Source organism: Diadema setosum, chromosome 5 (genome assembly GCF_964275005.1).
Source record: "Diadema setosum chromosome 5, eeDiaSeto1, whole genome shotgun sequence".
Classification (NCBI taxonomy): Eukaryota; Metazoa; Echinodermata; class Echinoidea; order Diadematoida; family Diadematidae; genus Diadema; species Diadema setosum.
In genome coordinates, this window is record NC_092689.1 from 17,097,905 (window position 1) to 17,242,083 (window position 144,179).

General features: G+C 38.2%; 3 protein-coding genes across 3 annotated transcripts; 2 read left to right on the top strand and 1 right to left on the bottom strand.

The window, feature by feature from the left end:
- The first annotated feature begins 767 nt into the window (after positions 1-767).
- LOC140228614 (polycystin-2-like) lies at positions 768-36,887 on the top strand. The gene is made up of 15 exons (XM_072308857.1): positions 768-1,313; positions 7,406-7,519; positions 10,647-10,777; positions 12,679-12,932; positions 13,623-13,847; positions 16,113-16,341; positions 16,919-17,089; positions 17,661-17,842; positions 19,315-19,435; positions 19,931-20,163; positions 20,887-21,004; positions 21,915-22,093; positions 22,911-23,058; positions 26,497-26,691; positions 32,729-36,887. The coding sequence occupies exons 1-15, from the start codon at positions 914-916 to the stop codon at positions 32,756-32,758; spliced, it is 2,730 nt and encodes a 909-aa protein (XP_072164958.1). The 5' UTR covers positions 768-913; the 3' UTR covers positions 32,759-36,887.
- LOC140228390 (uncharacterized) lies at positions 27,176-31,228 on the top strand. Its single transcript, XM_072308610.1, has 4 exons — positions 27,176-27,184; positions 27,956-28,030; positions 29,647-29,997; positions 31,154-31,228. Exons 1-4 carry the CDS (start codon positions 27,176-27,178, stop codon positions 31,226-31,228), a joined length of 510 nt encoding a protein of 169 aa, XP_072164711.1.
- Positions 36,888-41,787: 4,900 nt separating the features above from the next.
- Positions 41,788-108,980, bottom strand: LOC140228754 (prolow-density lipoprotein receptor-related protein 1-like). The gene is made up of 17 exons (XM_072309030.1): positions 108,938-108,980; positions 106,176-106,286; positions 104,592-104,723; positions 103,536-103,735; positions 102,747-102,934; positions 100,922-101,143; positions 100,070-100,260; positions 99,289-99,637; positions 97,930-98,031; positions 97,195-97,409; positions 96,393-96,578; positions 94,414-94,542; positions 69,841-69,957; positions 56,858-57,377; positions 46,760-46,915; positions 45,887-46,031; positions 41,788-42,364 (listed from the first exon to the last, which is right to left on the bottom strand). The coding sequence occupies exons 1-17, from the start codon at positions 108,978-108,980 to the stop codon at positions 41,867-41,869; spliced, it is 3,504 nt and encodes a 1,167-aa protein (XP_072165131.1). The 3' UTR covers positions 41,788-41,866.
- Between the last annotated feature and the right edge of the window lie 35,199 nt (positions 108,981-144,179).

Here is a 144,179-nt window from a genome sequence, read left to right on the forward strand (position 1 = left end):
TGTATTTAAAAGTTAACACAATGAGGTTATGACTAGTAAGTAATTTAGGTGTTTTATTTTTGCTCGATAGTAGTTCTATGTCTCATGATTTCTGGGCTAATTGATATCAAATTCTCCTCGTTCCTTTCTATTTCGCAATCAGGTTTGCGTCATCAAACATCGATCTTAGTCTCGAAGAAGAGGCAGGTTGCAAATTCATTCCCTGCCCTACGCAGCAGGGATGTCAAAATACAGACCATTGCGAAATGATTGGAGAACAAACTATACAGAAAGTCTGATTTTTTTTTATACTGTTATTGAGTTTTAAATTCTTTCTCTGGAATCTGGCCTGATTTTTTTTTTTCTTTTATGTGAATTTGACGTAGCACGTGACACCATAAAAGTCATCCTCCTGTCTCCACCACCTCCTCCGCTTGCCGCATCTAATGTCTAAGAAGTAGACTAGACTTTCTACGGCAACTCGTCAGTATCGATCGGGCTCTCGAAGTTGGTGTCTTTCTCCCGCTGTGTGATGCGAGAGACTGCGCTGGAAAATCCACGAAAACACGCAAAGTTTTGCTGCGCAGAAATCATCATCATTCTTTTCGCACACCTCCAGCTCCCATTGTGTAGCAGAATCGAACGGCTCCTTGATTTTTCAATGCACTAGTGGAAGGTGGTGGTTGATGTACACGTACACTACACGCGTACAATTCAATGCGCGGATCGGCTTGCAGCGCAGAATTAGTAACAGAAGTGAGTTGAGCAGGAAGAGGAGACGTCGTACCGGTTGTCTTCTAAAGTTTTCATCGCGTGATGATGCTGATGAATACTTGGAGATTGACGAGTACGATTGCACCCGAATAACATCAAACCCTGTTACGTTTTGCTTGTCAGGTAATTTGAGTAGACTGTTGCAGAGAGGGCCTTCAAAATGAGTTCCAACAGGCGGGTGAGTCCATCACCGAGGCCTTCTCCTCGTCCGGGCTCCAGTGCGAGCGGACTTTCTCTACAAGACGAGATGGAAATGGACAAAATCGAGGAGGAGGCGAGGAGACCAGGCAGCTCTGCATCTCGCAATGCCTGGAACGACAACGAAGGTTTTGACATGGGTACAGAAGAAAGGAATGTTCACAGCAGTTTTGCCGAAAGAGAATATGATGATGATGAAGAAGAGGAATCGGATAGCGAGGACGACGATCATGCACCTACTGCCATGGAAAATGAAGTTTACGTCGGTGGGCAGATCAGAGCGATGGACCCGAAAGTTGCCAAGGCAAAAGCGGAACGGGAGAAGGCGAGTTGCTGGGTTAAAATTGGCCGAGGAATCAGATGTGAGTAGATTTTTCTGTTATATAATATAAATATGATTATTTGCATAAATAATCCATCTTGCATGGAATGTAGATGAAGTAGAGTTCAGAGTTTGACGTTGAGTGTGAAGTTGGACTCTTCAGAAAGGAAGTGGTGTAAAGTATGAAAAGATAGGTGATGTTGTGTTCACAAACGAAGTAACTTGATTAAATAGTCATTTAAGAAACTTTTATACAAGGTTAATAGTAGTAGAATTGAATAAATGCAAAGATTTGTTCATTTTTTTAATTCAACATAGACTTTAATAGTCATCAGATTCCTCAATGTTTACATGTTACAACCAAGGCCAACCAAAATGCCAACACTGTCATTGTAGCCTGTAGGTCTCTGCTGCACTGACAAGTCCAAAAATATTCAGTATCATTGAGAAATGAAATCCTTCAAATAGAATACGTCCTCTCCACTTCTGATTAAAGTTTAGATATCTTTTCAGGTGTGAAGAAATGCATTTGTTAGATATGATGACCTTTTTTTAGAAATTAGATTGTAATTACAAATTATGTACATGTACCAGTAGGCCAACAGCATGATTTTATTTATTTTTTTTTCCAGAACCAACACTCACGTACACAGGAGAAATGTTCTGTGATGTCTGATGACATACATAATTCGATTAAAATTGCCTCTGGTATCCGATATAAATGTAAACAAGAACTTTTACATTCATTTCAATATTGCGAATCATGGCTCTCACCAAATGTGCAATAACATCAAAATGCATGCAAAGGTTTCTGTTTTCACATTAATTGTGTTGTGTCAAAATAATGATCATAATAAGTGGTAAATTCAATTCAATGTAATTTTGATTGATTTGAAAAACAAAGTTAGAAGAGCCATCCCTCATAAATGCTCTGGTCTCTCTCTCTCTGCAAGAGATAGTCACTGTAAAACACAACATTTTCGCGGCATGAAATTTTCCCGAATTGGGGCCGACAGCCTTTCTGGCAGTATGAAATTTTTGCGAGTTACCTCTAACATTCAATGCATATAGTGTAGACAAGAACTTTTGTGTGGATTTTAATTTTGTGACTCTTGGCTCTCGTGTAATTTGCAAAATTAAAATGCATGCAAACATTCCTCGTTTTACAGTATACCCTGCTGACAAATTGACTCCGAAAAGTGCCTTTTATGTCCACATTTGGGAAGTCCCTTATTCAACTGCCATCTCTTCATTAAGAGATGAACTGGAAAAAACAACAACAACACAACAGTCTAACTCAGTCCTACCTTGTGCACATGTTGAGAATTTTCTGACAGAAATCTGGTTGATTGATATTGCAAGTTTTCTATACTTGAGTACTGTCATACATCAGTAGTCTCAATATGATGGGAGGCAGTACGCATTCAAGCCAATGAAAAATATTCACAGAATGGGTGGTGCATGTAATTTGATCAAAAATGTGTCATCTTATGAGCATCAAGAGAAATGTGTTGAGCATTTGTATATTGGTTTTATTTTTTGTTTAATTTACAAAGTACATGTACAACCATGTTCACAAAGTTGTTTTGAAACATACATGTTGTAATTAATCAGTCAAAGTTTCATTCAACCTCTCCTGGAAGAAGAGGGAAATGCATCACAGCTATGGTTTTGATTGATTAATAAGGTTACTGCTTTCTTAGGAATTTTGATTATTTGTGAAATTTTCTGTATAGAATTTCTAAACAAACATGCACATTTGGTGATCTAAAATCAGTGTATTACATTGCTTAGGGGTAGAAATGACTGAGAATGGCAAGTTTCATAGTTTCATAGCATTTGGAGAAATTTAACAGTTGTGAATGCTTTTCATTTCATAACGATCACAATGAATAAACTTTGATAGCACAATATGACAATGCATTATTACAATCTTAATTGTTTAGTTCTACATGTAATTTACTTTTTTTAATTGGAAGTAGTTTAGATAGACTGGGAGTACACATATGTACTTTATACATGTATCTGTGATTAAAGGAGTACATGGGTGCAAAAGATTGATGGGATCTTCAATTTCGTATTCAATTAAAAGAGTATTAAAGTCCCTAATAGATTGTTAGTCATTTAAATAAGACAAAACTGAGTAAGTTTGGGAACTTAAAGTGAGAATTGTTGGAAAGAGCAAAAGAATTCACTCACAATCACATACAATGTATGGGTACTCAAAATAGAAGTGATAACATCTGATGATAATACATAATATTTGTAACATGCTGAATACAATGTTTCTAAAGTGCAAGGGGAAAGAGACAAAAGAAAAAGAAAAAAAAAAGAAAAATGAGAGATTACAAATTTCAAAGGTACAAATTACATGTACATGGAAAAAGAAAATTTATGACACACACCACTAAGTAAAACAAAGAATAAATGAGCAGGTAATATGATTTGCACAAAGGTACTCAGTGATTAGTTTGCATTAATTTAAAGCTGTGCACATGGAGGATCATTCTTTTACATTTTATGTGAATACACTATATCATAGTCTCTTTTTCCCTTCCTTGTCATCATTGCTAATTCGTTAAAACTTAAGAAGAATCTGGTTAGAAAGTATAAATTTCTTATTTTTTAATTCTCAAAAAAAAAAAACAACAACAACAAAAGTTGGTGCAGATTTGTGTGCACTGGAGTAGAATGCTTGTGGTACAGTATTGGTGGAGATGAGAATTGGGCTTCTAACTTTTTGCGAGTTACCAAGAAAACACTTATGATATAGTGCAGAGCATACCATTTTAAGAGAAATTCAAAGTTTATTTGATAAAAATCGGGTTTGGAATGACTGAAGCATCCAAAAACAAAGTAAAACAAAGCAATCGTAAGAAAGTGTGGGTCCCACACTTTATTAGAATCGCTCTTTTTTGGATATCTCAGCCATTTCAAAACCAATTTTCATCAAATAAATGTTGAATTCCTCATAGAATTACATGCTCTTTCATATTTCATAAGAGGTTTCTCATTATCTCACCAAAAAATGTTAAAAACCTGAAATTAGGTCTCAACCAAAACTATACGATCCCTTTAAGCTAGGGCTTTATCACCACATGTGACAGGTTACCAATATCACCGTCCTCATGTTTCAAGTGAAAGTAAACAGTTTCGGATTTTTTTTCTTTCCAACTTAATGAATATTCTACTGCTATGTAAAGCTACAGACTGTAAGTTAGTTTTATTTTGCTGTAGTCATAAAGTTGATACAGCAGTGAAGAATATATTTTCACTTTAAGCAAATCTACTTAGAACAAATTGGGCTGCTGTTGTTCTCTGGACAAGCCAAAAAAAAAAAAAAAAAAGAGAGAGAGAGAAAAAAAAATAAAAAGGTCCACCACGAACACAATTCATTAGTGCCTCGGTCATGAATGTATTGTACATGCTCTGTACGAAGCTCTACATATTTTGTTGTGTGTTTTGCCCAAGGTTGCTTTTCCCTTCTCCCACATTTCAGGACCAGTCTGCTGTGTGTGTCATTTACATTGTAGATGAGATTACACTACAAAAAGATGAACTTTGCAATTCAAGTAGGCCTATAGAAATACATGGCATGCTCTGTACATGTAGGTCTCACGGACATTTTTACTCATAATCATGAAAAATTACACAATACATCAAAGTTGACCATCACATCATCAGTCTTGTCAAGGTATACTATGTACAGGCATGTGGCAGCAATCATCTTGAGCATAAATCAAGCCCAAATGCAGCATGAAAAGACATGCCTCACACTTCATACTTTATTTTGCATGCAAATGGTGCTGCTTTCTGTGCAATCTCCAGTGCCATTCGAATTAAAAATTGATCTATTGTGTGTCACCATGGCAATTTGCTGCGATCAATCAGCCCTGAATGGCATGGGTCTTGATGCAATGTACCAGTGGACTGTTATGACAGCATGTACAGTATGTACATAGAGCAGAATGGCTTCAGCCCATGACCATGTACAGTATGCTGCTTTAGGTTAAATTATAAAAGGTATCTTAGTTTTTTCCTTTATTTACAAGAATTAAAACTAAGTGTGAGCATGAGCAGCAGACATGATGTCGTGCAAGGACTGTCACATTTTCATTGAATTATTGAGTGGTATTGTGAGTTGTATGTTTCACTTGAGAAGCTGCAGAGGCAGGAAAACAAAGTGCTGTTTTCTTTGGTATTTTGTAAAGAATTGTTACAAACAACCATTGAAATGTAACTTCTTCCCTGGTCCTAGGAAAAAAGCTACAGAGGTGTGGATACTACACCTGTCATTAACCAGCATTTACCATTTTCAGTGAAGCCATGATGTGATGCTCTTTGCATACATTGTAGAGGAATATACAGTATGTTGCTGCGCTGGAGCCTGCCCAAAGGGCAGAGTAATTAGAGATGTATCATCATCATGGTGTTGTTGATTTGATTGTAATTTATTCAAGCTTTAGCTTTTGCACAAGGTGATTGTAATGGGATGTTTCTTGAGAAAGTCTGTTCCTATCTTGTGATATAGACTCTAGCAAGCAGGGTATTGATTCCCCACTAACCAATATTGATTGTGTATGCCTCATATGTAAGTCAATAGAATGCCCTTGAAACAGATCTGGGGGGCTAAAATTGTTCTTGTAACGTTGTGGCATACACTAAGGTTTGTATGTAGCAGAAGTGTTTTGTGTACTAGAAGTAATGTTTGTTGTTTCATATAGGAAGTCTCTTTAATTATAATTCAAGAGTAATTTGTAATAGCTGAACTGGGTAGCTTCTAAAACTTGGTTTAGATATTTCTTGTGGTATGTCATATTTCTAACTGAAGCATCACTTGGGCTTAAAGTTGTTTTGCTATTCAAATAGACAACAACATTCCATCTTTTGATGTATTTTTAGATCATACGTGTAAGTGAGTGATGGAAAATTTGTCATTCTAAACACAGATTTTTTGCCCTTTGATGATTTGATTTGTAATGAGAGTTGATTTATTTGCTCTCAGTGTATTTAGAAATAGAAAAAAAAAAACACCTACTGATATACAACTGCAAGTACGTTGTACATGTACTTGTAGACAGGACTTACACTGTACATTTGTGCTAGTTGTGCTTCCCAGTGTGCTGCAAGTCTTACCTTGCAGAAAATGAAAAGTCAAATGATTATTTAATTAGTGAGCAACTGAATTTTCTTGGGGGGGGGGGGGTAATCATAAATATATCAAATCCAGAATTGCATGGACAGGGCAGACAGGAATCAATGTATCAATGTAAATAATGACAGTGGAAACACAGGGAAGAAGAAATTATCAAACTCAAAGCAATCACATGAAATGAAGCTGTTGTTTGAAGTGATTTTAAATAAAAGATATTAGACTAACATTAGTCATTAAGCAAAAAAAAAAAAAAAATGATAAAAGAGATCATACTAAAAGTGCATCACACGTGCAGTATTGCACGTTCTTTTCACACAGAATGAAGTATACAAATTGTTGATTACAAATAGAATGTTGATTAAAAAGAAAATAGTCAACAAAAGCAATGATTTCAAGAGAGATGTCAGAAATATTGCCGGTCATACATGTATTTGTTCATTTCTGTGCCTCAACATACCTTTCAATGACCCCTAGACTTTTTTGGTTGTTGTTGTTGGTTTTTTTTTTTTTTTTTTTTTTGAGGCATTGTGATGACTTGCAAAAGAGGGTTATCCCTTCATGTTTTAAATATTGCAAAACAGGAAGAGTGGTTTTGAAATGTGCTTGTTGAAAATTTAATTCGCTTTTCATGTGCATGGACTAAACAGTTACTGTTTTGAACATTGTTTACCGTCATACTGCTCGAACTATTTGTGTTTCATGTATCAAACAAATTAAGCAGGACACAACTGAAACATGCCTGTATTAAAATATATGAGTCAGACTCCTAAACAATGCTTCAGTTTGGAGGAGCCCTACAGTACATAGATTATGAATATATTTTCCATGAAGAAGGAATTCTATAGATTTTATGAACAAGTGAATGAATGTCATTATAATAATGATAATGGTAAATTCATATGAACGGGAAAGAGGAGACAGCACTTCATCTAGTTTCACATTCTGTATGATTTCTGCATTTTTTTTTCCCTTTCTAGCCTTGTGGAGGACCAGACAGACTGAAGACACGACGGTTGATAAAGAACTCCATGTCAAGACCACGTTGAGAGAATTGGCTATTTACCTCGTTTTCTTGGTCGTCATATGCATTGGTAAGTCAAGAAGCAAGCGAGTCAGTGTAACCAAAACCTGCTAAAAATGTTGATTTTTATTCCATCTTTTATTTGTTAACTAATAATGCATCAACAGCCTTGAATATGTATGTTCTCTTTCTCTTTGTAGTTTACATGTTCTGCGACTTCCATTGATGCTGCCCTTAAAACAGGGAATGTGCATGATTGCTCATGGCAATAGACTATTAAATTTCAATGTTTTACTTCTTGCGCAGTAGCACAAGGACGTAGGGTACCGACTTATTTATGACAACCATTTTATGATGTAGTGTGTAGCTAGCTATAACCACTTTGTACGTGTCTATAGCTGCTTTGTTCACATCCCCCTAAAAGCTAGTTATAGATCGCTCTTTTCATCCCGTGTGTACTCCATTGTTGCAAGTACCATGAATCTTTAATGATCCCTCACAGATAATGCAGCATTTGGTCGGGGGAAAGGTAGGCACTAATCGATCCTGTGAGATTGTCAGCTCTTCGACAGCACCCTTCTGCAGTGTAGTGGGTGTCTGTAAGCTCTCCCTACAGGAGATGACAAAGAAAGGCTTAGGCAGTCATATAACGGAGATGCTATTATTGTGTAGCGCAGTGAGTCAACAATGCAGGGAATGGGCATGAGGAGGGATAAATTGATCTGCATAATAATAGAACAAACCTCCCAGAAACCTTGGGAGAAAATGTGTTGCTAGAGTTTGCATTCTCTTTGACTGCAGTACAGTTTGTAATCCCGGAATTTGTAGAGCGAGCCTTTTCCAGTGTTGAGCGTGTACGTGTGCTGAAAGAGGCTATTGCTGAGAATTTGAATGTTTACATCAGCCAACATAAATCTAAATGAATCTTATGCTTGAATGTAGACACAGACAAGTGGTTGAAACCCCAAAAGCACAGCAATGTATGGAGAAATGAAACTAACAATATAACTGAAAATTATTACTGGAAGTACTGGGTGTATAATGAGATACATCTGTAGGGACAAACATTTTAGCAATATGGTGCAATCTCATGTACGTGGGTGCGCAACTTAACAAGAAAACAATTAAATATTCCATCATAATCCCTTGAGATCAACGCACAGTTACCATCATATTTGTGCGAGTGAGGTATTATCCATCAATATTCAGCATAGGCCCTTTGCACAATGAGCAGTTATCGTCAGTAGCCATGAGGCGCCAGCCTCAGCAGTTGCCACGGTAGCATCAAGCTGTTACCATGGTGCCACCGGCATCAGCAAATTTGATGCATGCCTCATTTACCGTCAACACGCAGCATCATCTGCACTAGGCATCCATGCCTTGCTATTCTTTCTCACAGACCCTTTATGCACCTTGTCCATGGATGCTCATTAATCTATCTGAAGTGGGTTTGACTGCAAAGTCAATGTTCAATTTCTTGACTGACAGAAATGCTCAGAACCACTTTATCTAACTCAGTCAGAACAGCACAAAATGTAAATTGATTAAGATGTCTTGCTCCAGGTGAAGATGATATGATAGTAATACTTCCCGTTCACTATAAGAGACATTGAGTATCAAAGGTGATTCAAACAGACACTAGGGACCAGTGCAGCGAACTTGCAGAGTTTGAATACTATATATTCATGGTTATGCCTTTTGTCCAACAAATTGTTTGTGAAGGGCACATCATTCATGTGAAAAGCCATTTTAATATGGCAGTAGTTTGTTGTTGTTGTTTTTTTTATTGCTATTTGCCATTTTTACAGGGCTCTATTTCATGATGCCCCAGTCACATAGACATCCCGGATCACCCCGGACCACCCCGGATCTGATCCGGGGAGAGATCCGTGTTGACGCCGGGAGGCCAACAAGGCAACTTTTGGAGGTCAAAAACATCCAGCGTCATCCGGGGATTGCCGTGTTGGCAGAGCAATCCGGGGTGGTCCGTGTGGCATCCGTGTAGATGCCGTGTTTGTCTGTGTAAGCGCCGCGCTCTTCCGGCCTTATCCGTGTAGCTGCCGTGTTGATACCATGTGTACAGTCATGCCAAAATCTCGGATCTCCCCGGATCTCCCCGGATCTCCCCGGATCTCCCCGGACGTCCCCGGATTTCCCCGGATCACCGTGTAGATCCTTGAGCATCCGTGTTTATATGTGACTGGGGCATTAGAGCTTTCATATAGTGGTAATGAGGTATTTTTAATATCCTTTTGTATGAAGTGGAATTGTTGATTGGGTTCTAGCTGTTTTTCCACTGCATACAGCATTGCGGATTTAATTGCTGCCATCCATATGCTCAGTTCTAATGAACTGACGTCACTTGAAAAATATGATACATCAGAAGAGACAGTCTCTGTTAATTAGTGTTTTGCCATCCCATTAGTTTTTCTTATTGTAGGTACACGTAAGTGCCTCATTTTCCAAATTGTATCCTGTGCTATTTTCAGACTCTGAGTGAGCATGAATAATAGCAAAAGAAAATGAAAGTCCATTTAAAAAATGCCAAAACTCTTTAATTTTCTTTACTGCTCTATAACAGAATATGCAAAATCAGAAGTCTTGGTTTCGAATATACATCGCATCACTGTACTTGCATACCTTTTAAAGGGATGATATTGTATTGATTTAGCCAAGGATTCAGCCTTTAACTTTTTGCGAGATACTTTATGAAATTTTAAATCCCAATGGAATCCCATTTCTTTGCTCATTTTTCCACTAAATGTTGAAGAGCTTACAATTCTAATGGGAATTCAAAGTTAATTCGATGAAAATCAGTTTGGAAATGGCTGAGATATCCAAGGGCAAAGTAAAACAAAGCAATCCTGATAAAAGATGGGTCTCACCTTTTATAAGAATTTTTGTTTGGATATCTCGACCATTTCAAAACCAATTTTCATCAAATAAATTTTGAATTCCTCTTAGAATTATGCTCTTTCATACACATTTGATAAGAGGTTTCTCATTATTTCAAAAAAATCTTATAAAAAACATTGGAAACCTGTAGCCCCATCTCAACTGTAACTGTACCCAGCATCCCTTTAAGCAGCTTTCCACATTGTTTTTAGTCAGTACACATGTACAGTAACTCAACAGTGTTTTTGTATGCGATGGCAGTCTGTACAGAGATGATAATATTGCGCAATGTCTCCACACAGTTACCTTCGGCATGACGGACTCGCACATGTACTACTACACCAAGGTCATGTCAGAGCTGTTCCTGGATACCCAGTTCCCCGACACCAAGAACACCTTCCGTGGGATGACCACCATGCACGACTTCTGGAGGGTGAGTCATGGACTCTATGGCAGATCTGCATCTTCTGGTCATGCGTGCAGACATAAGATCAGCAGATCTGTAGTAGTGACTTCTACAGAAACCAGTGTCCTGCATTATACAGAATAGCCACATCTGATTTTGTTAAAGGGGACCTCCGGATGATTTTCAGACTTTTACATTTGAACAACTATAAATTAGTTAAACTGAGTACGGAGTTTCAGAATTTATAGTGAGTGGGATGAGGAATGAGAATGTTTTCAAAATTTATAACAATTTGCAATGAACAAGGATGATGACATGCAGCCTCGACATAAGAATGCATGAGTTGGGGCTCAAGGAAGCAGAACAAAAGAATAAGGCATGCATAGATTCTTCACAGGTGAACTTGTTAAGCAGGCGGTATTGTAATGGAATTACACTGCTACATTTCTGAAATATGTGAGGCTCTGATGTCATCAACACTGTTCAGTGTAATTTGTTTAAAATTTTCAGTTTATTGGTTTCTCTGCTCAAGGACAACAATAGATTCCAAGAATTTATACATGGAGCTGTCGATTTATGTACATGATGTGAAATTATGAAAATCGTCTGGAATGCCCCTTTGAATACTGTAAAAGTGGAAATTTTCGCGGTGTTGAAATTTTCGCGCATTTCGCGCAACCAGAAACTAGTGCGAAAGTAAAAGCACGCGAATATTTTTGCTTGCCATACGTTCCTGTGCGTGATGTCTTGATTCCGCGGAATTAAAAACACGCGAAACTCTTCTGACCCGGCCTAGCGCGAAAAATTAGTCGCGCGAAAATATCCACTTTTACAGTATTGCATGTTACAAGATTGACTGAAGTTGCTGAATCCAGTTTGAATCACACACTGAGCTGATGATACACTGTAGGTTGCTGTTGTGTGTGTGTGTGTTGTTTTTTTTTTTTCACTACATGGTACACATAGTAGGCTGTTATTATGATTAACCATGGTAAAGCGTGATATTTTATTCATGCTGCCATGGCATCTTGGCTTTGATATGGGAAAACACCTCCCGAGGATGGAAGGTGGCAGAATAAACAGGAGATCGAGAAGAGAGAGGGCAAAGTAGGATGGAAGGTGGCAGAATAAACAGGAGATCGAGAAGAGAGAGGGCAAACTTTGGTATCTACTCATTCAGTGTTTTAGAAACAACTGTGTTATCAGTGGAGAGAGGATTGTTTTGGGACAATATTTTGTCGGATAAAGATCAGCAAGGTATTATGGTGCAATTCCACAGTGTGTTTAAGTTGACTTTGATCGATTGAGTAAATTTGCAACAAATGAATGGCAGATGTCTCATACAATGTAAATCAGACATGTTTGCACCAAATGGTGATAATTGGTCACAAGCACACGCAGGCAAACTGGGAGAGGCGTAAATTGGTTTGTTCTTAGAAATGACTGAAAATCATATTTTTAGTCAAGAAAATCACTAATACAGCACCTGTTCTACTTCAAGTCAAATTCTAGCTTTTCTCAAGACTACAATAATTTCATGCAAAGGCTACACCTAGTTACTTTCAATTTTATGTCAAAATAGGAAAATTAATGAAGTTTTATGTACATTGTAGGTCAGTGAGAGATGTGAGGTGATAACATCATCCCTTCTTCCAATTTCCACGTCAAGTGTGTGGTTACAACTGATATCACTGTGGTGTGCAAAACCATGTAAAATTTTCAAATCCAATAACTTGTCTTTTGAGAAAAAAAAATGACAGTCAACTATAGCATGGTATGGAATTGCATCATGACATCCAAGACGTGTTGCAGTAGCAGCCATCAGCAGCTCAGCCGTTGACTTATGTTCATAACACCACCAAATGTGAGATGTAACTGTTGAAGTGGTTCATCACTTCTCACGTTTACTTTAATCACTGCTCTTGCAGTTTGCCGAGGGACCGCTCGTGGACGGTCTGTACTGGGAGACCTGGTATAACGACGACAATATCACGGCTGACGAACTTGGCTACATCTTCTACGAGAACAAGCTGCTCGGCGTGCCACGCCTGCGCCAACTGAAGGTGACCAACGACTCCTGCACCGTCCACTCGGACTTCGAGAGCACGATCAGGACATGCTATGCCGCCTATTCTGAGAGTGTGGAGGACATGGCCCCGTTTGGTCTTATGAACGGATCAGCGTAAGTGGCATTTTCGCAGCCTGATGACGTGCGGGCTTATGTTACTCACGCTGTTGAGATCATTGTGCTTTTGGCAGGCAGATGAAGTTAATGGGCCTGTCCTTGGTCTTGCCTCTGCAACGATAATCTGTAGCGAGCAAATACCAGATGCAAACTGCCAACTCATTTTGCAATGTGAAATTGGGAAAACTTTCCTTTGGAGTTCAATTTATTGTTGTTATAAAACTTGTTGAAACAAATTTAATAGCACGAATGAGTAAAAATTGCATTTGAAGACATATGTGAAGATGCTCTGGGAGCATGTATACTTGTATGGTGAAATGACATGCAGTAGAACGCAAGTGGTCATAGCAAATTCATGCTCTTTGCTCAGCTTCAGTAATCCACTACTGCTTCTTCAGATGAACTGCTGTTTGGTAAGATTGTCAACACAAGTACTCTCAAGCTATCAATCAGTAGTCCAATTATAATGAAAACCTTTAATAAACCTGTAGAAAGTTTATTTATATAGTAAATTTTATAGATGCAAACTAAACAGTGTTCAAAAAGTAAGATACTTTATAGTAATGAACACTTCCTATTGAGGAAATACACTCGACTGGATTGCCATGTACCTGTTAGCGTAATGTAATGTCCTAGTGAATTGCAAGTAGCCTCAAACTTTCCTCTACCTCTCCTTTATCTTTATAGGTGGGTCTATAGTACGGAGGATGATCTAGATGGGTCAGGGCATAGTGGACTCATCACATCGTACGGCGGAGGCGGTTACTATGCCGACCTGAAGAAGACCAAGGCAGAATCCTTGGCAATCGTAGAGTCCCTGAAAGAGAACCTTTGGCTGGATCGTGGCACCAGAGCTGTCTTCACGGACTTCACTGTGTACAATGCCAATATCAATCTCTTCTGTATCATACGGTAAGTTTTGTGCAAGTCTTTGTGATTTAGTACAACTATGTGGAATTTTTGAGATGTAGATCAAATTCAGTTCTAGTTGCAAAGATTCTGCTAAGATGTGGAGATCTGATGCAGAATTCTTGTTTTCAGTTCGTCAGTTGATATAACGGTGATTGTGCAGTCATAAGAGTACCTTATGATAGATGAGACATGTTCTTTGTGGTTCTGCTCTCAATTATTCTGTTTACTCAAAAGATTTGATGCATTCTAGTAATACACTTGACACACTTGAAAGTTCTCTCTTTGAGTGGAAAAGTCACTTTTGTTTCATTTACCTTAAAGGGTGTGTACAGTTCTGGTCGAGGTGTAGATTTAGCTTTTAACATTTTGTGAGATATTCAGAAACCACTCTGTGAGATGTAAGGGGGAATGCAGTTCTAAGGGGTATCAAAAGTTTATTGGATGAAAATCGGTTTTGAAATGGCTGAGATATCCAAAAACAAGGTAAAACAAAGAGATCCTAATAAAGTTGTGGCATGTCGCCTTTTATTATTAGCACTTTTTTGGATATCTCAGCCATTTGAAAACCAATTTTCATCAAATAAACGTTGAATCCTTCCTAAAATTACAGGCTCTTTCATATTTCACAAGAGGATTTTCATTATTGTCCCCGCTGAACGAGTTCGAGCAGGGGACTATGAAACGGGCTCCGTACGTGTGTGTGTCCGTGTGTCCGTCCGTCCGTGTGTCCGTCCGTGTGTCCGTCCGTGTGTCCGTGTGTGCGTCCGTGTGTGATCAAAATCTTCAATTTGCTACTTCTCTGTCATTTATGAGCCAATTTTGATTCTGTTTGCTTTATATGATAGCACTACATGGGAGCTTTGAAACTTGTACACAGAATTTCAGTCGTGACCTTTGACCTTGACCTTTGACCTATATTGTACATTTTGCTACAAAATGCTACTCCTTCGCCATTTCTAACCCGATTTCGATTCCGTTTGCTTTATGTGATGGCACTAGGTGAGGGCTTCAAAACTTCTACACAGAATTTTGACCTTTGACTTCTTTGACCTTTGACCTTGATTTTTTGACCTATATTGTACATTTTGCTACAAAATGCTACTCCTTCGCCATTTCTAACCCGATTTCGATTCCGTTTGCTTTATGTAATAGCACTAGGTGAGGGCTTCAAAACTTCTACACAGAATTTTGACCTTTGACTTCTTTGACCTTTGACCTTGATTTTTGACCTATATTGTACATGTTGCTACGAAATGCTACTCCTTCGCCATTTTTAACCCGATTTCGATTCCGTTTGCTTTATATGATGGCACTAGTTGAGGGCTTCAAAACTTCTACACAGAATTTTGACCTTTGACTTCTTTGACCTTTGACCTTGATTTTTGACCTATATTGTGCATTTTGCTACAGAATGCTACTCCTTCGCCATTTCTAACCCGATTTCGATTCCGTTTGCTTTATGTGATAGCACTAGGTGAGGGCTTCAAAACTTCTACACAGAATTTTGACCTTTGTCTTCTTTGACCTTTGACCTTGATTTTTGACCTATTTTGTACATTGGCTACAAAATGCTACTCCTTCGCTATTTCTAACCCAATTTTGATTCCGTTTGCTTTATGTGATAGCACTAGGTGAGGGCTTCAAAACTTCTACACAGAATTTTGACCTTTGACTTCTTTGACCTTTGACCTTGATTTTTTACCTATATTGCACATTTTGTTACAAAATGCTACTTCCGGCGGGGACATATGTTACGCACCGCGTAATTTCTACTTTTCCTTGTCTCACTTAGGAATGTTCAAAACATGAATCCCTACCTCAACCAGTACTGTACAGTCCCTTTAAGATGCAATTAACATTGTGGATATCTAAATAGCATTGTACGTTTCGATGACTGCCATGCAAACGTGAGAATGGAGGAGACCTATCATGAAGGAGTTGGCAGAAAAACAAAAAAGATTGCAATTCAAGCAAAGCATATCCCTTAGCCAGTGTAATTATACAAGTAAACAGCAAAATAGATTAGGGATGCTCGTTTTCAGGCAAAAGCCTAAATTCAGGCCTGGATAGTACCACAGTTCAGGCCCTATTTTGTACAAAGTAGCTTTATATAAAGGTATTTCAAGCCCTCTCTTTTATTCCAAGTGGCATCCCTGATAGATTACAAATACTGTAAGTAGCCTCAAGAAACAGAATAAAGGGGCCTTTGATAATTCATACGTATTCTCTGCTGACTTACTCTTTTTGTTTCTCTTTATCCATCAGACTGGTGGTGGAGTATCCCCCAACAGGTGGCGCCATACCCTCCTTCCAGTTCCGCACTGTCAAGCTGCTGCGCTACGTGACGGCCTTCGACTACTTCATCCTCTGCTGCGAGGGCATCTTCTGCCTCTACATCCTCTACTACATGGTGGAGGAGATTTTAGAGATAAAGCGCCACCGCTGGGCCTACTTCAAGAGCACCTGGAACTGCCTGGACATCATCATAATCTTGGTGAATTGAAGGGCAATGAATGATGCATGCTTTTCTTCGTGTACAACATAAATGCTTTAGTTGAATTTTGAGGTTGTCATTTGTGTGTGTGTGTGTGTGAGAGAGTGTTCAATTTTGTGGATAGAAAGTGATGGAAAGTTGTCAGGTTTTAATGTATCAGTTGAAGACATCAATCCATCATGAATGCTGTATTGTAGTAAATAAATTTACGTAGATTTTATATGTCATGCTATCAGTGGTGATAGGTACCTCAGCACTCATTTCAACGTGTGAGTTTAAATTGCAACATTATTAGTGCTTGACTCCATAATGAAAGTGCTGTGAAAATTTGCACTGACCCGCTTTGACTTTATGTTTGAAAATATTCTCTTCTAGTGATAACGGTATTGATTACTCAGACGTACATGCTGCATCATGGCACATAAATGTTAGTAGTAGGACATGTGGTAATTCAGTCCTACTTCATTATTTTCTTGTGTTTGTTTGTTCTATTCAGGCACTCAAAGCAAAGATTGATCAAAAGACTCATAGACTAAAATTGTAAAGATTAGGTGTCTTTGTCATCATTTCTTCCCAGATTTCCATTGTCTGTGTGGCGTTCAGCTGCTACCGGACCCTGACTGTCGGTAACCTCATACAGGACCTCCTCGACCAGCCCAACATCTACCCCGACTTTGAGATCCTGGGCTACTGGCAGGATCTCTTCAACAACATCATAGCTGTCAATGTGTTCTTAGCATGGATCAAGGTATTTATTCGCTTTTACCATCTCCCATCAGTCCCACCCTATCATTTTCCAGCATGCTTTGCTGGAACAAACGGCAGTATCAAAACCTGTTGTGTTTTCATGATAGGCTAGAAGAATGACATTACAATTATCAAATTTCTGTTGTTAATGTATCAGTGGAGTGACAAGAATCCCAAACTTAACCTGATAACTGCTTTATAGCCACATTTGTACATTTGTGTTGGAAGATTTACATGTAGTATCCAGCGAGAATGTGCATTTCCCTTTCCTCTTGTCTTGTATACACAAATCAAGACATTTCAGATATGTAGAAATGTACAACTACAGTTTTGCCAATGAGTCATGACATATATCAAACTGTTTCTCCATTTGTAAGTGTTGTTGATATTGAGGTATGAACTTGTCTTAATTGTCTAGTCAGGTAACCATGACTGACATATCAAAAAGAAAGAAAGACAAAGTAACCATGATTGAAACTAAGCATGGCCTATAAGCCCCTGTAGTTTGATTGATATGTGTTCATAGACTGATGGTTAATTCCTGCCTCCTCCCTCCGTGCTTGTAACCTCAGACCTTCAAGTACATCAGCTTCAACAAGACCATGACCCAGCTGTCCTCCACCCTGTCCCGCTGTGCCAAGGACGTGGGAGGATTCACCGTCATGTTCCTCATCATCTTCTTGGCCTATGCCCAGCTGGGCTACCTTATCTTTGGCACTCAGATCAAGGATTTCAGCGACATTGGGTCCTGCATGTAAGCAGAACTATTTTGTTTAAAGGGATAGTATAGTATTGGTTGAGATGAGGATTCAGCCTTTGACTTTTTGCAAGATACTTTCTTTTGCAAGAAAATCACTTTATGAAATGTTTAAGAGCGTACAATTATAGAGGAATTCAAAGTTCATTTGATTAAAATCCGTTTTGAAATTGCTGAGATATCTAAAAACAAAGTAAAACAAAGCGATCCTGATAATAGGTAAATCCACCTTTTGTTAGAATAACTGTTTTGGATATCTCAGCCATTTCCTCACCAATTTTCATCAAATAAACTGTGAATTCCTCTTAGAATTATATGCTCTTTCATGTTTTATAAGAGGTTTCTCATTATCTCTAAATGGTGGATGTTGGAAGTTGGAAACCTGAAGCTCCATCTCCACCAAAACTGTACCATCCCTTTAACTTAGAGCTGATATTTTGGGAGGCTCACAGACACATTTTTGAGATTCAAAGTCCTTAAAAGCATTGAGATGTAGCTTTGTCCTCAGAGGAAAGGGTTTATTTTCGAGTGGGATAACTTTTTATAAAATAATGCCTACATAACTATATGTCTCACTCTAGACTGGAGCACATGATTGTATTGTTCACCATGAAAAGACAAAATAAAGTACGGAAAATACTAGGGCTGATATTTATGTTCTTTGTTAAAGGACAAGTTCACCTTCATAAACATAAGGATTGAGAGAATTGAACAATATTAGTAGAACACATCAGTGAAAGTTTGAGGAAAATTGGACAATCGATGCAAAAGTTATGAATTTTTAAAATTTTTTTGTTGGAACTGCTGGATGAGGAGACTACTACAGCTTGTGAGTCATATGCGTACAACAGTATAAAGAAAATGTAAAGAAAATTCAACATATTTTCATTTTTTTCGCATAATAAAAGAGCACTTGACTTGCCTCTTTCTAAAGGCAGGGGGAATGATATTACCCATAACATTTGTCGGTAACAAGTCGGGGGAATGTGTACTTTTTTCAAAAGATGAAATTTTTTGAAATTCTCTTTATATTTTGCTTATGTTGTTGTACGCGTGTAACATCTAAGTTATTCACACACTGCAGTAGTCTTCTCATCCAGCGGTTACTGCACAAAAACTTCAAAAATTCATAACTTTTGAATGGATTGTCCGATTTTCCTCAAACTTTCAATGATGTGTTCTACTAATATTGCTACATTCTCTCAATCCTTATGTTTATGAAGGTGAACTTGTCCTTTAAGAGTTACAGATCATATTGTCATTAAGGATCAGCACAATTCCTCTGTTATTGTTTTTTTTAAGGGAAAAAATAAATGGAGCCCAATGGAAAATAATTTTCTCCAGGCAATATTGATATCAAATCAAGCAGTATTTCCTGTAAGTCCTGTGCTCTCATTAGTGTTCTTCACAAAGCTTGAAGGATGCATTTACATATTCATGACATTTCTTCCCTCCTCACCGTATCATAGCTACACCCTTCTGCGTATTGTCCTTGGAGACTTCAACTTCCATGAACTGGAGGCGGCTCACCGAGTCATGGGTCCGCTCTTCTTCCTCACTTACGTGTTCGTGGTCTTCTTCGTTCTGCTGGTGAGTTTACTACCATCACTCAGGCATGACTGCTTGGCATTCTAGTGTATTTGAGGAAACTTGGAACCAAAGCAAATGTGAAATCAGTAAAATAATGATTATATGGGTTGGTGCCTTTTTTATTTGTCAAAAGAAGTAATAAATAAAATGCTTTTATATGACAGGGACAATAGAGATCTTTCCTCAGTATTGCTCGTTAGTCTAGTGAATGCGACACCTGTCTAGTAATCTAGAGATTGGTGGTTCAAGTGCAACCGGAGTATTATGGCTTCTACTAAAACACTGAATAATAAGTGGTGCTCATTTACATCAACAAAGGACTATTTGCTAATCAGATCAGTTGCGATAAAAACAGCTCCAAGCAATAATTCATTAATTTGAATGTGGATAATCGGATGCATACAAACAGACACAAAAAAAGTAAGACAAAGTCACTTCAAACTAATTTTGCTGTAACATTCATTGTTTTCGTTTCTGTTTTTTTTTTCCTCCCAGAACATGTTCTTGGCCATCATCAACGACACCTACAGTGAGGTCAAGGCCGACATCGCCAACCAGAAGTCGGAGTTTGAGCTGACCGACTACTTCAAGAAGGGCTACGAGAAGATGGTGGGCAAGCTGAACTTCAAGCGGGACAAGATCGCCGACATCCAGGAAGCGCTGGCCCACGCTGACCACAACGCTGACCAGCACCTTGACTTCGACGAGTGGCGACATGAATTGAAATGGTACAGCCCAAGGCTTAGTTTACACACATCAATTTTGTCTTATTAGATTCCATTACATCATTAGGAAGGGGACAAGAAACCCAATACAGAGACATGGAGTTAAACATGGCCAAAGGCAAAATTGTGTTGTTGACACAAACAGTGCTAAAATTATATGCCACAAGAACTGAAATGGTGCAGGCTTAATCTTATTTGATTTTTACACATCAATAAGAAGGATACAACAAGCCTCAACAACAGCAACAACAACAAAAGACAGAAAGAATAACAAATATTTGACAAAAGACATGATTGTGTTATTTACACACACCATGCAAAAATATTGCAAACTAATTGCAATGGTTATAAGAGATCAACAAATTCCATAAGACAGTTATGAGGATTTTACTTTTGAGTTATGTCTCATATGTATCTCCTTTCTCTCCAGAATTTTTGATGATCATGTAAAATATTTTATTTTAATAGTTTGTCAATAACACATCCCAAGAAGTTTGTAGATAGCCAGTGAAGAGTTTGCAGCCATGTACATAGAATTTCTGTGTCCAGTGATGCCCTGCCCACCCAAAACTCACCAATACTTCACTCACCAAATCAACACACAAGAAGTTGATATTTTTTTTTATATTCAATATTATAAATTGCATATCTGATATCAACGACACATGAGTGAATGTGTTCTAGCAGTTAGTTGGAAGGCTAACCATGAGTATTTCACCTATCCAGCCGTGGCCACGCCGATGCTGAGATTGAGGCTGTCTTTGCCAAATACGACGTCGACGGTGATCGTGTCTTGGATGCCGAGGAGCAGATGAAGATGGCTGCCGACCTGGAGGGTCAGAAGGTAATGCACAAATTGACAAACACCAACCTAATGGCCTGTCATTTGAAATATCAAAAAACTTGTGAGCGGCGATGTCACTCAGTCAGTAACGTATCTGCCTTCCAGTCGAGCCGCTCGGGTGCAGGTGTGATATCAAAACCAAATGATTCATAGTTTAGCAATGTTTTGAGTTTAATATCATGGTGTCCCCTCTAGTAGATGCAAAACACTCTGTCCCTCGGATGGGACATAAAATGGAGGTCCTGTGTGTGAGAGAGTCACAAATCTTGCACGTAAAAGATCCTGCTTCATTCATTCATTGCAAAGGGCAGGGTGCATATACCTGATGAAGAGGTCCACTCCAAGTTCTCACAACACCCCTGGACCCCTTGGAACACCAGGGGGGTGTTTCATAAAGCTGTCCGTAAAGTTACGAATGACTTACGAGCGACTGGTGATCAGTTCTTGTGCTGAATTTTGAAAATTCTGATAAGTATAGCACATCAGAACTGATCACCAGTCGCTCGTGCATTACTTTACAAGATATATTTTTCCCACCTACCCAGTTTGACATTTTGGCAGGGGCCCTTGCATCTGTTGTTTATGGCTTTGTTTTTGTGCGATTGAATTTTTGCGCTAAATGGGTCAAAAACATTCTTAAATCCGCACTTCGCAATTACTTTTGATACTTGTATGTTTTCATCCAATTCACAGATGAGGCAGAAAGTTATTTTAACATTGCCATATATGAATATGGATGAATGCTCCGTTCTGTTTCTGCATTTGCAGTATATCGCAACAGACGAGTACCTATCGTTTCTGACATGACAGTGTGTTTTAGTTCCCCTAGGCAAGCAGATGAATAGGTTTCCTCTCAAAGTGTTAGGTCATGTGTAATGCGTCATGTTCTCTTTGGACCATTCCCCCCCAGACCGACCTGAACAACCAGCTGGCCGAGTTGGAGGAAGCCAAGGCCAGCCGCCGCCCGATGACGGCCCGCAGCCGTGCCAGCTTCGACGGTGAGGGCAGTGATGAGGACGATGAGGAGGGAGGAGGACGTCGTCGCGGTGGCGGCGGCGGTGGCGGTGTTGCCTACGAGGAATTTGTCGTGTGAGTACCTTATCATGCTGATGGGATCACTGCACATGCGAGCATGCTGGAGCCATACCATCCTATTAGAATAATGAAAGCGTTATTCTTGTCAAACCCTCCTTCAATTTGCTGAATGCAAAGCAATGTTTTATCTCGACTTGTTGAATGTATCTTTGGATGTAGCCAGTGAATGAGGATGCCTTCTCTTACATTGAAAATGAGCTTGTGACACTATGTGAGTAGTTCCTCACTTTTAGATCTTTACTAAGTAATGTGCCAAGGTGTAACTATCTACTCTGTCTGTAGCTCTGGATGTATTATGAGTTTATACGTAGTGGGAGTAAATAAACATCAGGAGCATATTGGCTTTAAGAGTATGCAAGTATTGGAAGTGTGCTAGTACTAGGAATATATATGGCAGACTTACCCTGACGTGTGCATCTTAGATATCTGTTTAGGCAAAACTTGGGCAAGTTACGTCTCCCACATAGTCAGTGCTGCTTTATGCATACTGTAAAATGAGGAATGTGTGCGTGCATTTTAATTTCACAAATTTCGTGAGAGCCAAAATTCGCAAAATTAAAATGCACACAAAGGCTGTTGTCTACACTATATGCATTGAATGCCAGAGGCACTTTGCGAAAATTTCATGCCGTGTGAAAGGCCGTCAGCTCCAATTCACAAAAATTTTATGTCGCTAAAATATCATGTTTTACAGTATTCTGGCAGTTGTAGAAAGGAACTGCCATTCTGTCACATCCTGTACCATGAATGCACTTGTCTGTCAGAGAAAGACTCGATGAGATCGATCTCACTCTCTCTGTCCCCCTTACAGCTTGTCTCGCCGCGTGGACCGCATGGAGCACTCCATCGGCAGCATCGTCTCCAAGATCGATGCTGTCCTCGTCAAGCTGGAGGCCATGGAGAGAGCCAAGCTGAAGCGTCGTGAGACCATGGGCAAGCTGCTGGATAGTATCACTGAGGTGAGTCCCCTTTCCCCCCTCTCAAGGCAACTAGCGCAAAAATAAAAGCAAATATTTTTCCCTGCTATATGTAATGCTCGGTCATATTTTGATTCCACAGAATTAAAGATGTGAAATTCACCATCCCGGCAGTGTGCGAAAAATTACTTACATGAGTATTTGAGGCAGATTTGCTTGAAATTGTTCATTTTCAGTTATTCATTCCCAACGTCCTTTAACAGGGATATTCTGTTCAATTCTGCTGATATCCAGCAGACCTGCTTTTCAAAGAAGCGGTGAATACAATGTACAAAGACATATAAAGTAAAAGCAAACAAAACAAGAAACAAAGTATGTACGGTATTTGTAATTATTATGTACAATTGCATTCACAAAGGGTGTAACATTTCGCGTGTACCAATGTTCACCAGCATGGAATGTATGGAATGTATGTAAATCAAAGCAATACAATAACAGAAAAACAAAGACATTTCAATAAAGCTCACATCAATGATAGTCTAGCTCATGAAATCATGTCCTTGTACCTTTGTGCTCAGATGTTTAGGATTTTTGTTGGTTCATCTTCACACATAATCATGTCACCTAGTGATAAGTGTGGTAAAATATATGAATTTGAACCATTGATTTAAACAATAAAGGTACTATACCAGCAGTTTCTTGCATTGATATGCCTTGATAAAATGCCCCATGATACAGAGGATACAAGATAGCTATAGCATGGACTATCTAACACGGAGTTGTGCTGCTGAATTGTTATCCCATATTGTATACAAGAATTGTAATGATCCGTTTATGTCAGCTGTGAAAACAGTTAACATTTAGTTATTTGACACAATATATAGAATGAATAAAAGTGTATGACAATTCATTAGTGTTCATCCATGCAAAACTAATATTTTATCACACATGACATTGCTTGCTACATATTTGTGTGTTTATTACCCCCCTTTCATGAATTTTTACCTTACATGAGACAATGATTACATTGTAAAACTTTGTGCAAGATATTTCTTTGGAAGCAGCTCAAGAAATCTATAGAGCAATAGCAAAATACTGTATGTTTTGATTCATCAACGATACGCTCTTCATCTATTCATCAATCCACTCTTCTGTCCCTCCATCCCCCATCTTTCCATCTATCTATCATCTATTGCATGCCAAACTGACCCATGGTCAGGAGAGAGAGGTCAAGATGGCCTACAAACAGGCCACGGGCATTGTCCCACCCCGCTCAGGCTCGTCGGCCTCTCAGTACAGTGAGGCGGATGAGGACGAGGTAGCGTAACTAACCCCAACTGTGTGAACGTGCTGTGTTATAAGCTTACTAACAATGTCAGCTGGCTGGAGCTGACTAGCTTTGCACCATTCTGTGTGTGCATTCGAAGGTGTTTCACACTTCAGAAACGTCTTTCTTTATCCATGGCCACATCAAAGAGACACATACATTTGCTCTAGTGTTTGCACTATTCTGTGTGTGCGTTCAGAGGTGTTCATACATGAAAAACTTGTCATTCTTTAGCCATGGCCACATCAATTAGACACATATGTTTGCTCTTTCATTTGCACCTGCAGACCTGAGTATTTGAGGAGATGAAATTAATTGAAATGTCAACGATTGATTATTGGGTGTTCTGTGTGAGTTGGATGTACGTGTTTGCAAGTCGTCAAGTGACAACTGTTAAAGTGTGGAGGAATTGTACCATGAACATTCTCACAAAGACCACTGTGGTATCACATACCCTTTATCTACCTGCCCTGAAAGGCAACTCTATTTTAATGTCAAAATCACAATGATTTTGGAAAATTTTCTGATGACATACAGTGTGCAATGTATGATACAAACAAAAATCAACTTGGAAGTGTTGTATGGGTAGAGGAAGAAAGCTGAAATAAATTTTAGGGCTACCAGTGAAAAAAAAAAAAATGATGATGCCCTGCATGTAGTCATACAGCCCATGTAAAATCTGCAGGAATGTTTCATTATGAGCACATTTTAGAGCATTTCATTCACCCCTTGTCTCTATACTCCTTGATGTTATTAACAACACAAAATACACATGACATATCAGTCTGTGCTTGACTCTATGCACAGTTAAAAGCCACTTCAGGTTTCACTCTGTGTTTTAATGAATATTGCCTAATCCCCTTATTTTAATTTTGGAAAACGATAATAAAAGTTACTTGTGGTCTTCTTGCAGCACAAATTAAAATTGTTTTTGAGCAGGTTTTTGTATATGCTTTTACACAATATGAACCAATTTATTTCTAACCTGTCAAATGTAAGATTTAATCCCCTGTGTGACTTACTGATTATCATTTTCATATACCCTCGTACCAAGGGAGATAAAGACATGGTGTGGACAGTTATCATACTTAGTAGTAGAGATAAACTGAACTGATCACTTCTCTTTGTTGTTGTGATTGTAAATCTCTTTCCCAGCCTTCTAAAAAGAGATAACATTTTCTCAAACAGATTGAAGGTCTGTGACTCTGGGTCTGATTTAATGTCAAATATCAAATTGTTGTCTTTGTGCGTTAAACTCAAGGAATATTGTCTTTTACATAATATCATCCACATTGGTATTTTATTACCGGTATATGTACATTCAAGTTTTGATATGTGGAATGTTTGGTCTAAAATATGAATGGTGGTGTAGTGGGTCTATAAACTTAAATGATACATACACAGGTCAAAAACACAGTGGTACACAAAGGCGTGTCAATTAAAATTTTATCATTAAATGCTGATATACCTCAAGAGCTGATATCCTGTGATCGATGGAAAATCTGTATGCGATGGGGAATAAAGTCATGATTAAGTATATTGTGTTTGTTTTGTTTCTGACTGACATTAACTCTTTATGTGCCATGTTCGCACGTCCGGCTCAGTCGACGGCGTGCCAACTTCGCATATTCTGCTCAACAAACAAAGCCGCCAAAACCGATCGATAAATCGCTAATCCCGCGGTACAATCAAAGCGTTTCTCGCGCTTTTGTTCTTCTCACATATGGCTTGCATTCTATGTGGTGAGTGACTATCAAGCGGTGTTCCCAACTAGATTTGCGTGTACATTCTAAGTTTCTGTCACTATTTTATGTGCAAAAGTCATGCCTTTACAGTAATGTAGCAACTGGTAATTCAAAAGAAAAATTGAAAATAGAATTGTTGTACATTGTATATGGAAGCTAAGTTTGGCATTCCTCTCTAACTTTGCTCACTATTATGTCCAGCTTAACAGAAATTTGTAGAAGTTATACAAATTGGAAAAACAGAATTCTTTCTCAAAGCATGACTACCTTCGTGTCTCAGAATAATGTGGCACACAGGGGGTTTCCACCATGGCACGTAAAGAGTTAACAGTGATAAATGAGGAGATGTCAGGTGTCCAAAATATTGATATTCTTATTCTCCTTGCCCCCTCTCCACCCCTTCAACAGGACGAGCAGGGCGGTGAAAATGTGGACAAGCGTGAGAAGATGGAGAAGTTGGTTCGTGAGGAGCTGGAGCGTTGGGACTCAGAGGTGTCCCTCTCCCAGGCCAGCCGCCGGGCCGGCAGCTCGGCCAGTAACCGGCCCCTCAGCACCCAGAGGTCCCGGCCACCCAGTGCTGGATCCCGGCAGGTCAACCTTGGGGTAGGTTTTGACTAAAGATCTCCCAGTACTCCCAGTCAAACTGGGAGCCTGGACTACATGATGCTTAGTTTTCAGTCCAATATTTTGTCCATCAATCTGGCAGTAAAAATAACCAAAACAAAGTCAGATTCCACTACTATTCTATGAGGATTTTACAGTCAAAAAGCTTAATGCATGTTTATCGAGAGGATTAGGTAGTGCAATATATTACGGTCATGAAAGCCAGATGCTCTTTAAGATGTCACTGTGGTTATTCTAGCCTGCCAAGTAATATCAAAGTTGTAGATATTGATAAGTTAAGGAGTGGGGATGTGTATCATGTATATATATATCAGACTGCAGCTGTATTGATTCTATTGTCTTCGTTCCTGTGGTATTTTGTGCAACTGGAAAGTAGATATATGTGATATGAAATGTCCTCATTTACTCACTTACTCATGCAAAGACCATTGAAGAAGTTTCTGAAAGATCAAGTACAGACAGAATGTCCAAGGTATGGATCTATGGACACTGCTCAGCTATTTCGGCACAGTGTGTTGGATCATCATCAATAACACATTGTACTGATCACTGTTTCAGATCCATTTTATTGTTTTGTTGCCATCTTTTTATCATTTGTCATTCTCACTACATTCATACATTTCTAGAATCATTGAAAAGTTATGCTTTGATGTTTCTAATCCTTTCGATGGTCATGAGATACCTTAAGACACTGTATACTCTTTTCGACATTACAATCAACAGGTGTGTATCCAGCAGTCATGGCGAGCATTAACTATTAACAGTCCATCATGTGTATCAGCTTTGATCATAACAAATTGTGTGATAGTACTTGATATTCTTTTTCATATCCAGCCATATATTAACTCTTTTGTTTCCATTTCCATGTTCTTCTGTCTACTGATATGCACAGGTATGGATCTTCCTTGGCATCAAGTTTTTCTCTCTTCTCTCTAAATATGTAATGAGAGAGAGAGAGAGAGAGAGAGAGTGATAATTTGCATATTTCTTATGCTGAAAGCTGGTTGAGATACCATGAAAGTTGTCTGATTTCGATGGGCAGTTGGCCTATCCTCAAGCTCTGTTTACTTTTTTTTCAATAACAAAATCAGGAGGATGGTCCTCATTCGACATAGTTAAATACAATCTTGTTCCTTCTGATATCAATCAGTTTCTCTAGCTTGCCTGTTTACTGCATCAGCGATATTGTACTGACTTTCTATGTATTGACACACCCCCTCCCCCCCTCCATGCATCCCTCAAGGCGACTAGCCGGGCCAGTCGCGCTGGATCGGCGGCGTCCCAGCGTTCCGCCACCCAGGTGGATCTCGCTGTGGCTGTGAGTAGAGAAGTCCTGTGGGAGATTTTAGCACGTCCAACTAACACCCACAACCCTGCTGTGACCTGCACACAGTCATAAACAATTCTCCAATCACTTCCCTACCTCCAGTGTTTCCTTAAAGTTTGTCACTGTTGGGCAACAAAACCTTGTAGAGTATTTCCAAAAAACAAAAAACAAAAAATCAAATGTTCAGGAAAAGCAAGAAAACATGGCAGCCAAAGCACTCTCACAGTTGTAATCACCTTTCCCTTGACATGCCATGGTTGCTTCATTTTTGCAGTAAGACAGCAAAGATTTAAACTGGACATCACTTGACTAATTATGTGATGATAAATCCATAAATAGTGATTTTCACCAAAATTGGAGATACAAGCTTTTGTCACCCCAGCAGCAATACAGAATCTTCATCCTATTTGAATGATTCTGTACTCTGCCAATCCCATTGGCAGTTACTGTTGCACATGATGTCGGTGGTATCACATTAAAAAAGGCTACCTTTAAAGAGGTATGATTGGATTAGATTATTGTTGTTTGAGATGGAGGCAGGTAGACTGTTACATTGTTCCTTCACAATGCCAGACTGTTAGTTTGTAACATGGAGCATTCCGTTGTGATTGTTTGGTGCTGTTTGATTGTGTTTTGATGTGAGACTAACTGCTTTTGTCTAGGTGCATCAGAATTAGAGAAAACTGCTATCGCAATATCATTCTTCATTCAACAACTTAGAGAGATTGACGGTTGCCTAGCTTGCTTAGGGTGTTGAATGAGCAGCCTCCGTATAATTCACTACAACTGTCAACATGACAAAGTGTGTGATCAATAATTTACCCTTTTTTATGACATTGTATTGATTTGCTGTGAAACCCTCCCCTTCCCCCCTCCCCCACTTGTTTTGCCTTGAAAGTGTGGAAAGAGAAATATGCTTTATGACATGACATAGGTCACTGATGAGATATCTTTGCCATTAGTTCTCTCTGTATTCAGGCACTACCGGTACTCATTTAAAGGTACAATCACTCATGGACGTGCTCTTAGCTGTCCCAAACAAGGAAGGTTAATGCACTTTTAGAAAGGAAATGACAACTCCTAAACAATATTGTGGTATTTTATGACAAGTATAGTCATAGTATGGCCTTGACAGCTATAGATAAGATGAAAAGAGGGAGAAAGAGATATACAATGTAGAACCTGTAAGCCACTACAAGATGTCTGAAAGATTCTAACCCCTCCCCTGAGCAAATCATCATTGAGATCCATAGAAAAGGACCAGATTGATACCAGCAATGCTAGCTGGAATTATACATATCTTGATATAACATTCATGTACGTGCAAATGGTTTTATATGTACACAACACATTCATATGCTCATACTCTCCAAAGGTGAGTGAAAGATGTTATTGGCATTCCAAGAAATTAGGAAGAATTTAAAGATTACTTCAATTTCACACTGCAAAAGCTGGTTTTCAATTTTAACTGAAAATTTCCTGACTCTCACTCAACAAGTGACTCTGTTTCAATGTCCCTTTAGTTTTCACCGTTTTCTACTTGAACACAACTATGTGACCCAACATGATGATGCAATATCAATGTTTACCTTCCTACCAAACGCCAGAATGCGGAGCCTGAAACCTCTCCTCGCAGTCCTAGTGTAGCTTCCACGGTCTCCAAGGCCTCTACAGTCTCCAAGGCCTCCACAGTCTCTAAGGCCTCCACAGTGCGGGCTGCCTCTCAGGCATCCAAGGCCCCGTCCATGGCCCGATCCGTGTCGCAGATCAGCGAGCGGGCCCCGTCGGAGGCTCGCTCCGTATCCCAGCTGAGTGAGAGGGCGGCCTCCGAGGCCCGCTCCGTCTCGCAGGCCTCCGACGTCTCCCGCTCCACGACAGCCACTTCCCGCGTCAAGTCGGTGGCCTCGCGCAAGTTCAGTCCGCGGGCCGATTCGGCCATGTCGGATGCCTCCGTCCTCGTAAGTGGTTGTTCTGCAGTGAGGAGAGCTTGTCCCCTTGCACATTGTGGAGTCAACCACTAATACACATTTTTATCCATTGCACAGAACTGAAGAGACCAATGTTTGCTTCTTCATACTGTAACCTCTTTTACACTGTGTGATTCTGAAAGTTGAAAGTGTGTCCCAGAGGGCTGAAAAGTCCCAACTGTTGTCAGTTCTTACCTTTGTACTCCTAGTAGCATCACAATTAATTGTTTTTAAATGTTTCCTTTCCCTAATGACTGTTTTTACATGTTTCTTTTCCCCAGCACAATACAAGTACTTCACCTCTCTTGACCCTAACCTCCATAACTTCATCTGTTTGTTTGTTTGTTTGTTTGTTTGGATTTTTTTTTTTTTTTTTTTTTAGAGCAGTGTTGTGGAGGATCATGTCAACACATGGTCTTTGTTTCTCAGAACAGTGAACTGGACAGCAACACATTCATCACAGTACTGATTTGCTGTAACATTTGACCTTTGCAAATCACAGGTTGCACTATCTTCAACATGGTGTTGATTACTGTTGTGACTGTTTGATGTTGTGTGTTACTCAGCACAACTGTTTAAACTTTTTTCTGCTTCTTTAAGCTATAACTTTTGTCTCTGTTATTGTGTGTTGTGTGTTTGCACTGTGATAGTTGGCAAATAGATTATTTTATCTTCATTTTGCAGTTATGAGATACTGTACATCTGGATGATCCTTTAATGAAACTTGAGAGAGATCAACCCCCACCCCACAGATAATATATCGGTAATTTAACACTGAGAATGTGACGAGCATGCATGCTCATAACTGAACTTAACCCACCAAGCGCAGGGATTCTGGACATATGTCATAATCTGTCTAGTCACTGTATGTATACATGAAAAGAATGATATACCAACCATTAGATTATACATTCCAGCATTCCTTGTACAATCATTCCCATCATGGCAGCAAGATCCCCATTTAATTGCTTTTATTGTTTACTCACAGTGAAGGACTTTGCAGTGCAGTTCATACGTTGTGTGTGTTTGTGTGTGTGTGTCAAAAGTTTTGATTGAGACATTTTCCTGATGCTACAAGTTGTAAACGTGCCATGTACTGAACTCATGACCTTTGACCCTCCCCACCTTGCATGCTGCCCTCTGCCAGGAGTCTCGTGCATCTTCAGTGGCTGCCTCCGAGTACACGTCCAGTGAGGAGGAAGAGGAAAGCGACGAGGATTAGGCGGTGTAAGTCGGCGTGCTGTGACCAACCAATGAAATTATAGATTGTCGTTCTTTCATGTACCCTTGGTATTCCAACTCTGCTGTTACTTGCAACAAAGTTTACATGTATATAATCAATTTTTGTCCCCGCCGAATGAGTTCGAGCAGGGGACTATGAAACGGGCTCCGTACGTGTGTGTGTCCGTGTGTCCGTCCGTCCGTCTGTCCGTCCGTGTGTCCGTCCGTGTGTGCGTCCGTGTGTGATCAAAATCTTCAATTTGCTACTTCTCTGTCATTTATGAGCCAATTTTGATTCTGTTTGCTTTATATGATAGCACTACATGGGAGCTTTGAAACTTCTACACAAAATTTCAGTCGTGACCTTTGACCTTGACCTTTGACCTATATTGTACATTTTGCTACAAAATGCTACTCCTTCACCATTTCTAACCCGATTTCGATTCCGTTTGCTTTATGTGATGGCACTAGGTGAGGGCTTCAAAACTTCTACACAGAATTTTGACCTTTGACTTCTTTGACCTTTGACCTTGATTTTTGACCTGTATTGTACATTTTGCTACAAAATGCTACTCCTTCGCCATTTCTTACCCGATTTCGATTCCGTTTGCTTTATGTGATGGCACTAGGTGAGGGCTTCAAAACTTCTACACAGAATTTTGACCTTTGACTTCTTTGACCTTTGACCTTGATTTTTGACCTGTTTTGTACATTTTGCTACAAAATGCTGTACTCCTTCGCCATTTCTTACCCGATTTCGATTCTGTTTGCTTTATGTGATGGCACTAGGTGAGGGCTTCAAAACTTCTACACAGAATTTTGACCTTTGACTTCTTTGACCTTTGACCTTAATTTTTGACCTACATTTTTTGTACATTTTGCTACAAAATGCTACTCCTTCGCCATTTCTTACCCGATTTTGATTCTGTTTGCTTTATGTGATGGCACTAGGTGAGCGCTTCAAAACTTCTACACAGAATTTTGACCTTTGACTTCTTTGACCTTTGACCTTGATTTTTGACCTATATTGTACATTTTGCTACAAAATGCTACTTCCGGCGGGGACATATATTACGCACCGCGTAATTTCTACTTTTCCTTGTATCAATTCTGTCTCTCTCTTACATTAAAGGTGATAATGTTTTTTCCACAGCTGCACAGCTGAGTAAACTGTATTCACTCAGAATGTTGTTTGCTCATATTCAATCCATGTGTCTGGTTTACATCATTGAAATAACAGATGTCATCTTTTTTCAGGTGCTGGGTATGTGTAAGAAAGGGCGTGTCTATTGAAGGGCACCATCACAGGAACTGTGTGTCACTGTTTTCCATTTGATACATCCTATCTATGTAAAGAGCATTTTGAAAAATTGATCGTGCACATGGTTTCAGTGAACATGTGAGAAAGATAAATTCCACATGATATCTGGGCTCCATTCATGTTTGTGTGATTAAAAAATGATTCAAATGTGACATTCTCGTAATGTATCCTTCCCCCTAGGATGCCAATATCAACACAAGCAATGTGTAAGAGCGCAAAGGCGCTCCATCATCGCTTGCACCGGTCATCACGTGCAAAGCCGCATCCACGGATAAACAAATTCTCCAAGCCAACATTTCCGGATCATCATGAAGCCACAAAACAAACCATGGACACCAAAAACCACGCCCCCACTTCACCAAGATTCTGATGTAAAGATCAAACTGGATTCACCATAATCACCACTATCCTAGTCTGTACTAGACCAGGGAATTTGTGTAATACCAGACTTGTGTTTACTCTACACCACAGTGATAATCAACCTAAAGACAGCTGTAAGATACTTGATAAGAGCAGCCTTCAAACTTGCTTAGCACTTACTTGTTCATTTACCTCTAAATTTGCGGCTTGTTATTTTAATAGTTCAGTTGGATGTTGAATTGACTTGAGGTATTTGTCATTTTTGAAGATTTATTATTGCTTGTAGAGAGAAAATATATATTATATATTTAAGATAAATGTGTAGCCAAATTGTATGATAAAAGTGTACTTGTATTGCATGTTATTTTAATCAATTGTATTGTTGCATTTTACTTACAATTTTGGAAGTTCATAGTATTTTTCACAGATTAAATCTTTGATGAACTTATTTTCCCTTTATTTGTGCCAAGTTATTTGAAATGATTAATCCTGTTCAAGTCTGTGTATCTGACTTCCTATTTGCTTTTCTTCCTCCATGTCAGTGTAGATGTGTTTAATCTTTTGGCTCCTAGCCTTAACATGGCATCAAAGCAGTGCCTCTACTTGTAGTGGATCTGTTAAAAGACAGTCTGTTTTACTGCTTCTCAATATGTATCAAAGTGCTTCTATGTTATAGTGAAGAAAGTTGACTTCTATCTAGAAAACATGCACATTCCAACTAACCATTCAAAGCATTTAAGAGCTTTCTTCCTTTTTACTACTCTTTGTTAAGTGTGGAATTCACATGTACATATATTTATGACTGTAAATGTTCTGTCTTTAAAACTAAGCCTTACATTATTTCTACTTCCATACTTATCTCCAGATTTTCTTCCTTTCTTAACAAGAAGCAAACAAATAAAAAAATCTGTAACATAGTACGTATTCATCACATTTATTAATGTGAGAAAAAGCTGACCATAGTTTTATCACACTTTGAATGTCATCAAGGATTTACAGAAAAAAAAAATCAGAAAACACTGGTAGGAACTTAATTCTGAAATTCTGGCACTGCACTTGATTTAGGTTCGAGATACATTCTTTGTAACTCAAATATGACTCCCATAGTTCTAATCCTTATAAATGCTGTTCTGTACTTGAGCATTTGTAGATATAGATGTCTTACAAGGGAATTCAAAGACTTGATTTCATGTTGTTAATCACAGCTATATCCGTACAGAATTACAGTGTAAAGGAGCAATACTATTTGAAATTGTAATATACCGTAAGTCTTATAGATCAGCTTTAGCTTAAGAGTGTGCTGAGGTAGACATTCATGTTATGATTTAAAGATTCATTGGCTTATCATTACTTCTTGTAAATGTTACAGGCTCAATATTGGTTCTTGAGTATAACTATGTATTTGTGCACATTGTGAATATTGCCTCTGTGAAAGTTTGATGAATAGGGGTGAGCAATTGATCAACATTTGAGATCAAAAGTAAAAACAGTTCTTTTCATCTTCGGATGAATTTTTGGAGACAATTTTTCAGACAATCAATGTATATTTTCAGAGAGGTAATGTACAAACACCTTTTGGCTTTTTTGTGTGTGTAATTCATATAAGTCATCTTGTGTTTCAGTACACTTGAAATATTCTTGGAGCTAGAGCAAAAACAGGGAAGTGAACAAAATTAGAACCAAAAATTTTTGAAGTGGGTCTTGTTTTGTTTCAGTAAAATTTGTACAGTTTGTTTATTAAAAGGCAATGTAATTGTAGCGATCAGAAATTCTACAAGTTTAAACAGGCAGTGTATGAGGTGTAAAACTGTAAATCTGCTGAAAGTAAGAAACAGTGTAGGACACAATGTGAAGAATTGATGTTCAGTTCTAGATTACTGTGTGCTTGTATAACTTTCCAAATCCAATTTGAAAATTGAATCTTTGATCCAAGGTTGACAGAGAACGAGATATTCGATCAATCTACCAGCCACAAACGAAACTTCGTAACACATTGAATTGACACACACATACAACCACTGGTCTGACAGTCTTTTCAAGTGAAACAAAAGTTTTGGCAAGCATTTGTACATATTGTAATGGCACGTAGTGTAAGGTGTATGTCTTGATTGTAACAATCTTCATTCTACAGCAAATGAAGAGCTCAGATGTGCAATGTATAGTATTCAGGAATGTTATGTGAACTTTTGCGTACTTAATGATTGCCCTCTAGTAGCAACTGACTTCATACTCTCACACATACACACCATTGTGTTCACCTCCTATCAAAACGTAAGTTTTCATGGATCACAGTTTTTGTGTTTAACTTTCCCATTTTATTAGCAGCTGGTAAAGAGAACATGACTTCAATGTACGAGTCATCTCTGTGAGTGAGAAACAAAAGTTGAGGTGTTCACCCGATTTGGGAAATAGTTTCATAGATGTGAAAGCTCCCAGCTCTGATTTATTTTCTACGTCTCTGGTTGTAAATCATTATTCTGTGCTACTGAAGGTGTTAGATATTATTCATCCTGCCATTTTCCAGTCTTATTTTCACCTTGATAAAGAATCCTGCCCTTTTTTTGTATCCGCCATTTGTGTGCTTTTCTCTGATGCTGACTGCCAATTTTGTTTATAGACAAACAAAACTATGATTACAATGTAAAGTTAGATTGTGGTTGAACTGCATTTGGACTGTGTTATTGACCTGGTAGTCACTAAGACACTTGGCTTGTTCAAATGAAAAAAAAAAAGAAGTCTTTATCCAAAATCTATAATGTTGAAACATTATGTCGAGCATGTGTTGGCAGTTATGCAGTCATCAGCTGGATTTACCCAAATGTAGGATGGCCTAGCGCGACTACAGCGTCTTTCAGATGACATTCATGTAGCTGAGAATGGCACGGTTAAGGTTGTGACTTAGGAGACAATGATGTGCTATTTGGTCCCATGCCAGTACATGTTGCCCGCGATGATGCTAAGTAGACACGTCGTCTCCAATTCATACAGAGTGTTCCCTAACTTTTTAAGTGACACAGGCTGACTTGATGACTTTTGAACCATACAGTAATTCAATAAGAAGGCTGACACTACCCTATGGCTGAAAATAGTGTTCAAGTAGGTGATATGATGCCAAAAACTAAGTGAGAGTACATTTCAAACAACAAAATGTGAGTGTCATTTCTTCTTGTGCTTGACAATATTAATTAATGTTCATCCTTGCTCAAGAGTTGACCGAAATGTGATAACTTGAAATACCAGTGCCTTTCTCCCTCATTTTGAATACTTGACCTGTTTATACTAAAAATACAAGCCCCATGATATCTATGCAAGATGTGTAATGATTTATGCTCAGTCTACAGATGTTTTTTAAACCCATTCACCCCAACAACCCCTATCCCTTCCCACCCCCCCCCCCCAAAAAAAACCCAACAAGATTAAGATAGGAAACTCCTACAGACACACAAACAAAACTATACTAAGATGTGAATTTAATCAATTTATCAATATTTTTTTTTTTTCGTCATTCAGAGCACCGATGCTGACCTCACTTTTGAATTCTTTCTATTTCTATGGCATGCTTTCTGAATTTGATATTGATTTATGCTAGTCCTTACCTACTAAGAAAATGAAACCCTAGAAATGCAATTTGTCCTAAAATACAAAATTAAAAAAATATATCAGTGAATTTTGGATCTAGAAATGGCACAGAAGTTAAGAGTTTATCCCAAACTTGGTCCCACTACATCGAAAATGTATTAATTATATATTGACAATAGTCTGTAATTTTCGTGCTTGATTTTATCACAAGCATTTCACTTATATTACAAGTTATTTTACTCTTGCTTTTGATGCTGTAACAGTGCCTGCATAACCCAGGATCTTTCAAAATTTCTGTATAAGGATTTCATTGATATCTACAAGTGTGCCTATACAATCCTGCCATTATACAAAACCTTGAATATCACTGAATAAAATTATATGTTGTAGCATCCCAATACACCATGTCATGGTCTCTTTTATTGAGGTGATCCTGATGCAAGTAGACATTGGGGTAATATGTTCTGCCCTCCCATGACAAAAGGAAGCAACTCTGGAATGAGTTTTATTAATACAGTGCACTCCCGTTACAACGAACACGGTTATAACGAAATTTCGTTATAACGAAGTAAATCTTCTGGTCCCAAAATTATCACCATTAAAGCCTATGGTACAAAATTCGCTTATAACGAACACGGTTATAGCGAAATTTCCGTTATAACGAAGTCTTTTCTGAGCGCCACAGACAAAGAAAAACAAAAGAATTGTGCTCCGTTATAACGAAGTGCGAATTGCTTTCGAAAATACGTAGTGGAACAAGCATTTTATAGCGTGTCTGCATGGGTGAACGCTTCACACCACTGTGTGTTCGCTCCTTGTGTCACACACAGTTTCTGAGAGGAATTTGCATTTATTATTGTAATACAGTTATCCCATCACATTTCACATAGCTTTGCAGTGTATTCAGCAAACGTAATATACGTGGTTTCTTGTTTTTGTTATATATTGTATTTGTTCGGTTATAACGAAATTTCGTTATAACGAAAGAAAACTGCCGGTCCCGAGCATTTCGTTATAATGGGAGTGCACTGTAGTAAATACTGTAGTGAAAGTGCCATTGTTTTGTGAGGAAATCTGTACAGTTGCTTCCTTTGGATATGTCTATATTTCGGAAATTAGTCATGTGACCTTAATTTATTTACCATCATGTAGAACATACAAATAATAACTCAAATCAAGGAAAAATCGATTTTGATAAAATTCAGAGTTGTTTCCTGTTTTTATGGGACGGCCGAGTTGATTGTCGAGATCTTGAGGTATGAATGTCACACCGATATGAAATGTCACAATATAACCATTCAGGCTTTAACAAATAGATGCAGTCAAATTCAACCCAAAATCAGTAGAACGTTCTTGGAAATTGGACGTGAAGTAGGAAAATCAAGTACAATTTGTCATGAAAAAGTTATGTCAATCATAACTGCATATGCAAATTACGTGTGGCATCATTTGCATTACATATTTCCCCTCGGACGACACCGCTTCTTCAAATTATGACTAAGTTATTACAAGTGTAACAATATTTAATGCAAAGGAAACGTAAAGCTTTTGCTTTTTGATTTATATCAAACAAGAAAATTTAGAAAAGGTACAGTTGTATGTGTGCGTGTGTCTGCTGGTTAATGGGAGAATGTGTGATGCAATGAAATCATCTCACCTAATTTGCATAAGAGGTTGTGACTACTCTTGCATCATTTCATGGCATTGTGGAAACTTAAAACGTCACAGTTTTTTTTTTACATCGAGTCTGATTTCAATGAAATTTTAAGTGTTTTGTTTCTACTTCTCAATATCGACTTGAAAATCGAGTGGAATCTCACCACGATACCATATTTTACTAGACCTGGTAAGGACTGGGATTCATGAGTGGTCCGATTCATTCGCTGCCCACCGGGGTACACACAAAAACCACGAATAGCATCGCTGAGCGAATGTTTGCATTGAAGTGTACACTCAGTGGTACTGGTTGACTCCAGGTGAGATTATTTGGCTGTGCATATCTGCACAGAGATCCATGATAAAGCTGTACAGTGCACTCCCGTTATAACGAACATGGTTATAACAAAATTCCAGTTACAATGAAATAAAAATTCAGGCCACAACATAATCCTCTTCTTGTTTTTTATTGTGTAATTTTTCGGTTATAACAAAATTTCAATATAATGAAAGAAAAATGCCTGTCCCAAGGACTTCATTATATCAGGAGTCCACTGCACTTGATTTGTCACAGGGATTCTCGAATATATCCAAGCCAGGCCAGCCTTACAACTCCATAGTATGCCCACACTAACAGGTGAAGTATTGTAAATCAAGTCCATGACACTGAATGTCAGTTACACTCATACAAATTCTTTTATTGAGAACAAGTTCCAACTGCAGACAGAGTAGGGTTATGAAAAATGGGGACACATGTAGTATAATTCACCTCATAGATTACACAAGGTGGTTAGATAGTAATGCTAGTTGCATAAAAGGCACTTAAGGTATTGAATAGGTGTGTCTTTCGATGGTGCTTCACCAAAAGGTGTGGAATGATATGGTTTTGTATGTCTCTAGTGACAGTGCTTGAAACATACATTAGCCTCATTTTAAGGAATGAGAGATTTTATGTAATCAATACCAATGAGTTCTCTTTCAGATGGAAACCAAAATTGTCTGCTATAAATCAAACATCAAGAAGGAATGCCATCTTGGCATATTCAACCACTGAAAATATGAAGATTAGAAATGTGGTATTCAATTTCTTAAAACTTACTTATTGAAACTCAACATGAGCAAAAACTTGTTTTTTGTTTTCTTTCTTCAAAAACTTGTCATAGGACAAAATACATCTTTCAGCAAGTGTACTTGGTATCTATACTGTATCTCAGTGATATTTTCACCACTGAAATACATGTACATGTACTTGACTATGAGGCAAGACATTGCATTCCCCAAAATACCCTCTGCCTTTGATGGTTATTACCTTCCAAATCCAATGGAACTCTATTATTTCTCTCTTGAACTTAACAAAGAGGACACACCCCTTTGGTAAAAACCTACCCGGAGCAAGTTTTCACTGTGTGTGTCTGTTAAAACAGTACACCCCTTGCTCTCTCCTGTGATTTTATTGCTTGAGGCAAGGAATTTTGTTCTCCCGACGTCATGATAAGGGGCTTCAATTACCCACAGTTAAACAATCTCTCATACATTATATCAAATGAGTAAATGAAATCTATGTATTAGAATAATTTTTTTTTAAACAGATTTTATTCATTCATATTATTTGTATGTTAAAAAACTTATCTTGTTACAAAGTGCTAGACATACAGGACAAGATCATAATATCATACTGAAATTAACATCATTTAGATACCGAGCTGGATCAAGAGAAAAAAAAAAGATGATGACCAGTACGCCAAATGGAGTGGGTCAGATTACAATGCAGCAGAGTTAGTTGATAAATAAGTCTTCGTTTGGTGTCCATATACACACTGAACATAATAATATACAATATACACTGTACAAGATGAGATGGACACAGTTCATAGAAGAACACTGCATTCTTACAGAAATGATGGTTACTATTTACACGGAGACCACTTCTCAAACGTTGGATTCAGCGAGTGTCCACTTTTTCCCCATAGTAGAGGGGTTCTTCTTCTCTGCACAACATTAAATCTCTCCACATTTACAGCCACTGCCACTGAGTTGAGTGGAGTGTTGATTTGTTTTATATGGCAATGAGGCAGCGATTAAATGCTTATAAGTAAACAATCACGGGATGGATTGCTTTAATTCATCCTTGAAACACTGGATGACTGGGATATAAATGTAACTTGCCCAAGCACAGCCCTACTGCTGCCGCTCAATGGACTCACAGGAGGGATATCAGGATTTATAGTAGCTTCCATGGTATTTTCCATCAAGTAGGAATTAAAGCTCACATTTAGGACACTAAAAAGGCACACACACAAAAAAAAGAAAAAATGTTTCCACTGAAAGAAAACCAAACCCTTTTTGTTGGTTTCATTTTCATCGATGTAATTTATTTTGAGTCGATGCAAGCTTCAATCTTGGCCAACTTTGCATGGTTTTGTTGAATTGTGAGAGCAGTGATAAATCTAACATGCTGTCAATAGGGAGAGGTGGACTTTCCAAATACCATCTACTATGTCAATTGCTTTCTAGGCATTTCACTCACACCAAATTGGTGTCTTTAAGCCAAGACAACATTAGGAATTTCAAAATATATCTATACAAATAAAGAGTATTCCAATTTCCTACTCAATAAATGATTATACAAATATCTTATTAATTTTATCTGGTACTGGCACAAAATTAGGTTTCATATCTCTCCTCAAAGAACCAAAACCTTCAATATGAAAAACATAAATATGAGTACCTGGAAGTATTAATCTTTATTCTAAAGGAAAGTTGTGATGATTGTGCAAAATTTGTGTTTGTAATAAAAATGTGGAATCCCAGAAAATAAGAGATAAGTTGGTTAGTAGTTTTTTGCTGGTGTTTATTCTGATAACAGGGAATATTGTCATTCTGATTCTAGTGAAATTGGGCATTTACATCAGAGTGCTAAGGGAAATCAGGTAAATATAACCCATTCCATTGCTATATTTGCTCATATACACGTTATCATTAGTACATGATGTTTTAATGCCAATACACTACAGAAACACTTACTTCATTAAAACAATAGATATAGAATTCAATCCTCTATCTCTTCATAAGATAGCCACCTAAATGTGCTTCAATTTTATTTCATGCCACAAACTCATAAGTTACATACAGCTGTACGTGGCACAGTTCAGACATGACTGCTAGTTTATTTCATTTTATACTGAAATCACTACCTCCCATCCCCCGCCCCCGATTATTAATGTATGGAAATGGATGTAGTAAGTTAAGTTCATCTCTTTCCAGCCTTGAGAGATCAATTACATCAATATTTGTTACATTAGCTGCAATACACATAGTAGATTAGACCAGAGCCCACATGACACAGTCGAATGTAGGATATAATTCGATTGGCTCTACGTCTCGCTGTACACATTGTCCCACTGCATGGCCAATGAAGAGCACACATAGCTTGACAGCCAGAGATGTTCATGACGGGCCGTTTGCGGATGGCTCGATGTTTTAGCGAGCCAGCGTCCATTGCCTTATCTCTCTCTGAGTTCACATCTCTATCCATTCTCTCTCGAGTTGGAAAACAAACCATAATGACCCAGCTGATGTTTACGAGAACTCGGGGAAAACATACATCACGCACTGTCACACAATATGTGCCGCCCTGTGTCAGATTCTATTCCCAACCATCGCTGGGCTGGGACTTGTTCGGTGTGTGTTCACGTATCTTTACTAGAGCGAGATGAGCAAACATCATTTGACGTTGCTCTTCATCGAAGACTTTGGCATGTTCATGTAAACGTTGCTCAGCTTGTTTTTGATACTGATGAGTGGTTTCTGCGGTATGAAGCTCTTGGTGTCTTTGACGTCGATATAAGCCGACACCCGATTGGTGTCACCATCTGTGACTTCTGATATGACCTCCTTGGGGGTCAAGTACGCTGTGTCCATTGTCTTTGCCTTGTCCATGTCTGTCATGGGGAATTTGTTTCGTCCCTGGGTGGACAAGGTCTGTGTGTGCGGCTGCTGCGTGTTGTCCCTAGACAGCTGAAGGTTGTTGGGCTTGAGGCCTGGCTTGGGTCTCAGGTTGGGGGCGCCGCAGCGGGGCACTTTGTAGTAGTGGTGGGTGTGGGCTGGGAGGGACCTGCCGGGGCCAACCACATTGCAGGGGTCAGAGTAGCAGTTCTGGAGCTGGGCGGCAACTGGTGGCTTGGGTGGGGATCTGGTAGGTGGCTCCGACTGGGTAGAACTCTGATTTAAACATTAGAAGAGAGAGAGAGAGAGAGAATTACAAGAGTGGTGACATATATTTTACCGTCACAATAATACTGTGTAGTACATGTAGGCCTGTATATACCATGAGGCAGCATTTTGAAACGTCGAAGAACACTGTAAAACACAACATTCATTTAGAATCATTGAAAGTTGTCTAGATGTGAAAAAAGCCTGAAAACACAAACTCTGATAGATCTGGATGCATCCCATCTAGTTCTGTATTGTATGTCTATGAATCCTTATGCAATCTGTGTATCATTACTTTCCATAGAAGTTTGATAGTATGGCCTTCATTGTGTATCTGCGTGAGCATATGAATGTGCAAACTCATGATCTCAGCCAGTTATATTAAATAAGTGTTGATGACCCGCTTTCCCCTCTCATGCACAGTCAATGGGATGAGTAAACATATGACTGATGCAAAACAATGCCATCAACTTTGTGCGATGAAAAGGTGATAAGACCTCCTGCGGTGACTGTGCATCGGCAGATGGGGGGCTCCCACGAAGTATGGACATGACTTTGCCCCATCTGCGAGGGCAGTCTTCAACGAATGCCTTCCTGTCGTCTGAGGTGTACCACATGACACAACAAAATGTGCCCGCTAATTTATGTCATAATTTGTCATAACCTCTGAGGGAATGATTAGCCAGTAAAAAAGCAGCATCAGGAAAGAAGGAAAAAAAGCAGCAGCTATCTATCTTTCCTGAACACTATTTATACAATAATTACTGAGCCTGTGTTAATGGGAAGGCAAAATTTGAAAGTCATTAAGTTTTGTTGCCATGATGTCATACAGTCACAATAGTGTGGAATTAAAGTGTCAATGACTTTTCTTCCTGCGTCCCAATTCTTGGCATCCCCTCCCCCCCCCCCCCCCCACCATCCGTCCAATCAAAACAAGATGACAATATGGATTCAGAGGCTGTTGAGTTGAGGGAGGAAAGGTACAAAATGAGCATCATTCTCAAATATTTTAAATTAATAGTTCTATCTCAGCATTGATATTGTGTTATGTGAGATAACAGAAGGTACATGTAATGCATACGCGTAGAGTTAGTCTGAAGCCTCAGACTTCATCTGCTTCTAGCCCAAAATGATGGTGAGGAATGCATCATGAATGGACTGAAGAATAGACTATATAAAGGAAAAATGTAGGGAAGAGAACAAATATGTGAGCCCAAAGAAAGGTGAAACTATGAATGGGCAGAGGAAGGAGAAAGTAAACTGGTTGCATAATTTAAAGTGATAACATCTTCAACTTCATACAATTCCTGGTGCTTTCAAAGGTGAAGTTAAGGATTCAAGTCCATTGCTGCAGCCATATAGATTGCACTTGAGTGTCCCTGTATGGGACACTGAGGGCAAAGTAAAAAAAAAAAAAAAAAAAAAAAAAAAAAAAAAAAAAATCATTAATTTCTTGTCCAGCCAAAATTTATGGCTGCCACAACAGAAAGTTGTTGTTGTTGTTGTTGTTTTGTAAGTGATAAAAAAGAGCATTTTTAATTGACTTTTGCTGTTTCAAGCCGATGTACCTTGCCAATAAACAGCTTATATATATGTACATATAGCATGAATCATAATGAATGTGTAAAGACATATGGCAGGGCACAAATGGAAGCCTTGCCGAAAAGAAAATATATCTGTCGTCTTTAGGGGAAAATTGTTGCTTTTTGAAAAAAAAAAGAAAGAAAAATGAAGTGCCCTCATCCTCAACTAATAATTTTGTTTTACTTGGACTCATTCTTGATGCTTCTACTGGCCAAGGTGTGCATTTAAAATGCCCAGTAAAGGAATGGTCAGTACGAAGCAAAACATTATCATGATTTGAGTTTGCAAATGTGCACCAGAAAATAACCACCTGGCTAGAACCTTTTCAGGAGGTGAAAGAATTCACTGATATGTCTGTGTGTGTGTGTGGGGGGGGGGGGGTTAATTGCAGCAACTGAGGAATAGATGTTTAGATGGTAAGCAAATTGAACACTTGGATACTGTGAAAAGACACCATACCATATTAATACCAAATATTTCTATTAATATCAATGTTATGATCTATGATATGTTACTGACTGATGAAAAGATTTATACAGATTAACGAAATGATGATGATTCATGTGTAATCATATTCTAGAAAGGTCATCACTACAATTTTTTTATTCTAACCTTGCATCTGAAGGAAAACTTGCAAGTTGATTTAAATGAGCCAAAATTAGATGCATTTTGGCATCATGATGCAATTTCAAACCAAGGCTTAGAAATGAAGTGGTGGATTTGGGTAATTATATGTGGTGCACGCAAATAATCATCCCTAATCATGAATTCTTGGGTGCCTGGCTCAGATCAGTCAGCTCTGTTTTGGATACCTGAGAGACACATATCTCATGAGTAACTTGTACATCCAAAGTGAATTTCATCATCTAGTTTGTCACCTGACATTATCACCTGACAGATCTCCCTGTGTCTGATGCTAGGCTAGATTGAAACATGGGTGTCAGGCGATCACCACCTGACAGTTATCACCTGAATAATCTCTTTGTCTGACACAACTCCTCATAATGGAGATGATTATCAGTTTAGGGCATTGATTATGATTACCATAACAGCCTTACATATCATACTTTCTGTGCTAGCTGATGACTGGATAGATAGTTCTACAATACCTTGTGATGTACGTCGCATTAGCGCAATGACATTTAGAAACATCAAAGAATTTCACAAAGTTTGTATTAGCAATAACACATGCCCTTAACTTGTCACAGAGACAGTGGCACATGAAAGCAAACAAAACTTTTGAAGTAAATTCATGTCCTCTTATGGGATTGTGTGATTTTCCTATTTTTTTTTTTCCGAGTGTTCCACCAATCACAGCATTCACTGATTTGGGAAAAAAATTCTTTACAGACAGAGTTAATTAGAAGAAATGGAGTTTTGTTCCAGATCCTTTTTGGCTACATATGTCATCCTACTTTCCTACTTGTGTACCAACCTCTCAACCGATTTGAAGATTATTTAGTTTTTCTTCAACCATAACTGACCTTCACAATTCTTTCATCATAGGCTTCCCAGGGTCAACGCGGAAAAGATTTTTTGATTTTTTTTTTCCCCCGTCCTTGCAGTTTTCCTGGATTCTTGTGACTTCATCCTGAGGGAAGAGGACAGCTGCTATCAATCTTCACTCATACCATACCGAGCCCCTGGGTCATGTGGACAGCCTCATATCCAGTAGGTGATACATCCTGCAAACGACCCAAGCTGTGCAATGTATGATTTTACTCATATTACTAAGACTTCATTTTTTTTTTTTCATTAAAAGGTGTGCAATTCCTGGACTTTTTACTATGATATGTTCGGGCAGAAATTTCTCGTTTCTTCTGTACAATGCATAGTTAAGGCCTCCCTCGATGTCCTGGAAAGATGCAATTTTGCATTTACTTATTAATCAGTATATAAATGTTTGAAAGGAAACCTTCCCTTAAACAGGATGCAAGGCTGTCTTACCTGAGAAACAGTTGATATGAGTGGTATATGCCTTTTGTCCAGGGTTGACTTCATATCGTATTTCATGGGGAGAGTGTCATTACCGGGAGACGACCCCAGAACGAGTTCCACATTGTAGGCCTGACTCCGGGCCTTTGAGCGGGCTCTGCAAATAGAAAATTACCACGAGGAAACAGAATAATTGTGTTGCCTTCAACCAAATCAAACTCGTTACTGGGCAGTCTCACTGATTTCTTTTTTCCCAAAATTAAGTTTAAAAATAGCGAGTGTGAAGAACACTTTGATGTGATCACTGGTATTTCTAGGATCAACTGGGAGTCAGGATGAAATTGAGTTTAATCTAAAGTTGTCGATGGGAAGTCCCTTCATTACAGGTTGCGGTCAAGACTTTTTTGGTCTATGCTTGGACACCTCTGCTCTGTCAATATTGCGGAAAAAACTGAAACCCTGTTAGCACAACCAAAACCTTTGTATTTCCCGATCGATATTACTACAGACCCCATCCTATAAATGACATAATCGATCGCATATTTGCATGTGCATCCCTCACACTGGGGGAAAAAAAGACCTCCTATTTCACTAGTTAGAAATTTTATACCACAAGCCACTTTCAACTCGTAATATTCAAAAGCACATCTTTATACATAGATATCTGTAGCTTGTAATATTAATTACATCAAGAGCAACTACAGTGCAATAAAATTTCTGTTAAGTTTCTGAACGTCAAAAAGTCGTTCTACCAGTAGTTATGTTTTCATTGTCTATATGAGGATTGAGTCTGTACACAGACCATCAATACATTCTTACTTTTACTGGTGCCCCCAGGGGATATGATAAGTGAAAGGGTTATACGCATGGCACCCCTTCTCTTACCTTCGCCAGTAACAGAGCAGGGCAGTTATAACAAGTACTAGAAAGAGTGGAGCCAGGATGCCAGCCGTTGCCGCGGTGACCGTCTGCATGTTGATGCCTTTTGTGATCCGTTTGTCAGTGAACTGGCATCGATTGCCCGCAAATCCAATCTGACATCTGTAATACAAAGACAAAGAACAAGAAAAGATTTAAAATAATGTATTACAAATATCTGCACATTAGACATTATAAGATTTATGGTTATTTCTATACAGTAAATCACAGAGGTTGGTCACAAATCGAAGCAAATTGTTAAACCATTGGGAGATATCCATATATGCAGTATAAACACAGTACTGTGATATAATGCATAGTTTTGGACTCCTAACCCTGTAAAATACTGCTCTTAATCTAGACTGGATAAGACATTATTAGCACCGCAAAGTGATAATTCTTGGAGGATTAAACAAGGTAGCTTGAGTTTGACACCTGTCCTTGGACAAAGTATACTCCCCAAACTAGTAGTATCCCTTTTGCACAAGGTATTGAAATAAGTACCTGACTATTATGCAAAATATGATGTGAAACTAGAAATGTCGCTTTGGCGACTGGTATGCCTCCGCCATAATGCATGATTTTCCCAATAGGTCTAGATAGTACATGTGGACAATGTGTGATTACATTTTCACAAAATTGGCAAAATATTGAAATGACAAGTTTGTCACAAATGTGTTGAATGTTCACCTTCCTTGACCTAGGTTTAATTGGATGAATAGGAGAGCATGTACATGTATCTAGGGATTTAAGGACTTTAACTTGACTTTGACCCATTCATACATTTAGGCATTGAGTAATTTTCAAGGTACAGGTGTGGAGAAAAAGTGCAATTTCTGAATTGAATAGTAAATTGTTACCATTTTCATCTGACCCTTGACCCTACAATTCATAAGATAATCACTTTCAGGTAGAACATGCATAATATGTACTAAGTTTCAAGATAACTTGAGCCACTTCGAGATATGGAGGAAAAAGTTAGTTCAGCACTTTCACTTGATCTTTGACCTTTTGACCTTTGAGGCAAAAAAAGAAGAAAAAAAAAAAAACTTTCCAGATAATTTCTATTAGGTTACACATGCATACATCAAGTGTAAAAAAATAATAACCCTGCTGGCATTGCATAAATATTAGGGAAATAGTAAAATTTTGAAGTGTTGCACTTGACCTTTGACCCCATGAACCCTACATTCTCTAGATAATCACTTCCAGTCAGTACATGTATATACTATGTTCCATGAAGATTCCTTGAACAATTTTCCAAGGCACGGAGAAAAAAAAGAAGTTTTGATATTTTTACTTGACCTTTTGACCTTTGACCTTTGACCTCATGACCCAAACTTTCACCAGAGAATCTTAATTGGGTAATAAATGTATACACTAAGTTTCAAGAAAATATCTTCAGGCATTCAATAGATATGGCGAAAATAGTGAAATTTCATGTATTTGACCCTGACCTTTTGACCTTTGACCTTTGACCTCATGACCCAAACTTTCATCAGAGAATCTTAATTGGGTAATACATGTATACACTAAGTTTCAAGAAAATATCTTCAGGCATTCAATAGATATGGTGGAAATAGTGAAATTTTATGTATTTGACCTTGACCTTTTGACCTTTGACCTTGAGCATGTGCACCCAAAAGTTGATAGGCACAACTTCACCCCCTCATACACATACATGCCAAGTTTCATTAGGATACCTCAACAGGTTTTGATAGTTACCTTGTCCACAAAATTCATTACGGACGGACGGAAGGACGGACGGACGGAAGGACGGACGGACGGACGGACGGACGGACGGAAGGACGGACGGACGGACGGACGGACGGACGGACAACCCGAAAACATAATGCCTCCGGCACCACTTCGTGGCGGAGGCATAAAAACAGTGCTCAATACTGAACAGGTTATCCATGGTTATGATACCACATTATCACCATCTTTACTTTAACATGCCAGCCATGATACCCGCGTCACTCCTTAGCGAACAGGAGAGAAGGAACAAACAAGGTTATTCAGGTTTGGAAGAACTTAGGAAATATCTTTTAAATTACACAGGCACAACTAGAGGCCTGCAATGCTTCAAATTTTTCTTCCTGTGTGCACTTTCATGAAATTCTACTGCCATCTTGACCATGAAAATATCAGGGGGGGGGGGGGGCGAATGCCATTTCAAGATAAGACCTGTAATATATCAGTTTTTCTTCCTCTCCATGTTTTCTTCAAGACCATCCCCACTTTGACCTTGATATTGTTAACTGTTGGAAGCTCCCTGCAAGGCAATAGCTTCTATGAGATGTGCAGTAGCAAAACATAACTGACACTCATACAGAAATAAACTCGGCATCAGTTGGAATATAGCCCTTTGCCTGGTTAGCTTCTCCCTGCATTCACTTTATCATTTAAAGAAAAAAAAAAGAATTAACCAGTTCCTTCCTTAAGCAACTTGAAGATCAGTGCAAGCAATTCAGGAGAATGATGGGTTATTCAGGGCATTGTTTCTTTTAGAGCCAGGGGCCTGGCCCTTTTAATTTTGTTAAAGTTCAGCATTACACATGCATTCTTAAAAATATTGTATTGTAATGTGTGAACATGAAATTAAGTAGAAATGTTGAGTCTTACAAAAAGACTACATGAGGAGGATGACGGCTGAAACCTTGATGTTCAATAAATCATTTATGATTAAGAGCGACAGCATGAACAGTGTATGGCTCCCCGCCTTAAATGACAATATAGTTACTTAAAGAACAAATTTGAATACCAAACCAGAACACAAAAACAAAGCACAAGCCCAACTTACTAATTATGATTCATATAAAGTCTAGGAAAAACATAATCTGATTAAAGACTGGTTGTGAGATCATTGAAAAGAAGGGTGAAACAGTTTATACAAGAGAGTATAAAAACATCATTGCCCCACTTACAAACAAACAACTACTGGTGACCTCACTGTAAGCTACAATGTCAAGAATCCCACAGGAAGATTTCAGGTAGCATACTGGAAGTTGAATTTGATACCATATGTGGTGTTAGATTTAGGAGTTTCTTTATAGTCAATTTCACTGACCTGAGGCAGTTTAATTTACTGCTATTTCCCTGGGGTATAAACCCATGAGTGATATCACCAAAAAAAGCCACCACAGGACAGATCCTGTTGCAGGGTATAGTTAAAGCATGGTTAAAGTAAGGGTTTTGCTCATCTGTTTTGTATCCTCCCCAAATCAAAGGCATGAACTAAGTATGAGAAACTATGATATAATGACATACAGCTTCAAACATTGTAAACTTATTAATGGGATCATGCAGCCTCGAAAGGTCATATATGGCCTACTGCTGATTTCCACCACTATTACTCAAATTGTTATGTCAATCTCTATCACACACTTTTCAACTATGACTATGAACTTACCTGAAATAACTTTGGTTTGTATATGTGTGTTTTGATATGGACTGTCTCTCTGTATGTTTTTAACTGAATTTGCGGAAATAAACTTGAATTGAATTGAATGACAATGAGACACAGGGTAGACAGTAGATCCACACAAAACCAGAAACATTTGAGGCATGAACTTTTGCAAATTGGAGCCGATGGCCTTGTTGGCATCACAAAATTTTCGCGAAATGCCAACCTTGAAAAAAATCACAAATAAACTACAACTGTACATGTGCTAGATTGCATAGACAAAAGCTTCCACATGCATCTTACTTTCTCCAATCATGGCTTCTCGCGAAATTCACAAGAATTTTACAGTACACGTTTCAAGAGGACCTTGTGCATTCTCACTGAGTTGTAGACATTTGGAATAACCTTAGCTAAAATATTCCAATCATTCTAAGAGTGTATGTGGAATGTGATTTTGCAGTCAGAGAGGCAAATTACTTTAATCCAAAGATTGGTGAAAGAATTGATATGATTTTATAATTTTGCTTCATGTCAAGAATGTGAATTTAACAGGCAGAAAATCCTTATTTTTTAGTGAATAAGAAAAATTAGCAAGACCAAAAAAAAAAAAAAAAACACACAAAAGAAAAAGTACAGTCAACCTTGCCTAAGTCGAATCTATTCGAACTGAAGAAATAGCTTTCACTTAAAGAAAACTTGACTTATGAGGGATTAAAATCAATAGAATATTAAAAGAAAAGGACTTGAAAATACTTTTGACTTAGGCTATTATTTGACTTATGCGAGCAAGGTTACTTGTACATACATTGTACTGTCAGTCATTGAAAAGTGTCTTATCAACTAAGGAAGGATCAATTTCTGTAACAAGTTCAATCATTTATGAAAAAAAAAAAGATGCACAGGCGTTCTTCTCTTTTTTTTTTTCTTTTTCTTTTTTTTTAAAAGACAAACAAGTTATTCAAGATCGAAGCCTGTCTCCTTTTCTCTTACATGGGGGATTCATTTTTGAGCTGTTTGAAATATTTATAGCACACTTTTGTTTCAAATTGATATGTGTATTAACCATGCATCGGGATATTGAGGCCAAAAAAAAAGAAAGAAAAAAATGAAAATAAGGGGAAAAAATGGTGGCCCCCTCGCTTGTGCGATCTTTGAAACAGCACAACGAGGACATGTCCTGACACCCATCTGAAGCAAGGCTGAGGAAATTAAACCTGACATGGGGGTTACATCATCGTGGGTCAAACATAGTCGAGGAAGTTTTTCAGTTTCTCCCTCTTGCCTATTAAAAAGGGGAGCCGACTCTCCTAGACTACAAACATCACCGTGTAATTGGAGATCTCAATGACGATTACCAGGGCAATGTATGATAACAAATATCACATGACTCAGGACAACATTTAGAGTAAATGCTGGCAAGATGGCATCTTGAACAGTTGGTGATGTCTCGATGCGGGAGGGTGATTTTGGTATCTATAAGAGCTTTTAAGTGACATTACAATGTTTGCAGCTAAGCATTAAAATTTCACCAAGCTTTCTGACAGTGAATTAAAGATGCAAGCTCCAACAAATATCCATGGTTTCACTAGCAAAAAACCGAATGAATAAACAATGAATTGTGAACAGTTTCAATGCCCGTTTTAGGACTAGGGCTTAATCCACATGTTTGAACTTTCAAAACTTTTTCTGGCTCCTAGTTATAGTAATCTGAACATACATAGAGGTATTCTACGTTGAAATTTAGGTGTCATATGGTATCATATGGTGACATATTTGTCCACTGTAATTCAGGCTAGCTTTATCAAAGCAAAACACCTAATAGACTGTAACATGGCATTTTATCGTACCAGAATCTTTTCTCAAGTACAAATTTTGACAAATGTACAAAATTTGACAGCGTAATGTGTGCTGTATAGTGTGCAGAGACCCTGCAAACTACAATGCCTTTTCCCTCTCTGATTGACACGCAAGATATATGTATATATATTGAGATGACTTTTATATCATGATGATATTGAATGCATAAGAAAGACGAAACTCTACGATACTGACCAGGATTATTTGAAACTCATAGTTTGTTTGTTTGTTTATTTGTTTGTTCATTTCCATCTGAGAAGATAGCTGGATAGCCCATATTCAGCTACACTAAGCTGGTCTTCCATGGGGTCCAGTTGGATGTGAGGTGGAACCACTTCACCGGGTTAAACACCCTGCTGTTTGCAATGAATGAATGAAGCGGGATCTTTTACATGCATGAGTTGTGACTCTCTCATACACGGGACCTCCATTTCATGTCCTATTCGAGGACAGTTTAAACCCTGAAAGAGAAATCTGAAATTTGACCCTATTCAAATAATGTCTTTTTGTTTATTACCCCTAATTTTTTTTTCAATAAAATTTATTTAGAAAGGGATCCTCTCAACTCGTTGAGGACGAGTTCCGAGTATACTCGGACAAGTGTCTATGTAAAATGCGTGTTGTGGCAAAATCAGTCCGTCCTCAATGGGTTAAAGTGATATGGCTTCTTTACATCCAAACAGGACTGACTGAAATTGCTCTGTTGAGACAGAGACAGAAGCACATGACCCCACCCTCTTTCCATCTCTTGATTTTTCTTCTTCGTTTTTGTTATGGTGTTTCTCAATCAGCAGAAAATGTGAGCATGAGTCAGGGCAGAGCATGGGACCACTAATCACATCACCTTGAGGGAGGGAGGATGAGCGAGAGAGAACGTGGGGGAGGAGGTGGAGGAGGGAAGGAGTCCACGAGGAGTGGGCGTCTCCCCAATCACCTATGGAGCAAGGGATCGATGCTGGGGGCTTTGTCCACTTGCTCCATGTCACGTTGGGGGGGGGGGGGAGGATGGAGATGGAGGAGGAGGAGGAGGAGGAGGGGGAGGGGAGGGAGGCACTACACAAATAGGATCAAAGCCACATCCTGCCACTGCTCTGAGCAGAAAGACACTGCTTCTCATCTATATTTAGAATTCTCAAGAGTTTACAATTTATGACAAAAGCACCTGCCACTGAACCCTGCAAACTTTCAACCTAAATTATCCTATTCACACTTATCTGATACTAACAATTTCTGAAAATCCATATGTGCAATGCAATTCAATACAAAAAGCATTAATTCTTGCAGGGCAGAAAAAAAAAAAGTTGTGAATTCTCACAAAATGCATGGTGATGGAATGGTGAAAACTGGTCCAGTTTCATTTTTTTTTCAAAGTCTTGCGACGCTTTGCCCCACGTGTCATGCATGAATGGCATGAGAGGAGACAATCACTTCTTTTTAAAAATCCCACAGTGGCAATTATCACAATCTTAATTCGTCTTTAAGTCTGCACACTTGGGTGCCCTGTGTCATTGTTCAGGCAGGCAGAGGCGGAAGATTCAGAGCCCTTCATGTGCAACAATTGTTCGTTATATGTGAATGTTGGCAATTATAGAACTTCATTTCATCCTCACGATGCAAAGACCATAACTTCTATACATGCGAATGCAATCTGAAGTCTGGTGAGGACAACTTCCCTACTCCTTCAAGGTCAATCTGTAATTTTTCTCTACTTTTTCTCCTTTAAATATTCATACATTTTGTTTCGATTATATTTCAATTTTATTGTGCCTCTATTCATGTCTTTTTCAACTCCCTTTTTTTTTTTTTTTTTTTTTTTTTTTTTTACTCCTTTCAGCTAAGTTATCCAAGGGAATGTGGGGGGGGGGGGGACATGATATTGTGAAGATTACATAATTATGACAGTGTCACCTATAAAGTTCACCCTGCCATGATGTACAATGTGAGTCCCCCAAGATCATGAACCTGAATCACTTTCCACATTATGAGACACGTGAGAAGGTTCAGCAACATTGAAACCTAGTTTAAGTGATGTGCAGTCCCTCAGCCTCCTCTCAAGAGGTCCCCACACACCAGCCTTGATTGGTTGTAAATTGATGTCTTCTCCTCGTCAGGGGTGCCCTGGGCATTGAGGTGTGAGGTGACTGACCCTGAACCCACATTTTCTCTGGACCAAGGCTAGGAAGGGTTCATTACTAGTACTTCATATTGCAGGCAGAACTAGTGCGATAGTGCATTGGTAGTCTACTTCTCCAGACTTACTCCATGCTGTCACTGACACCTAGTCACCACAGGACCAACTCATATCCTACCAGTGTCAATTAAATTATCTTTACAGCAGATTTTGGTCTCATCAATTTATCTCATTTATGAATTAGGGATGTGGATACAAGGTATGTAGACATTGGGAGATGGTACATATCATAGCAAAGCTAATAAACATAATTTTTGACAGGTGCAAGATCGTAGCCAAGAAGTTCCCACAACAGGAATAATGGCATGAAGGTAACGCATCATTGCATACAATTGTACCAGTATATGCCAGAATGTAAATGCACACTGTATTGATATCTCCAGAAACAGGTTGCTGCTAACAAACACTACTGGAACTGTTGGTGAAAGGGATCATCCTCCCCTCCAGACTAAATATCTCCCGACACGCAGGGTTGGGAGTTCGCCCCATGGCTCCAGTCCGCCTGAAATATTAACTGTGTAGGCCGATCATGGTGTCAATGAGACAACTCAATTAGAGGCCGCCCTCTAATTTTGGTGGCTGGAGGCAAGGGCGTTCATTGAGAAAGCTATATAGGGAGAGGAGGAAGGGGAGGGGGGATGCTAGGACTGGAGGGATGGGTACTGGAAACCAGGCATTGATCGCCATAATTGATGGCCTTCCTCGCCATGCCGCCACTCTGTCATATTTGGCTAACGAGTCACAAACCTTTATTTGTGCTCGTTATTTCTGTCTGCAGTTTCCTGTTTTCACTGTCATTTTCTACCTTGCAAAGTAGTGTATAGTCAGATATTTGCTTCCACCCTGGCAAAAGTCTTCATTATACTTTCTGGGCATGGCAATCTACTGTACTACGAGATTTGCAGTGGCAAAACATTTCCTTCAAAACTCCAGCTGTGTTCTGTCTTGATAAAGAGAGGACACAAAATCAGATATTTGCTTCCACCCTGGCAAAAATCTCCATTATACTTTCTGGGCATGGCAATCTACTGTACTACGAGAATTGCAGTGGCAAAACATTTCCTTCAAAACTCCAGCTGTGTCCTGTCTTGACAAAGAGAGGACACAAAGTTTTCAAAAACTACTAAATGTATATGTAAGACACTTCCTTTTTTTCTTGTTTCAGGTGGCAAAGTGTGCTTCACAGTTATCGTAATTTTTATCCTGGATAGATTTGACCGACAAAATGAGAATGTTACGGTTAGCAAGCTATCATTGTCCTATGGCTTATGTATTAAAAGGCAGTTTGAGGTGAAAGATAATATAAAGTTTTGGTATTACCTCAAAAGTTTCCCTGAATTTCCTTGTCTTAGTTTGTGTTTCAGGTTAAAGTACCTTTCATATAACTAACACTGTGAGACTTACTCGCCCCAAAGTGCTCTCATGTCTTAGTAATCATGCAATAATGGTTTCGTACCAGAGCCGCCGCCGTACGGCGGCGAGGTAGTACACGTACTGTACGAAACCATTATTGCATGATAACTGCGACCAGCAGAGTGCAGCCCCATACGCATACTGAGTAGCTAACTTGCGACCAGCAGCCCCATACGCATAGCTAAATGGGGCTTCGCATTGTAGCTTACAGGATCATGACAGATTTAGTATCGCGGGTAAATATCAACTTAAAATCCAAAAATTTCTTCAATTTGAAGACTTACCAGTTAAGTTGAAGTAATGAAAACAGGCTTCGGGCAACGTTTGGTTTTGCCAATAGTCCCTTTCTGTTCGAATTCATGACTGAATGTGACTTGGTCGAGAGGACCTTGGGAGAGCTACAATGAATTGACGGCCAGCGCATGCGCACACAAACATCTTATCTGTTCATGGATTTGAAATTTGTTCGCATGTGATGTGTGCGTATGCGCTGGCTGTAGTAATCAGTGTACTGTAAAAGTGGAAAATTTCGCGGTGTTGAAATTTTCGCGCATTTCGCGCAACCAGAAACTAGCGCGAAAATAAAAACACGCGAATATTTTTGCTTGCCATACGTTCCTGTACGTGATGTCTTGATTCCGCGGAATTAAAAACACGCGAAACTCTTCTGACCCGGCCTAGCGCGAAAAATTAGTCGCGCGAAAATATTCACTTATACAGTATGTAGCTCTCCCAAGGTCCTCTCGACAGAGTCACATTCAGTCATCAATTCGAACAGAAAGGGACTATTGGCAGAACCAAATGTTGCCCGAAGCCTGTTTTCAAGACTTCAACTTAATTGGTAAGTCTTCAAATTGAAGAATTTTTTGGATTTTAAGTTGATATTTACCCGCGATACTAAATCTGTCATGATCCTGTAAGCTACAATGCGAAGCCCCATTTAGCTATGCGTATGGGGCTGCTGGTCGCAGTTGATTGCATGATTACTAAGAAATGAGAGTACTTTGGGGCGAGTAAGTCTCACAGTGTTAGTTATATGAAAGGTACTTTAACCTGAAACACGGAAATTCAGGGAAACTTTTGAGGTACCAAAACTTTTTTTTATCTTTAATGCAGAGGTGTGGACATCATAAGATTGACAGCCTTTGCTTAATATTTATACAACGACAACAACAAGTCTAAAAATGGCCATACTTACTCGCATGAGGGTTTCTCCAGAGCCTTGAGGTAGGTGCATTTTCCTCCATTGAGACAAAAATACTTGTAGGCCAGTGGACAGACCCCAAAGTGACCAGGGGGCCTACGTGGTGTGGCCCCTGGTCCGTGAGTAGCATCACCCAGGTGGCTGCCACCATTTGGGTCCCGGGTGGTGAAGTGGGAAGCTGGGCGTACTGTGGGCGGAGTGAGGGTACTCCGGACCGGATACAAGAGGAACGTCATGGCGCTGGACGCTGTGGCAGCGTCTGTTGTCGTGGAGACGCTGCTGGGTGTGGTCGCTCGATGCGGAGTTTGCGAGGAGGTGGTGGCTGATGGAGAATGAACAGTGCTGGTACTGCCAGTCAAAGATGAGGTGGCAGAGGAGGGGGAAGATCCAGTTGTTGCTATGGCAACTTCATCCTTGATGGCAGGTGATGGAGAAGGTGGCAAGGAGGATGATACTCTCTCAGTATAGATAATATCAGGTGCACCAATCAGCTCCTGGGGACTGGTTGTCGGTGCTGGAGGCACAACAATTTTGAAAAGAAATACAAAAAGGATAGGCATAGGTTCTTTGTTTTAATTTCTTGTTAGACGTGTATAAAAGGTGCAGCTTACATTTGCAGAATAGCAGAATCTTGCAATTTGAGACATATATCTTTTTAGGCTACAAGATCATATCCCCTTGTAGATGATACAAATTCATCGTTTAATTTTAGAGAATTTCAGGGCTTGCTTATCTCTTCCAATGCTGAATGCACTATCTCACATGTCAACAAGGAAAATTCATTTGAATGATGCAGTCTTTCAAGGTAAAACTTGGTCACAAATGCTGACATGCTCAAGAAAAAGGCATGTAGTTTCATACTCGCGAATGAAGATGGAAATAAAAAACCCTCACAATGAATCACATTTCCGTAACACTCAGGGACGTAGAACATTTGCTAATTGATCTCAAACTAAGTGGACAAGTCCTGTGTCTGCAAGAATTCACTCACTAGCCCACAGAATGGACCTTGCAATGCAGGTCCACACTCAGATGATGCAAACACAGACTAAATTTTTCATTCTAGGATCAGGAATGTCCACATTGAAAAAGTAAAAGAAAAAAAAAAGAAAAGTAGGTATGTTGAGGAGAAAATGATCACGATAGTTCCCCCCCCAAAAAAAAAAAAAAAAAAAATGCCAAGAACAAAGCTTAGTCTAACAATTATGAAGCAATACAGATGGGAAATCTACAAGCCACAAACAAAAGAACAGACATCCAAGAAACCATTCCCATCCCTCCCATAAAACGAAAGTAAATAAAAAAAGATAATAACATATATTGATCACATAGAATATCTTTTAACCTTTAACCTGCCAAACTCTTCATATATTCTGGTCAGCATATAGAACAGAAAATGAGCTTACAATGTCTCAACACCAAATCTATCTGTTGGGACAAGCACGCAGGATTCACGCATATCTGTGAACATGACAACATGTTGTATTTACAATGTCTTCAAAAAATCTCCACATTCATGTACCTCCTGAGTGAAGGAAACACCACAAGGCAAGAGCTTGTCATCAGCTTACCCATCCAACCTTACCCTGATTTCAAGGTACAGTATGTCTTGTAGGCCTGTAAAGTGATTTCGACAAGAACCCTCAAATAGCATACAAAAGACCAGAACATAATTATGTGGTTTCTGTGGTTGTCGGGATGAGACATCTATAGATTGAAAAATATTATGATATCTGTCCTTTACAGCTCTCCAAAAAAAAAAAAAAAAAAAAAAAAAATAAAAAGGATTTTTTTGTTTCCTAGAGAAAGTGAGAGTCACCACTTCCCTACTCTAAACAAGACAGCGTACATATCAACCCCCTACCTACGTTCCTGCGCTAGCTACCCGCCTCTAATCTTAGCTCACACATCCACTCGTCAATCGCTAATTTGTGGAAGCATTCAACACTCCTCCAACTAGTAGCACAGTGGAAGCTGATATTTCCTTGCACAACTTCTTCCCCTTCCATTCCCTCCCCCCCCCCCTCCATCCTCCCCCCTTGATTCCCTCTCCTGATGGTGTAACCCTTTCACGTATTCCGAGAGATGATCATTCATGCTCTGTTTGTTTTCATGATCCTGGATACGAATCAAAGGTAAAGTGGGGGTCGAGATCTGTGTCGACACGAAATTATTCAATTTCCTCCAGGTAACACAGATTTTAAAGCTGATATCGCAACATCTTGTTGATGACACAGGCTCTACGATTTCAGGTAGGTGAAAAAGATGAAAATAGAACACATTGCATCCCTCAATAAATATCACATCCTGTTGAAGATTTGTGACAAAACATTTTCTCTCTAAAAAGAATTCCCATCAGAGCTGCATGGCTTCCAGTCTGCATACTTTCCCTTTGTTGTGAGTGTACTTGTCACTGCATCAGAGTTTCATAGAGTAATAGGTTGGATTTTGTTACATATACTGAAGTATTCAATGCAATCAAAGATGTTTTTCGAATCAAAGTGCAAGAGAAATCACTTTTGGATTTTGTTCGTTTGTTTGTATGAATGTCCTGGAAGAGTTTGAACCTTGCAAGTCCTAAGATTTTTCACCACCTTCAGCTATAGCAGCCACTTACATGTACGAAGGATGAATTAATAATTTTTGATAGGTGGGGTAATCCTCATAAAAGCCATCATTTGAATTATTTCTCTTTCAAGTGAAGTCACTTTGGAACATAAAAAAAGACTTTAAATAAAAGTGATAGAAACATCAAGACTAAAGACCTTGAGCTGTTTAAGTGCTAGGATGCTAGATAATCACAACAACAACAACAAAAGAGAAAGGGGACTTTAATATCTCAATAAAGTTTGGCCTCATGCATACATGAACCAACAAACATGGAAGAGGGTACGTGTATCACAGGATTTGACTTAAAATAACCATGGAGAGTAGTCGAGTGAAGTGGGGCGTATCTATCAGTGGGGGGGATGCCGAAAAGCCGCTATCTGCTTCCATCAACTGGTCCGCCACATTAGCTGCCCGCCGGAGTGATGGGCTGCGAAAGGTGAGAGTGCGCAATCGAGTCACCTGCCAACCCTGTTAGGAAGGGGGGCTTCCATGCCCACTAGTGGCTGCGACGAGACAGATGCAGTAATTACTCATGACTCTCCAATCAGATGCTGGCCCTGCCCTCGTATCTCTAAGGAATACAAACAAAACACCTCGGCTGGACCCGTGTTGCCCCCCTCAAATTACTCACTGGTAGTTAATGCCATAGGGTGTTTTCCTCCTTCCCCCTTCCGTCTTGTTCTGCTTTCGCGATTCCCCCTAATGAAAAAGCCCCACCCATTTTCATCCACACCAAGCAATACTGTCAAGGCCGTCAGAAGAATATCATCTGTGATCGACTCTGTCATTTTCATACAGAAGTCTAGGATTAATCACATCCACATCAAGCAAAAAAATCAGTTAAGCTAGGACTCTACTGGTGGCAGGCACCAACTTCAGATCCCCTTTGGGAAGTCAACACAAATGAAAAAAAAAATGGATTTATTTCAAACCAAACCCCTGCCACTTTTCTAGAATTACATAGACATTGTAAGCAATATATGTAGGTGTCAGTAATGACACGTGGAAAATGTATCCTCCTGCAAACTTGAAGAATTCATCCCAAAGCAAAGAAAGGGATTCCTTGATAGTAACCCAAGAAGAAAAGCACAACTCTATTAAAAAACAACCTACTGATTAACTTGTTTGATACTTTTTTAACTTACATGTTTCGTCTCAAGTTTTACACAAAACGTATACTTCTGACAAACATTGTTACATGCTTTTGAAAGGAAGTTATGGAGGCGATGTGAAAACTGAATACCCAGAGTACTGCTTGCTGTGATGGTAATACTATGGAGGGAGGGAAGAATGAAACACCCAAAGTGATCAAGAAACATTCAAGATTCAATTGGCCTACAAATTTGGGTCAAGATCAGTTATCTACTCTAGATAAGAACTCATTGAAGAGTCTTTTAAGTCCAGGTTTAAGTGGATGAACAATGTCTGCCGGGTACTTGCCCATGGGGTGTGGAATGACAGACTTCCTTTTGGAAATATAAAGTGATAATAAATTTATATATGATATACCCAATATGACACACAAATATCACATCACAATCATCCATTATTTATGCAGCACAATAACATTTTGACAGTGATAGCAAAGCTGATCCTGTACTCTAGTAAGAAAAAAAAATCTGCAGGTAAACTGGAGATGTAGAGTTTGTTGTTGTTTTTTTATATATATATATATTAAGAATTCACTGCAGAAACAGAAACCAGGTGCATCACACACTAACTCTATTGGGATTTACCCAGCTCTCTGTGGCAGTGAGTTAAGATGTCAAAATCTGACAGCCCCCAGATACATAGAATGACTATTAAATTTAATTTAAAAAAAAACAGACAGAAAATAACATTCTAGCCTAGAAGACATTAGTTTTGAATTTTGTTTGATAAAGTCCCAAAATACTAACACACAGCTTTCTTTAGGGGGAAAAAAAAAAGGAGAGAAGATTTTAAATAGCACTCCCGTTCGAGAGTGAACCCTACCCAGTAGATGACAGTCGACCAAAAACGGCAAGGCAAACTGGATTAGGGCCACTAATCCCCTTGATTGGCACTGCCACCAGGCATTCCCCCCTTTTGCCGGCGATGTCATCTAATCCCACCCCCCATGCTTCCCTCTCATGGGAGAGGTGACGTTACCCAAGGAACCAGGGAACATCTCTGACATCCTGGCCCTCCGTTCACCTGAGCCCAAAACTGCTCTAAAAATATTATTTCCTGAAAAAAAAATATCGGAAACTTGCCACGATCCATCGAGAAAACACTTTTGTACACATAAAGTTATATTCATAAAATCCACGGGGGGGGGGGGGGGGGGGGAATGCCAGCAAATGTTTCATGCAATACATTTGAACACAATATATGGGAGTGCAAAGATTAAAGATGAAAAGAATAAAGAGAATAGATGAAGTGATTGCATGCACAACACCACAGAAGACAGAATAAAGTGAATTTCAAGAGTTTGACTAATCACTTGATGAACACTCTTGCTATATCATTCTCCTTTTCATTTCTGGTCAATTAACTTTTTTTTTTTCTTTTAACTGAAACCCAACCAAAATTATAAAAGTCATCACTATCCAAATGCCAATGAAGCCAACCAACATGATGCCCCTGGTAATCTCAAAATAGCCATTGTTGTCTCATGACCTTGACAGGATTTGTTATGAGTAGTACCCCTTATGTTAATTGGTACCTAAACTGTTACTAATTTTGCTCCTGTCTTTTTTTTTTTTCTATAAAGAGACGACTCTCTGTGACCCGACGGAAGGTACAAAATTAGGGAGAGCGTATTCTCATTCAAAGTCTGTTCAATGCAATTTCTGTATCAAAATTGCATTTTCAATTAGTCATATTACATCAAAGAGATATATTCCAGGTAAATGATCAAGAAGACAAAAATAAATGGCCAAGAAGGGATCGTATGAAATGAGATGCTCACATTCAAATAATCAAAGGTTTTCTATCATTCATCCACTTTCTTTTCTCCTAACTACTACATTACGTCAATGCTTTCATTCCAAACTACTTTCTCACTTTTGTGTTTATTTGTGAGAGCCTTTGCTCTCACAAAATGCATATATAGCGAAATATCTGATATCCAGGCATGTTTTTGTAGGCTGGGAACATGCGATATAAAAAGGAGGTAGAATACTTTGTTTTATGTGTTTGTTTGTTTTGTTTTGTTTTGTTGATGTTTTTTTTTTTGGGGGGGGGTACTTTCTTTTCTGAGTTCATGCACATATTTGTTATGTTGTTATAGTTGTTGGATGCCATTACGACAGATGCATTAATAACAGACCTCGAAAACTCTAAACCACTAATTTGTGAAGTGTAAAAAAACACACCCAATTCATGGGCAAATTAATGATATTAAAAAACATAGCATGTTCAAGGTTAGCTTGTAGATAGAAATCCTTGCATTACAAAAAAAAAATAGCAACAATGAAACAAAATAAAGCACTGGAGTAAGTTAAGTGAAAATAGACTGAAAGGATCCGTTACAAAAATATCAGATACCAGGCACTTCAGATGCAAAAATTAGGAAGGGGAGGAAACACTTGTTACATGAACTCTTTGGGGAAGTGTTCAGGGACAGCACTATAGCCAGAGCACATGACATGCAATAACATGGCCTGTTCTTCGTGTGTTTTGCATATACTGTAAACATGCAACATCTGAAAGGCAAACACATAGATGACAAAATTTTAAAGAGCACTCTACTCTCACATTTTCTTTTCCTTCTTTAACCCTATTTTAACTGAGATATTTGAGACCAAGTTTTTACTGAGGGGGGTCAATTTGACTCCCCCCCCCCCCCCACCCCTTCAGATCTCGGCCGCTGATGGAGCAACTGACGCAAAATTTTGCCTGAATATATAGCCTGATGTCAACTACAATATTACACAGTCATACAATACAAATTATTGATTTTCTATTTTTAGTAAATTAATTATTCAAATTTATGCTTGAAATCATATTTTCGCCTGTAACTCCATAAAAAAAATGAAGGATTGCTAAATTTTTGTGTCAATATTCCTCAAGACACATTAAAGGGTGTGTACAGTTCTGGAGTTCTGGTCGAGGTGAGGATTTAGCTTTTAACGTTTTGCGAGATATTCAGAAACCACTCTATGAGATGTCAAAGAGCATGCAATTCTAAAGGGTATCAAAAGTTTATTTGATGAAAATCGGTTTTAAAATGGCTGAGATATCCTAAAACAAGGTGAAACAAAGAGATCCTAATAAAGTTGTGGCCTGTCGCCTTTTATTATCATCACTTTTTTTGATATCTCAGCCATTTCAAAACCAATTTTCATCAAATAAACGTTGAATCCTTCTTAAAATTACATGCTCTTTCAAATTTCATAAGAGGTTTATCATTATCTCACTTAGAAATGTTCAAAACATGAATCCCTTACCTCAACCAGTACTGTACAGTCTCTTTAAACAATTTTCTTGTAAAAAAAATAGCAGAATCAAAATCAATTTCTTTTTTTTTTTTACCATCATATACCTAGGATTTTACTTTTATGAGGTCAATAAAGAACAATTTATATTTGGAATTTTTTCATTTTGTTTTGTGGATGGAGGTCACATGTGTGTCTGTGCATGCCTTGTATTATGTACAGAGTAACTTGGTGTCCAATTGAAAGATCCAATCCATATGTTATTGGCTCATGACCTATCTGAATAATACATCATTCATGAACTTGTCTGGAAAGAGACCAGTTCAAACTCATATGAGCGAGATGTGTCAACACCAATTAAAAGTGAGCATGATAAAATTGCTTGTCATGGTTCTTCTGCCGAGGTTGGTGTAGGGTACGGAAGGTGTAGAAACTTGCTCATTTTAGCATGTTAAGGGTATATAGGACTGAAGCGAGCCACCCGGTGGGCTTAGGTTGAGTTTGGAGGAGGAAACGCACCAAATGGTGGTGTGTTCTGGCCCTGGCCAACCTCCCCGTTGGCTGAATCATACCATTAATTAGCCAGGGTATTGGCAAGTTGATTATAGGATGGGCCTAAAAGGGGGTCATTTTCACACCTTTGCTGGGGCACGCATTGATAATTGGGAAGAAGACTAATGTCCAAGGAAGTATTGAACAATTCAATCACTGTGGCAGAGTTGTGACCAGACTCTCAAACACTCTGCTACATCTGCACTTAAAGAGATTGAAAGATGTGTTTATACTCTACTTGTTTAAAAACATACTGACTGACTAGGTTTTAAGTTCTACACAGATTTAAAGTGCTGTTTTTATCTGCGCTATCAAGAGAACATTGTTTATTTCACTATATTCTTTATTTTTGCTAATTTCCTGAATCAACTGACGTTTATTTTATTTTGATTATATTGTTGTGCACAGTTAAGTACATTCCTATAGAAATTGTGCAATACAAATTTACAATTATTATGATTATATTATAACTACACTAAATAAACAACTTGCAAGCATATCTTCTCCTGTAACACACATGTAGTGTATATGATAATCCACAGTGGCATGTTTTCTTCTGAAAAGGGATAATATATATATATCTCATTTCATCATTTTGGTTCGCAACCACAAAAGCAATCACTTGCCAAATTGTCTTACACATCTCAAATTGCCAAAAACCATACTCAAAACTAGAAATGTCGCTATGGCGACTGGTATGCCTCCGCCATAATGCATGGTTTTCCTAATAGGTCTATAGCACATGTGGACAATGTGTGATTACATTTTCACAAAATTGGCAAAATATTAAAATGACAAGTTTGTCACAAATGTGTTATATGCTTACCTTCCTTGACCTAGGTTTAATTGGATGAATAGGAGAGCATGTATTTGGAGATTTAAGAACTTTAACTTGACTTTGATCCATTCATAAGTTTATGCACTGAGTAATTTTCAAGGTATGGAGAAAAAGTGCAATTTCTGTATTGAATAGTAAATTGTTGCCATTTTCATCTGGCCTTTGACCCTAAAATTCATATTAAGATAATCACTGTCAGGCAGAACATGCATAAATAAGTTTCAAGATAACTTGAACCATTTCCTAGATAGTATTATGGAGGAAACAGTTAGTTCAGCACTTTCACTTGATCTTTGACCTTTGAGGCAAAAAGGAAAAAGAAAAGAAACTTAACAGAGAATCTCTATTGGGTTATACATGCATACACCAAGTGTAAAAAAGAATAATCCTGCTGGCATTGCATAAATATGAGGGAAATAGTAAAATTTTGAAGTGTTGCCCTTGACCTTTGACCCCTGACCTTTGACCCCATGAACCCTAAATTCTCTAGATAATCACTGCCAGTCGGTACATGTATGACTATGTTCCATGAAGATACCTTAAACAATTTCCAAGGTACAGAGAAAAAAGTGAAATTTTAATATTTTTACTTGACCTTTTGACCTTTGACCCTTGACCTCATGACCCAAACTTTCACCAGAGAATCTTAATTGGGTAATACATGTATACACTAAGTTTCAAGAAAATCTCTTCAGGCATTCAATAGATATGGTGGAAATAGTGAAATTTTATGTATTTGACCCTGACCTTTTCGACCTTGAGCATGTGCACCCAAAAGTTGATAGACACAACTTCACCCCCTAATACACATACATGCCAAGTTTCATTAGGATACCTCTAAAGGTTTTATAGTTACGCTTGCCACAAAATTCATTACGGACGGACGGAAGAACGGACGGACACCCCGAAAACATAATGCCTCCGGCACCACTTCGTGGCGGAGGCATAAAAATATATTGTGTATCCAGTAGGGCACCCACTGATTCTACCTGTGATTTCTACATTGATGCTGAAGATGGGACTGATGTAACTTTATTTGAAAATTTGTGGAAAAGCTGCATATGAATGAACTCATGATCTATAATTTCATAATGAAGATAAAACAAATCCCTGAAGTTTGGTTGTCTTCAAACTCTTGTCTTTTTTTTTTCCTCTGGTATCCAGAGTCATGAAAAATATTGCATGATTGTGGATGTCCATATACTGTACTTGTACACACACAAAAAAAAAAAATACAACACACATATACCGATGAGTCAAAAAAAAATTAACACTTTCATCACTACTGGTGACTTGTTTGGATACAGTATCGATGGCAGTCTGGGATGTGTGGCCCAAGAGGCTTCAATGTTGGATTTAAAGAGATCTGAGGGAAAGCTTGACACATTTCCTCATGATTCATGGTGAAGGTCTGAATAATTTTTGGAGGATTTGGAAAATAATGCAAGACTCAAGAGACTCATTGCATCGAACAAGAAAATCACTGTAGAAAAACCTCAACTAAATCTATGCCACGCAGGAAATCTGAACTGGGTTATCACAAGGAGATATCAATAATCATATTTAATGAGGGCAACATGGAAATCACATTCTGGAGTTGATTTGTTGACATGTCATGGGAAGAATAATTCCCTGCCATCTGTCAACGGGAGAAACGAGACGGATATTGTGGGAAGACTGCACATATCATGAAATCAAATGTTCCCTTCTGTCCTGATTGAAAACCCAGCACGAAATAATTCGAGTGGGCGAGAGGAGGGGGGAGAGAGGAAACAGTCCAAATAGGGCCTCAAAATGACAAGATATGTGAATGATCTGGGAAAGTTTCTACAAGACTGGGTAGACCCGAAGCACAGATGAGAGAGAATATCCCTGATTTGAGACACAACACTACTACTTACAGTTTTTGTAGCACCTTCTTGACTGATAAAGCTAAAAATCATGTAAGACATTGGACCGACTGATGCTAATGTAGGGGTGCGTTCAAGCGCTCTCCTAAAGCGAACTGTGCCGTACCGTACCCGCGCCAGAGGAGCACTCGAACGCTCCTACAGTGTACCGTACCGTACTGAACCGAGCCAAAAGTGGACCACTTCCCGATGTGCTCCAAAAGCGTACCAAAGCGTACCAAAAGTTCAATGTAAAGCATGCGCGTATCATGCGCATACGTCATAATGGAAAGACATCATTCTCTTTGTTCGGGACAGCTGTAAGTAGTTCAAGCGCCAGGTGGATGACATTCTTGCTACAAACAAGCGTGACCTTTTCTAAAAATAACTTGTGAGGTAAGCTTTCTCGACAGAGCGCTCGAACGCTCCAAAACTGGCACAGTTCGGTACGGTACGCATTGGTTCAGTTTGCTTTGGTTCGCTTTAGAGCACTCAAACGCACCCCTAGGTCTGCGCAATGTCACACAAGGTGACCTGTATGGCATCTTGGAGGTGACATCTTCACTGCAGCAAAAGTAACCCCCTAACCATGAAGTATCAACTATCATTTAGACATGCTACTAATTTGCAGGAAATTTTCCCCCAAATGCGGAAACTTGCCATTAACTCGGTCATTGCTACAGGTCAGTTAATACTTCCTTCTTATTTGATTACAATGATCATTAAGGTCTCTTGACTTTTATTTCATTTTCTTCAATCACTTTGAAAATCTTTGAATCAACTTTCAATGTTAGATTTTTCTCTTTTGACGGAGATGGCATAAAAAATGGCATGAAATATGAATACGTACAAATAAGATACCTACTTTTGTGTACCCAAGCGGTGAGGGATGTTGCTTGGCTGGCCATTTTATGAGATTGTAATCACACAAAAAAAGCTCGAGGGCAGTTAACATTCCTTTAAGTTGGCATATAAAGTTATAATGCTGCTTGTGGCCAAAAACGATTTGCTCCCATACTGTCAATTTCACAAAATTCTCTCATAAAAAAGAATTTTTGACATTTTGTGCCATGCCTTCTCTAAGCCAATAGTAATGACTACAACTACAATGGCTACCACCAAAGCTACATTGTACTCAAACTGCTACCATTGTTCTCATACAGTATGAGGATATTATTGCAGCAATCTCTTACCATAAAAGCTCTGAGTGTTCAAACACGTGGATAGTCACTCAATTGCTTGATTTTCTAATGAAATTTAATGAATTCTGACAAAAATGATCATATTCTTCAAAGGATGGATCACAGAAACACTAACGTGTATTTCAAATGCTACTTGTCTAGTTTCAGCTACAAAGATTGTGACTGCTCAGCTTGAACACTTGCAGTAGGAGTGAGAGAGAGAGAGACAAGAAAAATATGATCATCTTTAAAAATGGTAAACTTGGAGATATATAAAGAGCAAGAGGAAATACACAATTGTGGTGCTCATGGTTATGTAACAACCTCGCAGAAGGGGTAGGAAGCCGTAGGGCCTGACTTGAGGGTGGCTGATAATTGGAATGGTCAGCTGTGCTTGGTCAGATGATTGCCATTTCTCTCCATCTCTTGTGGTCACTTGTATTTTTTGTTTAATCCTAATCTTATTGCATCATGACTGATATGAAAGTGAACATTGGACAAAGCAACATCATCTGTATTAAAAACGAAAAAAAAAAAATGTGTCACAATTTTTTTTACAGATTTTTTTTTTCATATTTCTCTGCACCCATCAATGAAAATGAGTCTGGCATTGTTTAATTCACAGTAATATGACAAATGATATCTGTTTGATGCTAAACAATTTCTAGTCATTTTTTCATGAGAAAAGGGCTTTCATCTCATCAAGTAATTCTTTAGATATCGCAACTTTTGGCATCATGGAAAAAAAAATACGTAGAAAAAAGGCTCAATTCTACTTGACAAATAATAGCTAGTAGAGTAAAATTGAGGAGACACAAAGTAAAGTAAAATTTCCAAGAAAAAGAAATTATGATTAACATATATCACAACAGGGAGGGGTGTTTTATAAAGCTGCTCTTAAAGTTACAAACAACTTCAAGAATGACTGGTGATCAGTTCTTGTGCTGAATTATGGAAATTCTGATACATAAGTATAGCACATCAGAACTGATAACAGGTTGTTCTTAAGTCATTTGTGACTTTAAAGGTCCACTTTACCTTTGGGAGCAGTGATTTAAAAAATGTTCAAGATATCAAAATTGATGCATATGTGTGGGTCTTTTGTATCACAAAACATCCTACAATATAAAATTTTTGCAATAAAGCCTAAAATATAAGGAGATATCATTGTTTTTCTCAATAAATAATAAATGTGGATGGTTTAGTCTGGAAACATTTTTATTATAACTATTGCTCACATTAAACAACACTTAACATCAATTATTCGGATTCAATTTTTTTACAGTGGTTGTTTCTATCTCTAATTCACATTTTACAGTTATTTTAAAGCACTAATGCTGGGTTTTTGTTTCATCTGCAAATGGTAAACTATGCCTTTAACCCTTTCTGTGCCACGGAGTCCAATATGCACAAATTTCACAAACAAACCAATGGACAGGTTAATGTGGCACACAGAGAATTAAGAACAGCTTTATGAAACAGGACTCTGGTTTCATTCTCCACCTACCAATGCAAGTGAATCCGTCCCCTATGTACCCCGGCTGGCAGGTACAGCGGTAGCTGTCTGGTGTGTTGGTGCAGAGGGCCTCTGGATGACAATCATGGAGTCCCAGAAAACATTCATCTAGGCAGTGAGAAAACATGTTCAAAAGATGTATATGAAATATCAAAACTGACTACAAGCAAAAGCCAGATTTGCATTAGTTTTGCAGAGCTTGCATTTTCTATTTTATCTATTGTCCCTCTTTATCAAATAAGACTGAGAATAGTATAAAAATAAAGATACAAATTGCTTTTGCAGCAAAGATATGCTAATATAGTGCCTTCCCTTTCATTATCACAATCATTATTCAAATCTGATGTACTGATTAAAGTATGGGCAACTACATGAAGTCATATTTCTCAATGTGACATGAAGGCTATTACATTTGTACCCTGGATCATCATTTAAAAAAAAAAAAAAAAAAAAGATCAAGAACTCTTATGTTCAAGTTCACAAGAATGACTAAAATCACACAACACACACACACACACACACACACACAACACTCATATATGAAATTGTCCACGGCTGACTGTCTATCCATCTATCTGTATGCATACATATTAAAGAGTATACATATATTTTTATGTATGCCTGCATATATGAACAAAACACCTACTAAAAGAAAAAAAAAAGTTCAGCAGAAGCTGTAAAATACCACTCAAGATGCCCTATAAATTTTGGCATGTGATATGCAACTTCTGATCTTTTACAACAGCTACACCTACATTTGCTCATAAATTGTCTTCCTTGAAGTGATCGGAACACTGAATCATGTAGGTCAGCTGTATTTTTGTTCCCTTGGAATACCTTTGAACAAAAGCATCATTGAGCTACAGCCAAAAAATCTGCAGGGGGTAAGGTAGTAGCCACACGGAAATAAATAGGTCATGGCAAAAACAAAACAAAAAAACTTTGCAGGCATTCCTTATTCAATCCCCCAGAAATAGTTGACCTACAAAAACTGGGAGCAGTATACTGAAATTAGTCAATAGTACAATGAACATGCGATTTTAAGCCTTTCTATGTTAAAAAAAAAAGGGAAATTCCTCATCTTTGATGCTGTAAGTAACCTTGAGGCTAATCCCCTCCTTGATATTCACATTTCCACATGTGAAGAGGAATGATCTCTCATTAAGCTTTGTCCCCATAATGTGATGATCATTTAATCATTACCACAAATGTCACAGCCTAAAGACATTCATTCATTGATATAAGCTGACTTTTCCAACCAGTGTGACTGTGGTTAGAATGGGAAATTCTGATTCAAATGGTATTACAATAAGCAAAAGCACGCAAACATCACGAACTGCAGCAAAGATTAAAAAATACCACACAAATATGATAATTGAATGAAGTTGCATTAGTTGCAAAGAATGTAAAGAAATTAACACAGAATGTTGCAAATTATGTTCTGCCAAATTGAGCATCTCCATATAGTTAATAAAAGTGACATTCCGTCTTACCTGATTTTTCCAAATGACTTCTCCAAACTCTTTTCTTTTCTAGATTTGATAAGCCCAGATAGATATCCAACATGCAATGACTGACATCTCAAAAATTTCACTCAAAATGTGACTTTGCCCATTTGAAAAGATTCAACAAAAATCTTTCCAGTCAAGGAATAATCCAACAGTACTTGAAACAAGCGCAAACTTCAGGCACGCTGAAAAAAAGTGATATCCAAAACAAATAAACTCAAAAGCAGAATGTTGCTTGAAGTTGGAGGAAGTGTGAAGTGTTAAGGAATCCGGCTAGCCCAAGAGTCTAGTGTCTGCGGCAGACAGGGAGAAAGAAAATGTTTACTGCTTGCACCAGAGCGATCGAGGAAACAAGCAACTGGACAGCAGAGGAGCAGCAAATACAGAAACAAGAAACCGAGTGAGTAACGCTCGGCCCGATGACGACAGCAACAGACACCCACGGGCTAGCAGAGGACGTTTGCCTCGGAGTGCACACTCTCTACGCTCCCTCCAGCGATGATGCGACTCATCACTTCGCGGAGACTACCTCATGGTGACACCTTTTTCACTGAAGGCATGAACAACTTTCTGAGATCTTAAAGCCAGCCAGCATATTTTGTTTCTTTCAGCCCACAGTCTTTCTTAAGTATGTTGCCACTACTTCTTTTCAAGCTGGAGACATTAGTTGAAGCACTATGATTCCTACAAGAACTGAAAATAAACCTCCTTTTCAGTTATTCTCATATCAAATGTGCTTCCCTTGAATGCAAAATGTGTATATATTTTTTTTTTTGTTTATTTTGCTCTGATTCTGGTATCATCATCATAGGCCATGATCTCTTCCTGATCCAATTTTTTTTTTGTCCTTTATTTAAGAATAAAAAATGGGCATTAATGACATCAAAGCCCACTTTTATAGATCTATGTTGTCACTAAACTCTGAAAATAGTTTTAGGGTAATCAAACATCCAGTAAGACCAGAAACCCATGAACACTGGTGCAGCTAGTGTTTTAATATCAATTCATTTCCATATTTCTTAAGGAAAATACATCTATTATAACAAGATAGGATGAAATGCACTGGTAACCAGCTTGGACGTACAACAAAATATTGCCAACATACAATACACCATTCAATCTATCAAATTTTAAATCTAAGTGAAAATACAACAGAAATATGGTTAAATACATGCTTGCTATTTTAAAGCAAAGGGTATCCAATTGCACATAAATGTGCATGGTATCCAGTTTTGTTCTTTTTATTGAAAAAAAAAGTAAGATTCTATTCAAAGTAAGAAATGAGGCATCAAAAAGGGGTTTGGACAGGAGACTAACCCCATGACTTGGTGAACTAATGGTGTAACTACCTCCTCCATGCTCATTGGCTCAGGCAGTCACAGGCAGTGACAAATTACTTCATCAGCAACACACACTTCCTAGCCTGCCATATCACCCTCCCTCCCAACATATGTACATTGTACATCCCCCTGACTTCCCTCACCTTATTCTCTATATAGTCACCCTCTCTTCCTTCCCTACCCATCACTACATACAGCATATGCACATACATACAATTTACTATATTGTTATTAATACTGTACACATCAATAATACCCTCTTTATGAATTTTATATATCAATAACTCTCTTAACTTTGAATGTGCACATTATATAAATTCATTCCATACACCTTGAAAAAAAAATGAATCAAATATCCACAACTTTTCTTACTGATGCATAAACACACTCAACCTATAAATACATCACTACTTCATTTCAGTGAATTGTGCATGTTTCTGTTTCTTTCTTTTTTTTTCCTCCCTCTTTTTAAAGACTTACTCAAAGTACCACTTTAAAGGTATATGACAATGTTTTTCTGTTTCAGTGCATAAGAGGGGAAATGGATTCATGAAATCTAATGATAAGATGTATTTTAATACTTCTGATGAATTAGTCAGGCAATATCAAACCTCAATCATACAATCAAAAAGTTTTGATGGCGTCTAAAAAAAAAGAAAATGAATAAATACAAGGGCATGTAAATGTAATGTCACCAATCATATGACTTAGCTCTCATTTCTGCGCTGAGGTGAACACTAAGATCTCGGTTTATAATGATCTCCTAATGACCTGAATAATTCCTATCTCATCCAGAGAGGAAACACATGACTCTACACATTTTTACTTGACTCAGAATGATGGATCTATGGTAATCATTCATCCTCCTGGATGTGTATATTACAATTCTGTTCAGGAACTAGCTCCTTAATATAGCAGTGATTGTTAAAGGGATGGTATAGAATTGGTGGAGATGAGGATTGGGCTTTTAACTTTATGCGACATACTATAGGAAACCACTCATGAAATAGTACAGAGCATACCATTCTAAGAGGAATTCAAAGTTTAATTGATGAAAAACGGTTTTGGAATGGCTGAGACATCTAAAAACAAAGTAAAACAAAGTCATTATAATAAAAGGTGGGTCCCACGTTTTATCAAGATTGCTCTGTTTTGGATATGTCAGCCATTTGAAAACCAATTTTCATCAAATAAACAGTGAGTTCCTCTTGGAATTGTATGCTCTTTCACATTTCATAAGAGGTTTCTCTTTATCTCACAAATAATGATGATAATAATAATAATAGTAATAATAGAAACATGAAATTAGGTCTTAACCAAAACTGTATGATCCCTTTAAACATGCTGTATGGAAAAAGAGGACGATCAGTATCCTCCCAAGCTCCTGGTTTTACAACAGTTTATGAACGACATGAGAGTGAGCAATGTCCTCAATAGATAGCTCACCCATTTTTAAAATATTAAAGGATAAATTCACCTTCACATACATGTGGATTGAGAGAATGCAGCAATTTTAGTTGAACACATTAGTGAAAGTCTGAGGAAAATGGGACAATCTGTTCAAACGTTATAGATTTATAAAGTTTCTGTGCAGTCACTGCTGGATGAGCAGACTATTAGCGTATGATGTCACATTCGTAGAACAATGTAAGAAAAATATAAAGAGAATCACACGAAATTTCATTTTTTTTTAAAGTAGACATTCCATCAACTTATTACTGAAATATGCTAAAGGGTAATACTATTCCCCTGCCCCTGAAAGAGGTAAGTCAATTGCTCTTTTAGTATGTGAGAAAAGTGAAAATATGTTGAATTTTCTTTACATTTTCTTCATACTGTTCTACGCATATGACATCACAAGCTGTAGTTGTCTTCTTGTCTAGCAATGGTGGCATTGAAACTTTAAAAATTCATAACTTTTGTACAGATTGTTGGATTTTCCTCAAACTTTCTCTGATGTGTTCGATTACTATATTGCTGCATTCTCTTAGTCCTTATGTATATGTAGGTGAGCTTGTCCTTTAACGTTGATCAAAATCAGAAGATGATACTGGCATGTCACATGATCATCAAACAAAGAATTAAAAAAAAACAATAAATCTTGAAGCTCACTGTCAGAGGCACACAAGGAGATTCATATCTTTAAAATGTGTCAGCCATAAACTTTAGATATCACTAATGTACTATGGTATAAATTGATATTTTAGAAGAAAAAAAAAATCTAATATTCCCACTCTTTTGAAAGACACAAAAACTTGCAATGAATAGTTTTCAAAATTAGTGTAACTCTCATGTCACTTTTTTATGCAAGTAAGATTTTTTATGAGGTTGGTAAAAATAGATAGATGAATATATAGGCAGTTAAATAGATAAATAAGAAGTATTTCTTTTAATAGTGACTATCATATTATTAGCACATGCTATCTTTATAACTACTTCTCTTATATTTAAAAGAAACTTGATACCAAGACAAAAGGTTCATTTACAACTAACAGTTTTAAAAAGATAGTATTAACATTTACATTGTTGATGTTTTTGTTGTTGATTTTCAACAGGGCGTTGTTTGAATTACTACACAATAAGCCCTCTACAAGCAAATTTTGGGCAAGTGCCACCCAGTCCTAGCAAACAGGAGATATTACGTTATCACTTGAAGGACCACAGAAAACAAGATATACTCAGTAGAAAACAGGGATAACTGTTTCAATAACATGTCTCAATCATGTAAATAGAACCTGAATAATTCAGGAAAGAAATTCAGTAAAAATTGTTGTTTTCCTTGAAGAAATATTGTGTTGGTCTGAAAAGGGAATTAGATTTGACATCTGCATGCAACGGAGCAAGAACATGCTGTGGACTCTAATTGGAGGAAACACGGCATCTGAATTCAACTCCCAGAGCTCCTGCTATTACACTGACTGACCCTCCACATCTGGATGTGAACCAATCACAAATAACATGTAGAAACAGAATAGTCTTTGCTGAATGTTGAAATCTTTTATAAAATTAAAGCTGAAATCAAAACCCCTGAGCAAACATTCTTCCAACCCCCACAAAAACAAACAAACAAACAACAAACACACAAATACAAATATAGATGCATGTATATGACATACCCACCACACATTAAGTTCATTTCACAACTCTGTGAAAACTGCAAAAGAAAGTCACTTTAGGACCAAGATTTTGATAACTTTTGTTTTTGGATCAACAGAAATTCTCTTGAGATTAAGATTCCACATCTGCACTTCTGCAACAACAAAAAAGAAACAAAAGAAGAAAGACTTGAACTCTCAAGTTTCAATTATAGTAGTTACCGTGGTGACAATCAACAGTTCCGGTTTGTTATTCTAAAGGCTTTTTAATCCGACAGTAAAATAAGGTTCATTATTCTGAAGGTTCATTATTCCAATGGTTCATTTTAGGATTAAAGAACTTTTGAATAATGGACACCACCCTAATCTACACCCAGATGCTAAAAGCAGATTGGCTGCTGAATAGTCACTTGATATGGTGGCTTTACTTTTTTACGTGTAATGAGGTAGTTATTACCTCTGCCAAGGGAGGAGGTTATGTTTTCGTTACCGTTGGTTTGTTTGTTTGTTTGTTTGTTAGTTAGTTAGTTTGTCCGTGTGCAAAGTAAGTCAAAAATTAGTTAACAGATTTAGATGAAACTTACAGGAAAGGTTGAGAATGACAAACGATTACATTTTGGTAGTGATCCGACAATTTTGGGGGAATTCATGAAGGATTTTTTTATATTTTGGCAGGTAGGGTCAATGAACTTGGGAGTTCAGGCTGCGCGTATTTGAGGTTTGCATGCGCGCACTAAAGTGCGTGCTCTAGTTTCTGCTAGGGCGAGGTGCGCCATGCAGCTGAGGGTTTATGACGTAATAAAGGCTTCTATATTGGGAAATTGGGCGACTTTCAGCACACAATGCTATATGAAAAGTATGTATGGGTGGAAATCACAGATATATCTATGGAAGAACAAGATCAGTGGTGGAAATGAGCTGCATGCTTGGCGGAGGTCTGCACTCTCAAAGTGCTTCTCTAGTTTTAAATGTTGTGCTGTTCTGAACCTAATAAGTACCACCTGCATGCTCTGCACAGGAATGAGGCAAAAACTCTATGACTAATGTATTTGTTGATCACGAATGAATTCTGAGATATGGGCATGACCTAAAATGTAAGCTGGGGAAGTCAGAAATTAAGAATCATCAGTCCCAAGATATCTCAGACACAATTTCTTCTTTAATTCTTTATTGTTCTAGTCCCTTTACTCTGTTTGGGTTGTGAAGAACAAATGTCTTCAGTTTGCAATTTTCCAAGAGAACTGGAAATCTTTGCTAACTCAATAAGTGTAGCCTCTCATCGAGGACATAGATTCAAGCTGAGAATGAGCAATCCCCGAATCGATCGATTCCCCCCCCCCAAAAAAAAAGAAAGCTGATTTATCTCTTCTCTCCTAAATTTGACGGCGCAACGGTGGAAATCCCCACCATCCTCTCAATTGTGACATGTCCTCTCTCTTTGTGTCGCTTGTTGGGACTTGATATATAAGGCCATTAATTTATCAGCCGTAATTGTGACTTCCCCCTGAAAGGACCCTGTGAATTGTCACTTGTTCTCTTTGGGGAAACGGAAGAGAAGAGCCCCCAAGTACTCATATCAACCTATTTTCCATCCTATTCCCAGAGAAGTTCTGATTTCATGAGTATCTTGATTTTAAAAGAATGGCCTTTTTTAATGGTAACAGTCGTAAAAAAAAATAAAATAAAAGAGAGATTCCACAAATTTCGGAGAATCAGTAATCTTGCAAACTGACAGCAAGTATAGAAAAAGGAATCAAAGCGGATTGTTTTTGACAGAGATCACGTGTTGGCCAAAAAACAACATCAATGAAAAAAATTTGAATCACCTGCAAAATTGAATGAGTAGGTGATAGAAAGTATTTTAATACCATTCTTGCATCCCTTTCAGTTTGTATTTATTCAAATATGAAAGTATCAAAGAGAAGTAAGCTATCCTTAACAAAGCCAGTATGCATGGAGCTAACACACTTTGTCCTTTCAAGTAGTAGTGGCAAGTATAAGATCGATATGACTGAATGGCAGGGAGACCTCAACAATCATGAGCTAACTGTTGCTTGTCATAGGTCTATATAGCCCTATCATCCTATTGACATCTTTAGATACATCTTCAGTGCTTTGCACTGTGAAATAGTGTAGGTAAGGAGAGATTTGGTGGGTAAAACAAATGGATCCTGAAAGGATGAGTCCCTTGGAATTGATGACTTTGAAAGGATTTTACTATATTTCATCAATTCCATCCAGATGGATCTCTCTAATGTGGAATCTTTAATTCTTTATGTGCCATGGTGTAAACCCACATTTTGCTACATTATAGTGAGACAGCAATGTAGTCATATTTAGAGAAAACATTCTATTTTTTACATCTATGTAACTTTTACAGATTTTTGTTTTTCCTGCAAATGTGATGAGCAAAGTTATAGAGACAATGCCAAGCTTTGCTTTGATGTAAATTGCATGACAAATCTATGATTGTTTTTCTTTCAAAGGACAGTAGAAACATTACTGTAGAGACATGACTTTTGTACACAAAACAGTGACAGAAATGTATGATTTATTTGTAAATCCAGTACTGAAAACCACTTGACCCCCAATCACCATATAAAATGTAAGCTTACATGTGACAAGAACAAAGCACCAGAAACACTTTCATTGTCCTGTGGCATTTGGCAATTCATTGATCAGTTTGGGGAGGGTTTGTGCGTTTGAGCAGAGCATGCATGCTTGGCACGCCGTCGACTGAGTCTGGCATGTGAACATGGCACATAGAGAGTTAATATAAGCATATATTGTAAAAACAGATCATTACTTTTGAAGACTTGTAATGAAAATAAAGCAAATTAAGAATCTGATCTGTGGATACAAGTAAATTACAATAAAATCTTCCAAGGGGCTTTTTAGGCAGAACAGGAAGACAAGCGAGAGAGATCAAGAGAGATAAACAGACAGCAGGCACCCAGCTATCATTGATATGGTTAACTTGGTCGGGAAGTCATCAATTGGCTTTGTAAACTCTGAACGGGTCCTGGCGAGTGAAAGTCACAAATCTTCATGCTGAGGCAGAAGACCTGGTGCAGGGATCAGTGAGGGAACACCAGTGTGTCATCATCATGGATAATCCAAACCCAATCAATGCCAAAGGCACTGCATGCTGTTCCATAGATAGGCACTGGAATTTTGAAAAGGTGGTGCTGTAAGGATTAAAGCTTGCTGCAACTTTCAGAGTTAAGTACAGACTTGAGACACTCTGCTTCATTTTTCCTCTCTCTCTCTCTCTCTTTTAATCAGATTAAAAACCAGACACTAAACAAACCTTCCATCCCCCCCCCCAAAAAAAATAAGCATATCTATAAGTGTTGATTACATTTATTACGCCTGTTATGAATTCAGATATTAGTTATTCACATGATAACGACTGTAGTCTGTTCATCTATTTGTTTGGGAATTTGATCGGACACAAACTATAACCGAGTTTGTTTGCTTGGTTGTAAAAAGCTAATGAGACAGGGTAATACAGTTTAATTCTCAATCACTTATCAACGACTCTGGATGATCCTTGCACATCATTTATATACATGTATAAGCAATTCTTTACCAGGCACTTGCTTGTGAATCTATTTCATTGCAAGATCTGGACTAAAAAGGGGTGATAAACATGCCAAGAGGGAATAATGATTGTAAGAGAGTAATTATTAACCATTAACACCTTGCAAACCCTTCACACTTACCTCAGTTTTCACATACATGCACAACACAGATTCATACACGTGTGTCTGGCCCCCCGTGCCTGTGCCTAGAATTCATATATGTGATAATTATAAACTTGGGACAGAAGCAGAAGGTAACAGGTGCTAATCCATAACCCCAATCCTTCATCTTCCCCTAATCCTTGCTTCTGGAAGGAGGGAGCAGCTAGTGGATGAGGGACAGGGGTTAAAAAGAAAAGAGAGAGAGAGAGAGAGAGAAGACGGTATTGCCAAAAATGTGTATGAAAACTTTGACGGGTTACAACAGTGATGAACTACAATGTTGTGTGATCTGAGGGGCTGTTAAAGTTTGCGGGGCACCTTGGCTTGTAGGGTTTCACAGAAGCTTAAGAAACTAGAAAAGTTATTAAAGAGAATTGTCTTTCTACCAATGAGAGCAGACTGAGTGACTCGGCACTAAATACATCATCCAGGCATTTGAGAAGGCCTATTTGGGAAAGTCCACCATGAAGATTAGTTTGTGTAAATAAAAGTAGATCAATTATAAGAACTGGACAATGACAGTTGGAGTAAATTCTGACCAATGTTACAATCTCTTTCTTATCTTAAGGTTGACATCAATCAAGCACAAATTGCCAACTCTGTGATGCAGCTTGGGAGCTCACCACCTATTTGTCATGTGCATAAAATTCAATAAAATCTCTGTTTTCTGCATTGATGTTCATGGTATATGATTATTTTGGGCATGCAGGGGTTGTAAAGAAAAATATCGACATAGATTGTATTAAAGGTGCAAGCATGATTGGAAACTTACTTCATAAAAGAATACAGATTTATTTTATGGTACAGAGAGAATGGGGGGAGGGGGTGACCAAACATTTGACATCACAGCATTGGCAATTTGTGTTTGATAGATGACAACTTCGAAAACTCACAATTTTGTCAGTTTTTATCAAATTTGCTCAAACTTTCATTTAACGGTTCTTCAGATTTTTCTGCCTTTATTAGCACATGCAAAGCTTTTTTCCCTTCTTTATTAAAAGAGTTTATGGAATTAAAAAAAATGAACATCTTTTTGGGCAGAATCATAATTTCATGGAAATTCTCACTCTGCATGAGGACAAATCATACAACATCACTATCCCTAAATCAGTCAGCTTTTTTTTCATGGATAGTATGGTCTTGTGGCAAGAATTTTTGTTTGGAGTTTCACCATAATCTCTTAAAACAAAACTTACCCAGATTTGAAAGCTTATGGGTAAAAATACTATTAGACTAAATTCATATGATTAATTCTTATGACTTCTTTAGATGAAAGGAAAAAAATACTGAACATTTTTTATTACAGTTTGACAGTCAATTTTGAAAACTGAAAACAATGTCAACATTATCAAATATTTGCAAATGTTGTTTGTTTTTCAAATATAATTCATTTACTGAACAAACATTTGTCAGGCATTGTTATTGTGGTCAAGTTACTTCTAATTCATGATCAGCCCCTTTAAGTTAAAGCAAAGAGTACTGCATTGTACTTCCAGCAGAGGGGCTCGCATTCGATGTCAAGGATGTAATTAAGTGAGTCAAGTTTGGAGATGTCAAGAACAATTTTAGCATTTTGAGGGACAGGCCAGCATTAAAGGGCATGTAGCGTCAGCTTGTGGTTTGGCGGTGATCTAGCGCAGCCCCTTGGCAGCGTCCAGTAAACACTATTAGGTCCCATTGTTCCGCTAATTATACAAAACTTGCCTTTTGTCGGTGAAGAGTGGCCTTGATATAAAGATCCACTTCAACACCTGAGGCAGTTACTTTAAGCCAATCATAATTCAACCTTTTGCCTTAAAACACGATGTAAAAGTGGAAGTTTTTGCACATTTCGTGCAACCAGAAACCAGCATGGAAACAAAACCATGCCAGTATTTTTTGCTTGCTTTATGTTCCAGTAGTTCATGTCTTGATTGTGTAGAAATGACAAACCTGCGAAACTTATCTTATGCAGCCGTGCACGAAAAATTACTCATGCAGAAAATATCCACTTTTGCAGTATATTATTGATCCATTTAATGGTTCCATCCAAGGAGGAGATAGAGGCAGAAAACAAAACAAAAAATCTTTCTATGCCAATCTTGTGTCACTGGTTAATAGCTTCATGAGGGAGGTCAGAGTATTTATAAAAGTACCTAAGAGCAATTGTGTAGAGCAACGCTAATAAAGGCCCAATATGATCAAATAGTAATTAATTCGCACAGCACCTAATTTTGTCACTTCCTCAAGGGCAATTATGATTTTTTTTTTAAACAATGGAGATGTGCCAAATGTTCTTACTTGGAAAAATAGTGTCACAAAGAGTGTATTTTTGTGTATGTATATGTTAAGTATATGTCCCTTTAATGCAAAGAAAGACAAATTATTATATACGGTGATAATCCACATCACAATCAAGGTGCTATTAGAATTTCAGCATTTTACATATTTCACGGTGTATTTTTCCAAGTAATGTACAGTCGCAAGTGTAAATCATATATAGCAGGTGATGATGTCAGTCTCATGATTTTTCCATTCTCTTGCATTAATATCTCCACTGAAATTACTTTATTAGTTGACATGAATTTCAAAGAAAAAAATTGGAAAAAGTTCACACTGAACATCAAAATGTTTATAGAGTTGTAAAAATATATAGCAGTAACAATATTCTGCAGGGCATGGGGCCGCAGTTGCTGAAATATTGACCAAAACACCATATATGTGGAATTCAATCACCCAACCAACAGGAAAAAAAAAAAAAAAAAATCAGAGGCAACAATGTCATCACTTCATCTAATTTGCATATGTGGTTGCCAATAAAAATTATCATTGTTTCATGAAATCGTAATACATTCAAGGTTCCATAAGTTTTCTCCATTTCTTTGATTATTAGTGAAACCTCCATGATTCTGTTGATTTTAATCCAAATACACTGCTCTTGTTAAAATCAACTTGACCATGGAGTGGGATGTAACTACTTTGGACAGTTCCAGGGTGATGTGCCCCTTGACCCGTAGGTAGGGGGGCATCCAGGGATGTCATTACATCAGACAAGGAGGTCAATTGTCTCTCTCGGAAAGATGCGGCAGACCTCCAAGTGCCGTATACAGTCCACCCTATGGCACTCCCGAGATAGGACCCCTTGACACTGAAAAGGGAGTCAAAGTCAGCGATAGGATACGGTGTGCGGAATCTTTTGATGCCGTCCATTCCATCATTTCCTATCACCTGTTAAGCCTTAGTCACCTGTGGTTGGCCTCCCTATTGAAGCTAGGCTACAATACTCATTTAGGTACGCAGGCTAGAGCCAGAAGGGTGCTATAAAGTTACGAAGACACCGTACAACATTAACACCCTTCTGATTCTCAAATGAGGACAGGGAGGTACAGCAGCTAACAAACAGCTAGGCAAACCCTGAGAAGATTGTGGTCGTGATCTCACGCACGTTGAACCTGCAACTCAAATTCATGCACTGTGAAGTGTTTCTATCCCCAAGAATCTTATGATCCTGTAGGCATTCCTCATACATTTGTCAATGTTTCTGTGTTTTCTTTAAGATCGTTTGGGTCAGTTGATGTTCCAAGAAATGGAATCAATTTATAAAACAGCACCAAATCACTTGACATAACTATCAAAATCTATTCTCACGAAAAGGTGCCAGTGAAGTGACTAAATTGGAATACTCACAGAATCTGAGTATGAAACTATCAAATGATGCTTCTTCAAGGAAGCCTTTAATGTACACCTTGCACTACCTGGTAATAACTGAGTTGTGTTTGGTCACTTGCCAGCACTTAAGAGCGTGTTGGCATCTACAAACCACAAAGTTTGGAATGAGACTTAAAGGATGAGTGCAGTGAAACAATCAAGCTGAGTTCACTACTTTCTTGTTAATCAAGATAATTGGTCATAACATAGTCCCTTGGACAGTAACCCGTTGAGGACGGGCTGATTTTGCTGTAAACACGCATTTCTCATAGACACTTCCCGAGTATACTCAGGACTCATCCTCAATGGGTTAAAGTGACAAGCATGGTCCATTTCAAAAATTCACTTTGGTAAAAAGAATAAAAGCAGAGAAACATGAATTTAAAAAGGAGTTTCAATTAAATTTGAGGAACACTGTAAGATAAGAAAAGTTTGTGAAATGTTCAAGATTAACTTGTTTCCATAAAATGGTGAAATGGTTACTACACAGTGGCAGATCCAGAGGGGGGCGCACAGGGCATGCGCCCCCCTCTTTTTTTTTCTGTTAAAACAAAAGAAACTAGAAATGTCGCTTTGGCGACTGGTATGCCTCCGCCATAATGCATGATTTTCCCAATAGGTCTAGATAGTACATGTGGACACTGTGTGATTACATTTTCACAAAATTGGCAAAATATTGGAATGACAAGTTTGTCACAAATGTGTTGAATGTTCACCTTCCTTGACGTAGGTTTAATTGGATGAATAGGAGAGCATGTATCTAGGGATTTAAGGACTTTAACTTGACTTTGACCCATTCATACATTTAGGCATTGAGTAATTTTCAAGGTACAGGTGTGGAGAAAAAGTGCAATTTCTGAATTGAATAGTAAATTGTTACCATTTTCATCTGGCCCTTGACCCTAAAATTCATAAGATAATCACTTTCAGGTAGAACATGCATAATATGTACTAAGTTTCAAGGTAACTTGAGCCACTTCCGAGATATGGAGGAAAAGGTTAGTTCAGTACTTTCACTTGATCTTTGACCTTTTGACCTTTGAGGCAAAAAGAGAAAAAAAAACTTTCAGAGAATTTCTATTAGGTTACACACGCATACACCAAGTGTAAAAAAATAACCCTGCTGGCATTGCATAAATATGAGGGTAATAGTAACATTTTGAAGTCTTGCACTTGACCTTTGACCCCTGACCTTTGACCCCATGAATCCTACATTCTCTAGATAATCACTTCCAGTCAGTACATGTATATACTATGTTCCATGAAGATACCTTGAACAATTTTCCAAGGTACGGAGAAAAAAAAAGAAGTTTTAATATTTTTACTTGACCTTTTGACCTTTGACCTCATGACCCAAACTGTCACCAGAGAATCTTAATTGGGTAATACATGTATACACTAAGTTTCAAGAAAATCTCTTCAGGCATTCAATAGATATGGTGGAAATAGTGAAATTTTATGTATTTGACCCTGACCTTTTGACCTTTGACCTCATGACCCAAACTTTCACCAGAGAATCTTAATTGGGTAAAACATGTATACACTAAGTTTCAAGAAAATATCTTCAGGCATTCAATAGATATGGTGGAAATAGTGAAATTTTATGTATTTGACCTTGACCTTTTGACCTTTGACCTTGAGCATGTGCACCCAAAAGTTGATAGGCACAACTTCACCCCCTAATACACATACATGCCAAGTTTCATTAGGATACCTCAACAGGTTTCAATAGTTACCTTGTCCACAAAATTCATTACGGACGGACGGAAGGACGGACGGACAGACGGACGGACGGACGGACGGACAACCCGAAAACATAATGCCTCCGGCACCACTTTGTGGCGGAGGCATAATAAAAAGAAATAAATGGGGGGGGGGGCTTGGGCTCCCCATTTAATTTTGAAAAGGCACCTCCCCTTTAAAAAATTCCTGGATCCGCCCCTACTACAAAATCTTCATGCAAAAATAGATAAGATGAATATTTCACTGCCTCAGAACTGTCCTATTGGTTTGCACATGCAGGTACTATAAAACTCATACTTTTGGCTGATACCCTTTTTTTTTTCCTACACACTTTGGAACAAACATAATGCACTCTCAGCACAGAGCATCCCTTTGCTATATGAACAGCAAAGTACTTTATAAAAAACAACAACGACCACCTATGGATTATATATAAACATACTTTTTAAAACGCAAACAATTTTAGTTAGGCGGTGGTCACAAGACAGATTATGAGACCAGGACCATGACATGAGGGCCTCACATGCTGCCTTCCATAAACATTGAGGTGTGAATATCTACACCAGGACATAAGAATATCCCTTTCAAACCAAGAACCAAGGTTGAATGACAATGCCAACACCATCATGTGCATACAGAACATACTTTGGTAAGAACAACGTCACGTCACGGCATCATAGTTGTAAAAAGTGATAGGCTTGGGGCCACTGGATGCCTTCAATCCGTCCCATTATAGATGTTGTGGCTGGGAATAATGATGCGAATGACATTTTTAGCCCCATCTGCTGACTCTGGGCTAAATTTAGCTGAACATGGCTTCATCCCCCCTGAAGATCGGTGGACAAACTCTCAATTAACTCTACCAATCAGGGGCACACAGTCATTGCCGTTCTCCTGCTTTTGTCTATAATGACTTGTCATTTACTTCCCTAGCCAATCAGCAAGATTTTTGGTCAAGGTGAATGATGATGAAAAAGAACAGAACAAATTATCTATTGTTCCAGAAATTATGACAAGAAAAAAAAAAAAAGAAAAAAAAATCCTCATAGCAAAAATTCATCTTTGCTTACATACTTTCACTGTAACATCCCCAACCAATTAAAAAAGTTTTTCTCATTATGAAAGAAACCAACAGGACAGGGATGAGATTCCTTCATTTTTTCTTTAAAATGACAAACTTATTAAGGTCATAACTGTTATCCATATCCTGCGAATTTTCACAGTAGTAGTCCTCTACCAAGGGAAGTTCCCCATGACAGGTTACCACCTTGTAACAACTGGTTTCAGTATAAACCCAAGTTGCTAACCTGTAAAATCATGGCTAAGAATTATCAAATTCTGCTGCTTAGCTGTTATCATATTCCACATACAGTGTATAACACTTTAAAATCAAAGAATCAAAAGAGGTTTTCAATCATGAAGATATTGCTTCTAACAAAATGATTATCTATTTGAGTTTTGCATATGTGACCACCAGGCTCAAAACCCACAAAAAAAAAAAGTAGGGCAAAATGAATTTTCACTTTCCTACTTAGTTTAAAAGAGTAAGCTTTAAGCTTTAACCCGTTGAGGATGAGTCCCGAGTATACTAGGGCAGGTCTCTATGGGAAATGCGTGTTGTAGCAAAATCAGCCCATCCTCAATGGGTTACAATGATATATAACCTACTAAAATTGGACTATCCTAATCCATTCACAAAGTGATTGATATAGGAGAGGTAGGAGGTGCAGTTTCATAGAAAAGGGAGAGAAGAGGATTTAAGCATCAACGAAAATCGCAGAGAAAGCAGCGCCTGTCCAAAAAAAAAAAAAATATGGTCCAGAAAAAATTGCTAATAGTATCTATTTTGGTTTTGCTTTAAGTCGCCAAAGTTTGATGGTAGGTAGAGAAGAGATTACTCTTCCAGGTAAGTCAAACTGTTTTAACTTGGTCAACCCAAATGAATATTTTGGTCCATTACTGAGAATCCTTTAATATCTGTTATGTTTTTGTGGGTTTTGAGCCAGGCAGTTACATGTGCTCAAAGTGTCTTTCAATCTCTGGGGAGAGAAAATGAAGTATTGTACAGAGGAGGATCCAGGAATTCCATAAAGGGAGGGGGGGGGGGGGGAGGGGGGATATTTCTGATGTCACTTCTGGGTTTTATCAGCTGACAAGCACAAAAAAAAAAAAAAATAAGGGCTCCCATAATATTTTTTTGTTTCTCATGCCACTTCCGGGTTTCATCGGCTGACCAAAAAAAAAAAAAAAAGGTTCAGGTTTCTTTAAAAAAATCAAGAGGGGTGCACGCACCGCCTTTCGTTGTTGTTGTTTTTTTTTTTCTTCTTCTTCTTTTTTTTAACAAATCAAAGGGGGTGTGCATCTAATGCACCCCCTCTGGATCCACCACTGTCACACACTTTGAATGTTTCAACTTGGATGCAGCAATTTGCAACTAGAATGGTCAGCATAATTATGAGGACAGTCTTTTATCTGTTTTGATGTGTCCCTCAGTCTTTTGATCATATATATGCATTCTTATCCTTATGTACACATTTGATACTAGTAGTTGTGCCTAAAATGTAATGTGTATTATTGTGGAAGCTTTTTTATTGAGAAAATGAATTGAGTATAATGGCATTGAAGTTGTTCTTATGTTTTCTCAATGCACACTATGTATGTACTTATGTCTGCAATACAGGGAAGACTTTCTGCGAGTCATGATTTCTGAGAAAACAGCAGAATTTCTTGAACGTTCTTTCTCACAATCTTGACATCTGTGGAGAAGAATCTGTCTCATCTCATGAACTTTTTGTTGCAACTGCATCTTAGGTGCAAACATATGTCTTTTGATTTTTGAAGGAAGGTGTTTGCATGGTGTAGTACATAAGATGAGTGGACTCCTGAGAACGGACAGTCAACTGTCCGAAACGTTGAGTCCTTTCCTACACTCTTCTATATTTTCCTTGGTTCACAGTCCTTTTCAGGACTACACTCACTCCAGAAAGAATACTCTTACTCAATTTCTCACCTCTCATCCGACCCTTTCTTTCTATCTTTCTCCTGTCATTCCAACAGTCCTTCTAAGGACTATACATGGTGAACCGCAAACTGAATGTATCTCATATGTCTTTTATTGAATGAAGAGTACAAAAAAAAAAAAAAAATCAGCATGAGGTTTCTGTAATATAATGTCACAAGAAAAGGGTCTTAAGTTCATCAAACATGAATTAGCCACATCCTTTAAATCAACTCTGATGAAGGACAATGGATACAAAATACAGCAATGTGGCCAATTTCCATGAAAGACAAAAGACACACCTCAAAGTTCCCTTTATTCTGTTACTCATTGATGGACTTCTATGAAAAAAGAAGACAAGATGAATGAGGATGTGGATTTTTAATCCATTACAGACCTCAAGATGCTGTGTATGAATGAACTCAAGGAGATATTTACCAAATCTTGGCAAAGGCTGAAATCTGCCGGACAGGTTGACACTTTGTGGTAAAAGGATGAGCTCCTAAACCGCTCAATCAATCTCACCCATAACATTAGTGGGCCGAGAGTAGACCTCACTTACAGCTAACCATTGGGATTAATCACCAGATTGGGAGAGTTCTACAAGAGCGGATAAAAATCTAACCCACACCCTTGCCCATCCGCTGTCTTAGTCACAATCAAATCACGGGGGAGGGGACAAACAAATAAATCCTGAATCATGGTGTCTTCTCATTTCTTCATTTTACATTGATCCTTTGAAACAAACATTGCAGAGCCATGAATAGTGTTTCCTGCTTTAAACTTATCAATTTAATTGTCCGTAACTGTCAGGAGAACAGTGACAAATAATAGGAAGGATCATAATGCTAGTGTTTTCTATTATTAGCTTTCAAGTGTAGCAAAAAAGGCTGCTGAAAACTGCTTATCCAATAGTGGCAAGCCAATGGAGTAGAATGGAGTCAAAAAGGGGCCTGAGCTTTCGATCCTAGCAGAATCTTCGTCAGATGCCTCTGATTAGAGGTATTATTTACCATTGGGAGGTGTGATTTTAAAAAATGTTCCAGTTATCACATTTGATGCATATGTGTAGGTCAGTTGTATCACAAAACATCCTACCGTATAAAAATTTGACAATAGCCAAAAATATGAGATATATCTATTTTTCTCAATAAACCAAAAATGTAGATGGTTTATTCTAGAAACAATTTTAATATAATTATTGTTCACATTGTGTTTATTGAACAATTACTGATTAACATTTTTACATTGGTTGTTTCTATCCCTAACTCACATTTTAAAACTATTTTGAAGCACTAAAGCTGGGTTTTTGTTTCATCTGCAAATGGTAAATAATGCCTTTAATGTGAGCCTATATGGTTTGTTTATGTGATTTTTTTTTTCATTTATGTCACTGTGTGATTTAAAGGAATTTATGTGATCATATAGCATATCTATTTCTGTTGTAGAATTATCAAAAGCCTCTGAATTTGTAAATCATTAGCATGTTAGATGTTTAAATGTGATGTTTCTGTCTAAAACTGGTATATTTTTGTATCCTTTATTCTATTTTGTGTGAATTTGATAAATCTAATCAGTTTCATACAATCTCAATCTTAAGTAAATGCACGAGTGATATGTCTATACAGCTATCACATCAAACAAACATTTGAATTATCCACATGCCTAAGCAAATACCTGAATTTAAAGGGGATGGCTAGTAACTGATCAGTGGGAATCAGTGGGAATGCTGGGGGATGATTGGTCCAATCCTTGTGGGATTCATTTAAGAGTTCATTATATATCTATTGTTGTGTGAAAATTATTTGCTTCAGAATGGTCTCATATTCTAGTAATGTGCAGTTTAATGTTTCCAGATTAGCATGCCTGTACAGTGATGGGGCGATCATTAACGACTGAACTGCACATTACTTGAATGTATGAAACCATTCTGAAGCAAATAATTTTCACACAACAATAGATATATAATGTACTCTTAAATGAATCCAACAAGAATTGGAACAATCATCCCCCAGCATTCCTACTGATTCCCACTGATCAGTTACTAGCCATCCCCTTTAAATTCCTTCCCCAATCTGGTCTCTCATCACAGTGTAGATACAAAGAGTTCATCTTGGTTTAGTCATATGCACATATTACAAAGACTAGCCATAAATACCAGCAACAATGTGCCAAATTTGATTTTTGAATGCAGTCTTCACACTTGAGTCAGATATGCCCAAATTGAACTCTACACCCAGGGTGTATGATGTCGTAAGATATAAAGAAGGTGGAAAAATGAGCAAAGAAAATGGGATTCCACCGGGATTCAAACCCGAGACCTCCGGATTCCTAGCCTGGTGCCCTACTGACTGAGCTATAGAAAGCCCTAGTTCAGTGTACATCCCAGAAACCCTACATTCTCAATGCTCAAATGGTCAGAAGCTATAGCAGTGTGTATTTGTGTATGACACACACGCACACACTTAAACCTGGCATAAACCCGAAGGATAATTCAACTTGGAGATAAATGAGAGGGATCACCGAAGTGATGCAAAAGAAAGACATATTTTCTAAGCTCTATACAGGGCCGGCGCAGCCGTGGGGGCCGTGGGGGCTCGGGCCCCCACACTTTTTGTGCACCATACAAAGGAATACATAAGGTGTCATCACTTTGTTAGCTCATGAAACCCGGAAGTGGGCCCCCACACTTTTGAAAACACTGCGCCGTTCCTGCTATAAACAAAGAAGGAAGATAATATTGAAATAATAATAATAAAAAAAAACATATATCATGTGTGGACTTCAAGAGTCACAAGGCCCAGACACCATGAAATGATCACCAGTCACTGACAAAAAAAGAACCCATTATCCCGTCTGCTAGTCGGACTAACAGTAATCTAATTCTCTTTCTTTCTTTCTTTCTTTTTTTCTTGCATGTATCACACAGAGGAAGTTGTCTGCAGGGCTGCAAGTCTATATCAATAAATCTTTCAAGTCTAATCAGTTCCTGTTTGGAATCTAGCAATGCATTACACTTGCTTTTCACTGTCTGGTACAAGTAAACATTCACTCCCTGTTCACGTGAAATTAAGTACAGGGGGAAAAAAAGAAGAGATTAACAAAAAGAAAACAGAGAAAGTTTCATTAAAAAGAAAGCACACAGAAAGTACATAATGGCACATCTTCATTGCAGTTGTCCATTATCAGAATTTCAGTAAAAGAACAGAAGAGGGAGCTATGCTACTTTTGAAGTTAAGCAGGCTATTCAGGCAATAAGAATGTGTTGGTGGATCAGCACTGTTTAGATTTTAGTTTGATTGTCAGTACAACCTTTCCACGGGCTCTTTGGCTTTCTGACTTGTTTTGATTCATTCTAACAGATATGTCCATATTACTAGTATCAAAGAAATCCAGCAAGTAATTCTTATGGTAACATATTCGGACTACCAAATTCTCCGTCACTGTTTGTTTTCAATACCCTTGCAAAGTGGTTTTGAGAAAAATGAAATTCAAAGTTGCATGGAGTAGCCAAATAGCACAAAGAAATCACCAATTTCTTCTTAAATTCCGATTGCCATCTTCTTTGTTATCTCATGCCATAAAAGTTTGATCCCTGCTCACAACTGAAAGGTTGATTCTCCATATCATTCAAGACTGGGATTGAAAGGGGTAAGGGGAAGAGAGATTGAGTGGGCCCAGTTAACACCTGTCATACCACAAGTGGTTTACTGGGGCATAAAACTGGAATAGGAAGGACCCTGTGTATGCACCATCTCAACCTCATGTGAACACTTCCAGGCATGTCAAATGGTCTACTGAGCTATAAAAAGAAAAAAAAAGTGGAGGAAGTTTTTCCTTTTTTTTTTTCTTCACTCCGGTAGTCGTAGACGACACTTTTACTCCAGTGGTTGCAGACAGCATGCTTTTAGGGCCGAGTATCAGAGGTTGATGAGCCATACACTTGTAACAGACGGACAGTGGTGGTTGGTCAACCTTTGACATAAAGTGCCCCCCCCCCCCCCACGAACACACACACACACACACACACACACACAAACACACTTCATAGTCTCTGTCTGTGACAGATTCAGGAAATAGTATGTGTATAACAAATTCTGATGTGTATGGATGTATAAAAAATCAATCTGCAGACGATATTTGAAGCAGCTTTCAAAAGAACGACTATTAAAGAACAAAATCGACTGCCATAGATTCCTTCATAAAACTGAGAACCAATTGAATGCATACTGTCAATGTCTTAATTGGTCACAGGTATATGAGAAATATATCACTGTACATATATGTCATACCAACCCAACATTGATACCATAATCATGCTGACATACCATAATTATCAGATTTCATCTGATATAGACCATATAAAACACTAAACCTTCCACATGTTATGAATGAATTCTGCCCAACCAGTACCTCATAAGCTATAGCATATGTGACCGTGCATCACAAAACGAACAAAAAGTCACACCCCTTGATTTTACATGACTCAAAAAAGGTGAAACAGGTCAACAATGTCAATATTGAGTTTTTTATATTTTCTGAAAGAACTACCCTTCTTCTACATTATTCTTCAATTTGGGATGACAAAATGAATGGGAAAGTGCATTTTCAGCAGTTTTTCTACAACTCTTTTTTTGTAGAGTAGTGAGATCAGGTATGTCTTAGAGGCCCCTTTTCATTTCTGATAACCCTTTGCACATTCTTCACTTTCAAGTCTGATAACTTTTGAAGGGATGAGACTACTGCTTTGAAAGTTGGCATTAATCATGGACAGAATGTTTTTATAGAACATGCTAAATTTCAACTTAATTTGATAATCCCTTCATTTTTGTTGCCCCAGTGGTTTACATCCTGTTTTTTGTCCCAGTCATCTCACAGCTAGCACGGTTCGGTAAAGATTAAACGCTTGAATAAACAGATAGACCCTGTACTTCAGAGCCTCTTTTCTCGGTTCACACTTTTCCACAGTGTGTGCTTTCTTTCCAATATTTGGATAGGTTAGGAGAGTTCATTTCAATTGAGCTATACATCATTTTAAAGCTTAGAGTCTGCTCTTTCAGAATCTGCCCTTAACTAAAAATCCGTGTCTGGCGACTTTTTGTTTGTTTTGTGATGCAGGGTCACATATATCTCACAAATATAGCATGTCAACCTAGCATTTCATCTACAGAATACAGGCCACATCAGTTTAAAACTTTTGGGGGATGGTGAAAAGCATATCATTTGACCTTTTTTACATGTCACATCATCCATAGATTCTCTGTATATTTTCTGTTCTCTACTCCACGGTATGAACCATTTGCATCAAATGATAATTGTGGTGGAAACATTGGTCCAAAGTTGCTGTTAATCCATCACTATCTGACATGTAAAATGCATGCATAAGACAAAGTATGACATCATAGTAGGATAACCCTCAATTCATTTGCTCCAGCATGAACAACATGAAGGGATGACTAATATCAACAAACAAGTAAGCAAACATCGATATCTATTTTACTTTATTTAATTTCATCTTATTTATTCATTCTCACTTTCAAAAAACAACATAAGTGTACAAAACACATCATGCAAAACAAAACAAAATTCAATACACAAATTCTACATGTATCAAAATGCAATATAAACACACATAATGTCTAATCCAGCAAGCATATGGAAGTAATGCAGGTTAGTACAAATACATGGAAAATGGTGTGTGTATAAGCTCATGCAATATTGTCATGGCATGATTTTAGTATCATGAGCACAGATGATGGATGCATGAACTTGTTTGGAAGACAACAGAATAATGTTGCATAAAACTTGCCGTCTTTGTTGAATTCATATCAGTAAGTTAACCCGTTGAGGAGGGCTGATGTTGGTACAACATGCATTACCCACAGACACCTGCCCGAGGATACTCGGGACTGGTCTTCAATGGGTTAACAGTAGAATGACTTGTAACAAATTGGACTGAAGTTTCTCTATACCAAGACTGCTCCCTCGGTGTAGGAGTTGGCAAACATCAATATGAGTTAACCCTTTGTGTGCTGTGAGCGCTGATTGGGACAGAAAGCCCCACATTGTTGTACACATGCTCTATCATATATCTTTATATCATCCTTCTCTGCCAGTCCCTGGTACAGAAAGTGTTAAATGACTTGCTACACTTTATCTCAAGCTCAACAAATGTGACAAATATTACTGTACCAATTTAAGATATCATTGATTCAATGGGCAATACAATCATGTTTCACGGATATTCATGACACATTTATCATAGCTTCTGATTTGATGGTAAAAGGGTTGGAATTATATTTCTAGAAGTGCGGTATTATTCTATGTGAGGGCAGCATCTCAGCAAATGACTACTTGCCAACATCAGCAGTGCATCTAATTATCTACAACAGGCAAAGTGCTGTGAAGGCTAGTGCACTTTCCAGTTCGCTGAATAGAGTAACTGACCTGGTTCGCAGGACACCGCGTCCCTTCTGAGATGATAGCCCGACTCGCAGCTGCACACGGCCTGGTTCACGTGGGCATAAATGCAGATTTGTTCGCAGCCGCCATTGAACACTTGACATGGATCAATATCTTTGTTTCAACACGAGTTCAGGGGAGGAGAAAATGAGAGCATTTATTTGGCCGAGTTCGTACTGATAGGGCATCATCTAACCCAAGTCTTGTAATTCTACAGATGCAATGTTACAGGAGAGAGAAACTATGTGAAATTCCAATCTACTTGTCAAAATAAATTTGAAATGTATCCATTATTGTCAGTATGGCAAGGGATACAAGGAGTGAACCATAAGGGGGCGCTGTTCATTTTCCTCATACAAGGTTATTGTGTTAATGCACCCAATTTTTATACTGGGCCAGTATGGTCATTTGACAACTTCATTGTGTCATGTGTTTGTGATATTCATAACCAAAAATATTCTAGTATACAGCTAGCTGCATTGGAACAACATCATGTTGCAATGGAATGTTTACATTTCATGTTTTGCACACAAGTTATCATTGTTATTAAGTATTTGATATGATAAATCTAACATGAACATATGGCAGTCTTGCTCTCTTGTAAAGCTGACTGCATAGGGCTTACATTTTGGAACATCAATGAAGATATTAATGTCGAGCCTTTTTTTTAAAGTAAACTGGCAAAGTCACAGGCAATACTTTTACTTCAGCACATATAATTTGTATGTGCTTGTTCTTTCACACCCAATAAAGGTATTAGCTGTGGACAACAGCCTTTATATGGCATCTAAGACATAGGACATATCACAGCATAAAAAATGTAGAGATCAAAAGTACTTTGCTGTTGCTCTTTTCTAGACTTTCAAGGTCGCTTCTTGGTGGGCCTGAGGCTCATTTCTTGCAGGAAGTTAATGTTAAGCTTCATTTAACAGAGGAACTCCCACACACAGACAAAGAGTCGTATCTTTCCTATCACTTCATTGATCTTCTGGTCTCTTCCAATATACCCGCGATAACATCAGAAAGGATTACATGTTTATTAGGTTTCCTGCATATCGCATAGAAACCAAGTCATGTGATACTACAAAAGGACACAGTAACAGTCAAACAATCGTTCAGACCACACAGTGCCTCGTAACATTTTAAATCGTTGCTTGGCAGAAGGAGTAAAGTTCTAAGCAACATGCCAATGTTTCTGAAAGGCTCGATATGATCTAAAATGACACACTTGTTGGCAGATGATATAAAATGTCATGTCTTTCACAATTTAAATGAAATGATTTTGATTCAAAACATGGTGCACAGACAGTATACAAAACACAACAAGAAAGATATGCGAGCATTTTGACTGTTAAATTTCAATTTTTGATCACTTCAAATCTGTTGGCAGTCAATTGAATTAGTGCCTCATGCACATTCATGAAATATCCTTGTCAAACTTGAACAACATTTCAACCATGTATGAGGGCAAGATTGCAAATTTCACACAGCATGCCAAAATTTAGGTCATTAAGACTAGGTTTGATTTACGCTCGATTTTGCAGAATTCAGAAGATTCTGTTTTGAATATATGAAGTAGAGTAGCTCTTTTCTGAGTATTGTCTCAAATAGTAGAACTCTTGACCATGTGGGGAACATTAGATTTATCATAAGATATGTTGAAAAGAATAGATTAACTCTTGGTCAAGAACACAATAATTTCTGAATACAAGTGTGGTACATTTAATTTTATTGTGATTACTCATAGCAGTCAGTAAGAATCACATAATAATGATTATGCGCTGTACAATACCTTTTATTTTGGTGATGTAGAGTACAATGAACTTTTATTCAACTATGTGGGGGTACAGCATTTTTTTTTCTACTACAGGTTTTGTATTGTGTTGGGTTTTTTTCCCCCCTAGCTCCTCATGGTGGTGAAACTAATTTTAACAAGGTAATGTTCAGAAATCCATGAGACTGACCACCAATGATCCTTCGGCCACTGTGGATGAGATGGACGTCGACTGGGATGATCCAGTCTCCACTGAAGGAGATCCGCTTTTGACCACTCCGTCGGTCAAGCGCCAGGATCTCCCTCCGAGCCGGTTCAGTAGACCACATTAGGTCCCCAAACAGGGCCAGACCAAACGGATGCTGCAGATGGGTTCCTGGAACAGCAAGAGAATGAAGCGAAAGAGAGACAGACAGACAGACGAACAAAAGAATGGCAGGAGAATTGAGAGAAAGAGACAGAAGAAGGAAAGAATGCAGAATAGACAATGATTTAATCAAAATTTGATCTTAAAATTGTATCAAGGGATAAAATGTGTCACTTCAGTTTTGTATCATTCAGTTCACTGAATCATTCCTTTGAAAAGGACCCCATCACATGGTGCTAAAATAGCAAGCGATATACGAGTAAAGCATTATTTGCATTTTAGCACCTTTGTCTGGAAGCTGGCTTTAAATGACTGATATCAATACTGCTTTTTGAAGTTTCAGTTACATTTCAATTTCAAATTTCACTGAAAACTGTGAAATTTGCAAATATCTTAATATTTCAACTGATGTAGCTAAATGCATTCCTCTTCACTGCTACTGAATATAAAGATCCCCACAGAAAATGACAACATAAGAACATTGATATCAATCCACAACACTTACATTCACAAGACATTGTAAAACTAAGTTTTGGGTAGGCCCTATACTACCATCATTTTTACATAATCTAGATGGCAGCTGAAAATAAGAACCTTCTTAGTTGGATGTACAGCCAGTCGTTACCTTGCCCGTTGATGACCCTATGTCCCGAGCCATCCAGAGCCGCCTCGTTGATGGTTCCCAAGCCAGCGTCCAGCCACAGGATCTTGTTGTGCTGGTAGTCGATGGCCAGTTTGGTGGGCTGGACTGGTCTGGATGCAACGGTCACTCTCTTGCTACCGTCGTGTCTCGCTGCCTCGATCCTCGGAGAGGACCCCCATGAGCTCCAGTAGATAATGCTATCATCAAAACAAACATTATTTTCAAACTTTGGCCCGCTACTTTCACTTTCAGTGGTTGTAGCTTGATAGTTAGAAAGTTAATCAGACAATTAGATCTGACTTTTACAAGTTTCCTCAGTTTCTCTAAAGGTTTTGTGTGGAGAAGGCATTTGAAAATGTGATTTGGTTAAGAACTTGCTATGTGAGATCAATCTAGGTACAGTATTTTTTTTTCTTATTAATGGGTATCATTTGACAAGGTTATACAGTTTATGGAAAATTCTAAATGGCGAAGTAAATTTGATGAGAAAATTAGAAGTTTACAGGTTGACAGCTGTCTGTCAGATTCTACAAATATTTTATTGGCAGAAAAGTGGCATTATTGAACAAGGTCATTCACTTTAGGCAAACTTCTGTCTGTGCATAGACGTCAACTGAAGTGAAAGGAATTGAATTGAAATCCTTGAGATCTTGAAGTGTGCAGCCACACGTGAGATGTAAGGGATCACAGAGAAGTATATTGTACTTGTGCACTTACTTTAGGGCGGGATGGACAGCGATGCCATGAGGTTCATCAAGATTAGAGAGGAGTACAGTCTGTCTGCCGCCATACAGACTCTGGGTGGCGATGTGGTTGGCCCTGTGTCAGGATTGAGAATAACCATTCACTGATAAACTGATGAATACATGATACACCTGCTTCCCATAAGCAATAGATTAATTAAAAAAGTTGTAATTTATCATATCAATCATCATGAACAACATTCATTACATATGGTTGGTGGTTGATTAAGCAGCATGTTGGGCATGCGACAAAATGATTATGTTTGCTCTCTTTGAGAGGTCGCAGATTTCAACCAGGTCAACGCAACATAGGTGAAATGGAAACATGCTATGAACTTTGTTCAGGCCAATCTTTGTATATTTGTACTCCCATGTGGATGAAGAACTTGGCAAAGAAACTATATAAAAGTAGATGAGAGCATAAGCTCAAGGTTTGACTTGAAGTTTGTAAAGCTTAAATGTTTTTCAAGTGGAACAAGCTATCCATGATAGGTTTGATTTGGGGGATTTTGTGTGGTTTTTACAAAATTTGTCCATATTTCTTCACGTTGCAAAGATGTACACACCTAAATAACCTGTGATATTATATCGGCATGACTTGCAATTTAGCATGGATATTGGAAATATGTGACCATGTAGAAGATGTGAATTTGAAACTAAGATAAGCTCCAATCCCATTAAGAAAAAAAAAAATCATCAGGCACATATTGTCAGACATCTACATCTTCATCTTCTGTAGATGGTAACATACTACTAAAACTCATTTTAACTGGACATGACCTCATAAATAAAATACAGAGAGGGAATTCAGTTTATCAAAATTCTTATCGATTTAAGGATGAATATCAAATTTGTGAGACTAATTCTTGATAATATGCCTACTGTTTGTCAGCCTTGGTCAACTTGATGACAGGGAAGGCGTTTTTGAAAGTGTTCCAATTACTTAAAAGCTCAGGCATAAAAAGTGTGCAGCAAGTTTGAGTATCACCTGTACCTATCCCTGTTAAGGAAAAGTTATTTCTTAAAAACATGTACCAGAAAGTGATACAAAGTGACTGAGAGATTGAGAAGACCGTAGTGCATAGTCCATAAGCTTGCCTGAGTTTTGACAATGAACCATTAATGGATGCAAACTTGGTTTTAAGTGCTGATACACATTTAAGAGGGAACCTATGCATCTTGTTCAGTTTCTCAGGGAAAATACATCAATAAATTTGAATGCAGTATGAAGCTTGCCTGTTGAAAATTACAAAATCTCAGAAGTAGAACTTCTGGCAATCTATAATCCGTAAATGGAAACTTTGGCAATCCATTCTTCCTCTATCCTACTCACTCAGAGTCAACCCAATACAGTCGCCTATGCATCCAATCAATGGCCATTCCTTCGATGGAAGACACCCCCTCTGTTCTCACGACCTCCAGACCCAGCCCATCGGCTCCAACGCGCTCGATGACCCCACGGCCAAAGTCCGCAAAGTACACCTTCTTTTCCAGCGGGTCGTACTCGATGGTGGAGATGTTCCGAAGGCCGATGTCGGCGATGGTCATGTGACTTGATCCGTCGGCATCGATGCGCTGGATGCTGGTAGTGTTGGCATAGATGAGATATGGCTTGGAGGCATCTTGAGTTGGGCTACGAATAGTGGTCTGGCAGTCACCGCTGGTGGTACAATTGAAGTTTCCTGAGCAAGGAGATGTATTCACACTAAAAGAAGTCACAATGATAATTTATACACTTATATGTTTTACATACAGTTGTCAGGTATTCGGGAAGGTCGCTAATTTCCATTGAACTCTCCCTTCCAAATTGACCACACCAAATATTCAAGTAGATTACAGACTGCAGGATGCATCTAAGATGTGATTTTGCACTTCCTTGACAAAATATTTAAATGAATGAAGCAAGTATTGTCTTGAATGAAAAATGCCAGAAGATGTGTAAAAATGCATGATCCAAAATTCTGCCTAAAAGAATGACATATATATAAAAACTATTTTTAGTAATGGTACATTGTATAATCGACTGGCTGATCCAGGTGACAAGCAAGAAAATACAGAAAAAAGAAAGGAAATTGTGACCTCCCCATATTGTGAAGGCCCATCTGGTTTCCTACCTGTCAGGTCTCTGATGGGCTGAGCTGAAGGATGGCTGATGGAGATACTACGGGGACTGCTGTCTACGTATAGACTCCACTTGACCCTTGACTCCACCGAGCCATACTTCACCATGCTGCTGATGGTGTTCTCTACAGAGTCTGTCCAGTACACCTTCTGCTCAAACACTGCCAGACCAAAGACATTTGGACTGCAAATACAGACCATGATAATAATACAGAGGACGGTGATATTGTCAAATCATGGTTTATACACAAGTGAAAAGTGAGAGTTTTGTAGCAAGTTGGTCTTGACAGTTTCCGAGGAGTCAACATAAAGATATTCGACAAAGCAACGCATTACCAATAAGTTTAGCGAGCAGCTCTATCTTCCACGGTATTTCATGGTAGTTCATACTTATCACAACATCTCAAGCAGAGAAACCATCTTTCATACTTTAAAGTACCTTTAATGATACATCAGTGATCAGTATACCACGATTAAATGGATGTAGTCAATTGTTGCATGTCCATGCTCTGTATTCAACACTAGAAATGTACCCGCTGCAAAAACATGATCACACTCTTCCAATAACTTGCTTATCAAATTCAGAATGCAACATCTCAGTTTTTTAAATAAACACACGTTAATGAATAAACTGCTAATAGCATGATTGATTGATTGAATGATTGATTGATTGATTGATTGATTGATGATTGTTGGTTGATTGATTGATTGACTGACTGATTTTAATTCATTTCCATTTTGTGTTCACAAAAACAATGATCATTAATATACAATAACACTTTGTCTTGTGACATGGGTCTTTTAACATGGGTCAACATTGAAAATTTCAAACAAAGTGCATTTACCTGACACTTTCCAGGACAACCTCCCTCCTTTTTCCGTCGTATCTCACACTCTCGATTTTTCTCCTACCAACATCCATCCAGTACAGGCGCTTGTCGACAACATCAACCGCAAAATTCCTGATGGTCTGAATCCTGTTTTTCACAACTCGCTTGGTCTTTCTACCATTGGTGGACACTCTTTCAATCTTGTCTGTCTTGGCAGAGGCACTCCAGAAGATGTACCTGGTGGGTTGGAATGGCAAACAAACATAAATTTTTGCAGAAAAATTAGTGGAAAACTACAGCAAAGACCTAAAGAGAGAAAGAGAGAGAGAGAGAGAGAGATAGACGAAAAGAAGAGAACAAAAAGGCTACAATAAGGATGCAAGGAATGATTAAAGAGGATCGCTAGTAACTGATCAATGGGAATCAGTGGGAATGCCGGGGGATGATTGTTCCAATCCTTGTGGGATTCATTTAAGAGTTCATTATATATCTATTGTTGTATGAAAATTATCTGCTTCAGAATGGTCTCATATTCTAGTAATGTGCAGTTCAATGTTTCCAGGTTAGCATGCCTGTACAGTGACAGGGCGATCGTTAACGATTGAACTGCACATTACTTGAATATGAAACCATTCTGAAACAAATAATTTTCACACAACAATAGATATAGTGTGTAATGTACTCTTAAATGAATCCCACAAGGATTGGAACAATCATCCCCCAGCATTCCCACTGATTCCCACTGATCAGTTACTAGCCATCCCCTTTAAGTGTTATATGAAATATTAAAGCTTGGCTGGTCTCTGGCACAGGTAATCAAGGGGATACAATTTTTCAGTCGAGTTGATCATTGTTGAATCCAATCCAAGACATTGTATGTAGGTAATTAGAAAAGAAAACTAAAGAGACACATGGGCAATCTCTTCCATGCCTACCTAATCTTAAAGCATTTATGGAACTTGAGTTTGATTACCACACTATTCAAACTTTGGAAGCATGTCCTTGAGAATCAATACAGTGAACCAACAATAATATACTCAAGATATCAAGAATCATACCATTTTGAAATCACTGTCCTCATGACAATAAACACATGTTTGGAGCAGTAGGCTATACAAAAAGAAATGATGTGACATCAGTCATTAAACAGTCACTTTCACATATAATGACGTCAAGCATGTCTATTTTAGAGCAATGATGGAACTGCTTTTTTAATATATGTGAGCCAATTACTCAACCAATATCTATTATGAGAAATGAAATGAAGTAAAAGCAAGGAGCACATGCTGCATTTTACTGAATTACAAATGTTTAAATTTTCATGATCTGACTCAACTGTTGATGCCCACCTCAAGCCATTTATGGTAGGCCCTAGTCATTGAACTCCTTCAAGATTTCAGGTCTACATCATGTGCACTCTTTTTATTGGTTCTGCCATGTAAAGGATGGAGTCACGCAGTCACACATGATTCATACTTGACTCATCTAGATACAAATTTAATGGTGGGCAAATTCTTTAAAAGAAAGCTATTATTTAGCTACAGGCTATGCATGGAGAGTCTGGCCATACAGTAAATTTGACGGTTGATGGTTCTATGAGAAACTGTACACAAGTTTCTAGCAGAAAGTTTCTATCAGAAACTGTGCACAAGTCTTGTGTAAAATGACCACCAATGCTTATTTACACAACTGTTGCTCTAAATTGACTTTTAGTCGGAACATTTGGTTCTCATTTGGGGAAAAATCCGACCGACGACAAAAAGACTGTGCAGACTTCCACAGGGCAGGTGGAACTACTTTTGATTCGTTGCTGTTCTTATTTGAGGTTACTTTAACTGACCCTTCGAAAGGATCCAGGGCAATGACTCTTGGCTTCCTCTTGCCGGTGCTGAAGACAACCTCTCTATTGGAGCCGTTGAGGTCACACCGCTCTATGTGCTTCAGACGGTAGTCGGTCCAGTAGATCTTGTCATGCACCCAGTCCACCGCCAGACCCTCGGGCTGGTAGATGTTCCTGGACACAACATACTACCCAGATCAAAGTGAAGCCAAGGGGGAAACAATTCAATTTCAAAAGTGAAGGGAAAATATTGTGTTGGAATTGTAAACACTTACGAACAACCACATATTCAAATGAATAGAGTCGAAGATGAACAAAAATAAGATCCATAATTAATTCTTGCGTTACTCCAGATGATTTTTCTTTAATCTTTCTGCTCTTTTTGAAAGTCTAGACTGTAAAAATAATGAACATAACATGGTAAAACACATTTCAATGAATATGAACACTTTGCAACAAATATTTGCAGAGCTCAAAAAGTTTGTGATCATTATGATTTGGATCAAAATGACTGTTTTTAAAAATCAAACAAAACCAGTACTAATCATCTTATAATTTCTTCAAGCAATAGATGTTGCACTAATTTTCAAGATTACTCTTCATGATCAAATCAATATCAAGTCCTCTCTGAATTAAGTTCATATTTTATAGAAACACCACAAAACAGCTAGGCATAAAACAATTATTGATACACAGTTCTGAAGTCTTGCTGATATGATAACAGCTACATACTGCTACACTTCTGTCACAAAAATCAAAGTATCAATTTGCAGTCAGTTTGCTCCCAACCTCTGTTTCGCCTCCGCCCAGCCCCCTGCGGTTGATCTGGTTTGTGGACCTGTCGATCCAGAAGACCAGCCGTTCCCGATGGTGGACACCAAGGGACAAGACAGTGCCCAGGTTGGTCACCTTGCGACGAGGGACAACTGCCTGGAAACCAACCTCCGAGATGCTATCCCTGTGGCTAAAGATGATCTTTGCCTCAGCTCCTGTGGTAGCAAGCAACAGTGAGAGGCATGCAGGGGGATGGGCTATGCATTATCCGTACACAGTAGCCTATCTGTGGTGATATGGAGCCATTTAAAAGTGGCTGACCATTTCATTTTGCCAACTTTTCCTAGATTATAGAATGTTATAGATATCTTCAAACACTCCATTGTTTGACAGGATTAAGGCCATGCAGATAAATTACAAAGTGTATAAGTGGTTGTTATTATAATCATCAAATTGATTTTGGAGTAGACATATCAATTAACGTTACACCTTTTTTTTTTTTTTTTTAGTTTGATTTTCAAAAATTAGCAAACGATAAGGAAACCCCCACAATATTAATCAGAGAATATGAAAATGCTGCATGATAAATCAACATATGTCCAATTCTAGTTTCTCTCTTTTACATTCAATGATTCATGTGTAACAGGGAGGGTATACCGGGTAGAAATATTCTAACGTTAAAGATAATGCTAATTATCTCCAAGCCAAGGACCAGGCCAGTTTGTAAATTTGCAGCCAGTAGACCTTTATCTTTGCTTTCTTTGTATCATAATGGTTATGGGTCTGACTGAATCAGTTTAAACTCATTAAATATGAAGAAATAATGGTGCCTTTTTATCAGAACAGAAGAAACAAAAAGTTGTCATGGCCTCATACATGGACCTTACCTTGTCCTTATCTGGTGGGATCGACCTATTCATGGAAAATACATTAGGGTTTGGGTGAAATTGAACACATAATCCTCGCTCTGTGACATTTAGGATAAACCTGTCACTGTCTCAGAATATTACTGATGGAAATTACAAATCAGGAGCTTAGAAAAGTCACAGTACGAACGAGAATGGTTCCAACCTCCCGAAAGGCAGGACCAGTCGTCTGGGCCGATAGAATACCCCGGTAGGCAGGCACAGTGGTACGACCCCAGCGAGTTAATACACAGCTGGCCGCACTGTGCATAACCGCCGCTTTTGCATTCGTTGATGTCTAGAAAACAAAAGAAACACACAAACAATTTATAGAAGGTCTAACGTTAATCAAACAAGCAATGAATTCAAAGCGAAAAACTTTACAATCGTACCATGATATCACGGCATACGCAGCCATCGATAAGGTAATGAAGCAACGCATTCGTGTCCCCGGTCCGTCCGTCCCGATATCGTCTGCTTTTAATGTAACGCACACGACGTTAGAGGGCAGCATACAAGCGAACTTGATCGCTAACCCCATCCGCCCGACCAAAGAGATTTTCCCCAGTACCGTAGGAGAAAAATCTCTTTGTGTCCGACAGAACTCTACACTCGGCATGAGGTCCATTATCGAAGTTGACTCATCTACTAGTATTCACCTTATTACAACATTTTAGGCCAACTGATTTGCGTTGTACGTCTTTACTTTAAAACAATGCCCATCATTTGTGTATAGTGTGATTCAGATGTAGGTTCCTAATCCTTCTTCACCGTCAATTTGTTTCTAATGACACTGTTTTACAGATCAAAATTGTCATTTTGATGTGAAAAGGAGTGCAGCCCAGCTCACAACGTCGGAAGTTCAGTACACTGTCTCGTCTAGATGCTAAACAAGTTTCGAGGAAGGACTGAAATACCAGCTTAAGTTAGAGGAAGAAATAGAAACCAAAGCATGTGCCAAATATCAGATCAAACTGCATTTTTTTTCGGTTTGGCAATTGCGAAATGAGTTCCATTCCTGCATCTTCCGTACATTGCTTTGATACTACCCGACTAGGTCTCTTGAAAACAACAACAGCAACAACAAAAACTCATGTTGATGTATTGTGTTAATATCAAGAATGCCTATGATTGACCAGGCAAGTCGATCCTGATATAATACGTCCCAGATGATCTATTATTTCAGTGAAATGTGATCAAAACCATCTGACGGACTCATCAGTACTTTGGGCAAAAAGAGACACTAATATACAACATGCACTAAATGGAAATAACGATTTCATCAATTTGAAGGCCTGATATTTTGATCGCACCATGCAATTAACAATGTTTATGCATTCATAGGGTGGTATGTTGGTATATTCATTGACAAATTTTGACGTAAATGGCTTAAATCTTAAATCGTTTTTTCTTCTTCTTTAAGAAAATGTTGAGTAGTGAAATACTGATAGGGCTATTTTCAGTCGGGACTGCCTCGGGGACTGCCCATGACAAATAACAGGTACATTGTATTCCACACAGGCGCACATCCACACACACGGGCACTCTGCAGAAAAAAACAACAACAACAACAACAACAACTCAAAACAACACACAGACATATAGAGACAAGACGATAGATAGAGAGAGCCAGAAAGAGAGAGAGAAAGAGAGAGAGAGAGAGCGGGTACATATAACATTTACATACATTGATATATAGACAAAATACGTTCTGTTTAAAATAGACTTCTGGCAGACTCGGTTCACCGACCTGTACATCCGTTTTTCTGACGTCGGAAACCCGGGGGACAGGGCATCTTGCTACGACCACGCCCCCTCCCTCGGCCGGCCCAGGCAGGCGATGAGGTGATGATCAGATAGGCTGTGGAGGAAACCATAAAGTAACGACAACTGTCACACGCAATAATATTGCCTCAATCATTCATTTTACAGTCTTGTAGTCGCCCAACATTACTTACAATGAGGGCTCAATGTTGATACGGTCATTGCACAGAAACGAGGTTTGGTTAGGTTTCCTTTAATGTGCAACATCAGCACGCGAGAGACCTGGATCGAAAACCCCAGCTTACTGTTTAATTTAAATTAAAACATGTTTCCCCTGTCTCGTTTTCGGATCCTTAGGGACAACTTACTGCACTCTATAATAATCTGAATCATGTTACCAAAAACCCACACACAGACACACGCACACACACACACACACATACCAGCACACACATTATCGTCGCTATTATCAACTTAGAGTCATTTTGAATACTAAGTAACCAGTTTGTATGGACAACATATACTTGGGTTATCAGCACCACACTTTTGCTCAATCACGCTTAATGGTATTATAGTGTTTTCACCTGATTGTATTCTCTAGTCTGCCGTTTACTTTTTGTCCTTTTTTACATGTTGTTATACACGCTGGTGTCGAAGCAGTCTATTGAGATCAAACATCTATCCGTACTTCCTTTGTGTTCCACTTGTGACCAATTCTTGTACCATTCCTTCCTGTGCTTTGTCTGCCTTTATGAATTACGTTTCATGCTTGGATGGTCAGTGGCAGACACAAAATGGGTCAACCGATGGTGTGCCTTTCTTTACATGATGAAATACTTTGAATTTGAGACATGTAGGACAGGGTATAAGCACTGTTTGGACGGGTGGGGTTTAAACTAACAGTAGGCCCTATGCCTAAATACTGATTAGGTGAGCGGAGTATGCCAATTTCTGACAACAACAACAGCCATTGCAAAACAAAAGAAACAAAGAGTAATAAAAAAAAAACAGCAGCACCTGAAACAAAAAAGCAGTTTCAATAACAGCAATCACAGTATAAGGGCGCGTTTACACCGAACACGGCAACGGCAACGGTCCGGGTTTTTTTTTTTTGTTTGTTTGTTTGTTTGTCTTTTTGTTTGTCTTTTTTTTTTTTTTTTTTGGTTTGTTTGTTTTTGCTATGGTGCTCCAAAGGGAATCATGTCTGGTTCTGTTAAAAAAAATAAAAAAAAATCTTAAGTTCGGTACAAAATCACCCAAAATGTTATTCTTATGTCAAAATCAAGACCAACAAAATCACCAGTTGAAGATTAATTTTGTAACAAAATTATTAGCCGGGAAGTGATAGTGTAACAGAACTGTTGACATGATCCCTTTTGGCGAGCACAATAGCACAAAACCGGACCGTTTACCGTTACCGTGCTCGCTGTAAATGCGCCCTGACACTGGAGACAGCAGCAACAACAACAACGTCGACAACGTCGACAACATGGATAACAACGAGTTTCTGCAGCAACACATTATTACAACAACAGCAGCTACAGCAATTACAACAAACAGCCTGTTGCCAGGCTGTAGGTGCAAAGTTGACTATACAAAAAGAGAGGGAGAGGGGCACGGAAAGTGAAAGAAGAGATGGGTGCGGGGGGGGGGGGTGGCGGATTTTAAACTGTGAAGACGAGACACGTAGCATTTCTATTATAGTGTGGAAAAAAGAAGACCCTGGGAATCTCCGGCTCCAGTAAGGAGCGTAATTGCATCCTCCGTGCTTCCATACTTTGACATATCAATAATCATAGGTTTCCAAGTTCACAAAATGATCGTTACGGTATATTTTGTTTGTTTGTTTGTTTGCTTTTGTTTGATTAAGTGTCATGAGCGCGAGTTATTTTATCATGCCGGTAATTCAAGTAAACGAGGAAACATAAATTTCACATCAAATTGCGAAGCCTGGGGTCGTGACCATAAGCGATCGCAGATGGCTATGGGGAAGCGATGACAATTTGAATTGCGGTGGTCAAGGCCCCGCGGTCTATTCACAATCATGTCATATACCTTTACTATCGCACGTTGCCTAAACTGCTTTTTAAAGGGGTAGGTGACGTAAGGAACAATCCAGCTAAGCAAAGGAGAGAGCAGATTCAGATGGGGAATTTTTCACATTCGATGAAGTCGATAACAATGATAAAGGAGACATTCGTAAAGGGACTGTCCCAATGTTCCTGACAACATGCGTTATACAATGAATATTTCATTCGGAAGTTGTGGTCTCCGGAAACTCATGAATAGTGTCAGTTGTGCGTTATCTTAATGTTTGGAATTTTTATCAATTTCAAGTAAGTGGCAAATGTGGCATAGTTTTGCTGGTAAGAACCTGCCAAAACGTCAAACTTCAAAAGTCAAAATTTGTTGATATGTAATGTCAGCCAGAGAGGAGCGCAATTTGGATTGCCCTCTTACGATCATTTTAAACTACTCGGAAGATAGTAGTTGGTAAACTTGTCTTCTTCATTTTTTTTTCTTAAGTCTTAACCATCTGCGAATCTTGAAATGAAGATACAAACAGTTTAACCTATACCTTTTTTTTTTGACAAAAAAAAAATTACACTGAGTCTCTGAAATATGTGTCAGTTTAAATCTTCAGCAATCATCTATCCCTCTCTTGCTACCTCTCAGTCATGTATATATTTGCCTCTGAAATGTTCAACTCCTGCAACATTTGCCAGCACTCTTGGAGTCAGCTCAGACGTTCTAATCTCTCCCGCTCTGCACTGCCTCCCGCTGCAACCATCTCGTGAATATCCGCCACGCGCTTCAGGGGGTTGTTAAACCGACTAACAATCAATTTGTCGAGGAGCGCGAAAAAGTGACAATCTTCGTTATAGATTACAAGCAAATCAGAACTGATAACATCTTGTGCGTTGTTGGCAAACCTGCAATCGGAGCAATGATATTACGTCAAGATTATTCTATGACACGTTGTTAAGTGGTGAAAAGGACATTCACTCCGAATCAGTATTGCATGTCTTTATCTTTTCACACCACTTGGTCCTGGCAAGTTTGTTTGATATCCAACCCGTGTCAGCTATCGACGCTCGTCGAAGTTACCGAGAAAATGTGGACATCAGTTTTCAGAGTATACAGCAAACTATTTGTGTCGTCCTTCTGGGGATTGCATCCATTCTATTAAATAAATGGGGAAAACCTCTGTACACTCTGATTTTGTAAAACTCGCAGACACTTTGAGCTGGTTGAATTTGGCACTTGTTATTTTGACACAGTTAAGCCATCTTGAAGATGTCATGTGGCGGAAAGCGGAAGGACATGGAGTAGAGAGCTAATGGCTGTGACAAAGACCCGATCCAAGAGTATAAACTGTTGTCTTCTCAGAGCTCTATACGTCTCTACCTACAAAGACGATTGAACCAGAGAGGTGGGAACACCTCCCTGATTGAACAGCTTAATTTGAACAATATATCGTTCGCGATAAATTGTTTTTCTGATATCTCTTATGATTTTTATTCTGTTTTAAGTCGCTGCTAGATAGACAAAGTATCTAGATTTCAGGTCAGACATCTTCTTCCTTGATAACCTTCTCATCCCGGGTGTGAATTTAAAGTCATCTTTACAAATACTAGAATGTAAAATTATACTTTTTCACTTTTCACAGAGCTCCGATACCGTCAGGCCTAAAGCGTGACATCATTATGTTTGTTTCTTTGTTTCTTTTTCTCTTTATATGTGATGTCTGTGTTCCTTTTCCTTTTCAGATTGATTTCGGAAAAGCAGATTCATTCAGTGATATTCGTGTATATAGTATTCAGTTTGCCTCTGACTAAACGTTTTTCTTTCCTGAAGTACATTGGATATGACTTGTGAAAAGGATACTTTTTTGTCTGAGCAGAAGACGTTAACTCAAGCCGCAGCAAAGATGACTGTCATGCCAATTCATTGTAAGAATCTGATGATGCTGTCAAGTCAGACATTTACATGCATGTTCTTTATATCCGACATCCTCCTTATGAGGAGTGTGCCGTTATAAATGCTTTACACAGCCGACTGAACCGGACGAGAATGTTGTCACTCAGGCCTCGACACGCCGAGCACAGTTGCGGCAACGGTCCGGTTTTTGTTTGTTTGTTTTGTTTGTTTGTTTGTTTGTTTTTTGCTGCATGGTGCACCAAAAGGAAACGTGTCTGGTTCTGTTGCTGCAATATATTACGTTCCCACTATTAATTTGTTACAAAATAAATCTTCAACCGGTGATTCTGTTTCTAATGATTTTGACATATAAGAATAAAATTTTGTTTGCTTTTGCACAAAAATTATTGATTTTTTTTTTTTCTCAGAACAAGACATGGTTCCTTTTGGCGCACCATGATAGCCAAAAAATAAAACAAAACGAAACGAAACGAAACGAAACGAGACGAAACAAAACGAAACCGAACCAATGCCGTTAACGCTCTCGGTGTGCCGAGGCCTTTATGTTGCAGTGCTCGTCTCTTCGGCCAATGATTTCGGCCGTACATGTCTACACCGGTCGGAAATTGTCGCGGAAAGGCTTGCCTTATATTGGCGGCCAAGTCAGCTGTGACTGAACAACATCACAACCAATACAACGGGATAACAGGCGACTTCCTTTCATAATAATTTGCTCGTATACGGCCATTGAAATGCGTGTCAAATGGAGCAGAGTGGCCACCCATGAAGAAAAACATAATGGAGTAATCAACGCCACTACCTTATAATAGGAAAGGGAGGATACAAGCAAAGTAAATATTATAGTTCACTCATCAAGACTTTTTTTTTTTCTATTTTAGGTCCGAGATCTATCGTCAAACATAGAAAAAAATATCTCCCTATTATACTGAAAGTGGTTGGTTTACACAAGGATAATATCCTTTCATCTCGTCTGCTTAACCTGTTCTTACACAGAAGTTGTACCCTTTCTGGAGAAAAAAATAAATAAAAAAGAAGGCACACAAGACAAACAAACAAACAAATAAACAAACGAAAAAAACAAACAAACAGAATTTAGCGTGGTGAGAGAAGAAAGTAGACTGAAAAATAATGCAGTTAGTCAACGTTGTTCTCATAGATTATTGATTGTTCCTATAATGTTGAGTGTGATCAACCGTTTAAAGACAGCAGATTGCTAACCTTGTTTGCAGGGCATCATTTTTGGGATGGCGGAAGAGGGGTAGAGAGGAGAGGAGGGAAATATAAAGAGTAGGGAGGAGACGAAGGGGTGGGGATTAAGAGAGGGTGGGGTATAGGGGGGAGAAGTGAAGAGTGGAGGTGAGGGGAGTGAAAAGTTAAGGGACAGGTGGGAGAAATGGAGTGAAGGGAGATGGGGAGGGGGAGGTTGCAGAGGAGGGAAAGGGAGGGGAGAGATGGGAAGGTATCCAGGAGAGGGAGGGGTGGGGGAGGAGGAGTATAGGGGTGAGAAGGGTGGGGGTATAGGGGAATGGGACGGAATAGGAGGGGTGTTGAGAGGCAAAGGAGTGGAACGACTTGGGAATAGTAGAAGGAAGGGAGAGAAAGGGGCGGGGAAAGGGTAGGGATAGGGAAAGGAGGGGGTTTGCGAGGGTTAACAAAAACTGGAGAAAAAAGTATAAGAAGGCTAGCGGAAAATGACTACTCATGCGGTAAACACGTTACATCGATCGTCTGTATCGCGGTCAGGGTGATATTTACCAGAGAAGTTTTTCGTTGTTCTACTGCAGTGCAATTAGGAAGTATACGTAAGTAGTTAACTCCTCGGTAATATCATGTCAGAATGAACAGAAAGAAAGATGTATTATAATTATGTTACAAGATATCTAATCATTTGACGTTTGTATTACCTGTGATATATTGATTGGAAATAAAAATAAAAACATGAATGAATGAATGAATGAATGAATGAATGAATGAATGAATGAATGAATGAATGAATGAATGAATGGATGGATGAATGAATGAATGAATGAATGAATGAATGAATGAATGAATGAAAGGAAAACAAAGAGCACTAGAAGAAAATTTTCAGTCTTATCCTGCCAACTACCAGGCAGGTGAGACTTCACCTCCCTACTTCTCAAGAATTTGTGTGTAAGATTTTAAGAAAAATACGGTTACTATCTGTGTTGACAGTCATTAATTGTTTTAAAGTGCTTATCTGAGATAACATTTAAAATGTGTTTCAGGAGTGAGATGCAATAGGCCTCATACTGCTACCTCATTACAAGTAACCGACCATTAATACTTGCAAAGTTAACATGCATGGGATAGAGTTTCTTTCCCACCTCCATACGCATCTATCATGATCCCACACATGGAATCTCTTTTACGTTCAGGGTTTGACAAACATCTCCGCTGGCATTATGTTATCATAGCTATATTTGATATGGTTATCAGTATATGCCTGAATTGTCTCCGTATGTTCAGTGTTTCACTCACACAAATGACTTTTTTTTGTGTGTGTGTGTGTTGATAACTTGATAACCATGAGATCCTGACTGTTCTTTCTATGCGTACATGACAATAGTCGTGTGGACATGAAGGAATTTGAGTTCAAGCTTACGATATCGGGGGCAGCAGCAATATAGGCACACTGTCCACACCTAAAGGTCAATGAACGCATCACTCGAGGCGCATACCGAACACTACACACGCCTTCCAAACTAGAATATTGTTAATGGATATGGCACTTCCTATCCACGTGCTTGAGTGTGTGTCAAGGGTTAAGACACACTCCTATATAGTGCAGACCTAAAAAAAGGAGTACATGTATGTTGTGAGAAATGAGACTATGATTTACATAAACGCCATCCTGATTGTTTTACATTGTATAGGCTATTTGTTTTATAGACCACTACCGGAACTACTTTGTGTTCGGCTGCGACTCCCATGTTCCTGAACTTGAGGTCAGTGAACCGACGATGATCGGACTTTTGTTAGGCGAAGGTTTGAGGAGTCGATGGGTTTTACTACGAAAATTTCATCTTTGCAACCACAGTGTTGTGTTAAAAGTTTGCTTTCACTCGTAACTGACGTAATGAATGACGTCACATCAACTCGAAATAAAATCTCTTCCTCTTTCTCCGACTCCGTCTGCAGTATCGTCTGCTTCGTTTTCCTTCCGTTCCATCGTTTTCTCGGTAAATTTCTTTCTCCTCCTCCTTCCTCATCCAAGTCTTACATTCTTCCTTCTTGTATTTCTTCTTCTTCCTTATTGTTCTTTTGCCTTTTTTAGTCTCTTCTTTTCAATTTTTCCTTTCAGTTCTCTTCTTCCCCAATTTTCCTCTTTATTGTTGTAATTTTTGCTTCTTCTCCTCCTCAAACTTTCATTTTTCCTTCTCCTATTCCTCATCGTTTCCTCTTACTAAATTGCAGCTGCTACTACTACTGTAACAACAACAACAGCTACTACTACTTTACTACTACTACTACTACTACTACTACTACTACTACTACTACTACAACAACAACTACTACAACAACTACTACTACTACACTATACTACTACTACTACTACTACTACTACTACTACTACTACTACTACTACTACTACTACTACTACTACTACTATTACTAGTGCTACTACTATTACCCAATTACCACTACTATATTTCTTTTTTTTTTTTCCTTCTTTCGTTTTTCCATTTCTATTGCAACGACCCTCGGCATTGATGTATTTATCTATCTCTTTTTTCGGGGGGGGGGTGGGGGGGTCAATGAAAGTGAACATTTCCATCGGATTTATCCTACTTTGATCTCTTCTACGCTGCAGAAATCCATCTTTGTCTGTCTGTCTCAGTGTCTCGGAACGATCTAGTCCTACGAATTTCCGCTGCTTTTATTAGTTCCGCGCGTTTCTCGCGAAATATACCCGCGACACACACATAGCTTGGTTTTGCGGCAAGGGAGGATGACGTATGAAACGCGGAGATGATGATTTTTGCCCCAAATGCGTAAAACATGATGATGAATATTGAGAGGGGTTAAAGAAAAAGAGGTCGATAAAGCTAAAACAGACGTCCAGACTGACAGCCAGACACTGACGAATATCTATTTATATATCAATATCAAGAGAGAATAGCTGTGACATTTTATAAGGGAATCAAAGCTGAGACGTAAAGTAGTATAATCGAATTATGAATAGAATGGTACGCCACATGCAGTCACATCACACAGTGTGACGAAATGGGATTTTGCAGAACATAACAGAAAAAAAAACTAGCTTGAATGGTTCAAGTCTGTTCTCAGTGCGACGATCTAAAAACTTGTAAGTATGTTAAGCATTTGGTCTCTTCTTGGTATTAATCAGACTTTAGGGAAACGTTAATGTGGCAGAATGAAGTGGTAAATTAATACTCTGAAATAAAGAACGGACATTAGTCATGTCCGTGTAGGTACGCTTAGATTTAATGGTGCTATTTGAATGGCGAAATCAAATTTTGAAGTGGATGCTTGAACTAGATAAACATGTTTTGCTGTAATGATGTTTGTGTGAGTTGACAAAATTTTAGGATTGAGTCCAGAGAGTAGCCGAGACCGTATTAAATTTCCTCCTCCCCTCCCCGGTACCGGTTTTGGAAGTTCTGATCAACAGGTGAGCGATCGTTTTCTGAATACTTGAAGTGGAAAAACAAAACAAAACCAGTATTGCATCATTTTTTCCAACATATGCCCTCTTTCTTATTTCTACATCAGTCTTTTGTTTTTCTTTAAGACACGATATAATCATTTCACGTCATTTCAGATACTAGGCATATATTCAGTATACTGTCAAAATCATCTTAATAGTGCTCGAACATGAACGCTTAAGTTTCACCTTCAGATAGCTATTTGCGAATTTTCATGTTTATATAACTATGCATATAACTTCATTTGAAGGTGGCTAGCATTCATTCCGTGCAGGTGTTCATTATTGATTTTTCATGTGTTGAAAAGGCTTGTAAAGGCGAGTAGACATCGCATCATATCAAGCTTGAATTTCAGACACGAGTGCAGTAATTAATGTGAAATCGCACACAAGCACGCACGTACACACGCACACACGCAAACAGGTGTACATGGAGTGTGCACACACATAATATACAGTAATGGATTTATAACACACCCTAGTTGTATGCAAACATTCGTAACAGAGGATGTCCCTGATAACCACAAAACTATGAAGGCTCGACCGATACAACCGAATGTTATGTATACAAAGAAATTCCAAATTTTGAAATATAATTAAAATTACAGAAATGATAGAGCGGCTTATCACTAGGTCCAAAGGGAAATATATTCTCATGAATGTGAATACATCAGCTGACTGTTAATATAGGAAACGCACACCAGTAAATAAGCACACAATAATTTGCACGCGACAAAGATGTTTTGTCGGATATTATAAATTCATAGGTCTGTGTGACACTGCATATTACGGTGCTGTTCTCGGATCTTTCCTTTGCTGCACATTATATCATTGCACACGTGGTGTCCCGGACAGGTAATATTATTTTCGTTCCGAAAAAAAAAAAAAAGGTATCTCTTTGACCCATTTTGGCGCGTTTAATGATAAACAGTGGCCTGGCAATGTGGCGACGAGCCAATCTTAATGTGTAAACAGGCGATGCACAGGATATAAACAAACATCTCACAGCGACAATATTTTCCTCTTTGAATTATCCTTAGATTCCGCGATCACTCCAGACCGTGTTCCCTTCGTCGGAAACATTTGAGATCGGACAGGAAAAATTATACACCAGATTTCCTTTCCCGATAACATAAGAAAAGGGAAAAGAGCTATCTAAATGGGGAACAAAAGTTTGTCGAAAACAGCAACTAAGAGAATGCGGCGTAATGACTGAAGTTATTTTCGTTTGTGTAGAAACTAATCGAATATCAGATCGCAGACGATGAACGTCGAGGACAGAAAGATCTCCAATTACTATAGTATCTCAAATGAAATTGAATCAAAATGAGTTCCATCCTTTCATTTTTATTAAAAATGAGCCAGATTGCTCTCTCCCACTCCCACGTCGTCATGATTTCTCATATTTTTATCAAATTATTTTCGGATCAACATTTATTATTTCCGATAATTTCAAGGGGAAGTAAGAATGCTCTTGATGTTTCCTAATTCACTGAAAGACATGCAAAGGAACGAAATATATCAAGAGATATAGATTTCATAAGAGAAAATTGGATCAAGTAACTTGATTAGAATATGATGATTTCTGACATCACAAATCACCCCATTGGGATGTAATGATATCAGGAGAAAATTTATCTTTTTTTTAATAATGTTACAGCTATTGCTTCGTCATATATAGCACAGCAATCTCGGTATAAAGAAGGAAATAAACGTAGAATCTTTTGGGAGGGTTGAATGACTAACATATTGCATTTCCGAATTACCCACATGAAGCTAACAGCAACACATCCGAAAACTGGGGATCCCAAAGCAATGATCCTTGTGAACCAATACAGCAGATGCAATGCACGTTTGTATAATATCATTATCTTTAGGCCCTATGTGCAATGTCAATGTTGTAGAAACCTACATACTGTATTGTTTGAATGAATCTACAACAAAGAGTAAGAGTGTGGATGTGCGTATCATGTGCGTGTGTATTATGCGTCTATATATTCCTATACGAGGAGGTGATCATCTAGGGATACGATCTCGCCCAATTATGGCCATCGTCATCGATCAGTGACAACGTAACATGCGACGACGGACGAGAATGCCAACTTGATCACCGAGCGGTGTATCGATGCCGACGTCGCTTGAATTCCTCAGTGACTTGTCAGCCGTGACCCAAGGGTCTCAATCCTATCAATGTGCGACGAGGAGTATCAGAATCACCTATCCTGGATGTATAGACGTGTTCCCAGTTACAACATTGCTCGTCAACGGAAAGTGTCGTCATGTATGTAAAGTGTAACTTTCTCTATATAGAATTACTTCAAAAATTTCAATAGAGGTTAATAATTGATATGTTCTATTATATAACTTTTCCCCTTGAAAGTATGCCATGCAATTCATACACACAAGATGAAAATCATTTTTAAGGTAGCCTCAAACTTTACCCTGTTACAATGTATACAGCTGCAAATTACCAGGTATTTCTCTTTGCTGTTGTCGTTGGAGACACAAAGCGCGAAAAGAAATTGTCCATTTCACATGTCGTAAATAAATTTGATTGAAAATGAAGAATGAAGCAGCATACGATTAATGTATACGGTTTCAACAAATTGGACAAATTACAGCACAGATCTAAAGTAAGTTGATCGAGAAGTCCTCGACAATCGATGTATTTTTAGTTTGTTTGCTTGTTTAAAGAATGGCAACAATTCGTTCATATTATCATCTTTATTGCGAATAAAATGATAAAGTGCTGAAGGTGCCAAAATATAACTTTGTTTTACGAAGCGCGCCTGTTTGTTTGCTATAGTTTTTCTTTCAACTGTTGTATCTTGCGAAGCATAATTACTATCAGTTGCTCTGCATAAGCAATGTAAATGAAAATAAACATCGAATCCTAAGACAAAAAATGCGTCAGTTATGACGTTTAGCTGAACCATCACCTGGTCTCATTGACTCAAAATGATAATTTATTTTGGCGCCCCTATTTTTCCCCTTACTCATACTGCAAATCTATTTCTCTCTCTCTCTCTCTCTCTCTCTCTCTCTCCTCTGTTTCTTTTTCAGCCATGGAAGGAGAGGGTGGCAAAAGAAGGTCGTATAACATCTTAAAGGGTGTATACAGTTCTGGCTGAGGTGAGAATTTACCTTTTAACATTTTGCGAGATATTCAGAAACCACTCTATGAGATGTCCAAGAGCATGCAATTCTAAGGGGTATCGAAAGTTTATTTGATGAAAATCGGTTTGAAATGGCTGAGATATCGTAAAACAATGTGAAACAAAGAGATCCTAATAAAAGGCGTGGCCTGTTGCCTTTTATCATAATCACTTTTTTTGATATCTCGGCCATTTGAAAACCAATTTTTATCAAATAAACGTTGAATCCTTCTTAAAATTACATGCTCTTTCATATTTCATAAGAGGTTTCTCATTATCTCACTTAGGAATGTTATAAACCTGAATCCCCACCTTAACCAGTACTGTACAGTCCTCCACCTTCCTTCTACATGGTACAACCACAGTCGTCTGTATTTACTACTTATCGTCTGTAGATGACGCGGGGCAGCGAAATGCCTGGCAGAGGCTTGCCTCAACTCCGCGGCGCCGCGATGCCATGGGAGCGTGGTAAGGCCAGCCAGCCTCGGTCATTCACCATCTGATACCAAGGAGCTCAGCTGATACTCAAGTCGGGTTGGTTTACCGCTTCGCGCCAGACCCTGCTCTTTAAATAGCTCACGAGTTCCACCCACACACAATATAAGTGTGCGATGTTTCTTTGTAGGAGCAGGGAGGTGCACCTTCCTGGTGGACGTTGACTGGCCCGGGTACCTCGACTATAAATGTATCTACTGGAGTATTCGCTACGCCATGTTGAACAGTAAGAGACGTGATTGTACAGAAAGTCAGTGAATGATTTTCGAGTGAAAGATATCGGCAATCTCGTAAATATCTATCTGTTGCTATCAACAAACAAATATTGTATTTTTTTTTATACCTGCGGTAGGTTTCCTGAAGGAGGGGTGAGAGTGAATGCTCATTTCACTCAACGTCTTTTGCCTTGGCTAAATCTGCGCTTTCAGTTTCACTGTGTTCAGAATCCGTTTTTAGTCGCACTGACATTTTGTCGGAAACATTGTAGTGTAAAGGGCAGAAATAACAAAATACACGGAAATCACTTATTTACAATTCTGAGAAATGTCAAAAGTAACGGGACCGTGAAAGCACTTTTATCTCTGTGTTGCATGCCACTCAATATTATATTCCAGCTCGTCAGGGTACAGAGATGTTGATTGATTTATGGGTACATACACATTGACGGATCGATTAGGTCGATAGAAGACATCTAGAGGTAAATTCTGATCATATTCCATTGAATAGCAGACATCCAAATCAAGGCATGAAAGTGATAAGTGATGGAACACATATTGTCATGATTAGAAAAACATTAAATCTGAGATATAAAACTGAGATCTACACATCGTATCGAAGTGGGAACGGCGTAATCATGATGTTTTTTAGCCCGACCAGACGCCGTGCACGGAGTCGCGTTTTTACAGCGACTGGCTGTGTAGATGCTTTCAAGATTAGGGCCTATACATGATTCTCCACTCCGAATGTCGCGTTTTTAAATAACACACTTCTGAAAGTCACCGAGTCGTGAGTATTTGAGCAGGCGAATTTCTAAAATGTTGTTGGGTCATTTACAATAGCACAAACGGACAATTTGTAAGAAGCGAAATATAATATTAAACAGACACACACGCACGGGCACACACATAGCTATACGACTTGAAGAGCTATGACCAAACCATTAGTTTGGGCAAACGAGGCATTCAACATGTAATTCTATTTCATCTCTATAGGTCCGTAAAGAGGGCATTGACAGTAACTGACTGAAATACAACCCGTCTCGAACACTGATCTCAATAGGACTTCCTATTCAGAGATCAGAGGTCTCGAAGCAACAGGGCGATCAGATGTACGGTAGCTGTGAAGAGAAAAGAAATCGCACCATCCCTCCATGAATCATCGGCCATGTTACAGCGAGAAGGAGGAAGATGAAGCGCAGTGATAACATTGCCAGGGTCGTCTAAAATGGAAAGCGATAGATGTCAGGGGTAGTTGGAGATTGGGGAGGGGAGGAGGGAAGGAGGGAAGGAGGGAGGGGTAGAACAATGAAGGATTGGAGAGGATGGTCGATAAATAGGTCAGATGTCAAATGAGATGATATACTGTTGTACATAATGTTATAGCTGAATATTAATATCAGTGAGTTTAAGGCACTGATGGGGTTATGTTTGGATTTCATATTTACTTTGATCAAAATCAATCCCTCGTTTTCCTTCCTTTTATTACCTCAAGTTAAAAAAAAGCGATGGGCCTTCATGTTGAAATTCTTTCCAACATATACGACTGTGTGTAATATAACAGAATAATTCAAATTTCATCCACTCTTAATGCATGAACGATATTGACCTTATTATGCAGAATCAAATCAATTGCACGATGAAGTTTCACACCCTTAAGCCTCGTGTTTGAATGCTCACGATACTGCACTCATGCAATGTATAACTTTTCCTCAATCAAAATAACACGTTTCTCTTTTATACCTGCTTATATTTCTTAATTTCTTTTTCAGAAGACTTTAACCCTTTTATATGCACGTAGCTATGAAACCAGGGCGGCAGTCTACGTAAAACATCCCTTGTCAAACTATCGATTTTTCCAATCCTCGTCTGCCATTTCTCTAATCACAATAATTTATACAGACTTGTTTTGTCTTTTTTTTTTCTAGTTGCTTACGTTTATTCATTTTAACAAGGGTGGTTATGTGGTATACATCTAAAAATATCATATTGCATTATACTCTTTCTCCCTTTTACGTCTTCAGCCAACGAGTGTCTCCTCATCTAATTTGGGTAATCATGTGGTCGTGAGGGATAGTTTATAAAGTGGAAACGCATGAAACTCTAAGATTTCATACTGTTATAATCGTTTACTCAGATTATCACTCCCTTGTGCATTATTTTACTGTGCACTCTTTTCATTCACTTCCACTTGAACACAAAGCGAAGTTATCATTCTCCCGTTCTGGCACGCATTAGGGAATCCTCACTTTCGTTTATGATGGTAGACCACAATTTTAAAGTAGGAACGAGTCTGCACTGAAGTTCACAACATTTCGCTCGCAAAACAACGTATCCCACGTAGCACCGATCCGTCACGTCCAAACAGGACGTGCTTTCCCGCCCAATTGTAAATTCTCCCTGAAGGTTCATTACCGTCTGTCATCACTGCCGTGGCCACATTAATACAGTACACTCCGAAAAGCAGAGACATGATATCGTCTTGGCCATGGAACCGGATTACTATCACATCAAAGACGTAGTTTAGTGTCACGCGTATCTTCATGACAAAGTTTACTCAAAACAACCGAAAGCTTGCCCGGTGATTGTCCGGCACACCAACTTTTATCCGAACGATTCTACTTTTTGAAAAAAAAAAATCAGGATATGATTTGTTACTTAACTTGTAATTACTTCACTACGACGATTATTACGACCACACCATTACGTCAATCCTGATGTAACAGTATGGCGCAGTATTGATGCATAATTATTCAGGCCAAACTGTAATATAATTATGTATGACTATATTCGCACCCACCAATAATCACCAGTATGACTTCATCTTGCTTCTGTTATAGTTCTTACTTTTAGAGGACAAGCACGACAGCAATCAGAAAAATCAAGTAGTTGTCATGCTTCCAGCAAAGAATACCCGATATGTATAGTTAACACATCGGAATATCCCGTTCGTTTGTCTATTTGTTTTGCCTGTGTTTTCATCACAATCAATGCTCAGAGAGGGTGATGTGTCATTGCTCAAACACTCAATGTCTGAATCATAACTTTCTCACCTTTCTCTTGAAATTGATAAATTTGTTCTGGAATTTGCAGATTACAATCAATGAATAATGCAATTGACATTTTATCAGCGTACACAGTTTTTGTCGATCTTTAATAAAATCGGCATGGTTCACTACTTATCTATTGCAAGATCATGCAGAAACTCACGCCTTACAATTACACATTCTTCATTTTCTTCCTTTATGTATATATCTCTCTCTTTTCTATTTCATAGAACCCTTCTTTTTCTCCTTTTCTTTCTTTTCTTCTATATTTCTCTCTTCTACTCTGTTTTCATCTAGTGAATAATTTCCTCTGAAAGGTTTGTTTTCCGTAATGCTTCCCCTCTATATATTGTTTTCCCCGTTTGTAGGTGTCTTTGCGTCGAATATGACCCAAGGGATGCGAAGCGGCTGGCACGCACGTCTAACCTTCGCACACCCCTTCCTCGATCCAGCTTGTCGAGCATGCCAAGCTCAGATGGGAATTGTTTTGGCTCTTTGGGTTGAACAACTCTCTTTTGATATTATAGCCCCTAACACTTTATTATCACTTGATTAATAGATGGCCGGTAGCTGAAAGATCCTCGTAGAACAATGTCGAGTCAAATTCTTTCAAACTTTGGCGACGGAATATCCATAAAGGCGTATTGTGAAATTTCAAATTACTTTCTTCCAGTGGTTACAGGGCAAGTTTCATATAAAAGAAAGTTTTCTGAATGGGAAGTTGATTTATACCGCTGGCTCCAAGTGTCTGCTGCCAGGGTGCAGGGTTTGAGAGATGATTTGTTATGATTGGTATTATTGTCAAGATCAACCACTGAGATAAGACATGGCGTCTATGTTTTCAGGTTTCCTCAAGGTTTGCTCCCCCAACCATGAAGAGGACGCTGATGACAATCTTATCTATCTTAATCTCCACGTTTCTTGGCACGTGTCAGGTAATGTTCGTATTTTCTCAAGATTAACTGTACATTCATCCAACCGGAATTCATACATCATCACATGTGTCAACATGTTGTTATCAAATTCGTAAATTTAAAGCAGAATTAACTGTAATTCAAAAACACACCGAAGCGGTAATGAAAATTACGATCACCACTAACTATATCCTCTAAAAAGATTTCAGGATATTTCTGGAGAATTAAATTCAGAAAACACAAAACTATACAGCTCGGGGAATCATGCGTCGAAGATAGGGATAGTAATGAGACAATGAGAAGCAGAGAGAGATACAGACATACAGACACGAGACAGACAGACAGACAGAAATTACAGGGGAAAAAATGAAATACAGATATTGTTGTTTGGGGACGTAGAAACACCACTGCAGTGATTTACTCTTAAAGTGAATATCTCTGCCAAGAGCATGATTGATTGATGATTGATTGATTGATTGATTGATTTGAGTATATTTATTTTTGATGTTATTTATGTTTAAAACATCACAAAAAGAGAAGGCAAAATATACTTGGAAGGCTAAAATTAGCAGAACTCCAAGGACTTTTTTTTTCTTTCGACAACCATGTTACGCAAGAGTGAATCATTATGCTGCAAGATCTTTATTCGAACTTTACTAAAATGTGATGAGAATCGACAAAAGACGTAAGTTCTTTGTTATAGTACATGTGCGTGAAGCATCTGTACGAGTCTGTCTAAGTTATTTTGTAATTGGCTTAAAGTTTAATTTCACCATTTATGTGGACCGCGAAAGTGATCGGATCAAGTAAGAAAATAAAATTCTTTGTTTGTTTGAAAAGATTTTATTTTCTGCATTTCATATTTTCTTTCAGAATAACAAAAATAACAAAGGCAGGTTCAATTACACAAATACAATTCTGAAAATTATTGACATATTACATAGTAAGTCATATTTTGTATGTAAAGACAAATGAAACGTTAAATAACATACAAAATGTTTATATGGCCAATAATGACTTAATTCACAGTACAATATATAATATATACATATGATGCAGAGGGCCGCCGTTATAAGCCGTGCTTGAACAGACGGACAGCCAGAGTTAAATTACCATTTTTTATTGTAGTACTTGAACACTAATACAGATGGGCCATGTTAAAGTGCGTGTAAATCCAGTTTTATACAATTACTTGGTAAACAGGAGTGGTGCCTGTGAGTGCGTGTGCAGGTGATGAAGCGCGAAAGTGTTGATGGTCAGCACTTCTTAAGAAAATGATTGGATATGTTATAATATTCTTATTTCTTGTATGATAATCATCATCATTAGCAGTGACACAGAAGCACAGAATATGTAAAGCAGCTGTAATCGCAGTAACAACGACTTTATCAGTAGGCCTAATGTTGTTCGATATTCAGCAGTTAGCAACTTCTACAAAGTTGGCTCACAGTCAAAATTCAGTCTTCAAAGATTGATGATATCCCCGGGGGTGACATGCATTGTCGAGAAGATCTAAAGATAACTAATCTGCCCATCCAACTTTTCTAAATTATCTCATTTCTAACTAATTATCTTAATTTTCTAATTTCTAGTATTGGTTAAAGTGAGAAAAGATATTACAATACAATGAGCTGAAAAGTGACGGAATTTATTTCAGATTTCGTTTAGAAGTATAGTTCGTGGTGTAATGTTCTCGTTCATAGTTCGATGAGAGGAGAGTTACTAGGTGAGTGCCGAATCCATTTTCTTTAAGTACTTTGGTATGGCATGCTGAAGCTCAGTATACTGGCGCCGTCATCGTTGACGGCAAGGCTAGTCTCCGAGGACAGCCTATTTATCGAGACCGGATTTCCGTCTCATACCCGCCATGACCACTTATGAGCTGCGTTCACCGGCTCAGGATGCGTCTTGTTTCCGCCCAATTTGTCCAATGAAATTATGACAAAAATGCGTGCTGCTGGGTGTGTATGGACCGGGGGGGGGGGGGGGGGTGGAGAGGGGGGGGGGATTGGGGTAAGATGGTCGTCATTGTCTCTGTGTTTAATCTCTAGTTTCTTGCAGGTGTTGTGGCGCACGATAAGCACTAATATTACTCGCGGTAATTGTACAGTTGAGGTCAGTTGGTGAACTGTGTTTAGATTTAGCTCGCCAGGTCTTGATAGCATCAAAGTTTACAACGAATGACAATCAATGGAAAAACAAACAAACAAACAACAATTTGGAGAGGCTATCAGATATTAGAAGTTTAAGGGAGTTACAATATAATGATGGTGACTCAAACTATCTTTGACATTATTATTATTATTATTATTATTATTCCCCCTCCTCCCCATCATCATCGTCGTCATCATCATCATCATCATCATCATCATCATCAACATCATCATCGTCATCATCATCATTTAGACGAGAATGTTTATACCACTGCTATTTATACGTGCTGCTCTGCCACTTACAGCCGGCTTGATAACAATAACAACTTCTATACCTGCTACTACTCATCCTCCACCTTCTATATACTCGTAGACTACTGCGCCCTGTTTCATAAAGCTCTTCGTAAAGTTACGCATGATTTTACGAACGCCATGAATATTAAGTGCCAATGTGTGCCCATTCTTTTTTCCTTACGTTTTAACAAAGTACGACTGTATGTCAATATTTCATCTACATTGGGGCAAAAAAAAAAAACACTAACATGTAAGAATAATCATTATCATCTGCAAATTTCAACTCTATAGCTTTTGAAATTAACAATGATTATTTTAGGAAACTCACTTGGCTTGCCATATTTAAGTCGTTCGTAAAGTCGGGCATAACTTGACAAACAGCTTTATGAAACAGGGCCAAGGTATCACCACCATAACCCTTTATAACTATGATACCCACTGTTGATCCTTTCCCATCTGCCCATCAGTATCCGCCCCAATTAATGTTTGATGCTACACATACTTTTACATCTCCCTCAGCTATGCGTCAGTCCTTCGCGATCCCTTTATCCTGTGATAATAATCACTAGCTTGATATTTTTTTTCCCTGATATGGGACAACCTGAAAAGCAGTAATATCCCTTCTAAATCCTCCTTCTGTTCTTTCGTCACATGCTCACCTTTGTGGTAACATTATCGGATATTATAGATAGCGATCAACCTGTCACCGCGGTAAAGAGACGAAAAGTGTGAGGACAAAGTCTAAATGACAACCAGACTTGGCGGACGGGAGCGACGGAAGCTGCCTCCCACGCGGCTAGTCTGTCTGCGGGCCGTCGCGGCTTGCAGTCAAGTTTATGAATGGAATTCCTCCTGCTTTTCTTCACTTTTCTTTTAATAATAAACCGTCGCACTTTCAGTCCCGATTTTACATTTATCTTGCTGTATATGTGTGGATCGATACGAATACCTGGCGCCAAATCTATTCTGGGTGCGTCTCTAGCTCCCAAGAAAGACCGTTTTATTTAGAAATACCACGCCTGTAAGATACGAAAATTCACATTTCTTAATAAAAAGGGGGAAATATATGGAAATAACTGTCTAGCATATAGCTGACGAAATTAACAGTTCGAGATGTTGTACATCAACAGGAACAACGCCCAATTTCGTCAAAAAACCACGTCAAACAAGAAAAAAAAAGTTGTTGTGGGCTATTATTATGACAACTATCAGAGTAATTGACTAGACCTCGTCTCGTCGACCTTAGACCTCATCAGCTCACTCTTGCATAAGAATCATTCATATCAACTGTTCGACAACAGTTTCTGTTTTGCAAAATTTAGCGAAACTTCACAATGTCATAACTTCCCTAATTTCAATCCGATATTGATCACATATTCATTGTTGTACTTATAAAATTTTACTCTTTCTTTTCATGCTAACTTTTAACTGGTTCATATACAGTAGGACAGAGGTGTTTGTATGCGTTATGTTTTGGCTATGGCAAATCGTGGGATACCACAGCGTCACACGATGCATACTTTCTACATTTTTTACAGCCTTTACACGGTACGCACGAGCCCACGTTTGAAAAACCACCTTCTATAATCGGAACAAAACGGCTAAATGATATCTAATGGATGAACATCGTACGATGAGTGAATTGTCGACTGTAGCGCCTGCATGCAATGGTACTTTATGCCGCGCATATACCAGTCACATTCAGTGGCGTATCTGGGGGGCAAGGGGGGCACGTGCCCCGGGCGCCACTCCTTGGGGGCGCAAAAAAAACGGAAAAAAAAAACGAAGAAGAAGAAAAAAAAAACGAAGAAGAAGAAAAAAAAAGAAGAAGAAGAAGAGAAGAAGAAGAAGAAGAAGAAGAAGAAAAAACTCGCCCGGAAAGGGGGGGGGGGGGGAGAATGGGTTGGGGGGGGGGGCAGAAAACCAAATCAAACAAGATAAAAGCAAAACATGATGATGACGCGGAGAAAATGACAATGTTTATTGTGTTCACACAAAAATTCCATGTTCTGTGAGCTGAAATACAAACATTCGCTCGCCAAAATTTATATAAAAAAGAAGGTAAGAACAAAACGTGATGATGACAAAATGACAGTGTCTATTGTGTTCACACATGTCATTTTATATTTAGCAGGCAAAATGTTTCACGGAGCAGCGGCTGCAATTTCTTTCGTTCTGAAGCGATCACCAATTGGATCAAAAGAAGGCGCCAACGGGTTCGAACATCCGAATCAATCAAGATAATAACAAAACGTAATGATGACGCGGAAATATGCAAATTTCGGCTCACTCGCTCGTACTAATTTAGAATATTTTTTCAAGTCCTCAGTTTGATGGTATAAATCGTTATCTATAAGGCCGTCGCTATATCTTGATTAGAATTGTAAGATTTAATAAGCAAAAAATAACAAGAGTTTCATGATTTGTAAGCTGAAATACAAACATTTTCGGCTCGCTCGCTGCGCTTGCTCGCTCGCCAAAATTTGTATAAACTAGAAATGTCGCTTTGGCGACTGGTATGCCTCCGCCATAATGCATGATTTTCCCAATAGGTCTAGATAGTACATGTGGACAATGTGTGATTACATTTTCACAAAATTGGCAAAATATTGAAATGACAAGTTTGTCACAAATGTGTTGAATGTTCACCTTCCTTGACCTAGGTTTAATTGGATGAATAGGAGAGCATGTATCTAGGGATTTAAGGACTTTAACTTGACTTTGACCCATTCATACATTTAGGCATTGAGTAATTTTCAAGGTACAGGTGTGGAGAAAAAGTGCAATTTCTGAATTGAATAGTAATTTGTTACCATTTTCATCTGGCCCTTGACCCTAAAATTCATAAGATAATTAGTTTCAGGTAGAACATGCATAATATGTACTAAGTTTCAAGATAACTTGAGCCACTTCCGAGATATGGAGGAAAAAGTTAGTTCAGCACTTTCACTTGATCTTTGACCTTTTGACCTTTGAGGCAAAAAAAGAAGAAAAAAAAACACTTTCCAGAGAATTTCTATTAGGTTACACACGCATACATCAAGCGTAAAAAAATAACCCTGCTGGCATTGCATAAATATGAGGGTAATAGTAAAATTTTGAAGTCTTGCACTTGATCCAAACTTTCACCAGAGAATCTTAATTGGGTAATACATGTATACACTAAGTTTCAAGAAAATATCTTCAGGATTTCAATAGATATGGTGGAAATAGTGAAATTTTATGTATTTGACCGTGACCTTTTGACCTTTGACCTTGAGCATGTGCACCCAAAAGTTGATAGGCACAACTTCACCCCCTAATACACATACATGCCAAGTTTCATTAGGATACCTCAACATGTTTATATAGTTACCTTCTCCACAAAATTCATTACGGACGGACGGAAGGACGGACGGACGGACAACCCGAAAACATAATGCCTCCGGCACCACTTCGTGGCGGAGGCATAAAAAGAGAAGAAGATAAGGACAAAACGTGACGATGACGCGGACAAAATGAAAATGTCTATTGTGTTCATTCATGTCATTTTATATTTAGCAGGAAAAATGTTACACGGAGCAGCGACTGCAATTTCATTCGTTCTGAAGCGATCGCTGATTGGATCAAAAGAGGACGCAAACGGTTTCGAACATACTAGGGAGGGGGGCCAAAAAAATCAAAAAAGATAAGGAAAAAAAAAGTAATGATGACGCAGAAATATACAAATTTCGGCTCACTCGCTCGTACTAATTAAGAGTATTTTTTCAAGTCTTCAGTTTGTTGGTATAAATCGTTATCTATAAGGTCGTCACTATAATTGTGAGATTTAATAAGCAAAAAAATGACAAGAATTCCATGTTTTGTAAGCTGAAATACAAAAATTTTCGGCTCGCTCGCCAAAATTTATATCAAAAAAGATAAGAAAAATACGTGATGATGACGAGGACATATACAAATTTCAGCTCATTCGCGCGCACTAATTTAGAGTATGTTTTAAAGTCCTCAGTTTTTTTGGTATAAATCGTTATCTTTAAGGCCGTCACTGTATCTTGATTAGAATTGTAAGATTTAGTAAGCAAAAAATGACAAGAATTCCATGTTTTGTAAGCTGAAATACACGAATTTTCGGCTCGCTCGCTGCGCTCGCTCGCCAAAATCTATCAAATTCATTACATTTAAATCACCCTCAAAAGATCCCTAAAAGTGCTTGAAAAAGCATCATGTGGACTTTGTTTAATGTCCCTACCGGGATGGGGTTGGGGTTGAACACTTTTTCAGAAATTAGGGGCGCAATTTTCGTGCTTGCCCCGGGCGCCGTTTTCCCTATAATAGATGCGCCACTGGTCACATTGTGGCGTCCCACAGGGAAGTCTTTTAGGGCCGTTATTGTTCATTATTTATATCAATGATTTTTGTCGTGTATCTGATGATCTCTCTTTTATTCATTTTGCAGATGATACTAACGTATTTTTTGCCCATAATGATATTGATTTTCTTGTTCACAAAGTTAACATTGAATTGAATAAAGTGACAAATTGGGTCAGAGCTAATAAGTTATCACTTAATGCTCAAAAAACGAAATATATGATTTTCAGCAATACTGTTGATAGTTTAAACACTAATATAGTTTTAGATGATTCTCATCTACAAAGAGTATCAAATATTAAATTCTTGGGGGTCATTGTAGATGATAAACTTTCCTGGAAATCACATGTTGATAATATTTGTAATATAATATTGCGTAATACAGGTGTTATTAATAGATTGAAATTTCATATTCCTCAAAAAACATTACTTATGTTATATTCGTCGCTAATATTGCCTCATTTGAATTATGGAGTTTTAGTATGGGGCAACACGCATCAGAATTTACTTGAAAGAGTGTCCCTCTTGCAAAAGAAAGCCCTCCGCATTATCTGCCATTCCCCTGTACGTTCTCATACAAACACGTTGTTTACCTCCAATAAGCTCTTAAAAATTAAATATTTGTTTTTGTATAACTTAGGCCAATTTATGTATAAGTATTGTAACAATTTGCTTCCGTCTATTTTTAATTCCATGTTCCTAAAAAACCAATCATTTCATGAATATCCCACTAGGCGTTCCAATGAATTTCACTTACCCCTCTTACGCACGATTCTTGCTAACAATATACTTTTTTATATCGGCCCAAATTATTGGAATTCTCTGAATCATGATATAAAAAACGCCCCATCCATACATTCTTTCAAGAGGAGACTGAAGTCCTTTCTATTGCAGTCGTATGACTTTCCAGGACTCAACTAGCCATTTGGCCTTCTTTCTCACATACAGACTTACTTTTTCCTCTTTGAAGAATAAATTCTAATCTTTTGGATGTCTGCTGCTATCTACGCTTTCGCAAAAAGAGTCAAAGACATGAACAATAATGATGAATGTCTGTCTTATTCCTGTTCTCACGTCCCTTCAATTCCTTGCTTTTCTCCTTTCAGACGCTACAATCACTTTTTTCCCCTCCACATCCATTTTCTGTGTCCCTTGATACACTTCTGTCGAAGATCGCTGTCTCTCTTGTGCATTTTCGTTTGCTATTTTGTCTTCTATTTGTTCATCGTTTCCATTCCGTTTTGTCCCGTACAGCCTTTTCTTCAGTAGTTGTTTTGCTGTCTAGTCTTGTTTCATGTTTTTTCGCGTCTGTTAGTCTTGTCCATCCCGTTTTGTCCCGTACAGCCTTTTCTCCAGCAGTTGTTTTGTTGCCTAGTCTTGTCCTATGTTGTTCACGTCTGTAATAATAAGTGTATTTATCTGTGATTCTAGTTCTCAGTGGGCTTCCAGACTTCTTCCTCTTTTTTTCCCCTCTCCTATAGTATTTATAATGCTTTAATTAATTTTTCTATTGACGTTATTATTCCAGAGGGGCCCACATTCTACAAGCTCTGTCTTTTTAGTGGGTCTCTCCATTTTTCGCACTTTAAGCAAAGTTATACATGTACTATATTTCGATCACTTCTGTTTTTGTTTTGTTTTGTTTTTTTTTTTTACTATAATGTATAATTACTATGTGGTCCTCCTCAATTGTTTTATATTCTTTTCGATACATAATGTTCTGTTTACCTTATTCTCTGTTGTCAAAAGAAGTGTAACTTATATGTTTTGTCGAAAAATGAAATAAACTTTGAATTGAATTGAATCGAATTGAAATTGTCAAAGCCGGTTACAGTTCATTACTCCCAAGGTTCGAACTTCCGAAAATGAGCTACGGTTTGTTATTCCGAAAAATCTTTTATTAAAAAAATGAATTAAGATTCGTTGCAACTGATTGACCAATTGCCCTATCGATGTGAAGAATCATCGATGGAAGAATTTCGTGAATTTGAAGAATTAAGATTCGTTAGTTCGAAGGTTCGTTAATTCAAAAATGAAAATTGAATGGTTTGTTATTTTCGTGAATCCGAAAACGAAATAAGGATCGTAATTTCGAAGGACCGTTAGAACGCTACTTTTTTTTCAAACCCGGATTAACGACCTTTCTGAATTAAAGGTATTATTTATCATTTGCAGATGAAACAAAAACCTAACTTTAGTGCTTCAGAATAGTTCTAAAAATGCGAGTCAGTGATAGAAACAACTAATGTAAAAATTTGAATCAGTATAATAAATGTTATATCGTTGAAGATACAAAATGTGCACAATAGTTATGGTAAAAATGTTTCTATTATAGACTAAACCGTCTATACATGCAGTTATAGTTTGTTAAGAAAAATAGTGATATCTCCTTATTTTTTATATGGTAGGATGTTTTGTGATGCAACTGACCCACACATATGCATCAAATGTGATATCTCGAACATTTTTTAAGTCACTGCTCCCAATTGTAAACAGTACCTTTATGACCTTTTTTTTTTCACTTTCGGATTAACCATCATCTAGGTAGACGGAATTTGTGTGTTTCGGAAGAACGATTCTTCGAAGAAACAAACCTTAGTTCATTTCGGATTAACTAACCTTTTATTTGGAATAGCGAACATCACCCATCAAAGCCTGCAGTCTGGTGGTTCGTCCGTTATAATCGTTCGATTGTCACAAGAGCATCGCACGATGCTCGTGCGAGGAAGTTACCGGTGACTCCCAGGGCTGCGATAAAATATTAAAATCATTGCGGCTCTCCATGATGTCCAAAAATATCATGCATGGCTTTAAAAAAACAAATCACAGCGATCTGGATGATTTGGGGCTCATAAGAGCCTCGGGAACAAATCGGGAAGATCACGTGACGAAGGAATAAAGACGCTGGGCACCTTCGTCACGTTTAGTCATTGATATAATTAGCTTTATTGTCCACTTTCGCTACTGAAGTAATTTTGAATGATGAGTTCGGTATGAACAGGAAATATCTTAGAATAATGTGAAGAAACTTTGTACAACATGAATTATGAGGACCTGTTTTGGCCGGGTGGATAAGATCATGAATTCTCGATACATAAAGTCAGTGGTTCGAGTCCATTTGCTCCCCCTTGTATGAAGATGGATGAGGCACTCTCTCCCCACCCTGTTCTGCGGAGTGGATTCAACGCCTTGGATCATAAAACAGTTTCCTATTTGTTGCCGATAAATAACACTCACCTCAACTCAACTCAACTCAACTCAACTCAACTCAACTCAACTCAACTCAACTCAACTCAACTCAACTCATATCAAATCAAATCAAATCAACTCAACTCAACTCAACTCAACTCAATTCAACTCAACTCAACGTATTATATGCTGATGATTATATTCACGTGAAAAGCACTATATAAAGGCGAGACAAAGCATTGAACTACATAGACCCTGGTGATTCTTAGATCAAGGCTATATGCGCATTCCAATATACGACCAAATAAAACATTCTATATGCAGATCACAATAATATCCGATGGCTATCTCTGTTTGAATTTGATAAAGCTTTGTGATTTTCCATTTCAAATTGAAAAAAAAAATGAAACAACCGTTTTGTACATTGTAGATCACCTTGATTATAGGATAATAATGATATGGCCACACCTCTCTTGTTGATACAGAAAAAAAAAAAATCGTTAGAAGTGCTGGCAGTACGTTTAATCAAACAATAATGTAAAATCGGATAGACCGCATAGTGAGTCAGTATACTACGAGTGTCAGACAGCCTTCTGCGAGGGTTCACTTCAGGCGTTTGGCCCGAAGCACTCGGCACTCTCCACTAAACAGTCTCAGGTAGATGCCAAGGGTAGCAGAGCTCTTCCTCTGGGGCCCCAATGAGAGCGAAACTATTGGGACTGACCGGAAAGTTACGAGGATAACAATATTGACAAGATTTAAAGCAAAACTGCACTTTAATGTTTAAACAACAGAAGAGCGTCAAACAAACCAAACGTTTCATTACGGAATCGACAAATATATGAAATCTATGTAATTCTACAGTTTTTCAAAACTGGATCATTTTTTGTGTGTGATATGACAATATTGACCACTTCCTCTTCTTTTTCTTTCTTTTTTTTTGGTAACTCTTCATGATATAGCTTTAAAAGTCATCTTTATCAAATGGCTGCAAATATAAGGATAATCTACCACGAATACTAATTATCATTATCCATTTATATTATACAACACATATTGCAATTTTGTTTAGTGATGATTTCTGTGTGTGCGAGTGAGAGATTCCCTTCTCTGTGGTCTGGTTTATTTCACTCTGTCTATAAAAATCATCCTGAAGTAGTGAAAATGTACTTTGATGAAGCGTGATTCGATCCTCCATTTGCTGCTAGCACGGTTCGGCGTTCGATCGTTTTTTGATCGAGATGTGTGTGACAACTGCGATGATGGACGCCAAGTCTGATAAACCCAATTACACGCTGCCCTTTGTAACGAAGATGACTGGGCGTTTTGGGGGCGTCTCTCCAGATATACGAATATCCCGCCCAAATGAAACAAGACGCCAAGATCTGGGTAATTTCTCAGCGGAAAATCACGAAAAGCAAACTACAAGGAGCCTTCCTTCTTGAACATGTGTCCTCAATATTGATAAGATATGATACGTAAATGTCACCTTATTGTCAATTTCCATTCCTGTACCTGAAAGCGTTCCCTGCATGGTTATCAGCAATACACATTATTGAGTCAAGCCGCAGGCGTCGTTGTGGCGGTTATTTTCATTAGATGAACAAACAATAGAAATACCAAGGTGAACGTGACCTTCAGAATATAGCACAAGTTGGCGACAGTTCCTTTGCTAATAATGTAATCAGATCTATACGAGATAAACTTCGCATTTGTACCATGACTCACATATTGAAACCCAACCTCCAGACAGCCATAATTGTAAATGTTCAAGCAAGTAGAACTTACATGGAGAAGAATTCGCAGCAAGACATGGTAGAAAGCAATGTGAAAAGAAAAAAAGAAGGATGTTATTGAGAAAAAAAAAATGAGAGAAACTTAGTTTGAATCAATGAATTTAGATTCGAAATTAAAATCATGATCAGGCTGCTAAAGAAGCATTAAAGACTTGCAAGCGAGTATCCGAAGGACAAAAGGTTTTTTTTTTTTTTTTTTTTTATAAAGTCTCCTTCGAAGGACCGAGCAATAGAGATAAAGTGCCTTTACCTAGGGGAACTATTGCTGCAGGGGTACTCGAATCACTGACCTCGTGATTGAAAGCCCATGGTCTTAACCACTGAGCCACGGCAGCTCCTCACTATATGGTTACGTGGATCAATGTGGATACGGGTCTGGATTCCTGAACAAGAGATCCTAAATTCGAATCTTACATGGTTGGAAAAGGCGTGCTACCCGTGATGTCTGGATTACTGGATTTTGAGGTGCACTGGCAGGATCCTCCAGAAGAGTGATGCTTAGACTGAAGAGAGTGTCTTGGTTTAAAAAAAAAAAAAATGTATATATATATATGAAGAGTTTGTTTGCAAAAACCGATAAGTCCATATCTGTCAAATGGAGATATTTGCGATTAAAGGTCAAGAAAAACAAAGAGAATAATAAGAAAATTTTTGCTTCTTTTGACCATAACTTCAAAAATATACCTTTATATGTAGTGATCAATATATCAATTAAAAGGTATTATTTTGTACTTTATGACAGAGACCGTATTTCAAAATCTTCAAAAATGGACTTATCGGTTTTTGCAAACAAACTCTTCATATGTATATATATATATATATATATATATCATAATCACTATTATTATCATTAGCAGTAGTATAGTAGTAGTAGTAGTTGTTGTTGTTGTTGTTTTAGTTGTATTATTACTATTGTTATTATGATGATTACTATTACTATTATTATTTCTATAATTATTATTGTTGTTATACATCAGTTCTTACCATTATTGTTATCGTAACTGCTACATTATCATAGTTATCATTAGTAGTATCATTATCGTTATTGTTATTAACATCATCATCATCATCATTATCAATACTATCATTATCATTCTGCAAAGCAACAATAGGAGCAAAGCAAACTAATGTCAATGTATACCTTTGTAGCAATAACAACGATATCTTTAAATTGATGGTAATTGTTAGAAGGATAATCGTCTTGGTGTACTTAGTAATCACAACCATTACCAATGCTGAACCAATTGTCGAAGGAAACATTATGAGCTCAGTATCCGGTGATAATGATGTGGACTTCAAAACACTTAACGTTGACTTCAGTACTCTGCCTATAATTTTGTATGGATAAGGTTTTTCCGTGTGCGTGCTTAAGGAAAAAACAAGAGAAATAATTTAATTATCATTATCATGGTGATAAAAATCACGGAGCCATTTCTACTGAGTTATTGAATCATTTCGACAAATATGCTATAGGAGGGGGACCCGAAACTCTCTCCAATGAGAAAATAAAACAACAAACTTCAACCATCAGAGGAAACTGGAGAGATCTTAACTTAATCTCCCCTAGCTCCCCTGCCCACTGGCTTCTTCTTCTTCTTCATCCGCCGGATATAGAAAACTTCTCCCCTCTCACGTCTACACTTTTCTCACAGTCTCTCCCTTCTTGTACAGACCCCCCCCCCCCTCCTTTTGTGTGTTTCATAATCTTACTCTTATTCTTCTAACAGTAGCTTAAAAATCAACGCTCAATCTTGAAAAATGGAGCAACCAAAGTCTAAAAAGATTGAAAAGTTTATACTGAATTCCCTCAAGATGTTTAACAGACTAGGCTCCGCCAAGCACTTAATTCATTTTGATCAATATTTCCTCCCATTTGAATTCGCTAAAAATATTCCCAAAAAGTTGTTGAAGAAAATATACGATAGAAAGCATGTGGAAATTACAAGAAGTTTTGCTTTGTTTAATCTTTTACCTCTGGGGGCGCCTTGCATGTTTTGACTGATTAATATCATGTTTCTATCTGAACATGATGTATCAAACAAGAAGATGGGATATCCGAGGAGCGTTTTCTGATGAGTAATATCCATACTATGAATCTTGTTTACATTTCGTACAGTCCCCCCCCCAAAAAAAAAAAAAAAAAAAACAAACTATTAATGAATATACGTAGCTGAGGGAATAGAGCAAAATGAGTGGGAAATGAAGTGAAAATTCTCTTCCTGAAAATAACAGCTGATTCGGAAGTATCACGAATACTCTGTGAATGAATGGCGATTTTCTGTTTTGAATTATGGCTGTTGTTGCTTTTTGACTTTTGTGTACCCTGTAAAATGGCATCGTTTTGCTTTTGTTTTCAGTCATCTTTCAAAGAATACCAGCGGGGCTCTGATTGATGGTAACACAATGCAATTATTAATTAACTTAGGTTAAATAATTATTTTCCGGCTATTCGCTATGTTGCTTAATCTAAGGGGCCATTGTAATTTGTCGTTGTCCCGCATTAGTGTTCAATGAATGCATGGACTTTTCTCTATTGAGTCATGAAAACCATAGCATACATCAACGCACATTGCACATTTAACATACACTCTAAGAAATATAGGTTCGATTTTGCACCTTTACCGGTGTCGACTGTGGGAGCATCTTTACGAGTGCAACTTTACACCTTTCAGACCAGAAAGGTGCAAAGTTGCACTCGTAAAGGTGCTCCCAGCGTGACACTGGTAAAGGTGCAAAATCGAACCTATTTTTCTTAGAGTGTATGCTAAAGGTGCAATGTGCGTTGATGTATGCTATGGTTTTCATGTACCAATCAATGAAGGGTAGAAATCATTGTACCCGGCCACCCTATAATCTCTGCTCGTCCTTCTCATCCTCATAACTGGATGTGACACGCCTCGCAACAACGCTTCCCCGACAATTTGACAGTTGCTGTTTTATGTACTCGCTCATATTTTCGCCTTCCACTATAGTAGTTTGTATCGAAAGACATTTGTACCATATACAATCATTAAAATATAGATAATCTATATATAAAGTACAGAATATGGATGGCAATTGGATGGGTCAAATGTTGTTAATGCCGAAAAGCGAGTCCCTTCTTCTCAGTGCTTCTTCTGCTTCTTCTCCTTCTTTTTCTTATTCTCTCCTCCTCTTCCTCCTCCTTCTCGTCCTTTTTGATCTTGTTCTAAAAATGGTGACATTATTTTCAAAAGAAATGATTTGTAAAACATTCCAATTGTGAAACACAAAGGTATAAACCACTCCAGAAAGAAAAGGAAGTGGTATCTTGAATACCATTATTGTTTTCTGTCATGTTTTCACGTACATTCCATAGCTCTTTGGTGATAACATAAGTTCTCTTGCGTGTCTGAATGTTCACCGAAGACTTAAGATGCATTCCTGCAACATACGGGTCCTCTCTTCTCAATTGACCCTTCCAAACAGGGAAGTAGGCTACTAGGTGAGCGGCATGGTTTGCCTCCATGTTTTGAATGGTGAGACGACATTTGCTCCTGCGACATGTGCTCCTGCGACATTTGCTCCTGCGACAGTTGCTCCGGTCTTATATACTTTCTTCAAGGACTTACCCCCTAGGCCCGAATTCACGAAGGTGGTAAAATCTTTTTCCATGGTTTAAACCATGGACAAAGATTGTACCACCTTCGTGAATTCGGGCCCTAAATAGGGTTTAAAGGGTTAGGGCTGTGATAGGGTTTTAGGTTTAGTTTGATTATGGACTGTATCTAGGTCCATAGATTGATGTGACAATTGGGCTATAGGGTTATGGTTGTGGGTAGATAATGTTTGGCTTTTAGCGTGCAGATATTTAATGGGAGCAATATTGTCGCAGGAGCAAATGTCATGGAACAGTTTTGAATATAATCTCATTTCCCAGCATGGAGCTACAACTGTAGCTCCATGATCCCAGCAAGCCCACTATTCACATTCCCCTATCCGTTATTATATATTACAGTTTTACCTCCTTAGAGTGCTCCAACCAGGGAGGTCTCACCTCCTTGTTCCAACAAGGGGTGCTCAGTGTAGACCTGTTCGAGTGGGTCAAGCGAGGTCACTCCCGGGAGCAGCGCCGCCGGCGGCGCGGGAAGGGTTGCGATCGCATCAATGACAAGAATTGTTTTCCTCTGCTCTTCAAGAGGCAAAGAACGTAAATCCTCTGTCGCCGTTACTGCACTTGGGCATGGAATTGGCTTAAGTGGCCCCTTGACTCTCCTAGAACGGAGGAGGTCGACGATTCTTATCAAATGAACAAGAAGATTTTGTAACCATGGTGGCTGATATTGACTTTAGTAGAGAATAAACAACATACGGTTTCTGCTCTTCTTTCCGTCGAGTATCTAGAGTTTGATTACAACTGAGACAACAAAGTATCAAAAATGGATGAATGACACGTTTGACTGGCAGCTTGCAGTAAGGGACAGATCCTTAGTAGGGCCTATGCTTTAAATATTCGGTGTTTAATGTGTTTCTATAATGTTTCGCATCCATTAAAACGACGGCTAACTTATCCTGGATGAAGCTATAAGAAACCCGAACGCCGGTATGATAGAACATAATATTATGGCACAACAAGAATGGGAGCGAAAGACTGGACGTATCAACGCATGCGCACAAGAAGGTAGTCGATGATGCTGTCTATTGATAATGTTCCGTACATTGCTCATTGTGTCGACAATGTTTTATCAAATGCATTCGTTATAATTTCATTCGATTTTAATCATGCATTACGCTGAGTTATCATTTTTTTTTCTCTGATAGTCACGAGCATTCTGATCACGTCAGGTTGCATAACTCACTCTTTCCTGACGTAATTCGTTACATTTGATTCCAATTAAAATGTTAACGGTAACCTAGCAATAATAATGTTTTGATTCGATGGAACCTTCTATACATAATTTGATGATTGACGTAATGCTACACAAGTTAAGTGGAATAATTGTCTTTCGTTATCAATCATGTGACAAGAGTCATTAATCAACATTCGCAAAGGTCATTCCTCAGTTATACATTAAAGTGCCGTAAAAGCGCTCTTGGAATGTGATTTTGTTAACATATTGTAATGACAAATATAATTTTCAGCACACGTCATAATGACAAAATATATCATCCTATTTTGATTATTGCCTCAGAAGTTAAATAAGGCGAGCACGAGACGATTACTTAAAGATTCTAAGACACGAAAGCATTTCCACTCGAACTTACCAATTACATGCTCCTTATTTATTTTTGGATTTAAAGGGTATTGTAGGGTAGGGGTAATATTAGATGTTAAAGATGGTGAAGCGAAAGAAGAAAAAGGAGAAGAAGAAGAAGAAAAAGAAGAGAAAGACAGGAGAAAAAAGTTCAATTCAGAACAGATCTTGTCACTTTGCATCGAGTTTGAAGGTGCATGAACCAAATATTCGCACTGGGTTTTCTTTTCTTTTTTTTTATCAAATTGTCTTCTGGCAATTCAAAAGGTGAATAAAATTTGTTTTGTTTTGTTTTGTTTTGTTTTGTTTTGTTTGTTCATCAAATAAGAATCTGGGCGAGGAGCTAATTACACCCAGTTTACTTCTTCTAACGTTGATAGTATTTCACCTAATACTAAGCTCGCACTCTAAAAAAAAAAGCACCTCTTTCATTCCGTTTCTCCCTCTCCCCCCCCCCCCCTTACATACACACACTCTCTCTCTCTCTCTCTCTCTTAAATACTTTTTATCTCCCCCTCTTTCTCTCTCCCCTCTCTCTTTCTCTCTCCTTCTCTCTCTTTCACTTCCTTTCTCTCCCTTCCTCAGGCCTTCACGGAAAGTGATCCTTGTTACGCGTCGTGTGTGAAAAGGGGTGGCCAAGACAACCTCTCGTCCGCGTTTCTTATTATTTTCATATATAATATTCCGCTGTGTGTTTTGACGTTTACTGGCTCTGACAGATAGACATTCGGAGAAAAGAAAAAAAAAAAGAATTCGAGCGACTTTGAAGGAGCCAACCACAAAGCGTGCTGCCAAACCAAAGGAACCGCACGAGGAAGAAAGAAGGGGATGGGGGAAATGATTGAGGGATTCATCTTGTGCATATTATTTCTATTTAATTCTATTTCATTTTATTTCATCTATAGTTTTGCTTATTCTCTTTTATATCTCTCTGTCTTCCCCCATTTTTTTTTTCGGGGGGGGGGGAGGGTAGTTTTTCTAAACTATCACGTTTCCGCTTTTTGTAGGTTATCTGTTCCATTCATAATCATATTCCACTTATATATTTCTATTTTAATAAGAATATATCCCATTCATCAGCTGCCTATATTCTTCATCTCGATTTTTGACAGGAAATTGACGGGGAAATAGACAGATTATACTAGTATTAATTTTAAAACATCATTTTAAGAAGGAAAAACTCTGAGGGAAAAAAAAGTGTCAGTCAGGTGTGAATTAGTTCATGTGACTGACACTCAATCCCCCAAGTTTACAAGTTTGCCCTCAGTAGCATCATATTTTAATACACATTTATAGCAAAAAAAAAATTGAATTTCATCACATTTTTGTATTGTGTGTTTTGCACATTGTGAGGTGATGACATCATCAGTTCACTCTTGCCATAACATTCATTTAAACTGTTCGAAAATATTTGGCAAAAATGTAGAATTTTATTACTTCATTTTTTTTTAATCTTTCAGCCGTGTGAGGGTATAAGCCTACATTTTTATTCGACTTTCATTAGATTTTCGCTGTTTGCTTATGATGCTTTACTCTTTCATTTCAGATCAAATCTAAACTGATCATTAATTGCCCTTTAATTATCACTGTCTTCATAATCTTTCGAAGTATATTATACTTTTCATAGAAAACGGAAAGTCTGTTTCGTAAACTTTTCATTTATATTTGTACTTCACGCTGACAATAATGATAATAACAATATCAAAATAAGAATGAAAATACATGGAATAATTATGATGATAATGATGATGATATTGATGATGATGGTGGTGGTGGTGATTTTTAGCATTATTATGATTATAATTATCATCATTATTTTATAATGATGATGATTTTCATTATATGATCCATTTCATCTCTAATATCTTCTCATATTTATCGTATCAATATTATATCATCATAATTTATAGTGGTGACAAAAAGGAAAACGTGAAACGTGCGGGCACGCCTGACCATCTCTCCAACATGTTAGGAAAACACACGCCGTGTTTTGCTTTCCAATCTCCTAACATACACAGATTCACGCCATGAATGCCAATTTCTTTTTGTCAAATTAGATATATTTCGGGAGCTTAACTAGAGCAAAGAGAACCAGACAGGCCTCCGAATCACTACCATAGGACTTTTAGATCTATGTCTGTTTCGCCTATTTATTTGATTGTGTGTGGGTGTGGGTGTATGTGTGTGTGTGTGTGTGTGTGTGTGTGTTGTGTGTCTCTTTTTTCAGGCTTGTTGTTTGTTAACTCATTTTCGACATCCAGGAGCCAAGTGTGTACCCCTGCCAGGCGAGTTCAAGGCTTTTCAACTCCTCACTCGAGGATGTAACATTTAAATCGAAAGTTTCGTAGAGATCTCCCCAAAAAACACACGATGCTATAAGACGTGATGTCCCTCGGAAAGAAAACACATTTGTAAAAACTGAAGGGTAAGAAAGACACTTATTTAAAGATCTACAACCGTAACGCCCTCATCCCATCAAAAGTACAGACGGATAAGGTATAATCTTCATTATCTATATAGTTGTAGAATTCAAGGCGTTTAATAGTTAGGGTTTTTTTTAATGATGAATACAATCATGATACCTACAACGAAAGACAGTTCTATAATGAATTATTTAATGTAACAACGTGGCACAGTAAACTCCGACAGACGTTTTTTTTAGTGATTGTATATGAATGAGATATTGTTATGGGTGTACCAAGTAACAACAGGAGCACCATATAGTCAGAAACATGTGCGTTATCATTGTGGAGTATGTTAGAGTAATACTACTATTATCTTTATCATAAATATCATTACCGCATTCAATATTGCCTACTCTCTTGGAGGAGTCTGCGCTTTTGAATGTTCCTACAACAGATATTTGGTGCTATACAAATCCACGTTGTGGATCATCATCATCATCATTATAAGTATCAACCTCACTAGGCGCGGTCAGACTGGCAAAAGATCGAGAAGTTTATAAGATCGCGATCTTTAAGATCTCGAAGTTTTGCCAGTATGAGGTTGATACTTTTCTAGTTATCATTGTCATTATTTTTACCGTCTATTACTATCGTGAGACTGATACTTATTACATCTTTATCTCTTTCTAGTCTAGTCATTTGCTCCTGTAGACTAATTTACTATGAGATATTGATAGGTAACGCTTCGAATAAGTGCAAAAGTTTTTGTGACAATCAGTGAGGTTGCCCGGGCTTAGGCGACATAACAATAAGAATAACCAATGCATGTATATCAGTTAAGTTACAGCGTGGTATAGTGTATCCATAGTAATATGTTAGAAGAATTATCATAATCAAATGACTCTGTTCTAAGTTATCGTGGATTCAGGCGAGAAACAGCGTTTTACTATGGATATGATTCAAATTAATTATTTAAATTATGTCATTTTGAATACATTAATGAAATGGCAGGTTGTTCCAGCTTGTCCTCGAGATTTCAATGGACTTCAAAGTTGCTATTTATTGCTTCACCTCCAAAAAAAAAAGAAGAAAGAAAGAAAAAAGAAACTATAATGATAATAATAATGCGCACCGACAGTTACACACGTGAACATGTACTTCACCTATCACGGCAGAGCACACTCGTTTCAATAGTGCATCAAACTTAACGTTTCAACAACAAACACGCAGTCACCAAATTCGTCTGTAATATGACATGCCGTAATAATAATCTGATGAAGCAGATAATAGACTGTCTTGATCCTTACCAATACATAGTGTAGCAACAGTCGGTCTTGAGCAGGAAATCCAAAACATCTTGACCAAACAGATAAAATGATAATGTTCCATCCGCGAGAGCTCGTTAAAAGAGAGAGATAGACAGATAGATAGAAAGTACACTAAAGGAGAAAATGCGCGGGAAAAGAATGCACTTGTATCCAATAAAAACTCTTCCCTGAATAGCATTCCTCTCCGCGGGATCACGTCAGTGCAGTTGTAGTGATGATTTCATGAACTGTGCGACACCACGTGCTAGATGGCTTCCACTGAGTTCACTTCCAGATGACAATTGTTTGATTTTATCAAGAGTATGTGAAGAGAAATCAAGTGAATGTCTTTAGATGTTTTTCTCGACGGCGGCAGCAAAAAGATTGCAAATTATTCTGAGGCGCATCAGAAGAGGCGTCCTCCGAGAGTCTCTCCCGAAAAAAAAAAAAAGGAAACAGATAATGACAGCCCTGCTCCTCTGAGCAGGCATGTGGAATTATCTCAATGAGATAGTTTACTTTAAACTGCAGCCTCCAGGGAAGACAGCGAGGAAATTCAGAAATAATCTAAACAGTAATGTCCATGCAGGCAGAGAAAAGTTTGCGTATCTTCTCTCATTATTTCGACAAAAAATTTCAAACTTGAAGGTGTCGATCATGGATTGTGCTCTCTCCTTTCGAGTCCATGCAGAAATTCACTCTTTCTCTCGCGAGGTTATCTCCGTGTTCGAGCGCGTTCACCTCTCGGCGTTGAACTTGTCTGGTAGATGCGTTCCCGAATGGGTGACAGAGGGTTGCACACTGTGTCATATCACTTTCACCGGGGGGAAG

Bases quoted from the DNA above. Each gene is read 5' to 3' on its own strand.
- LOC140228754 (XM_072309030.1), bottom strand. From the start codon at position 108,980: ATGGTTGCAGCGGGAGGCAGTGCAGAGCGGGAGAGATTAGAAC. The intron at 106,287-108,937 runs GTCTGAGCTGAC...TTTCCTCCACAG, and splicing joins AGAGCGGGAGAGATTAGAAC to CCTATCTGATCATCACCTCA. The intron at 46,916-56,857 runs GTAAGTATGGCC...TTTGTATTACAG, and splicing joins CTGGAGAAACCCTCATGCGA to ATGTCAGATTGGATTTGCGG.
- LOC140228614 (XM_072308857.1), top strand. From the start codon at position 914: ATGAGTTCCAACAGGCGGGTGAGTCCATCACCGAGGCCTTCTCCTCGT. The intron at 1,314-7,405 runs GTGAGTAGATTT...TTCCCTTTCTAG, and splicing joins AATTGGCCGAGGAATCAGAT to CCTTGTGGAGGACCAGACAG. The intron at 10,778-12,678 runs GTGAGTCATGGA...CTGCTCTTGCAG, and splicing joins CCATGCACGACTTCTGGAGG to TTTGCCGAGGGACCGCTCGT.
- LOC140228390 (XM_072308610.1), top strand. The intron at 28,031-29,646 runs GTGAGTAGAGAA...ACCAAACGCCAG, and splicing joins AGGTGGATCTCGCTGTGGCT to AATGCGGAGCCTGAAACCTC. The intron at 29,998-31,153 runs GTAAGTGGTTGT...GCCCTCTGCCAG, and splicing joins TGTCGGATGCCTCCGTCCTC to GAGTCTCGTGCATCTTCAGT.